General features: G+C 42.5%; 1 protein-coding gene across 1 annotated transcript; it reads left to right on the top strand.

Annotated features, from left to right (window-relative positions):
- Positions 1-58,221: 58,221 nt before the first annotated feature.
- Positions 58,222-134,517, top strand: RAP1B (RAP1B, member of RAS oncogene family). Its single transcript, XM_073327835.2, has 8 exons — positions 58,222-58,383; positions 96,897-96,983; positions 109,555-109,623; positions 112,957-113,013; positions 120,871-121,011; positions 128,277-128,420; positions 129,980-130,095; positions 133,267-134,517. The coding sequence occupies exons 2-7, from the start codon at positions 96,927-96,929 to the stop codon at positions 130,064-130,066; spliced, it is 555 nt and encodes a 184-aa protein (XP_073183936.1). The 5' UTR covers positions 58,222-58,383; positions 96,897-96,926; the 3' UTR covers positions 130,067-130,095; positions 133,267-134,517.
- The last annotated feature ends 9,662 nt before the right edge of the window (positions 134,518-144,179 follow it).

Raw genomic sequence — 144,179 nt, 5'->3', positions numbered from 1 at the left:
TGCAACTTTGTGTACCCAGTGTCGCAAAAAATCCCTTACATCAGGATATATGAAATCCCGGTTTCAAATTAAAATTCCATTGTCTTCCCCAGCACAATGACTTTGATCCTGCTTCGACTGAAGTTTTGTTACTGAGTTCAACAGAAGCAAGAACAGACCCAGATTCATCACTAATTATTACAATTAAAAACACCAGAGAGGAGCCTCCAATCGTGAAACAGGGAGTTCCAACTCTGTAACCTGTTTCTTCCCTCCACTCCATAGAAGTCCCTACAGAGAGGCTTTAAAAGCATACGATGCCCACAGAGCTAGAGGGCCAGGGCTTGGATGGGGACCAGATACATTGATTTTTCTTTATGGTCTGGAAAGGGGAGAAGCTCAAATTAATAGAACCTAAGGCAGAGAGGCCCACAGAAGCTGGTAAAGCTAGACAATTGCAGGAAGCAAAGCGCATCTGTATCGGTCTCTCTTGGTTCCTGTAGAAGCATCCAGAGATTAAGGGAGGAGAACTCTCCATTTCTTCCATGCTTCCTCATACATGCAAGGCATGGGAGAATGAGTAGGAAACTCTGTGTATAAACTCCCCTCTCCTCTGTGCATAGGTGCTGGAACTATGGGTGCTTGGGGTGCTGCTGCGAGACGTGTCATGATTTCCATCATATATAGAGTTTACAGTTTCATTCAATGGCTCTCAGCACCCCCACAATACAAATTGTTCCAGCATCCCTGCCCCTGTATAGATTATTCTTGACTAGGGGGAAATGAAGACCTTAGTTTATCTTAGCCAAGTTTCTCTAAACTAACTTACCAAGAAAATAGAACATTCTCTCCAGTATTAAGTCCTACTCTAAATTTATGAAAGAAGAGATCAAGATAATGCAGAGAGTACAGGATTTTCTTAATTTAACAATTGTCTTTATATCTTAAGATGTTATATAGCATATTTTGTAATGCATTTTATAAATCCCTCCTCCTTCTAGCTTGTAACTAATGTTGAATTTTCAGTAATCAAATGTCTAGTGCTAAAATACATGTTTAATCTCATTGTTCTTGTGTTTCGTAAAAGTAGGGAACTGAACAATACACTGGATTTCTTGGAACAAATGAGCATAGCTCTTGGGGCCTGCTCCAGCTCCTATTGTTATCAATGACTCTGGTTTCAATCAATGTTCCATTAGGCCCTTATGTTCAATAAAAACTACTTATTACTGAGGGCCTGATCCAGCTCCCATTAATTTTAGTGGAAGCTGGACATACCCTAACGGTTTACCTGTGCTCATTCTGAATCCAGACTTTGTATTTCTTTACACTTGTTCTGTACTTTGTTTCTTACTCATTGCTGGGCTAAATACAAAGCTTTTAAAAACCCCAACCTATGGCCAGACCATGCTAGTGATTTAGAATTAGAACTCTCTATTGAGAGCAATGGGAAGTTCTGATTAAAAATCAGTGATACAATATGACCATAGGAAATCTGCTTTTCAAGCTTTGTGGGCCAGACTGGGCATAGCACACAATAAAAATGAGAACATCCTTAATCAAAACCCACTAGTTCTTAATAAATGTGTTGATTTCATAAAGCACCTAACACACTTCTGGCTCTATATAAATTTGTGTTTAGATGATGTATTGTTGAAAGTCTGAGCCCTGTGTTCAGGCACTGATTCTGATCCTTTAAAGGTCTGAATTTTTTTACACACAGATGTAAAAAATATTAAAGATGCAAGTTCACTGTAGCTGATGTGGTCAGCTACAATCTCCTTTGTTCATTGTTTGTTCTCAGTCTTTTGAATGATTTTCATTTGTTACTTTTAATTATTTTGCTGTCCCAGGAGAAAAGTAAATAATCTATTGGCAATCAGCTTTCCTCTGGCTCTAAACTCTATGCTCCCTGAGGCTTCGATACTCTGAGCAGATGCCCCATGCCGTGAGGGCTAGAGAATAATATGATCAGAAGAGGTGGGAGGGAGTGGGGTGTAAGAAGACAGCTTTCTTGCTCATGATCATATTAATGTCAGCTCCAGCATTCTTCTGGACAAATTCCCACACTTATTAGGTTAAAGGGGGCAGGACAACTAGAGACATTTCACTGGTCACTAGTGCATCGGAGCAGCCCATAGGTGAAATGACAATAGGGACCAGGTCCAGAAGAAAAAAGGTGGTTTAAGCGTCCCTTGTTTTCCTTTTTTAAATGAGAGCTGTACACATATCTGAACAGCTCTTCCTGCATAACACAATATAAATATTAACAAAGCTGATCACTTCCATGTCCTTATACTGTACCCTTCCCATAATGTCATTTTCGCAGTTTTCTGCAGACTGCCTAGCACCCCCCTATATCTGTGTTAAGGAAGTTACAGCTGCAGGGTTTTCACTCCACACAGCTTTTAGTTTCATACAAGGAACTAAAACAGTGTTCACATGGCAGCATTGCTGCTGACTCACTGAAGCACAGCGGTGATGCTTCCTAAAATCGTATGAATCTTAATGACCTGTTTCACATTTTGTTTGACCTTCTTGCCTACGAAGTTGTAAATGAACCTTTTTATTTCTAACACCTCCCAGCTATAAAGCTGAACAAAAAACTCTTCTCTAGCATCAAGAAGCTACTAAAAATGCACCTGCTTCTTCAGGAAGCTGTGCTTCATAGGCCACCCCCAGCGCGGTATGTGCTCTCTAATCTTGTACTGTCTTTTTCTTTTCTTCTTTTGTGTTTGTGTTGCAGGCTGTAAGCCCTTTGGGGAAGGAGTTGTTGTCTATTAGACACTGACCTCTTCCTATACAGCATAATGTACATTTCCAGCTCTGTACATTTTTTTTAAAGTGTTGCTTTCATTTCAGCTACACACTGAGTTAGGTTCCTAGCCTTTGAGTAATTTTCAGCAAATGTACTTTTCTTCCACAGTGTTTTATGAGTTGCTTCCTGCTCTCTAGCCCTTGTTACTATTTGGTAATAGAGATGAGATAGAGTATTATTACTAGACTTAAATATTTTGAGGGTTACAGTTTTAATTTTTCAAAAAATTCAAATGTGCCTGCACGAGAAGGGAAACGCATCCCTATCCCCAGAGAGGCCTTGACTTGATTAGCACTTGCATTTAGCTCAGACAACTCATTATTAATATTGTTACCTATTTCTAGTGAATCTGACTGAGAGATCTGCAAGGTTACTAGAGTTAATCACTACAAAATAATATCGAAAATTATCCAAGAGGATGGAAAAACTGTTCTGTTAAAAGTCAACATAGGGTGGTACAAAACAATGGTTTGAAGTAACTGGAAATTCACATAAAAATATCATCTTATCCATAATCTAGTAAGTTACGTCACATTCAGTAAGTACAATTTTTTATGACTTTCACTTAATCTTAAAGTACTGGGGCCAAATTCTCCGTTTTTACTCAAGCTAGTGAAAAGGTCTGTCATGCCTCTCAAAAATAAATAACAAGGAAGTCAGCAGAGACGAGCTGAGGAATGACTGGAGACTTATAGAAACAAACACATAGGTACTTGCTTTCAGTGTCTGGAGCTTCTAGAAAAAGCTAGGCATGGCAAAGAGGGAGCCTGTCATTGAGTTAAGGATGGGCTTACAAGAACAATACAATACTTAACTTCTTAAAGTCTGAAAACTCTGCTGTAAGATTCTATCAAATGAAAATATTGTGGGTCCAATCCAAAATTCCTCTCCCATTGGGCAAAACCCTGCCTTTCCCGTTAACTTTGCTACTCAGGTTAAATTGCAAGTAGTCAGGGGAGACCTGTTCACATAAAGAACCAAAGTGGAGCCATTTCCCCCACCTAGGCCAACATCAGAGGGACCCATTTTTCCTCCCCAGCCACCCTCCAGCCAGAGGCTGCAGACAACTCATTTGCCATCACCAGTGCTGCTGCAAGGAACAGCTGCCAAGTAGGAGATCCACCTAGAGGAACCTCTGGGGTACTGAAAAGAGATGATGATTCAATAGGATTGATGGTAGAAGGATTGGTAGATCTGGGTAGGGAATAGTATAGAATTCATGAAGGAGGAGGTAAAACAGTGGAACTCAAAGATTACTTTTTTAGGGGCGTGAATAGTATTTTACACTGGGAATGTTACTCAGATACTAAAGTGAGAATGGTATAGAATAGAATGTTCCCCACTGCAGACCAAAGAGGAAATGTTTTGAGGGTTCCACTTGTTATGATTTTGGCAGTATGTCACCGAAGCCACACCCTCAGAGCAAAAATGAGGCGGTTCCAGGCTATATTTGAGAACTGTGGGCTTCATTTGACCCATAGCTCATAGTTTAGACACACTTGGGCTAAAGATTATGACATTCTTGTCCTAGTTTTAAATAATTAACTCTGCACTTGCTGTTTTTCCTGTGCTGATGCTTCTAGTGGTTATCACAGGGTATGTCTACACTATGGAATAAGGTCGAATTTATAGAAGTCGTTTTTTTAGAAATCAGTTTTATATATTCGAGTGTGTGTGTCCCCACAGAAAATGCTCTAAGTGCATTAAGTGCATTAACTCGGCGGAGCGCTTCCACAGTACCGAAGCTAGAGTCGACTTCCGGAGCATTGCACTGTGGGTAGCTATCCCACAGTTCCCGCAGTCTCCGCTGCCCATTGGAATTCTCCGCTGCCCATTGGGTTGAGATCCCAATGCCTGATGGGGCTAAAACATTGTTGCGGGTGGTTCTGGGTACATATCGTCAGGCCCCCGTTCCCTCCCTCCCTCCCTCCATGAAAGCAAGGGCAGACAATCGTTTCGCACCTTTTTTCCTGAGTTACCTGTGCAGACGCCATACCACGGCAAGCATGGAGCCCACTCAGGTAAACGTCACCCTATGTCTCCTGGATGCTGGCAGACGCGGTACGGCATTGATACACAGTAGCAGCAACCCCTTGCCTTGTGGCAGCAGACGGTACAGTACGACTGTACTGAATCAATCCTGAAGCACTTGCATGAGAGGAAAGTGATCAGGAACAGCCAGCATGGATTCACTAAGGGAAGGTCATGCCTGACTAATGTAATTGCCTTTTATGATGAGATTACTGGTTCTGTGGATGAAGGGAAAGCAGTGGATGTATTGTTTCTTGACTTTAGCAAAGCTTTTGACACGGTCTCCCACAGTATTCTTGTCAGCAAGTTAAGGAAGTATGGGCTCGATGAATGCACTATAAGGTGGGTAGAAAGCTGGCTAGATTGTCGGGCTCAACGGGTAGTGATCAATGGCTCCATGTCTAGATGGCAGCCGGTATCAAGTGGAGTGCCCCAAGGGTCGGTCCTGGGGCCGGTTTTGTTCAATATCTTCATAAATGATCTGGAGGATGGTGTGGATTGCACTCTCAGCAAATTTGAGGATGATACTAAACTGGGAGGAGTGGTAGATATGCTGGAGGGGAGGGATAGGATACAGAAGGACCTAGACAAATTGGAGGATTGGGCCAAAAGAAATCTGATGAGGTTCAATAAGGATAAGTGCAGAGTCCTGCACTTAGGATGGAAGAATCCAATGCACCGCTACAGACTAGGGACCGAATGGCTAGGCAGCAGTTCTGCGGAAAAGGACCTAGGGGTGACAGTGGACGAGAAGCTGGATATGAGTCAGCAGTGTGCCCTTGTTGCCAAGAAGACCAATGGCATTTTGGGATGTATAAGTAGGGGCATAGTGAGCAGATCGAGGGACGTGATCGTTCCCCTCTATTCGACATTGGTGAGGCCTCATCTGGAGTACTGTGTCCAGTTTTGGACCCCACACTACAAGAAGGATGTGGAAAAATTGGAGAGAGTCCAGCGAAGGGCAACAAAAATGATTAGGGGTCTAGAACACATGAGTTATGAGGAGAGGCTGAGGGAGCTGGGATTGTTTAGCCTGCAGAAGAGAAGAATGAGGGGGGATTTGATAGCTGCTTTCAACTACCTGAAAGGGGGTTCCAAAGAGGATGGCTCTAGACTGTTCTCAATGGTAGCAGATGACAGAACGAGGAGTAATGGTCTCAAGTTGCAGTGGGGGAGGTTTAGATTGGATATTAGGAAAAACTTTTTCACTAGGAGGGTGGTGAAACACTGGAATGCGTTACCTAGGGAGGTGGTAGAATCTCCTTCCTTAGAGGTTTTTAAGGTCAGGCTTGACAAAGCCCTGGCTGGGATGATTTAACTGGGAATTCATCCTGCTTCGAGCAGGGGGTTGGACTAGATGACCTTCAGGGGTCCCTTCCAACCCTGATATTCTATGATTCTATGACTGGTAGCCGTCATCGTCATGTCCGAGGTGCTCCTGGCCACGTCGGCTGGGAGCGCCTGGACAGACATGGGCGCAGGGACTAAATTTGGAGTGACTTGACCAGGTCATTCTCTTTAGTCCTGCAGTCAGTCCTATTGAACCGTCTTATGGTGAGCAGGCAAGCGATACAGATTGCTAGCCGTCGTACTGTACCATCTTCTGCCGAGCAGCCATGAGATGTGGATGGCATGCAGTCATTCTGCACCGTCTGCTGCCAGCCAAAGATGTAAAAGATAGATGGAGTGGATCAAAACAAGAAATAGACCAGATTTGTTCTGTATTCATTTGCTTCCTCCCCTCCCCCGTCTAGGGGACTCATTCCTCTAGGTCACACTGCAGTCACTCACAGAGAAGGTGCAGCGAGGTAAATCTAGCCATGTATCAATCAGAGGCCAGGCTAACCTCCTTGTTCCAATAAGAACAATAACTTAGGTGCACCATTTCTTATTGGAACCCTACGTGAAGTCCTGCCTGAAATACTCCTTGATGTAAAGACACCCCCTTTGTTGATTTTAGCTCCCTGAAGCCAACCCTGTAAGCCGTATCGTCAGTCGCTCCTCCCTCCGTCAAAGCAACGGCAGACAATCGTTCCGCGCCTTTTTTCTGTGCGGACGCCATACCAAGGCAAGCATGGAGGCCGCTCAGCTCACTTTGGCAATTAGGAGCACATTAAACACCACACGCATTATCCAGCAGTATATGCAGCACCAGAACCTGGCAAAGCGATACCGGGCGAGGAGGCGATGTCAGCGCGGTCACGTGAGTGATCAGGACATGGACACAGATTTCTCTGAAAGCATGGGCCCTGCCATGGTGCATCATGGTGCTAATGGGGCAGGTTCATGCTGTGGAACGCCGATTCTGGGCTCGGGAAACAAGCACAGACTGGTGGGACCGCATAGTGTTGCAGGTCTGGGACGATTCCCAGTGGCTGCGAAACTTTCGCATGTGTAAGGGCACTTTCATGGAACTTTGTGACTTGCTTTCCCCTGCCCTGAAGTGCATGAATACCAAGATGAGAGCAGCCCTCACAGTTGAGAAGCGAGTGGCGATAGCCCTGTGGAAGCTTGCAATGCCAGACAGCTACCGGTCAGTTGGGAATCAATTTGGAGTGGGCAAATCTACTGTTGGGGCTGCTGTGATGCAAGTAGCCCACGCAATCAAAGATCTGCTGCTATCAAGGGTAGTGACCCTGGGAAATGTGCAGGTCATAGTGGATGGCTTTGCTGCAATGGGATTCCCTAACTGTGGTGGGACCATAGACGGAACCCATATCCCTATCTTGGCACCGGAGTACCAGGCCGCCGAGTACATAAACCGCAAGGGGTACTTTTCGATAGTGGTGCAAGCTCTGGTGGATCACAAGGGACGTTTCACCAACATCAACGTGGGATGGCCGGGAAAGGTACATGACACTCGCATCTTCAGGAACTCTGGTCTGTTTCAAAAGCTGCAGGAAGGGACTTTATTCCCAGACCAGAAAATAACTGTTGGGGATGTTGAAATGCCTATATGTATCCTTGGGGACCCAGCCTACTCCTTAATGCCATGGTTTATGAAGCCGTACACAGGCAGCCTGGAGAGTAGTCAGGAGCTGTTCAACTACAGGCTGAGCAAGTGCAGAATGGTGGTAGAATGTGCATTTGGACATTTAAAGGCGCGCTGGCGCAGTTTACTGACTCGCTTAGACCTCAGCGAAACCAATATTCCCACTGTTATTACTGCTTGCTGTGTGCTCCACAATATCTGTGAGAGTAAGGGGGAGACGTTTATGGCGGGGTGGGAGGCTGAGGCAAATCGCCTGGCTGCTGGTTACGCGCAGCCAGACACCAGGGCGGTTAGAAGAGCACAGGAGGGCGTGGTACGCATCAGAGAAGCTTTGAAAACCAGTTTCATGACTAGCCAGGCTACGGTGTGAAAGTTCTGTTTGTTTCTCCTTGATGAAACCCCCCGCCCCTTGGTTCACTCTACTTCCCTGTAAGCTAACCACCCGCCCCTCCTCCCTTCAATCACCACTTGCAGAGGCAATAAAGTCATTGTTGCTTCACATTCATGTATTCTTTATCATTCATCACACAAATAGGGGGATGACTACCAAGGTAGCCCAGGAGGGGGGGTGGAGGAGGGAAGGAAAATGCCACACAGCACTTTAAGCACAGCACTTTAAAAGTTTACTACTTTAAAATTTATTGAATGCCAGCCTTCTTTTTTTGGGGCAATCCTCTGTGGCAGAGTGGCTGGTTGGCCGGTGGCCCCCCCACCGCGTTCTTGGGTGTCTGGGTGAGGAGGCTATGGAACTTGGGGAGGAGGGTGGTTGGTTAAACAGGGGCTGTAGTGGCAGTCTGTGCTCCAGCTCCCTTTGCTGCAGCTCAACCATACACTGGAGCATACTGGTTTGGTCCTCCAGCAGCCTCAGCATTGAATCCTGCCTCCTCTTATCACGCTGCCACCACATTTGAGCTTCAGCCCTGTCTTCAGCCCGCCACTTACTCTCTTCAGCCCGCCACCTCTCCTCCCGGTCATTTTGTGCTTTCCTGCACTCTGACATTATTTGCCTCCACGCATTCGTCTGTGCTCTGTCAGTGTGGGAGGACAGCATGAGCTCGGAGAACATTTCATCACGAGTGCATTTTTTTTCTTTCTAAGCTTCACTAGCCTCTGGGAAGGAGAAGATCCTGTGATCATTGAAACACATGCAGCTGGTGGAGAAAAAAAAGGGACAGCGGTATTTAAAAAGACACATTTTATAAAACAGTGGCTACTCTCTTTCAGGGTAAACCTTGCTGTTAACATTACATACATAGCACATGTGCCTTCGTTACAAGGTCGCATTTTGCCTCCCCCTACCGCGTGGCTACCCCCTCAACCTTCCCCCCTCCCTGTGGCTAACAGTGGGGAACATTTCTGTTTAGCCACAGGCAAACAGCCCAGCAGGAATGGGCTCCTCTGAGTGTCCCCTGAAGAAAAGCACTCTATTTCAACCAGGTGACCATGAATTATATCTCACTCTCCTGAGGATAACACAGAGAGATAAAGAACGGATGTTGTTTGAATGCCAGCAAACATACACTGCAATGCTTTGTTCTACAATAATTCCCGAGTACGTGTTACTGGCCTGGAGTGGTAAAGTGTCCTACCATGAAGGATGCAATAAGGCTGCCCTCCCCAGAAACCTTTTGCAAAGGCTTTGGGAGTACATCCAGGAGAGCTGTGAATGCCAGAGCAAATTAATCCTTTCACACGCTTGCTTTTAAACCATGTATAGTATTTTAAAAGGTACACTCACCAGAGGTCCCTTCTCCGCCTGCTGGGTCCAGGAGGCAGCCTTGGGTGGGTTCGGGGGGTACTGGCTCCAGGTCCAGGGTGAGAAACAGTTCCTGGCTGTCGGGAAAACCGGTTTCTCCGCTTGCTTGCTGTGAGCTATCTACAACCTCCTCCTCATCATCATCTTCTTCGTCCCCCAAACCTGCTTCCGTATTGCCTCCATCTCCATTGAAGGAGTCAAACAACACGGCTGGGGTAGTGGTGGCTGAACCCCCTAAAATGGCATGCAGCTCATCATAGAAGCGGCATGTTTGGGGCTCTGACCTGAAGCGGTCGTTTGCCTCTCTGGTTTTCTGGTAGGCTTGCCTCAGCTCCTTCAGTTTCACATGGCACTGCTTCGGGTCCCTGTTATGGCCTCTGTCCTTCATGCCCTGGGAGATTTTGACAAAGGTTTTGGCATTTCAAAAACTGGAACGGAGTTCTGATAGCACGGATTCCTCTCCCCAAACAGCGATCAGATCCCGTACCTCCCATTCGGTCCATGCTGGAGCTCTTTTGCGATTCTGGGACTCCATCATGGTCACCTTTGCTGATGAGCTCTGCATGGTCACCTGCAGCTTGCCACACTGGCCAAACAGGAAATGAGATTCAAAAGTTTGCGGTTCTTTTCCTGTCTACCTGGCCAGTGCATCTGAGTTGAGAGTGCTGTCCAGAGCGGTCACAATGGAGCACTCTGGGATAGCTCCCGGAGGCCAATACCGTCGAATTGTGTCCACAGTACCCCAAATTCGAGCCGGCAAGGCCGATTTAAGCGCTAATCCACTTGTCAGGGGTGGAGTAAGGAAATCGATTTTAAGAGCCCTTTAAGTCGAAATAAAGGGCTTCATCGTGTGGACGGGTGCAGGTTTACATCCATTTAATGCTGCTAAATTCGACCTAAAGTCCTAGTGTAGGCCAGGGCACAGATTCAGTTGAAATTACACACATTTTTTCAGTCATTTCTGATATTGTTACCCACCATGTGCTACGTGCTTTCCAGAAAAAAGTAGGGTGAAGGCATAAGGAGTTTTGCTTTTTCTATTGACTTCATTGCCCTGAAGAGTTCACAATGGGAAGCCTCAGATGAAAAGGGAAGGATCATCATCATCTCAAAATAGAAAACACATGTACATGTGTCTTGATGAATACTCTGGAGGATAATACATTACTTTGAGAGTGACTTTTCAGCGGAACATCTGAGCACTGTCAAATATCCAGTGTCTCTCTTCAATGGTAAAAACAGTGCACAGAACTATAGCCTGACCTTATAGAGTACATTCCAATTACACAGCCTACGTGAGTTGATCTGTCCTGCATACATAAAGCATTTGCAGGATTTGGGCCCATACTTGGAGCCATTTCTTTTCAATTGAGAAGCTGTTCTAGATACTGTCTTTCCAATTGAGATTAATAAACCTTTCCAAAAATAAAATCTGCAAATTTAGCAACATGTTATCAAATTCAGGGCTATAAAATAATTTTCCCCTTAAGCATAATGAAAGGGATTTGAGATTGGAGGTGGGCATGATCCTTCGGAAAAGTGAGGCTCCATCATGTCTCATGGTCCAATGGCTGTATCCGAAATAATCAGTTTCCTGTGACTGCAAGGAGTGGACGATGGTGGCCCTCATTCTTGGTCATCCTCTTCATGGATGCATCTAAGTTTCTATGTGTCATTCCTTGAATGTCATCAATTTAAAAGAGTGGAAAATGCTTACGTAGAAAAGTGCTTTTCCTGCTTTTTAATATTTGGGGAAAAAATTAGCAACTATGCAGTGCTTTTTTATTTTTATTTTTTTATTTTTTGGTAAACGTTTTCATTATAAATTTTCTTAGAAATAGCTTGGCATACTGTAGTCTGAGTCATATAGGATTTGATCTCCCTAATGTGGTAGTAAACCAGGAGTAACTCCACTAAGTCACTGGAATTAAACTGGTGTAAGTAGGATCAGAATCGGGCTTATAGAATCTAATAGCTTTCTCTGAACAACATGAGAGTAGCTTTTGCCTGCGTGTGTCTTTTGGAATTAATTCTGATTTTCTGACTAATGCCCAGCACAATGGCTATAACAATGCTTGGAATCAAACAGCAGTCTAAATCCATATATGAGAATTAACTGCCACATCAATCTCAGCTTGGGAAACAGGTTTTGTTGTACTACATTAAGTATGAGACTCTTTCAGGCACACACTTAACACATGGTGGGCTTGATTCTGTTAATGGTACTAAAAGCAAGTAAAGGTTGCAGGATCAGGCCTGGTGTTATCTCACTAATGTCTTAGGCTCATATCTTTCCTAGTCTCCTCTACACTGTCATACAACCGAGTGTTAAAGACTACCAGGAGACTCTTTATGCCATTGCTGTAAATGTCTGTTCACGAATCCTGTGATCTGACTAGCTTAAATGAATGGTCATTCCTGGATAAGTAAACATAGGTACTGCAGAGCATTCAACAGTAAATTACCCTATTCCCAGTCAATTCCTGAATATCTATTATCATTTACCTACAGTATTGGTAGGTAATACTGTACCAACTTGCTTTCATTATTCAGTCATTTCCATCAGGTTTATTGCAGCCCCTGCTATTCTTCATCATTATCTCTTATCCTCTGTGGGCCCATGTGTCATTTTCCAGGATCCAAGGTCTATTCTTAAAAGCCAGTTTTCCTTCCTGAGCTGTTACTTCTTTTTTTTTTTTCTGCCAGGTTTGATGCCTTTCTGCAGGTTCCCTGTGCATCTTCAAAAACTCCAATTCATTTCAAACTTTCTCTGCTCTTAGTGGCTGTACTCTGATGTACTGACACATCAGGAAACTGGACAGCAGGGTAATTTCTTTAATTTAAATGTTTCATGTAGTAATAAGATATATATTAAATATACCTAGTATTGCTAATCCAGTGTGCATAAAAGAGATGTGGATACCCTGAATCCCCTCCTCAACCGCTTCCAGATTTTACTTCTCACTGGTACCATCATGCTCTAAACTTAAAGGGAGAGAGAGAGGAAGAGATATGCACAATTTTTTAAACAAACGAAAGGAAAAAGCAAGGTATCTGAAATCATGACAACAGAGATTACCAATAATGCTGATATAATCATTTTTTTAAATATAAAATTGCAGTTCTAAATTTCTAGCCATAATAGATTCATAGAGCTTAAGGCCTGAAGGGACCACTGGGATCGTCTAGTCTGGCTTCCTGTATAACACAGGTCACAGAACTACCCCAAAATAATTCCTAGAGCAGATCTTTCAGAAAGACAACCAATCTTGATTTTAAGAATTGTCAGTGATGGAGAATCCACGACAACCCTTGGTAAACTGTTCAAATGGTTAATTGCTCTCCCTGTTAAAAAGTTACACTTTATTTCCAGTCTGAATTTGTCTATTTTCAACTTCCAGCCATTGGATCATGTTATACTTTTCTCTGTTAGATTGAAGAATCCATTATCGAGGGGCGGCATATCTAATAGGCAAGGGAAGGCTGAGCCTGCCCAAAAAAGCCCCGTGTGGCCCCGCCCCCACTCCATCCAGAGGCCTCCTCCCCTCTTGGTGCTAGTTGGCCCCAGCCCAGGTAGGCTGCTCCTCTTCCAGGAAGGGAAGTCTGCTGGGGCTGGGGCTAGGGTGGCTGGGACTTGGGGTAGCTGGGGCTCCCCAATGCTGGGGGGGCCCTGGCACTGGGGCCGTGCCCTGGCACTGGGGCCATGCCACCCAGCACTCCAGGGCTGGGGAGGCTGCATGGAAGGATCCACGCACCGCCCACCCACCCATGGCTGAGGGCCACGCTGTCTGATGCTCTGAGGCTCAGGGGGGTCACACGCCCACATGGTGCTTTGGGGCTGGAAGGGGCCCACCTGCCTGCCTGGTGCTCTGTGGGGGCTGGGGCACACGCCACCTGCCTGCGTGGTGCTCCAGGGCTGCGGGCAGGCCGCCTGGTGCTCTGGAGGTGGGGCGACTCGTGTCTGCGTGGGGAAGGATCTGGCCTTGCATGCGGGGGAGGGAGGGGAGAGGCCTAAGGCGGCAGGGGTGGGCCAGGGGCTAGCCTCCATGAGCCGGTGGTTCACCCACTGCCCACACCATTATCAAATATTTGTTCCCCGTCTAGGTACTTATAGACTGTAGTCAAGTCATCCCTTAAAGTGCTCTTTCTTAAGCTAAATAGATTGAGCTCCTTGAGCCTATCCCTATAAGAAATGTTTTCTAATCCTTTAATCATTCTCATTATTCTTCTGTGAACCATCTCCAATTTAGCAACATATGTCTTGAATTGCTGGCACCAGAACGGACACAGAATTCCAGCTGCAGTCACACCACAGCCAAATAAAGATGTCAGATAACCTCTCTACTCACTTGAGATTCTCCTGTTTGTGCATGCCACGACTACATTACTACTTTTGTGTGACAGCATCACACTTGGTGCTTATGTTCATCTGATTATCCACTATGACCCCCCAAATATTTTCCAGAGTCACTACTTCCCAGGATAGAGTCCCCCATCCTGTAAAGTATGGCCAATATTCTTTGTTCCTAAATGTATACATTTACATTTAACCATTTTAACCATATTAAAATGCATATTGTTTGCTTGAAGTTTACCAGTTACCTAGATTGCTCCGAATCAATGTGTTGTCCTCTTCATTATTTACCATTCCCCTATCAGTTAGCCAGTTTTTAATCCCTTTAATGTTTGCCATGTTAATTGTATATCATTCTAGTTGTTTAATCAAAATGTTGTGTGGCACCAAGTCAAACACCTTACAGAAGTATATTACATCAATGTTATTACCTTTATTAACCCATCTTATCCAAAAAAGATATCAAGTTAGTTTGACAGGATCTGTTTTCCATGTTTTGTGCATTAATTACATTGCCCTTCTTTAGTTCTTTATTAATCTAGTCCCATAACAGCCAGTCTATTACCTTGCCCTGGATCAATGTCAGGCTGACAGGCCTATAATTATCCAGTTCATCCCTGTTTACTCTTTCTAAAAATTGGCACTACATTTTGCTTTCTTCCAGTCTTCTGGAACTTCCCTTGTACTCCAACATTTATTGAAAATCAACATTAACTGTCCAGCTCGCTCCTCAGCCAGCTCTCTTAAAACTCCTGGAAGCTAGTTATCTGAACATGCTGATTTAAAAATATCAAATTTTAGCAGCTTTTATGAAATAGCCTCCAGAGATACTAGTGGATTAGAAAGAGATTTATCATCACCATATGATGAGACTATCTCGTCTGTTTTTTCCTCAGATACAGAACAGAAATATTTATTGAAGACTTCCACCTTTTCTGAATTATTATGGATAATTCTACATTTCCACCTAGTAATAGACCAATACCATTGTCCAGATTCTTTTTGTTCCTACTGTATTTTTAAAACTGCTTCTTAGCTCTGGTCTACACTTGAGGGGGATCAATCTAAATTATGCAACTTCACCTACATGAATAAGCTAAGTCGACGTACTTAGATGGACTTACCGTGGTGTCTTCACCACAGTGAGATCACTGCTGCTGCTCCCCCGTCGACTCTGCCTGCGCCTCTCGCGGCGCTGAAGTACAGGAGTCAACGGGAGAGCGCTTGGGGGTCAATTTATTGTGTCTAGACTAGACGTGAAAAATTGATCCCCGCTAGATTGATTGCTGCCCGCTGATCCGGCGGGTAGTGAAGACATACCTTTATTGTCCTTAACTCTGCAAGCCATAGATTTCTCTTTGTGTCCCTTTGCTTCCCTATCAATTTTCTACAATTCCTAACTTCTGATTTATATTCATTACTATCAGTTTCCTCTTTCTTCCATTTGTTGAATATTATTTTTTATTTTATTTTATTTTTCACTTCCCCTCTAAACCAGGCTGTTTTTTAACCAGAACATCCAGCTTCCTTAATTGTGGAATTGTGGCTTGTGGGGCATCTAGGACAGTGTACTTAAATGATTCCCAATTATCATTCAGATGTTTCTGATTTAAGTCTTCCTCCCAGCTGATTTGGCTGATAACTGTTTTCAGCATTGTGAAATTGGCCCTGCTAAAGCACCAGTAGATATGTTACTGGCCTGAATTTTACACTGCTTGCACATTATGAATGTGCTCGAGTCACAATCACTTGTACCTGAGCTATCATTAGGCAGTTTTAAACTTGCTTTCAGAAGTGGCTTAAAAGGTGAATTCCAAACAAGTGCTTGAAGCTCTTCTTGCTCCCTTATTATGTGGAAACATGGCCCCAGCACTTTATTTATTATTTCAGCTTGTTTTTCCATTAGAAATATCAAATTCTCACTATACTTTTTGCGGGAGAATTTTAGCAAGCTCTTCGGAAGACCCATGGTGTGATCTCACTACAGGCTGAAACCTGAGCTACAGCTGTCTGAGAGGTGATTCTGCAAACACTTATGCACATGTGCAACTTTGCTCATACAAATAATCCTATTGTTTTCAATGAGATTACACATGAGAGCAAAGCAACTCATGTGCAAAGGTGTTTGCAGAACCAGGGCTCAGATCTCCAATTAAGGAGAGGGAGACAATGTTAAATCTGGAATATTATCTACCTTTGGGTTTCATACTGTCACTCCTGACTGTAGTGTCTGAGTGCCTTCACGTACAATCAATAGCAATAGAGAAGTCCTTACTGGACTTCATGGAGTCTCTGGCACTGCTGGCATTTGAGTGTTCAAATTGTGAGCAGAATTTATGGTGGAAAAACTTTCTCAAAGAGGAAGTTTTGGCAATGTTTTCTAAAGTTGGTCAGGGTCTGGATTTGCCTGATTGCTTCAGGAAGATTGTTCCATAGCCAGATTCCCTCCACCAAGATTCTATAACTCAGCATCCTTAAGACTTGCTGTAGGCAAGAACAACATTCCTATCCCGTTCACATTTGGCCTGGGAGGGTATGTTTGCAGTATGATAAAAGGCCAGCGGCACAGCCGCAGCTTGTGGGGCTTGGGTTGTGGGGCTACAAAATAGCAGCCTAGATGTCCAGACTTGGGCTCAAGCCCAGGCTCTGGAAACCTCCCCTCCTCATGGGTCTCAGATTCTGTGTGCCAGCCTGAGCCCAAACATCTACACGTCAGTTTTATAGATCTGCAGCCCGAGCCCTGGGATCCTGAGTCAGATGACCCAAGTGAGGCATGGTTCTTTTATTGTAGCGCAGACATACCAGGAGACATCTGGATCAGGTATCAACATCTTGTGAAGTCAATTCCAGGTCCTCCAAAGATCTAACCGAGAGCCTCTTACATTTCAGATGTTTTTAAAATGAGATTTTTGTTGCATAGATCATAATGGAGCATTAGAAGGCACAAAACATAACACTAACTTTAGTTTACAGTTCACCTTTAGAGCTTTACTCACCTGAAGTTTAATTCCTTGAATATTCCAGACATATAGAAACATTTTGCCTGTTTCATGTTGATATTGTCTATAAAGCAGTGTTTTCTGTATGTGGTAAAACAAAGAATTGGGAATTTGCGCAAACCTGGAGCCAAAGACAAAAATTCATTGAATGTACTTCTAAAGAAAAATAATAATTTGACATCAAACTTCACTTTCCTCCCCATATTCATAAAGTTGCTCATTCCTCTCTGACTACTTTTAAGTTCAAAACATTCTCTGTTTTTTAGTAAATGACACAAAGGAGAAATGGTGAAAATATAGTTTCTCAATAGGCAAAAGATTTCACAATTCTTAGAAAGTTTGAACATTTCAAAACATCAGGAAAGTAAAAACATTTTCCCTTACATGTGTACCTTTCTGTTTTGCAAATTTATACACATAATACAAAAGATTGATGAAGAAATTCTCTTTAAGCAGTAAGTAAGAGAAATCCTTAAATTAGCTCTTCCCTTGGCAGACATTGGTCACTTCCTTCTCAGGATATTTTGAAAGGTTTCCTGTCCATTTTAAATGGTGAGGCATGGTACTTTTTGCGGTCTGTATAGCTTTGCCTTTGTTCAAGGCTTTGGGAGCGGTTTGTTTTTTTTAACTCTGTCACTGCTCAAGAACAAGTGAAAAACTGAGCAGAGAGAACTAAGTACAATAATTTAAACAGTGTCCCAGATGTTTTCTCCCATGGTAGACCAGGAATGTTCTAGAAGCTTTAAGAATGATCTGGAAGCTTTACGAATGATCTATAAAGCAAATAAAGTGTGGTCTGAGCACAGGAATGGGAGCCAAAATGCCTTAGTTTTCATCTCCAACCTTGATTCCTTCTGTGACCATGGGCAGGTAACTTAACTTCTCTGCCTCGTTTTTCTCACCTGCATTGTAGAGAAGCTCCATACATTTGTAGGTATTTGTAAAGCCCTTTGAAGATGTAAAAGCACTATGTGTAATATTAAGACAACTTAGCAAAGCTGTAAGGCATGGACTGGATCTGCTACTAAGGGTTTACTAGACCCTCTTGCAATAATGGTGGTATCTACATACCTAGTAAGACAAAAGAATCACAAATTCGGAAACAATTTCATACATCGCCTTAGGTCTGCAGTTCAAATACGAACTGCAGTGAGAGCAGAAATGGAAACCAAATGCCTGAAGGGAAGACTAAAATGAGGTCTTAGTTTCTGGTTATGTAGCCCTCCCCCTGCCTGGATGTTGGGGGAATGATCCCATCCTCCTCACCTCCCACATGCTACCTCTCCCAACCCCATCTGGAATAGAAATCTGGACCGATTTCATCATCCATAATAGAAACAAATAGTGCTTAAAGATTTATCAAACTCAGCTTTCAGGAAATTGCAGCTTGGCATTGGTATGTAATTTGCCAGCATTAAGGCTAGCCCCATATACAAGTTACTACCCATACAGAAGGGAGAAAAGTTACAAGCTACTGTCGGCCCCTGACTACTGTGTCTAAGTCTCCACCGTGACATTCTGCTATCATCGGTTATTTGCATTTAATAAAACTAAAACTGAATCTAGAAAATATGCTAAGAGCAGAGAGGAAAACGCTCAGCTGTTGAAAGTCAATATGGGGTGGTACAAAATGATGGCTTGAGAGCAGTAACAGGAATTTAACGTCATGAGGAATATCATCTTTTTTTTTTACTTAATCCTGCTCATACTTAATAAGTATAAACTTTCTGATGACTTTCACTCTTCATCTCCTGAGAGACTGGCCCGTAGTGCTAATAATGCAAACCTGTGGTGTTTAGCTGCCTAGGGCTTCTATTGTATCGCATTGTATAGGATTCCATTCAACAGCAGTTCCCCTTTTATCTGCTAGCTTCATAAATAATGGATACATCTTGCATTAGAGATTAGCAAAGATTGGAAAGCTTCCTTTTTTTGCATGTGTAAGATTTGGGTAGCTTCTAAAACATTGATATAGTCGTGCAAGTTAGTGCATTCATATTTTTAAGCAAGGCTAAAAAAAAGTCTAACGGTTCAATTATATAATAGAAAAGGCATGGATCTGAAAGCAGATTTCTGCCATTCAAAAACTTCAGTAAATGTGATCCTTTCATCTGAAGACTATGGGGAAAATAGTTAAATTACTAATTTTGTGATATCCTTCTAAGAAGAATCTACAGAGATCATTGTGGGTTTCAAAGCAGTTATGATTGGAGGTCATGAAAAGCCTTCAGGAAACATTACCAAGGTACTGCACTATCTGAACACTACCATGCCAGAAACTTACAGAATTCAATGAGAACAGAGGCAAGAAGAAGAATTTTCATTCTTTTTAGATTTTTGTTTGTTTTGTTTTGTTTTTTTTTACATAGTACTTTGTACTTACACAGCACCTTTTATCTCAGAACAGTAGTCAATTAAGCCTCAATATTCCTGTAAAGGAAGCTTTGAGAAAACTCATGGATGATCCATTGCACATTTTGATAGTCACCAAGTTTATCAAAATGTGTGACATCTGTTTTTTTTCCCCCCTTGTCCGTCTAGGCATTTGTATTGCACTTGTCATCATGGGTTTCCGAGAGCACTCTGTTCCCTGCCTAACATAAGAACAGCCATACTGGGTCAGACCAAAGGTCTGTCTAGCCCAGTATCCTGTCTTCTGACAGTGGCCAATGCCTGGTGCCCCAGAAGGAATGAACAGAACAGGTAATCATCAAGTGATCCATCTCCTGTTGCCCATTCCCAGCTTCTGGAAAACAGAGGCTAGGGACACCATTCCTGTGCATCCTAACTAACAGCCATTGATGGACCTATCCTCCATGAATTTACCTAGTTCTTTTTTGAACCCTGTTATAGTCTTGGTCTTCACAACATCCTCTGGCAAAGAGTTCCACAGGTTGACTATGTATTGTGTGAAGAAATACTTCCTTTTGTTTGTTTTAAACCTGCTGCCTATTAATTTCATTTGATGCCCCCTTGTTCGTGTGTTATGAGGAGTAAATAACACTTCCTTATTTACTTTCTCCATACCAGTCATGATTTTATAGCCCTCTATCATATCCCGTCTTAGTCGTCTCTTTTCCAAGCTGAAAAGTCCCAGTCTTATTAATCTCTCCTCATATGGCAGCCGTTCCACACCCCTAAATATTTTGGTTGCCCTTTTCTGAACCTTTTCCAATTCCAATATATATTTTTTGAGACGGGGCGACCACAACTGCATGCAGTATTCAAGATGTGGGCGTACCATGGATTTATATAGAGGCAATATGATATTATCTGCCTTATTATCTATCCCTTTCTTAATGATTCCCAACATTCTGTTCGCTTTTTTGACTGCCGCTGCACATTGAGGGGATGTTTTCAGAGAACTATCCACAATGACTCCAAGATCTCTTTCTTGAGTGGTAACAGCTAATTTAGACCCCATTATTTTATATGTATAGTTGGGATTATGTTTTCCAATGTGCAATTACTTTGCATTTATCAACATTGAATTTCATCTGCCATTTTGTTGCCTAGTCACCCAGTTTTGAGAGATCCCTTTGTAGAAAGGAGAGATCCTTTGGAGAGAGATCCTTGCCTACTGCAAGGTTCTCTTCTAAGCTCTCTCACCCCTGCCTATATCTTCACTGTATTCCAGAGAAGGGAAACTTGAGTGCAGCTTGTTCCAGAGGGTTGGCCATTTTGCAGAACTACACAGTATTTTTCACTCTGTCCCGGGGTGGGAGTGTGGCATGCAGGCTGACCAGCCAGAGAAGAGGTTGGATTAAATAACCCTACCAGTCACAGTGTTTGACAAGAAGTTGCAGCCATGGCAAAATCCCTGCTCTAATTATACCTGTTTTAGAGATGGATAAACTGAGGCACCGAGAAGGTGAGTGATTTGCTCACAGTCTTTCACAGCAAGTCATTGGCAGAGCTGCAGCTACAACCCACGAGTCTTGATTTCTAAGCCCCGTTTTTAGGTACTAGTCCAGATGACTTCTCAAGTCAACCTTGCATTTTATAATTTTTTCCAGTGTTTCCCGCAGACAGAGTGGTCTGGAATTTTTAACTTGTGAATAGATGGTTCTGTGTTGATAAATGTAGAACTGTTTGTTCAACATATTGATTATGTGAATGACAGGACTTTGAGCAGTAAGTATGTTTACTTTCCTTATTACTGAAATAGACTTCAGAGGCACTTTTTTGTGGTTACCAAAAGGTTCTGTCTGAACTTTGTCATTAAATCATGAGACAGACCTGCTAGCTAAATGTGTATTGAGTGTAGTGAATGAGGCGCGAGGTATTGAAAGATCCAACCTGTCAAGATATATGATGCTGCTACCAAATAATCAGGTGTTCAATACCCAAAATGTTTTGCACCTGATATTACCTTATAACACATTCAGCACCATTTCTAGAGTGAGGAGAAAAACAAAAGCCAGAGAAGATAAAAGAGCAGTAAGCAGGACAAAATGGTACTAAATCCGCTGTGCACTTTCTCTCCTTAATAGTTCCCCTCCCAAACCACCTCAAATCAGTCAACAAGCTGGATCAGCATGGTACAAATATAGCTTTATCTTTTGGGCACAGAGATGTGGCTCGCTAGATAACTATCCAGTCGGACCAATTTTTAGGGAGCTTGCCCAGAACCATTTCAGAGAGAGGATATTGCCTGCATCCACTAGCATTTAATCAGATATTGTTTTTCCTTTATTATATGCTCATTACTTGAGCCAGAGTCACTGCTGACACAGTATTTCTTTTGACGCTAAGAATAGCCTAAAATCACAGCTTATTGGGGATGAAGTTAGACCAGTTTGTTACAAGTTTATCACTCTTTTAAGCCTTATCATGTTACCTCTTCTTGGGCCTGACATTTTCACAGTTCTCTGATTGGAAGAAAAAGAATTACACTGTAGATGTTGTACACAGTGCTTGGTAGCCAACAGAGGCACCAGCTTGTTCTGCTGAATAGGTGTTTCATAATTATACTCCAATAAATGTGGGAAGAGCAGTATTGGGGTGGGGAGGTAGAGGGCATTGGTAAGTGTAGTTTGCCCTGCTCCCGCTATCTCAACATCGATTGATCAAATTAAAATGCAGGCTCTGTGGAAGAACATAGTGTGGATTAAGAGGAAATGAGCCTAAATGCACCCAGACATTAAACCTTCTTGATATGGTCCCCAAAATAACTGGTTCTCCCTATTCTGTGGGCCCCAATTCTATGGTGATGAAGGCCATATTAGTACCTAGAGAGTTTACCTTGTCCTGAACTTCCCTCTTGTTGAAATATCCCCTGGCTTTTCCCTTCTCAAGTTCTTCCACTCTGCTGTGAGCTGTCACCTGATCTCTCCTTCCCCACAGCTTTCCCCCTCAAGAACTGGGAGCCATAGGAATCACTGTCATCCGTTTGCCTATCTAAGGTTCTTCTTTTTAATGTTTAAAAGAAAACTTTTGTGATGGAATTTACAGACTGGGCTGCGGAGAGGAGACTTAACTAACCTATAATAGAACACCAAATCAAAGGGTCACTTTAAACCAGGGACAGAAATGGCTTTGCTGTGTTAACATATGGACTTCAAGTGTAACAAAAGTGTTCTTACCAAACTGGTTTCAGGCACAAGGCTTTCTGCATGTCTAGGCTAATTTATCAGGAAAACCCTGAGTAAGTAACCTTAACCTGACTATACAGTAGAATACAGAATTGTAGGTAGTTTCTTGGTAGACAATGACATAACACCATGGTCCAGTGTTGCTTGTCAGTATCACAACCATGCAACTTCAGAACCAGAATGCTCTTTTTTTTAGTTCTTTCCTTTGGTGATATATACAGGAGATCTCATGTATCGAAAGAGATCCCTAGTAATGAAGCAAATCTAAAACTATCCAACACATATATTGAAAAGAGTGAGCTAGATTCTACTGTCGATTACTGCAACTCTGTTGACTTCAATGGTAACAGCAGAACTTGGCCCAGTGTGCTTGGCTGGTCACTTTCTGTATTCTCTTATATCTGATATGTGTTTGAACAAGAGCTTCCTCCCTCCCTCACAACCCCACCTTGCCTAATGTTTGATCCAGAGAAGAAGTCATAATCTAGTGCTGGTGACTTCACAATCTGTTCCCCTAGAAACTTGATTATTAATTGTGTATTACTGCAGTGCCTAGGAACCCTAGTCATGTGCTAGGCACTGTGCAAATACAGAAAAAAGATAAGTCCCTGCCCCAACCTCAGATAAGACAACAGATGGATAGACTGATGGGGGTGTATAGGGAAACAATGAAAGAGTGTTGGGCTGCATGGTAGGCAGTGGTCTCTGCACACTAGCTGCCTTACTGTTGTCAAGTTTTTGTAGGCATCCCAGAAAAGGAGGGATTTGAAAGTGGATAATGAGACTAGTGAAGGCAAATCTTCAGATTTGCAGATGTTATTGTGGAGCTCCTTCCAAGCATGAGGGGCAGCATGGGAGAAACCATGAAGGTGCTTGTTTGAAAATTTAACAAGGGGGCAAGAGAGGCTGGCATTGTGGGTTAATCAGAGATGGGAGTCAACATATTGACAACAGTGTTGCCAGTTCTCGTGATTTTTTCACAAGTCATAGGATTTCAGCTGGGGCTGGAGCTAGTCTCACTGTGACACAAGAAGCTCCAGCCCTCTCACAAATTTCAGCCCTGCCTCAGAGAAACCCCCTCGGATTGGCTGCCTTCCCCACTAGCCTGCCTCCTTCAGAAGAGGAGCCATTTGCAGGAGCAGGCAGAGCTGCCTCTCCCATCCCCCAGAAGCTAGCACCATTCTCACAGGAGGCGAGGGAGCAGAAAGGTTTCAGCATCACTGCTGCTCCCCTCCTTCCTGTGAGGAATGGGATAAACCTCTCTGCTCCTCTCCCTCCCTGCAGCGTCCAACTGGGAATGCGGAGAAGGGAACCTTTCTGCAACTGCCCCTCAGGGCTGGGAGCATGGGGTGAGAACCCCTAGAGCTGCAGCAGGAGCTAAGGTGGGGTTGGGGGAACAGAACTGATGTGGGGACTGGAGGGGAAGAATTGATGTGAGGGCAGAATTAATTGCTGGGCAGGGAGATGAGGGGGATACAGGGGTGAGAGCTCCTGAAGCAGGGGCCAAGTCACCTTACTTATGGGAGGTGGTAATACAGAGAAGGCGGGGGAAAGGGGGAGTTCAAAAAATCAAGACAAACCAAAAGAAACAATCTTTTTTAAAACCCCATAATCTGGGGGGGTCTGACTCATGATTTTTTAACCCTTAAGGTTGGCAATACTATGACTGTACATGAGAGAAGGTAAGTAGGGTGGGAATAGGCTGTGAAGGGCCTTCAAAGGGAAGACAGACAATTTATGTTTGAAGCAATAGAGAAAGGGGCGGCAGTGGAGGTCTGCAATGAGAGGATGACATAGTCAAAGCAACAGGCTAAGAAAATGATCTTTGCAGTAGCATTGGAAGTGATATGAGCAGGGCAAGACTGTATTTGTCAAGGCAAGAGAAAAAGCTGGAGTTGTAGCTGTTTACATGGATAGGAAAGACTGTATCTTAGCAAGTTATGTAGAAAGAATCTGCAAGATTTAGACATAGGCTGGATGTGATGAGCTAGAGGGAGGTCTGAGTCAAAGATAACAACCAGGTTATGAGCCTGAGTGATGGGCAGGATGATGGTGTTGTCTACAGGGATTGAGAAAGAAAGGTATTGGGGAGGGCATCTAGGTAGAAGGAGACAATGTGATGATGTATAGCCAGGATTACGACTTCACCACAGGACTAAGCAGGAAGAGAACGTGACTGGGAAGAAGTCCAAAGCCTTGTTCAAACCTAAATGCTTTCACTAACTAGCAGACATGAGGCAAGAAATGCTACAAAAAACAAGTGAAAAGATGAAGGGTTTATGCTTTAGGTCTAATATGTGAAATTTTGTCTTCCTCAGTATGAAAGGTCTCTTTACAGTTTACCAATGATTTCCAGTGTGCTGCAGTGATTAGGCTAAATGATGAATAAAGTGAAAAATCTCTCCTTACCCAATACACATAAAGTAAAAGCTTCCTTCTATGGGTATGTCTACACTACGGAATAAGGTCGAATTTATAGAAGTCGGTTTTTTAGAAATCGGTTTTATATATTCGAGTGTGTGTGTCCCCACAGAAAATGCTCTAAGTGCATTAAGTGCATTAACTCGGCGGAGCGCTTCCACAGTACCGAGGCTAGAGTCGACTTCCGGAGCGTTGCACTGTGGGTAGCTATCCCACAGTTCCCGCGCCTTTTTTCCAGAGTTACTTTCAGATACCTTCCTGAGTTCCTCTCATTTCGCGCCTTTTTTCCTGAGTTACCTGTGCAGACGCCATACCACAGCAATCATGGAGCCCGCTCAGGTAACCGTCACCCTATGTCTCCTGGGTGCTGGCAGACGCGGTACGGCTTTGCTGCACAGTAGCAGCAACCCATTGCCTTCTGGCAGCAGACGGTGCAATACGACTGGTAGTCGTCCTCGTCGTGTCCGAGGTGCTCCTGGCCACGTCGGCTGGGAGCACCTGGGCAGACAGGGGCGCAGGGACTAAATTTGGAGTGACTTGACCAGGTCATTCTCTTTAGTCCTGCAGTCAGTCCTATTGAACCGTCTTATGGTGAGCAGGCAGGCGATACGGACTGCTAGCAGTCGTACTGTACCATCTTCTTCCAGGCAGGCAAGAGATGAGGATTGCTAGTAGTCATATTGTACCATCTTCTGCCAGGCAGGCAAGAGATGAGGATGGCTAGCAGTCGTAATGTACCATCTTCTGCCGAGCAGCCATGAGATGTGGATGGCATGCAGTCCTTCTGCACCGTCTGCTGCCAACCAAAGATGTAAAAGATAGATGGAGTGGGTCAAAACAAGAAATAGACCAGATTTGTTTTGTACTCATTTGCCTCCTCCCCTGTCTAGGGGACTCATTCCTCTAGGTCACACTGCAGTCACTCACAGAGAAGGTGCAGCGAGGTAAATCTAGCCATGTATCAATCAGAGGCCAGGCTAACCTCCTTGTTCCAATAAGAACGATAACTTAGGTGCACCATTTCTTATTTCTTAGGTGCACCTTCCGTGAAGTCCTGCCTGAAATACTCCTTGATGTACAGACACCCCCTTTGTTGATTTTAGCTCCCTGAAGCCAACCCTGTAAGCCGTGTCCTCAGTCGACCCTCCCTCCATCAGAGCAACGGCAGACAATCGTTCCGCGCCTTTTTTCTGTGCGGACGCCATACCAAGGCAAGCATGGAGGCCGCTCAGCTCACTTTGGCAATTAGGAGCACATTAAACACCACACGCATTATCCAGCAGTATATGCAGCACCAGAACCTGGCAAAGCGATACCGGGCGAGGAGGCGATGTCAGCGCGGTCACGTGAGTGATCAGGACATGGACACAGATTTCTCTGAAAGCATGGGCCCTGCCAATGCATGCATCATGGTGCTAATGGGGCAGGTTCATGCTGTGGAACGCCGATTCTGGGCTCGGGAAACAAGCACAGACTGGTGGGACCGCATAGTGTTGCAGGTCTGGGACGATTCCCAGTGGCTGCGAAACTTTCGCATGCGTAAGGGCACTTTCATGGAACTTTGTGACTTGCTTTCCCCTGCCCTGAGGCGCATGAATACCAAGATGAGAGCAGCCCTCACAGTTGAGAAGCGAGTGGCGATAGCCCTGTGGAAGCTTGCAACGCCAGACAGCTACCGGTCAGTTGGGAATCAATTTGGAGTGGGCAAATCTACTGTGGGGGCTGCTGTGATGCAAGTAGCCCACGCAATCAAAGATCTGCTGATATCAAGGGTAGTGACCCTGGGAAATGTGCAGGTCATAGTGGATGGCTTTGCTGCAATGGGATTCCCTAACTGTGGTGGGGCTATAGACGGAACCCATATCCCTATCTTGGCACCGGAGCACCAAGCCGCCGAGTACATAAACCGCAAGGGGTACTTTTCGATAGTGGTGCAAGCTCTGGTGGATCACAAGGGACGTTTCACCAACATCAACGTGGGATGGCCGGGAAAGGTGCATTATGCTCGCATCTTCAGGAACTCTGGTCTGTTTCAAAAGCTGCAGGAAGGGACTTTATTCCCAGACCAGAAAATAACTGTTGGGGATGTTGAAATGCCTATATGTATCCTTGGGGACCCAGCCTACCCCTTAATGCCATGGCTCATGAAGCCATACACAGGCAGCCTGGACAGTAGTCAGGAGCTGTTCAGCTACAGGCTGAGCAAGTGCAGAATGGTGGTAGAATGTGCATTTGGACGTTTAAAGGCGCGCTGGCGCAGTTTACTGACTCGCTTAGACCTCAGCGAAACCAATATTCCCACTGTTATTACTGCTTGCTGTGTGCTCCACAATATCTGTGAGAGTAAGGGGGAGACGTTTATGGCAGGGTGGGAGGTTGAGGCAAATCGCCTGGCTGCTGGTTACGCGCAGCCAGACACCAGGGCAGTTAGAAGAGCACAGGAGGGCATGGTATGCATCAGAGAAGCTTTGAAAACCAGTTTCATGACTGGCCAGGCTACGGTGTGAAAGTTCTGTTTGTTTCTCCTTGATGAAACCCCCTGCCCCTCGGTTCACTCTACTTCCCTGTAAGCTAACCACCCGCCCCTCCTCCCTTCAATCACCGCTTGCAGAGGCAATAAAGTCATTGTTGCTTCACATTCATGCATTCTTTATTCATTCATCACACAAATAGGGGGATGACTACCAAGGTAGCCCAGGAGGGGTGGTGGAGGAGGGAAGGAAAATGCCACACAGCACTTTAAGCACAGCACTTTAAAAGTTTACAACTTTAAAATTTATTGAATGACAGCCTTCTTTTTTTCGGGCAATCCTCTGTGGTGGAGTGGCTGGTTGGCCGGAGGCCCCCCCACCGCATTCTTGGGCGTCTGGGTGTGGAGGCTATGGAACTTGGGGAGGAGGGCGGTTGGTTACAGAGGGGCTGCAGTGGCAGTCTGTGCTCCAGCTGCATTTGCTGCAGCTCAACCATACACTGGAGCATACTGGTTTGGTCCTCCAGCAGCCTCAGCATTGAATCCTGCCTCCTCTCATCACGCTGCCGCCACATTTGAGCTTCAGCCCTGTCTTCAGCCCGCCACTTACTCTCTTCAGCCCGCCACCTCTCCTCCCGGTCATTTTGTGCTTTCCTGCACTCTGACATTATTTGCCTCCACGCATTCGTCTGTGCTCTGTCAGTGTGGGAGGACAGCATGAGCTCGGAGAACATTTCATCGCGAGTGCGTTTTTTTTTCTTTCTAAGCTTCACTAGCCTCTGGGAAGGAGAAGATCCTGTGATCATTGAAACACATACAGCTGGTGGAGAAAAAAAAGGGACAGCGGTATTTAAAAAGACACATTTTATAAAACAGTGGCTACACTCTTTCAGGGTAAACCTTGCTGTTAACATTACATACATAGCACATGTGCTTTCGTTACAAGGTCGCATTTTGCCTCCTCCCACCACGTGACTACCCCCTCAACCTTCCCCCCTCCCTGTGGCTAACAGTGGGGAACATTTCTGTTTAGCCACAGGCAAACAGCCCAGCAGGAATGGGCTCCTCTGAGTGTCCCCTGAAGAAAAGCACTCTATTTCAACCAGGTGACCATGAATTATATTTCACTCTCCTGAGGATAACACAGAGAGATAAAGAACGGATGTTGTTTGAATGCCAGCAAACATACACTGCAATGCTTTGTTCTACAATGATTCCCGAGTACGTGTTACTGGCCTGGAGTGGTAAAGTGTCCTACCATGAAGGACGCAATAAGGCTGCCCTCCCCAGAAACCTTTTGCAAAGGCTTTAGGACTACATCTAGGAGAACCGCAAATGCCAGGGCAAAGTAATCCTTTCACACGCTTGCTTTTAAACCATGTATAGTATTTTAAAAGGTACACTCACCAGAGGTCCCTTCTCCGCCTGCTGGGTCCAGGAGGCAGCCTTGGGTGGGTTCGGGGGGTACTGGCTCCAGGTCCAGGGTGAGAAACAGTTCCTGGCTGTCGGGAAAACCGGTTTCTCTGCTTGCTTGCTGTGAGCTATCTACAACCTCATCATCATCATCATCTTCTTCGTCCCCAAAACCTGCTTCCGTATTGCTTCCATCTCCATTGAAGGAGTCAAACAACACGGCTGGGGTAGTGGTGGCTGAACCCCCTAAAATGGCATGCAGCTCATCATAGAAGCGGCATGTTTGGGGCTCTGACCCAGAGCGGCTGTTCGCCTCTCTGGTTTTCTGGTAGGCTTGCCTCAGCTCCTTCAGTTTCACGCGGCACTGCTTCGGGTCCCTGTTATGGCCTCTGTCCTTCATGCCCTGGGAGATTTTCACAAAGGTTTTGGCATTTCAAAAACTGGAACGGAGTTCTGATAGCACGGATTCCTCTCCCCAAACAGCGATCAGATCCCGTACCTCCCGTTCGGTCCATGCTGGAGCTCTTTTGCGATTCTGGGACTCCATCATGGTCACCTTTGCTGATGAGCTCTGCATGGTCACCTGCAGCTTGCCACACTGGCCAAACAGGAAATGAGATTCAAAAGTTTGCGGTTCTTTTCCTGTCTACCTGGCCAGTGCATCTGAGTTGAGAGTGCTGTCCAGAGCGGTCACAATGGAGCACTCTGGGATAGCTCCCGGAGGCCAATACCGTCGAATTGTGTCCACAGTACCCCAAATTCGAGCCGGCAAGGCCGATTTAAGCGCTAATCCACTTGTCAGGGGTGGAGTAAGGAAATCGATTTTAAAGCCCCTTAAGTCGAAATAAAGGGCTTCATTGTGTGAACGGGTGCAGGTTTACATCGATTTAACGCTGCTAAATTCGACCTAAAGTCCTAGTGTAGACCAGGGCTATGTGTGTGGAGTGCGCCGTGCACAGGAGAACCATGCAGAGACATATGTTGATGTACTGGGCAGGGGAGAGCGGGCGGAGGGGTGCAGAAGATTACATAGTAGGCACAATTCCATAGGGGCTCTCTCATCCCAGTGTGTAGGAGTTTGTGCAGGAGGGAGACTGCATCTGTAACTGTGCTGTACTGTTCGTTTCCCAGAGAGAGGTGAGATGGGGGCATGCAAATAGCCATGGGGGCTACTGCAGGCCTGAGAGAACACCCCAAGCCCTGAAGCTCCTCTGTTATTTTGTAGCATAGATTGAGATGAGGGGAGAAAATTCCTTCACCTGTCCAACCTTCAAAGGATCTCACCAGTTCTTTCCTAGGTATAGCCCATGTCTGTAGACTGAGTGCCAGAATTAGGGTTTGGCCATAAAGAATACAGGCAGGGTGTTATGCAGGCAGTGTTATGTCATACTGTGCTACTAGCTGTCCTCAACTCTAACAGAGCTCAGATTTCAGAGTAACAGCCGTGTTAGTCTGTATTCGCAAAAAGAAAAGGAGGACTTGTGGCACCTTAGAGACTAACCAATTTATTAGAGCATAAGCTTTCGTGAGCTACAGCTCACTTCTTCAGATGCATATCGTGGAAACTGCAGCAGGCTTTATATATACACAGAGAATATGAAACAATACCTATTCCCACCCCACTGTCCTGCTGGTAATAGCTTATCTAAAGTGATTTCCAGCACAAATCCAGAGCTGTATTCTTGAACTTGAATCCCCTCGGGCAGTAGAACTGCTTTGTGAATAGCAAGGCTCTCAGGATGTGGTGCACATGAATAGATATGTAGCTAGACTGCTACTGAAATGCGATTGTGATCGCACTCACCAATTCGCCTGGAACGAATTTTAGAATCCTGAATATTTCACTAGTTCATTCAGATACATCCATGCTGAAAAATCTGCTTTCCTCTTCATGGTCAAGGCTCAAGTCTCACTCCATATTTAACATTGACATATCTGCCTAGCAATCAGTGTTTCCCTCAGGTGGTATGTGGATATCCTACAAAAACAGATGAGCACATGCGGAAGCTGCTCCATTTCCTGACACAATTTGGGAGGGATTTTTCTATATTTGGCTTTTTAAAAATTAGAAAGTGGTATTACAAGTATCATGCCTTATAATCATGGTATTTATAGCCCTTATTATCACTTCTGGTGCAATTCAGAGTATTAAATTATACTTCAGATATAACTCGGTGCTGTACAGTCTTCAGAGTTATGGTTCCCACAGTAACTGCAACTCACCCGTCTTGAATATGTCCTACTTTGACTATTAGTGTTAATTAAAAGTGCCTTAATATTTGTGTTTAATGTGGCAGAATTCAATAGCTGTAGGAAATGTGACTGAATTTCCTGACTTTTGTGCAAAATTGCAAGCATAATATTGCATTAATACACTCGTTGCATGTAACATCCTTGAGCTTTCCTAGGAAATAGAAATAATGAGTGGTGACCAGGTATTGTCCTGGCTATTAAATCACTAGGGGCCCAACTCCTGCATAGTGCTCACTATGGTGAGCTGTACATTTCCTCGGATGTTCAGAAGCAGTGGTCCCAAGTAGCTTTGTACCACAGGATCTACAAACTGAGATAATAGATGAAACTAAAATCCCTGAGACACTGCTTTCTCCTTTACCTTTTCTTGATGATTAAGACTGGCCTAAAACAGCCTGTAATGAGAAAGTAGTTAGACATAATGAAACAAAAACTTGCCTGCTTAGATTTAGAGCCTTTATTATTTAGGTAATGGTGCTAACTACTGTAGTGTTTAGATTTAAATAGCTGTAAATTTTAGGTTTTACCTTTTTAAAAGTTGCAAATGTGCTGGGAACAAGTGATTCAGAATAAAATCAGTATAATAGTGTAGCATGAAACACTGTTACAAACATTCCCATCTACCTGCAAAGTGAGATCTGAGAACTGAGTCAGACTACCACCGTGTTGTAACTCAGTCCTCTGATTCAGTTGCATTTGTAAAGTACACAGTCCCTGTGGCAAACTCTTAATTGCTGGAGTTCAGGTTTCACTTTAGTTAATTGCTTACTTACCCAATTTGTGTGCACAAAAACATGTACCACAAGGTTTTCCCTGAAAAATTTGGTCTTGAAAATATAGCCTTAGCAATCTACCAATGTGTCAACATTTGCACAGAAGAATTATGAAAATTATGAATTATGTGTGTCTCCAACAAAACTCAACCCATATATTGAAATTATTTCACTGGGATGCGGTGTGATCCAGTGGTTAACCCCAGTTCTGACAATGACTTACTGTGTTATCTTGGTCAAGTCACATCACTGCTCTCTGCCTCAATTTCCCCAGTATCTGTAATGTGGGGACAGTGACACTTCCTTCCTTTTTGTAGGGTGCTTTAAGATTTGTAGATAAAAGTACTATATAAAAGAGCTAAGTATTATTATTCTGAGTAACCCCATTGCTGTGTTTTAACCTGATATATCTGTATTTCATGAGTGAGTTGGGACATAGATTTAGTTTAGGTGATAGTAAGTCTGTGTTTCTTTTTTTATTTATATTTTTATGTAGATACACAACTTAGCAGGAAAGGAGACCTAATAATGGACAACATCAAGGAGACTGGGGTGTTTAATGCCTATTTTACTTCAGTCTTCACTAAAAACAGTTAATGGTGACCAGATGCTTAATATAATATTAACAAGGAGAAAGAAATACAAGACAGAATATGGAAAGAACAGTTTAAAGAATATTTATATAAATTAGATGTATTTGAGTTAGCAGGGCCTGACAAATTTCACCCTAGGGTTCTTAAAGAATTAGTTGTTGCATTCTTGGAAACATTAGCAATTATCGTCAAAAAGTCATGGAGAACTGCAGAAAGATACTATGTTTGCTCATCTTTAGAAAGAGCAACAGAGAGGACCCAGGGTATTATAAACCACTCAGCCTAACTTCAATACCTAGAAAGATACTGAAGCAAATTATTAACTATCAATGTATAAGCATCTAGAAGAACATTAGATGATAAGTAATAGCCAACATGGGTTGGTCAAGAACAAATCATCCCAAACCAACCTACTTTCCTTCTTTGACAGGGTTACTGACCACATGTATAGAAGGGAAGCAGTAGACAAGATATATCTTAATTTTATTAAGGTTGTAATTTAGTAAGTTTTAGTTTAGGAATGCCCACAGGACATTCTCATAAGCAAACTAAGGAAATGTGCTCTAAGTTAAATTATTATAAGGTGGGTGCATAACTGGTCAAAAAAACATACTCAAGGAATAGTTATCAATGATTTGCTTGCAAACTGGGAAGCCATAAATAGTGGGGCCCCGCAGGAATCAGTTCTTAGTCTGGTATGAGTCAATATTTTCATTAATGACTATGATAATGGAGTGGAGAGTATGCTTATAAATTTTAAAGGTGACATCAACCTGGGAGGGGTTGCTAGCACTTTGGAGGAAGGATTAGAATTCAAAATGTCTTTGATAAATTGGAGAATTGGTATGAAATCAACAAGATGAATTTCAATAAAGGCAAATGCAAAATACTACACTTATGAAAAAAATCAAATGCACAACTATAAAATGGGAAATAACTGACTAGGCGGTAGTGCTGCTGAAAAGGATCTGGGGGTTATAGTGGATCACAGATTGAATATAAGCCAACAATATAAATGTAGTTGCAAAAAAAGCTAATATCATTCTTGGGTATATTAAAAGGAATATTGGATATAAGATATGGAAGGTAATTGTCCCGCTCTAGTCGGCACTGCTGAGGCTACAGCTGATAAGTACTGTGTCCAGTTTTGGGCACCACACTTTAAGAAAGATGTGGACAAATTGGAGAGAGTTCAGAAGAGAACAAAAATGATAAAAGGTTTAGAAAAGGTGACCTATGAGGAGAGGCTAAAAAAATTGGGCATGTTTAGTCTTGAGAAAAGGAAACCAAGGGGGGACTTGATCATCATCATCATGTTCCCATTACACCTCTGGCATTTAGGGAATTGATGAAGCTACTCCACTCCTGTCTGTTTCTGGCAAGTCTTTCAATGGTTCCCCAGCTGTGCCCCAGGTTTTTCATTTCGGCTTCCACGGCTCTTCGCCATGTTGTTTTTGGGTGGCCGCACTTTCGCTTGCCTTCGGGTGTCCATCTTATTGCTACTCTGGTGATGGATTCAGTTTCCATCTGAAGCACATGACCAATCCATCTCCAACGCCTCCTGGCAATGATGGTGCTCAGATCCTTTTGGCTGCACTGTGTCAATGGATCTTTGTTTGAGATTGTTCTGGGCCAAAAGGTACAGAGGATTTTTCTGAGGCAGGTTGTATGGAATTAAGACAGTTTGGACATGTCCTACTTTCTCATGCCCCAGCATTCTGCACTATAAAGTAGTGTTGAAAGTATGCAGCTCTGATAAAGCTTGAGTTTGGTTTTGGTGTTGTATTTTGATGATTTCCAGACTGTATTTAAGCTCCTGAAGGTGTTCCTGGCTTTCTTGATTTTGTTCCGGATGTCCTGGCTTGTTCCACCGTCCTGGCTGATGGTGTTGCCCAATTGTGTAAATGTTTCTACATTGGTGAGAACATAATCCTCTATCCGTACTGGTGATGGTGAGACAATATTAAAGGTCATGATATCTGTCTTATTGCAGATGATTTTTAGTCCAATTTGCTGGCTAAATGCGTTGAGTCGAGTTGTTTTTTCTTGTATATGGTGTTGGGTATGTGATAGGAGAGCGACATCATCTGTGAAGTCCAGGTCTTCAAGGGATGAGAAGTGTGTCCATTTATTGCCTGTTGGCATGTCTTCTCTTGTACGCCATATTACCCAGTCGATGGCAATGTTAAAGAGGATGGCAGACATGACACACCCCTGACGTACTCCTGTTTTGACTTCAAAACTGAGCTCACTGTGATCAACACTGCATGTAAAGTTGAAATAGAAGTTTTTGATGATGTTGATTATACGGAAAGGAATTCCATATGCCTGCAGAATGCGCCATAGGCTGGTCCTGTGAATGCTATCAAAAGCCTTCTCAAAGTCTATGAAATTTATGTAGAGTTGCCATTGCCATTCTAAGCACTGTTCTATTATGTTTCATAGAGTAAAGATCTAGTCTGTGCATCCACGCCCTTTCCAAAAACCAGCTTGCTCTTTTCTGAGAACACTATCAATTGCCTCTGATATATGCTGGACTATGATTTTACACAATACTTTGCTTGGCACAGATAAAAGTGTGGTACCATGCCAGTTATTACAATCCCTGAGAGTTCCTTTCTTTGGTATCTTCACTATAACCCTTTGGTCCACTCATCTGGCACTTTTTCCCTTTCCCAGACTGATATCAATAGAGGGGCCAGGATAGATGCTGCTAATTTAGGATTTATCTTGAACAATTCTGCATTCAAGTTATCCTTGCCAGGCGCTTTCCCATTTTTTAAGGATTTGATGGCTTGAATGATCTCTTCCTTATTTGGGATGTCTATGTTGATATGAAAAGCTTCTTCTGCTTCCTGGATGTTTGCTTCCTCTTTAGGTGGCTCCCTGTTCAGCAATTCTTTGAAATGCTCTGTCCCGTGCATTTCTTGTTCTTTTTCGGTTGTTAGTAGGTGTCCTTGTTTGTTCCTGATAAGAGTGTTTGTTGGTGTCTGCCATTTACCACTGATAAGCTGCATCATTTTGTAGATGGTTCCTTGTTCACCACAAGCAGCTACATCCTCTGCTTGTGTTGCCAGATTATCAATATATTGCTGTTTGTCTGCTCTCACAAGGCGTTTGACCTCCCGGTGTGCCTTGCTGTACTGCTTGTGGTATTTGTCCTTTAGCTTCTGGGATTTTGTGTCTAAAACTTTTTTCTTCAGGGATCCTCTGGTTTCTAGGGCTTTCCATGTGCTGGGTGTAATCCACTCCTTCCTTCTCTTCTGCCTGTAGCCTAGACAGCCTCCACTGCACTGTTTATAAATTGCTGTTACTTTGTCCCACTTCTTTGTTAATCTCCTCATCTGCATTCCCCTCCTCTTCATCAAGGTCTGCAAGTGCTTGAAACCTGTTCTTTAACTGCAAAACGAAGGCTTTCTGTATTTCAAGGGACTGTAGCTTGTCAATGGCATAATGTCTATGTCCCTTGTTTGGTGGACCCACACTTCTCAGTTTTAGCTAGATGGAGGTTGTCACAAGGTGGTGGCCGCTGCCAGCATCTGCACCCCTTCTCATTTTCACATCTGTCAGTGAGCGTCGCCATTTGCCATTGATCATGATATGGTCAATCTGATTCTTATCTCTGCCATTTGGAGAACACCATGTCAGCTTGTGAATTTCACAATGTTCAAATAGGGTTCCACTGATGACTAGGTCATTCATATTACATAAATCAACAAGCCTTTCTCCATTTTAATTCATGGTGCCACGCCCATGTCTTCCTATTGCTCTGTCATTGTTTGTGTTGTCCTTAATGACCTTGACATTCAGGTCTCCCATGACGATAGTTAGGTCATGGCGTAGCACTCTCTCTAACTCCGCCTGTAGTGTAAGGTAGAATTTGTCCGTTACTTCTTCATCACTGTCATTTGTCAGAGTATAGCACTGAATCAGGGTGATATTATTGTATTTCCCCTTCAGTCTGGCTCTCATAAGTCTGCTGCTGATGGATTTCCATTCAAGCAGGGAATGCTCCACTCCCTTCTTCAAAAGTATGGCAACACCCTCATGGTGTTGTCCATCATCCCGTCCAGAAAACAGCAAAGTTTCTCCCGAGGCTGTTGTTAATCTTCCTGATCCCATCCATCTACTCTCGCTGACACCCAGGGTATGTAAGCTGTAGCGTCTCATCTCTACTGTGACCTGACCTAGCTTCCGTGTTTCATACATTGTCTGTACATTCCAAAAACCAAATTTGTTTTTTTGTCTTGGTGTTGAGCACTTCAGTCTTCATGCCAGTGGCTTCCTTTTGTCTTTCACCACTGGCAGTCATAGGGTCATTGACTCCTGAAGGCCGTCACACAGAGTAATGGTCGATTTCTCCATTGCTGTTTCTGTAACATATTTTGTTTTTTATAGGACAGGGTTGTTAGCCCTGTGCATAACCCCTAACCTGGAGGACTAGGGTGTCTGTTTTGTCTGGCCCCTCCCCCACAGACCAATCCGGCATGGTTGAACCTACCAGGAGCAAAAAGCCCCCACTGATACAGACTCTGGGGATCATTAGAGCACACAAACTGTCCCACCATGACAAGGCATGAACACCAGAGGACAGGGGGACCTGATAACAGCCTTCAAATATGTTAAGGGCTGCTATAAAGAGGACAGTTATCAACTGTCCTCCATGTCCACTGCAGGTAGCACAAGAAGTCATAATTAATCTGCAACAAAGGAGATTTAGGCTAGATATTAGGGGAAACTTTCTAAATATAAGGATAGGTAAGTACTGGAATATGTTATTAAGGAGGCTGTGGAATCCCCATCATTGGCGCATGTAAGAGTAGGTTCGACAAACACGTATCAAGGATGGTCTAGGTATACTTAGTCCTGCTTCAGTGCCAGGGAGCAGATGACCTCTTGAGATCCCTTCCAGCCTTACATTTCTATGATATTTTCCTTATGGTTGAAAAGATAACCTTTAAAATATGAATCCTTTGTAAACTTATTCAGTGTTGCCTGCCTCAGTCTGCAGGCAGCCTGACAAATAGCTCTGAGAGGTACAAACAGTCTTCTTCATACTCTATGATTCCATGACCAAGGATTTGGGCATTTTTCTATGGGCCACAGCTGTGGGGTTGGGATTGGGTTTTGTAGGATGGGAATGAAGGTTAAAGTTCCATCCACCCTAGAAATTGCATTGCATGGAGCTAGAGTATATTTCTGTTACCAGAATGTCAGGATGGGAGTGTGCAGTTGGGTTCCATTGTGCTGTGGTGTGCACAGAACCCTGCCTTTTGTTTCCTGGTGATTTGAGAGAGAGGAATCTAAACCAAAATCCTGAATCCATGAACTTTGTTATGGTTGAAATCTGGATTCATATTTTCTGGCTCAAGCTCATTTCATTGCCTGATAATTATTTTGTTGGTAGAGAATGTTTCACTCATTAGTAGTACAGTCTTACCTCTCTGATCTCTACTGTAGGTTGTCACCTCAGTTGCTGTAGGAGGCCTATGCCTGCTGTACATTACTTCTCATTCCAAGCTGGGCATATAATTAAATCAATAACACATTTTAGCTGTTTTAAATAAACTATGTTTTCATTAACTTTCATCACACTCTTGTCAGCACTGTACCACAAAACCTTCCTTTTTATAATTGGTTCTTCCAGAACCATTAAATATGAACGGTTCTAAAGGCGTACAGTACCTGACACTAAAGCCTTAAAGGGCCGCCAAACTGACCAGAGTAATGAGCAAATGAGTATTGAGAGGAAGAGGTGGAAAACATTAAAAAAGTTAATGCCTAACTTTACAGACACTTTAGTACCATTGTACCAAGCAGCAATAATCTGTATGTTAACAAACAGACAATTCTCCACAACGTGGCAAAGGGCCACAATCTTGATAATATCAAAACCAAAGACCCACGGCTAGCAACCTACAGTATTTCCCTATTAAATCTGGATTACAAGATGTTCAGAAAGATGTTGGTAAGAAAGATTAGAAGCTCCAACAAAGCAGATAATGCTCAGAACAAGTGGGATTTACAATGAGATGATACAGCTTAGATAACATCAGAGACCATTAGATATAATTTCAAAATAATGAAGATCCAGCCGTCAACTCTTGTACTCTCAATTGATGCGGAAAAGCAATCAACATATGTTGGAAATATTTACCTATTTGCAGTACTGTCAGATATGAATTTGCAGAAATGTATCAGCTGGCTAGGACCGATCTGTGACTTTGTCTTTTCACAAGTACAAGTAAATGGCCTAAGATTAGAATAATTTACATTAGAGAGAGAAAAGGAGTACATTAGAGAGAGAGAGAGGTAACAGGAATGCCCAAGGTCACCCTTATTATTTGCTGTAACCATAAGAATAGCTGGCTGTAAAAATTAGGTCAGAGATAATTTTCTAAGGGATTAAGGTAGATTCATGATAGAATCTCAATATTCTCTGATAACATCATGCTGTGTCCCAGACTCCATAACCTTTCTGCCTGGAATAAATACTCAGGCATTTGGAAACTGGAGTAGCTATTTGGAATTTAAAGTTAATGAACCCAAATCATATTTATTCTCTATTTCTATCTATCCATCCATCTGTGGACTTTCTAATGCATCCCTCACCATGATATGTATCTAAGCACTGATAATGTTACATGGCCAGCTGCCAGTGGACACTAAGGAAGAACCTCTACCCTGTGCAGAGGCTAAACACAGTCACTCTTTGCACTCACCTGAGCACAAAGGCCCAGACCTACAAAGGTATGTAGGCACTTAACTCCCACTAAAATCCATGAGAGTTAGGAGCCTAAATGCCTTTGTGGATCTGGCCAAAGACTGAGAAAGTAGCATCACTAGCCTTGCCAAAAGGGATACGATGGAGACAGGACTATGACTCCTAGCTGTAAGACATCCTCTAATTCAGGAGTGGCCAACCTGAGCTTGAGAAGGAGCCAGAATTTATCAACGTACATTGCCAAAGAGCACAGTAATACATTAGCATGTAACTCCCCATTAGCTCCCCCACCCCACTCCCAGCACCTCCCACCCACTGGCAGCCCTGCCGATCAGCACCTCCCCCTCCCTCCCTGCACCTCCCAATCAGCTGTTTTGTGGCATGCAGGAGGCTCGGGGCAGGGGAGGAGCGAGGGCATGGCAGGCTGAGGGGTGAGGGGGGAAGGGGTGGAGTGGGGGCCAGGCCTGTGGCAGAGCCAGGGGTTGAGCAGTGGGCACCCCCAACACATTGGAAAGTTGGCGCCTGAAGCTCCAGCCTCAGAGTCGGTGCCTATACAAGGAGCCGCATATTCACTTCTGAAGAGCCACGTGTGGCTCCGGAGCCACAGGTTGGCCACCCCTGCTCTAATTCATAGGGATTAGGAAAAAACTTTTTCTTTAGGCACATTATTGCATAATGGGGTTTCATTTTGGGGTATCATGCATTATTCTCTGAAGAATTCAGTAACTATTATAAGACACAGAATACAGGTGGATTATCTAGCACGGCAATTCCTATATCCCTTTCCTCTCCCTTCTCTGCACCAACCCACAGATGTGGCCAGCTGCAGAGGGAAGCATATGCTACTCCCTGTTGAAGTGTGGGACAGCCGATACACTCTCCATGGACATGCAGATATATCTGGGAGGTCCAGTGCAGGCCTGTGGCTACAAGGTACAATAGAGCATTCTTGCAAGAAAAAGTGAACCAATCAAAATAAGTATTTATTTTAACTCAGCAGCTATCAGTCTGTAAGTGCTACAAAAATTACATTAAAAAAGCAAATAATTCTTAAAAACACTTTCTCCAAAGAGATCACCACACAAAAAGTGTGACTAAACCTTCCCCTCTCAATCCTCCTCCTTTAAAAAAGGCCCAGCTAAATAGATGACCTTTGCAACATGCCTTGAAGGTCAACAGACTCAGGTGATGAGCTGGACATTGTACTCTGTCTTCTTTTATCTCTTCTGATCCCAAGAAAAAGTTTGACACTCTTTGAAAGTGAATAGCTAGGTTCATGTGGAAGAGCAAACACACCAGGGGTAAGCTAGCCTTCTTAATGTTACCAAGGGAAATATAAGGGATGGCCTCTTTAACTTTCACACAGCCCCCCTAAAATATGTAATTAACATGAATAGAAATCATGGAAATGCTAACTTGAACAAGGGCTTATATTAACATACCATTTGCATTTCAGAAAGAAATAAAAAAATTGTAATATGAAATCTGTCTGACATTTCTACCTTAAAGGCTAATTTCATGCCACTTCCCCCAGATTCATGATACAACTCCCATTGAAATCACTGCCCTGAGGGGCACAATTTGGCCCTATATCTTTCTAAAGGATCCAGAATTTTTACCTGGCTTCCCAAAAGCTATTTAACTGTGATGAATATTTTGAGATAGTTTGTATGAAAGATGCTACACAAAAGCATGGGTGAAGTTTGAAGTGGGAAGGGGGGTGTTCCCCCTCCTCAAGCTACAAGCCTGGGGCAGGTGCAGAATTTTCCCCTCTGCACACACATGGCCTCATTGGCCTAACTGGAGCTGTCCCCTCCCTTTCCCCCAAATATAGAAGTCAAATTACACCTATGCACAAAAGATGAGTTAAATATAATACTACAGGGCTAGTTTTATCTCTGACTCTTCTGTGATATGTTTGTGGAGGGCGCAAGGAACAACCCTGTGCAGTGACCAAAGACAACAGCATTCCCTGACCCAAGGAAGCACAAGTATTGCCCTTTCTGTGTGTATCTGAGGAGAGAGAAAGGAAGCAGGGCCATGCCCCAACCCCTTTTCTACATTGAGGAAACAAGCTAAAACATCTTAAAGGTTCGTTCAGCCTGCACACTCCCCCTGTTCAGTGGTAGGCTCCAGGAAGACGAATAACTCAGGTACAATCTCTCTCTCAAACAGCTAGTCTATCAAAGAGATGTGGCTCTGTATGCCCACTTCTTAAGACTGTGCCAAGATGGTACCGCTGAGTCCATATTGTATTTTAAAAAGGCATGTGGGAAGGGTTGCAGTAAGATCATCTCTTTGGAAGAGAAAGAATTTAACATTTTGAATAACTAAGAGCTTAATTTAGTGTATCAACACACATTTTTTTCCAAGCTCCTACAGTTCTATCACTATATCATCTTACACTCCAATTATCTCTTAATGACAAACCTGCTCAGACCCTTGGAGGACTGTTTTCAAGACACACTGAACAATGGGCAACATGCCTAAAAAGATCTCCAAATTACCCTTAGGTTTTTGAAAGAAATTCAGCTAGAAATGAGTTCTGTAAGACAGCAATGCAAAACACTTCTGCAGAATAATAATAGGTTAGTGTTTACAAGGATTTTGAAGATGTTGTATGATTATGATAGAAAATAAGGCGTTTCTGAGGTGATCTGTTCTTTGGTACTTTTTATTTACAGAGCACTGCAGGTGTACATGGTGCTGTACAAACACAGGACAAATGAATTTCCTGCACTGCATTTATAGAGTAATGTTTCAGTCCTGAAAAGGAATACATCAGGCAATCCCTTTACCGGATCAGAGTCTAAGTCCCACTATAGGTGCAGCCAAGCTCTGATCAGTGCAGGAACTGAAGGAGGGTGACGGTGCAAAAGTACCTTTGATGTCAATCCCCAGAACTGCCAAGTGCCAGTAAAGACCTGAACCCAATATAGAGCAGCCCAAGGCCTACTGTGCCTTTTTCTGGCTGACAAAGATCCTCAAGAGAATGTTATACCAATTAGGGATTGACTTTGTGCAGTAGCACTCTGGCCATGCCACTCCCCATGGCCACACCCCTGACATGTTCTTTACACTGGAACATGCAGCAAAGGGGCAGGATGGGGGCATAGAGCCTGGATTCCGCCATGTTGGAATCCTCAAGTGTCTACCTACACTGGCTTTCCCACTTATCTGAGCTTCAAGCAGAACAGGGCCAGCCTATATGATACACTGTAAACTGCTTAAATATGAAGGGGTGCAGACTTCATCTCTGAGGAGATGGACATTGAAAGGCTTTGTGAAATAAAGGCATTTTAATGAGGTATTTTTTCTTTAGTAGATGATAGGAAGCCCTTGTTTTACAAGAAGAAGCAGTTAGTTCACAAATGTGAAGGTAGGAGTAATGCAAATAAAAGAGAAGGACAAAAAATGAAATAGTTAAGAAAGAGTCTGGGAAGAGCACAGGAAGTGGAGAGAGAAGGAGGAAATGAGAGCAGAGATGTGGGGGGGGAGAGAAGTTGTAAAACCTTGGTGGTGAGGTCAAGCTGCTTGAACACTATGAATTTGAAGAGGGGAGTGACATGGTCAGAATAGCAGGAAAGAAAAAGGAGCTGAGTTATTTGGGATTTACTATAATTTGCTTTAATGCAGATATCTCTGCAATTATTTGTAGTTTGTGCTTGATGTTACTGGAAAGCCCTATCTCTGAACTTTCAAGTATTCTGAAGTTTGTGATCATCTTTCTGGTCTTTGTAGAGATGTTGTATTAGATGACACTGTAATTTCATTTAAATTGGTTGACTTCTCTCTTATGTCCCCACTGGTCCTATAAGATGCCATGTTGTACCAGTATTGGTTGTTACCCCAGCAATTAGGGTAAGATAGCTAAGCAAGCAATAGATTTAACCTACCTGATGCCAGTGAAGATAAGTGATATATCCTTAGGTGGAAAATAGTTGGGTAGCATACTTAGAAACAAAAAAGTCAAACCTTATCCATACTTAAGGACTCGTGGTTTTAAAAAAGGGAGCTGAAACGCAGAGAGAGGGAAAAAGGCCTGACTGTGAATAGTTAGGGAACTGAGCATTACTCCTCAGGCTTGCCAAACAAAGAGAGGCAATGGCAGTTATGACAGCTATCATGGAATATCTTTCCCAATTTCTAGAGAGAGGCCTTGACTGTAGAAAGGGCAGGCTATGTTCTGCCAATAGGCCCTCAAATATCTGGCATATAAAAAGACATATGGATATGAAGCCAACATCCTTCCTGCTCCTTCTTCAGCCAAGTGACAGATAGCTGTCAATGCCTTCCAAAAAATTTCTGTCCCAGTGTAACCATTACAGTTAGGGCATCAGAAACTTAAGATAATTCACAAGATACAAAGTAACCTCTGTGTAGGGCTTAATTAAATCCAATTGGTGGAATATGAGCAGGTCAGGCCTAGGCAGACAAGCTAAGAAAGGAAATAAACAGAGGGGAGGATGACTGATTGGGGACTCAATTAATAAAAAATTAAGGGAAGATAATATAATTAATGCCAATCAGCATGGATTCCTGGAAAATAGATCCTGTCAAATTAATTAATTTTTTTAAAGATATTACATGTTTGGTTGATAAAGGTAATTGATTTGATGCAAAAGATTTCTGTAAGGTATTTGACATGGTACCACATGACATTTTGATTAAAAAACTCAAATGATACAATATTAATGTAGCACATATTAAATGGATTAAAAAACTGCCTGACAGTTCTCAAAATGTAATTGTAAAACAGCCAATCATCATTGAGCAGGTGTCTTTCTAATGGGGTCTTGAAAGGATTGCTTCTTGGCCCTACACTATAAAATATTTTTATCAATGACCTGGAAGAAAACATAAAGTCATAACTTATCAAATCTGCAGAAGAGACAAAAATTGGGGTAGTAGTAAATAATGAAGAGGACAAATCACAGATACAAAGCGATCTGGATCGCATGGTAAACTAGGTGCAAGCAAACAATATGTGTTTTAATATAGCTAAATGTAAATGTATACGTCTAGGAACAAAGAAAACAGGCCACACTTGCAGGATGGTTGACTCTATCTTGGGAAGCAATGACTCTGAAAAAAGACTTGGGATTCAAGGTGGATAATCAGGTGAACATGAGCTCCTAGTGCAATGCTGTGACCAAAAGAGTAAATGCAATCCTTGGATGTATAAATAGGAATATCGAATAAAAGTAGGTCTGTTATGTTACCTCTGTGTTTGGCATTAGCATGACCATTACTGGAATACTGTGTCCAGTTCTACTGTTCACAGTTCAAGAAGGATGTTGATAAATTGAAGAGGGTTCAAAGAAGAGCCATCAGAATTATTAGATTGGAAAACATACCATATAGTGATAGGCTCAAGGAGCTCAATCTATTCAGTTTAACAAAGAGAAAGTTAAGCGGTGACTTGATCACAGTCTGTAGTACCTACATGGGTAACAAATATTTAATAATGGGCTCTTCAATCTAGCAGACAAAGATATAGAAAGATTCAATGGCTAGAAGTTGAAGCTAGGCAAGTTCAGACTGGAAATAAGGTACACATTTCTAACAGTGAGGGTAAATAACCATTGGAACAAATTACCAAGGGTTTTGGTGGATTCTCCATCAGTGGAAATTTTTAAATCAAAATTGGATATTTTTCTAAAAGATCTGCTCTAGTTCAAACACCAGGATAGTTCTGTGATCTGTGTAATGCAGAAGGTCAGATGAGATGACCACAGTAGTCCCTTCTGGCCTTATAATCTATGTATTTACAGCTCTTCATTGCTGATAAGAAGAAAATGGGTCAGATCCTCAGCTGGTATAAACTGGCATAGCTCCTCTGAAGTTACATTTCTGGCTGTTACCAGAACTGGAGAAAAACTTTAGGAATAGATTTTGTTCTTTGAGAGAACTGTGAACTGAAGATTCCGATGTCTTGCATACTCAAAATTCAGTAAAAATTGTGGTGAGGATTGGAGTATTCTGTCACTCCCCATTGTGACAGCAGACCTGTAGCCTACACTGAGTCTGGGGAATTTGTATCCCGACTTCATTCTAGTAGTGGAAGCCATAGAATAAATCTTCTACAGAGCTCAGTGTTTGAGGTGGGAGGAGTGTGGTGTCAGGATGGGAGATGAGGAGAGTGGGAGAGTCTGAGCTTCTATATGTTTTTCTAAAGTAGATTTGTGAATGCTCTGGGTGGAAAAAGGAGCCACAAATGTTGAAGCAAAAATATTTTTGTTTTTCTGTGAGAGACAAGGTAGGTGAGCCTGTATAAGGGGGAAGAAGCAGAGGCACTTTTAGGATCTCTGAGGGCTGAGAAGCAAAGAGTACAATTTGCAAAACATGTCTACAGGGTCTTCTACAGAACTTGTAAGCACCACGTAGACGGACGCAGCTCCATTCCAGTCCATTAGAAGCTTCACAGTGGCCCTGTAGAGCTTGAAAGCTTCCCTCATCTGGGTCCAGGCGCAACAGGGCTATACCTCACCCAGGACAGTGGGCCTGAGGAAGATTGCTTATTCATAAAGGCTGCTTAGTCAGGATGAGAAGCCATCTACTGGGATGTCTTCATTAAACAGTTTCTACTATATTACATATTCTCAATGTTTCCTATGGGCAGCTGGCACTAACCAACTCTTGTTTATAAATGAGTGCCCTTTATAGTCTGTGGATGAACTATTCAAACAGAAAAAGTAGTAGGTAACACTTAAATGTCAATATATGCACAGAGATTTTATAGACTGTAAGTATTGTGGTTTAATCAAGATTTGTAAATACAGAGAGTGGATAAGTGATAAAGTTATTGTCAATTAAAATGAGAGGATGACACAGCACCTAGTGCATAATTCTTGATTATATCCATATATCATCCATATATAGCATATACATCAATATTTCTTGATGATATCCATAAACCACACCCAAGCACAGCTGCTGTTTGAGGCCAATTACTCTTATATGCTCAAACAATTAGAGATATTTCTTCTGAATGATTTTTATCTAATGCTGCTTTTGTTATTATAAAGACCATTAATGCTAGCAGCTGAGCAACTCCAGGAAGGTGCCGTTGTCCTGAGGTAATCAGAGGCATTCAGATGTTTCCTCTGTCCCAATTTCATCTGTATATTCATTTTTTTTAAACACTGTATGTCAATACATTGTAAAAGTTGAGGCTTTAATCACATAAAAGTGAGAAAATTCAGAGTTAGATTCCCAGAGCACTTCTAAGTGTGTCTTTGGACACACATCCGCAGTAAGAGCACAGTAGAGCCATTGAAAATATCCATGGAAAATTTTAGCAAATTCTAAGAAAATTTGTTACTCAAAAACTGCACAATTGTTTGTAAAACCTGTAGGTAAGTGGATAGGGAGTTACATGAATTTCACTCTGGATATATATTAAAAATACACTGTTCTATAATGAACTTCTCTTTCCTTCTCCTTCCCAAAGACCAGCTGCCTCCCTGTTTCTCCTACCCCAAATTTTTCCACCTAAAACCCTGGAGAAATATTCCTCTTCTCCAGAGATCTTCTTATGATGCCCTCTTCCTCCTCCCCAGAGGAATTCTACCTCCTCCATCCACACCCATCACCCAAGAGATTTTCCATATTTTTCTGCTTTTTTCCCCCCACAGACAAGGAAAAAGAAAATGATATCTCAGAACTTTTCTTTGCTAAAGAAAATTTTCCTCCGATACCCATAATTTTTGAAGGATTTATGAAACTTCATGAGAAGGCAGACATAATCTAATGAGCCCTTATTCATCTGGAGAGAATTTTTTTTAGAGATTTTGGCTGAAAATGGCTGACAATGGAAAACCACCAAAATCAGGATACAATAAAAATACACAGAAAAATAGAAAAAAATACATTCATTGGTTGATCTTTTCTGTATACTGTTCTTCCAACAAATTTGTGTGAATAAATTGATTGTATATAGTTTATGTTTAAACTGCACATTTTTCTACGTGTACATATGTACTATTTTGTATGATTGCATATATATTGTGTGATTGTACATATGAGACAGCAGGATTTTGGCAGTTCTGTGAACCTTAAAAAGTGAACTGCAGATATTTTATGACAGATAAGCTAAATGTATTTTATGGGTTGATTGTGCCAAACAATCAACCCATCAGCACTTAACATATTTTAAACTAACCTTTCAAGAAATGGCAGGTCCCCCACAAGTTCTGCTGGCTGGCTCTTGGTCACTGTGACACTTAAAATGAAATGCATTGTAATTATTTATATTACTTTAGTGCTCAAGAGCCCTGGTCCTAGACCAGGTAGTTGTTGCACAAAAACGGCACAAAAAGATGGTCCTGTGCCCCCTGAAGAGTTTACAATTACCAGATACCCTTCTGGAGCAATTGAAGTGGCCCACACAAGTTAAGTGAGTGGCAGCTGAATAGATTAATAGATTCCAAAGTCAGAAGGGACCGTTGTGATCATCTAGTTTGATCATCTGTATAACACAGGCCACAGAAGTTCCCAGAAATAATGCCTAGAGTACGTCTTTTGGGAAAACATCCAATCTTGATTTTAAAATTGTGGGTGATGAAGAATCCACCACAACTCTTGGTAAGTTGCTCCAATGGTTAATTACTCTCGCTGTTAAAAAATGTGCCCCTTATTTCCAGTCTGCATTTGTCTAGCTTCAACTTCCAGTTATTAGATCTTGTTATATCTTTATTAGCTACATTGAAGAGTTCACTATTAATATTTGTTCCCCATGTAGTTACCTATAGTCTGTGACCAGGTCACACCTTAACCTTCTCTTTGTTAACCTAAATAGATTGAGCTCCTTGAGTCTATTACTATAAGGCATATTTTCTAATCCTATCATCATTCTAGTTGTTCTTTTCTCAACTCTCCAATTTATCAAACTTGAACTGAAACCAGAACTGCACACAGTATTCCAGTAGTGGTCACACCAGTGCAAAATACAGAGATAAAATAACCTCTCTATTCCTAATCAAGATATTTATGCATCCAAGGATTGCATTAGCCCTTTGGCCATAGCGTTGCACTGGGAGATCATGTTAGCTGATTATCCACCATGACCCCCAAATCTTTTTCATAGTCACTGCTTCCCAAGATAGAGTTCCCCATCCTGTAAGTATGGCCTATGTTCTTTATTCCTAGATGTATACAAATACATTTATCCATATTAAAATGCATATTATTTGCTTGCACCGAGCTTACCAAGTGATCCAGGTCACTCTGTATCAATGACCTAGCCTCTTCGTTATTCACCACTGTACCAATTTTTGTGTCATATACAAACTTTATCAGTGACAATTTTATGTTATCTTCCAGGTCATTAATAAACACGCTAAATAGCATAGAGCCCAGAACCAATCTCTGTGGCACCCCACTGGAAACACATCTGTTTGAAGATGATTCCCCATTTACAATCACATTTTGAGTCCTATCAATTATTCAGCTTTTAATCCACTTAATGTGGTGCCATGTTAATTTTTCAACTTTCTAGTATTTTTATCAAAATGTCATGCGGTACCAAGTCAACTGCCTTACAGAATTTCTAGTGCATTACATCAGCAAAATTACCTTTATCAAGCATACTTGTAATTTCATCCAAAAAAGATAGTTTGCCAGGATTTATTTTCCATAAATGTTGATTTGCATACATTACATAATGGCATATGGAGCTTTTTACCTCTAGGATACTCTTTTGAAGTTAGTACTGATTGAAAGTTGTTACTACCTGGAATCCTATGTAAAATAAGATTGGTGGTTTCCGTTCATTTTCTAGTGGATAAGTGTCCAGATCACACAAACTATGAGCAGCACTAATTAGCAGTTTAAGCATAGAAGTCAAGGATAGAATGGTCATGAAAATTAAACTATTTGCTTATCCCTAGAACCGGTCTGAAACATATGCCAGGAGGTGGGGCATCATGGGGAAGTTTTAACTGCCACAAAATGTATTCAAGGGACACCATCATAGATCCTAACCGCATCAGCCACACCGTCAGAGGCTCGTTCATCTGCACATCTACCAATGTGATATATGCCATCATGTGCCAGCAATGCCCCTCTGCCATGTACATTGGCCAAAATGGACAGTCTCTACGCAAAAGAATAAATGGATGCAAATCAGACGTCAAGAATTATAACATTCAAAAACCAGTCGGAGAACATTTCAACCTCCCTGGACACCCAATTACAGACCTAAAAGTCGCAATTATTCAACAAAAAAATTTCAAAAACAGACTCCAACAAGAAACTGCAGAACTGGAATTAATCTGCATACTGGACACCATTAGATTAGGCTTGAATAAAGACTGGGAGTGGATGAGTCATGACACTAACTAAATACTATTTCCCCATGCTAATTTTCCCCCTACTGTTACTCACACCTTCTTGTCAACAGTTTGAAATGGACCATCCTGATTATCACTACAAAAGTTTTTTTTCTCCTGCTGATAATAGCTCACTTTAATCGATTGGTCTCGTTAAGAGTTGGTATGGCAACCCCCATTTTTTCATGTTCTCTGTATATGTATATATATATAGAGATAGATAGATAGATATCTTCCTACTGTATTTTCCACTGCATGCATCTGATGAAGTGGGCTTTAGCCCACGAAAGCTTATGCTCAAATAAATTTATTCATCTCTAAGGTGCCACAAGCAGGGCCCGCTCCAGGCACCAGTGAAGGAAGGAGGTGCCTGGGGCGGCCAATAGAAAGGGGCGGCACTCCGTCCGTCATCGGGGCAGCACGTCCGGGTTTTCGGCTGCAATTTGGCGGTGGGCCCTTCAGGCCCTCTTGTCCTCTCCGGCAGCACTTCGGCAGCAGCTCAACCAGGCTTGGTTTGTTTTGTTTTTGGCCACAACCAGTCTTGCAGTTCTTAGTCAAAGTTGCCATGAAAGTCAATTGGTTCTTTTTTAACAAAAAGAGAATTATGTAGAAGATAACAAGAATAGTTAAGAAAAGCAGGATCAAATAAATCTTTAAAGCAACACTGAGAAGCAAAAAATAAAAACACAACACAATTTTTTAAAGATGAGTTTAATTTTAGGTTATATGATCAAGATCATGGCCCAAATTCTTTACTGTTGGCATAAAGCAGCTTTAAAGCCAGTACAGCTTTTATCACCCCAGCACAGATGATACAGAGCCAGTGTAACAGCTCCTATGCTATTCCTCTCCCTGTGGCTGATGTAGGGAGCAAGGTCATGGCAAAGGGGCATGGCCAGGGCTTCCCCTCATCCTAGCAATCTTTGGATATTGTAATAGCACCTTGGGATCATTGGCAATGGGCACAAGTTAGAACAGCCTTCAGGCTACTGCAAGTTACACAAGGAGATTCTCCTGATGCACCTCTGCCACAGAGTCAGTGTAATGCAAAGGTGATTTTATTATTACCTTTTGAGTTAATTATTACCCTTTGAGTTTGGCTAGCTGTTCTTCAAACTCCTTTTTGGCTTTTCTTATTACATTTTTACATTTAATTTGGCAGTGCTTATGCTCCTTTCTATTTACCTCACTAGGATTTGACTTCTACTTTTTAAAAGATGCCTTTTTATCTCTCCCTGCTTCTCTTACACGGTGGCTCTTTTTTAGTTCTTTTACTGTGTTTTATAATTTGGGATATACATTTAAGCTGAGCCTCTATTATGGTGTCTTTGAAAAGTGTCCATGCAGCTTGCAGGGATTTCACTCTAGTCACTGTAGTACCTTTTAATTTCTGTTTAACTAACCTCCTCATTTTTGCATACTTCCCCTTTCTGAAATTAAATGCCACAGTGTTGGGCTGTTGAGGTGTTCTTCCCATCACAGGAATGTTAAATGTTATTATATTATGGTCACTATTTCCAAGCAGTTCTGTTATAGTTACCTCTTGGACCAGATCTGTGCTCCACTCAGGACTAGATCAAGAGTTGCCTCTCCCTTTTTGGGTTCCTGTACCAGCTGCTCCAAGAAGCAGTCATTTAAAGTATCGAGAAATTTTGTCTCTGCATTTCGTCCTGAGGTGACATGTACCCAGTCAATATGGGGATAATTGAAATCCCCCACTATTATTGAGTTCTTTATTTTGATAGCCTCTCTAATCTCCCTTAGCATTTCATCATCACTATCACTGTCCTGGTCAGGTGGTCGATAATAGATCCCTACTGTTATATTCTTATTAGAGCATGGAATTACTATCCATAGAGATTCTATGGAATGATTTTTATTTCATTTGATTCCACATTTTCTTTCACATATAGTGCCCCCCGCACAACCTGTTATGTCCTTCCGATATATTTTGTACCCCGGAATGATTGTGTCCCATTGATTGTCCTCACTCCACCAGGTTTCTGTGATACCTGTTATATCATAGAATATCAGGATTAGAAGGGACCTCAGGAGATCATCTAGTCTAACCCCCTGCTCAAAGAAGGACCAATCCCCAATTTTTGCCCCAAATCCCTAAATGGCCCCCTCAAGGATTGAACTCACAACCCTGGGTTTAGCAGGCCAATGCTCAAACCACTGAGCTATCCCTCCCCCCTCCTCTGTCTTTAACACGAGGCACTCTAGTTCACCCATCTTATTATTTAGACTTCTAGCATTTGTATACAAGCACTTTAAAACTTGTCACTGTTTATTTGTCTGCCCTTTTCTGATGTTTCAGATTCTTTATGTGAATGTTTCTCGTCTGATCTGGCCCATACTTTCTTCTCTTCCATTCCCTCCTCCTGACTAAAACCTAGAGAATCTCTATCAATAGACTCCTCTGTCCGATCCACATGCGCCTCTGCAGCAATCGGCTTTCCCTCATCTCTTAGTTTAAAAACTGCTCTGCAACCTTTTTAATGTTAAGTGCCAGCAGTCTGGATGCACTTTGGTTTAGGTGGAGCTCATCCTTCCTGTATAGGCTCCCCCTATCCCAAAAGTTTCCCCAGTTCCTAATAAATCTAAACCCCTCCTCTCTACACCATCGTCTCATCTACGCATTGAGACTCTGAAGCTCTGCCTGCCTACCTGGCCCTGTGCATGGAACTGGAAGCATTTCTGAGAATGCCACCATAGAGGTCCTGGATTTCAGTCTCTTTCCTAGCAGCCTAAATTTGGCCTCCAGGACGTCTCTCCTACCCTTCCCTATGTCATTGGTACCTACATGTACCACAACCACTGGCTCCTCCCAGCACTACACATAAGTCTATCTAGATGCCTCGAGAGATCCGCAACCTTCGCACCAGGCAGGCAAGTCACCATACGATTCTCCCGGTCATCACAAACCCAGCTATCTATGTTTCTAATGATCGAATCCCCCATTACTAACTCCTACCTTTTCCTAATGACTGGAGTTCCCTCCCCCGGAGAGGTAACCTCAGTGCGAGAGGAAACCCCAACATCATCTGGAAGGAGGGTCCCAACTATGGGAAGGTTTCCCTTTATTCCTGTTGACTTCTCTCCTTCTCTGTGCCTTTCACCCTCCTTAACAGCGCAGGGGCTGTCTGACCGGAGGTGGGACAAATCTACAGTGTCCCGGAAAGCCTCATCAACATGCCTCTCTGCCTCCCTTAGCTCCTCCAGTTCTGCCACTCTGGCCTCCAAAGCCCGTACATGGTCACTGAGGGCCAGGAGTTCCATGCACCAAATGCACACATACGCCATGGGCAGGTAATCATATATGCTACACTGAGTGCAATAAACAGGATAACGACCCGCTCTCTGCTGGGCTTCTGCCTGCATTTTCTCCTACAGCTACCTAGGTTAATGATAGGGTTTTTGATTAAATCAAGAAGTTTTGATTATAGGTTAGTTTAAAGGTTTTAAAGAATGGCAAGTGTACCTCGCCCCCTTCCCACTCCCCTTCCAAACTCCCTGTTAGCTGTCCCTGGTCACTTGCTCACTGCTTTATAAAGTCCTGGCCTTCTTGATAGCCCTGCCCCCTGACTAAGGGTCAGCCAAAGAACAGAGGCTTCTAGGTTTCAAACCTTGTTTCGAAGCTCCCAGCTTCCAACTGCAGGCCACAGCACACAGCCCTTCAAACAAACAAGCAAACAAACAAACAAACACAAGCTCAGCAAACAGCAAGTAACCCCCAAACACAAACACACACTACAGACATCCACTTACCCCAAGGGTCCTGTATTTGCTCCTCCTTCATCTTGAGAACTCCCTCTCAAAACTCCCTGTTAACAACAAAAGAAGTAGAAAATATTTTTAGACCAGTCATTATTAAATATACTAACTTTTGCTTAAATTTTGGGTCAAACCAGAAATGGAGCTATTTTTAAATATCAGCTTTGTTAAATGTTACATAACTTTGGAAGATCAATGAATTTAAGGTTTCATCCAAACACTGTTAAAGTCAATGGGAGTTTTTCCACTGACTTCAATAGGTTTTGAATTTGGCCTTTAAAGACTATTTCAAATATGAAGAAGAAAAAAAAATAAAAAGTTGCCAACATTTTGAAATTGACATACAAATCAAAGTATAGTTTTTAAGGTTCAAGAATATTGTTTTTTCAAGTTTAAACCCTGCCGTTTTTCGGTGAGGTAAGATTATTTTTCTCTTTCCAAGGGAAAGAGTGGTCTCAGAGTTACAAGGACACCATCCCTGTATCAGACTGATTGCCCTGACCTTCTGATCAAGTTGGGCTGGACCCAGGTACCTTCTGAGCCCATCAACACTATTCGTGCATCTGACTTCTAACTCAAACAAAACTCTCATTTACTTCACTGCAGAACTGCAGTACTTAGCCCAAGCACTCTCTTTACCTGCACTTTTTAGGTTTTATTTTAGATGCAATGTTCTACAAAGTATATAAAAGCAGAGCGGGGAAAGGCTTTGTGTCAATTTCCAGTAGTATGCAACTCAGAGTCACATGGGAGAAACTGAAATTTGGTTTGTTAAACTCTATGCAGTCCTAATATCTTGAAATGTGGTTTCATCCCTCTCATAAGTTAAGTGGGGTTGTGCCTTTGATGGGAGACTTCTAAGAAAAATCCAGGTACTGCAGGAAGCGGAGTTGGTGATTCAGGAAGCAGTAATCCTCTTTCTGAGTCAGTACTGAGCTAGTTACTCATGACACGCATAGTGCTGGAAGTGCTGTCTCTTGAAAGAGAAGTAAAGCCAAGGTCCTAACACTTGAAATCATTAAAATACCATGAGATATTTTGCAAGGGTAGGAGTGCTAGCTCAGATCCTGGCAACATTCCACCTCAGGTAGTTACATTCCCTCTCTAGTTCAACTCGATACATTATTCTTAATTTTGTCCTCCCAAAACATTGCTGTTGTGACAATCTTGTTCCTTATCTGATTAGCTGACTGCCCAATGCAATTTGACAGATCTTTTCAACAGAAAATAAAATAAAGAAGGCTTTTCTGTTTCCAAATTAACCCTTACTTTAAGAGTTTAAGTTTCAAGGCTAATGGCATCTTCTTGAATCCCCCTATGATACTGAGTAGTGTGCTTTGAAAGCAGTCATGCTGGACCTTATTCCACACTTTTTACACATACTGCTGTTATCTCAGATAAAGTAGTCTCCACCAAGTAGAGGAAAACAGACTCTGTAAGTAATGTTGATGTTTGTTATTGTTTAGATTGCAGTGCTGTGCTGCTGTAAGATCGCTTGTATAGCTGCTCTTTTCTGATGGGAAAGAGCTCTCCCATCAACATAATTGAACCACCTCTAATGAGCGGCGGTAGCTATGTCAGCAGGAAAGCGTCTTCTGCCGACATAGCACTGTCCACACTGGCGCTTCTGTCGGTGTAACTTATGTCTCTCAGAAGGATAGTTTTTTCACACCCCTGGGCGACATAAGTTATACTGACAAAAGTGCTAGTGTAGACATAGCCTCCGTTAAATCCAAAACATTTTAACAAGCAGGGTGGGTCTGTGAATCAATATTTTGCCTCCTCCCTCCCCAAACATAACCAATTCCATTCACCACAGTCACATCATTATGAGTATGACTGGCCTGAGGATTTTGGTGAGGGTTAGCAAGGTGATTCTTTGACTTACACCTCAAAATTAAGAACTCATGTTACATTAAAAGGGAGGAAGGGGGAAGACCCAGCATCCTACTGCAGAAATGAATCCTAGCTGCCTGTTTCTATTGAGCCTAGTTATCAATTTGCAGCAATTTACATTTTCAAGGCCACCCTCACAGGGGTATTGGAACCATTTTTATAGGGGAGTGCTGATGATGGAAACCATGTATTTAGTGGTTTTTATTACTACTTCAAGCCAAGAGGTGAGGCAGCACCCCTAGTTCCAGCAAAACTGACCTTCACTAACACAAAGGATAATTTTTTTAAACAAATTCTGATTTTCCCCTTCATAAAGCTCAAAGGCCAAGCTCTGTTAACAAAAGGCTCACATAAACTCCCACCAAACCCCTCCAGCTGATCACTGGTATGACAAAGGGCAAAATTTGGCCCACTGTCTGTAAAGCACTTGGTAATGAAAGGCACTGTGTAAAATATTTTCATAATGGAAACTAACTTGAAATCTTAACCATTGTGGTTGCTATCACTCCTGTTATAATTAACAGCATGTGTATTAGCACTTAATACTGTACGCGATTAAACTAGCTCACAGTGGAAAGCTGTGTATGGTTTTTTTTTAACCAGAGGGAGGAGGAGATGTCCTCCAATTTGTTCTTTTAATCTCTATATTGAATTTTTGAGGGAGCTGACAAAAATATATACAAATAGAAAAAATAAATACTGAGACACAAATATTCTCATATTTTTTCAGTAAATGTACTGTAAAAATACTTACAAGAAACACCATGAATATAATTTTATTTAAAATATACAATTACAAATTCACCTAGATTAGCAACTAAAGTCTCCCAACTTAATTATTTTTACCTTGAAAGGGGGTCTAAAAAAACTACTACATTTTTTGCAACCTGAGCTCTCTTGAATTATCTGTCACTTACAAGGGTTCATTATCAAAGTATTGTACAGCGTTTTAGCTGTAAAACATCAAGACATTTGTCTGGACTTTGGAAGAGATTTTATGATGTTTTGGATTTTATTTTAGTGCAATGCTCTGAAGAAAAATATTTTTAAAGGGGAAAATAAGAACTTCTTTGTCACTTTCTTAGTGCCTTGGATCTAGATGGAACATCTAATGCTGTGATCTATTTGCTCTTTTGGCTGCACTTTGGCCACCTCTGCTCTAACACTCTGAGGTATAGTATTTACTATATATTTATCATGAGCTACATGGACTCCAAGCGGCATACCAAATAATTTTCCACTATCATGCAATTTGGGGAAATTTAATCTTTTTTTTTTGTCTTTTATATCTCTGTGCTACAAACAGAAAGCCTCTGCTTCCTCCACACCCACTCCCTTTGCCAATAATCTCATTGTAACTTCCTGTCAGTTTCACACACTCTGTGATGAACTTCCTCTAAGCAAGAGCTTTATCTGAACACACCACATTAACCATTTGCTTAATAAGTATTTCCCTTAAATATAAATAATTTATTCCTAACATTTAAGTCTTTAAATACATTGTTATTCAAATGAGAGAGAACACTTGTGACTTTAAGAAAAAAGGCATTTTATATTATTCAATATAAAACTAATATGAATGGGGGAAGAAGGCTCAAGAAAGATCATAGTTCCTTCAACTTTAATCGGTCCCCTGCCCTTGTGGCAGTGGAGGCTAATGATAAGTTGTAAGGGTTGGGAGGTTTAATAAGGCATGTCCAGAGTAATAATATTTTGTGTTTATATGATACCAATTATCCAAGGATCTCAAAGCACTTTACAAACATGGGTAAGAATTAAGGGGGTCTATGCATTTGTTTTAATTTTTTACATTTCTCCCCAGTTTTTTTTAATAATTTAAGGAGCTGTTTATACATTGAGATCAGTATTAAACCAATCTCATGGTTTTAACTGATCTGTAACTATTAGGAATTAGGATGAGACGTTGGTGGGGAAGTAGATTCTTCCTTATCTGCCTATTGTGGGGTTTCTTGCACCTCTTTTTGAAGCGTATGGTGCTTCTCTGGGTTGGAGACTGGATACAAGACTAGACAGACCATAACTCTGATCCAATATGGCAATTTCGTATGTTCCTAGAGTTAGCCTTCTCATATTTCAGTTCCTGACTGATGGCAATACCACAGGAAGACTAGATCTTGCTTTATTTCATTCCCCTAACTCGCTCTCTGAGGCAAAAAGAAAAGGAGGACTTGTGGCACCTTAGAGACTAACCAATTTATTAGAGCATAAGCTTTCGTGAGCTACAGCTCACTTCCTCAGATGCATATCGTGGAAACTGCAGCAGGCTTTATATATACACAGAGAATATGAAACAATACCTATTCCCACCCCACTGTCCTGCTGGTAATAGCTTATCTAAAGTGATTTCCAGCACAAATCCAGGAACGCAGAAATGCCAATCATGAAGTATTTGCGATTATGCAAATTCTAACACAGAGATTGGGGAACCGGGCTCAGCAACCACCCTTGATCTCCCTGATGTGAGTTGCTAGGACCCTGAGTGGGGCAGTGAAGGGTAAGAGGGTAGTCAGTGCAAGGGTCTGACCCCTCAGAGGGCATGCTGGCGGTTGTGGCGTAACAGACCAAGTCAGTGAGAATCCATTGGCATGACAAGCTACACACGTTGTCACAGGCTAAAGCTGATTCAGACCCTTAAGAGACAAGGCGGGCGAGGTAACAGCTTTTATTGGACCAACTTCTACAGATAGCAAAAGCGTCTGTCACAGGCAGGTACAAACCACACGGTGTTGGGCAGTAACCCACCCGTGCTACCCCCGAGCCCCCACCCCTCTGCCCTAGCGTACCCGCCAGCACACCCCCAGCGCGCGACGTGCCCGCCCCGCCCCGCCCTCTCTCGGGCACGGCTCCACTACCCCGCGAGGGGATGGAGGGAGTCACCCTGACCGGGGGGAAGGGGAGGGAGGTTCCATCTGAGGCGGGCGAGGGGCCGCGGGGGCCGCCGGGCTAGGGTTCGCGCGTGCGCAGTTTCGGAGCAGGGCGGAGAGGTCACCTCTCCCCAACCCCCACCCCCACCCCCACCCCCGCCGCCGGAACGAGCTAGGGAAACCAAAGCGAGGCTCGGCGTGCAGCGTCTGCGTCACGACGACGGCTTCAAGCCTCGCCCAGGCAGCGGTAGCGAGAGAGGGAGCGGGTGTGCGGAGCAGGCTCAGCCGGGGAGGAGGCGACAGGAGGAGCGGCGGCGCCGTCCGGTAGGCGGCGGCGGCGGCGGCGGCTGAGAGGGGAGCGGGGTGGTTGGGCCCCGGGCGGGACACTCCGGTACCGGGCGGGCGGTGGCTGCGGCAGCGGCGTGTGTCTGGTACAGGTGGCCCCGCGGCAGAGGGAGCGGAGCGGAGCGGGCAAAGGGGGTCGGGGCGGCCGCCGCGCCGGCTGGAAGAGCGCGCTGTGTGGAAAGGGGGCAAGTGTCTGAACATGGCGGAGCAGGAACCGAGAGCGGCCGCCGCCTCCTGCCCCCGGCAGCGGGGACACGCGGGGGGGGGGGAGTCTGGGGCTTGGCTGCCACTCGCTTCCCCGCCCCTCGAGCTTTGTGGGGGGGGCGCCCCGGCGCCCGCCCGCCTGCCCCGAAGTTAGAGCGGAAGCGGAAAGTTGTAACCCCTGAGCTCTGAGCTGTTTCCCAGCCCGCGCCTGGGCCGGCGGGGGTCAGGGGCCTCTCGGCTCCGGGCGGTGAAGAAAGTTCTCACCCCCGCCTTGTCAGCCCGTTGTGGGAAGTCTGCGTCCAGCCCCACCTAGGCCGGCAGTATCAGCCGCTGGAGAGAAGCTGCTCACAGTTTCCATCACCCTCCCCCGGCGTGGGGCGAGAGTGTCCTGCCCATAGGCCTCGTCCGTTTCACTTGCATTGGACTGAGGTGATCCCCTGCCATGGTGTCGGCCCCCAAAGTCCGGGCATCACGGGCAACATATTAAGACTGCGCTGGCTCTTACCTCGCGAAACGTTCTCTCTTCATCCCTTCGTGCTGGTGGTGGGTTTTTTTGTTTTGTTTTTTGCTTTTAAACTTCTGGTTTCTGTGCTGTTTATACAGTGCCTCAAGTGTGCTGAGCACTTTGGTAGTGGGACTAAGAAGGCACAGTGCCTGCCCAGAAAGAGCTTGCCATGTAAATAGACAACACTGCAGTCATTTAATGTTTATGAATCTTCTGACCCTTATCCAAATAAAAAAGGAAAAGAAACCTGGGGAATTTGTAGGTCTTGATCATCTAGTCTGAATTATTACATAATACTGGCTGAAAAACCTCACCCAATAACTTCTGTATCAAGCCCCCAACTTTGAGGTATAGTATATTTTAGAAAGGTATCCAGGGTGGCATGACTGAAAGCTGTCAAAATTTATGCCACAGAAGAATAAAATGAGGCCTTGTAGGATGTGATCATTATACTGTAGTCCAAATTGACACAAGTTAGACTGTGCAACATTTACTGAAATGCTGTTGTTCTTTGACTTTTTTAAAAGGAATGGGTAATAAATGCTATTTAGGAAATGTCTCTCCATTTTGAAAAGAGTTTCTGTATTACTTGTGGTATAAGTGTGTAACTTTGTGTGACTCCAAAAAGGAATATTTAGACAACATCACAAACCAAGCATTTTTAATGCAGTTGGGACTCACTCATCTGGAAATTTTGATAGCACATTTAATTAAATATAACAACCAGTTCTTGTATAGGAACTCTGAGATTTGTGAGTTCAAGCACTGACCCCCTCAGAATATATTCTCAGATAGCTAGCCTGAGCCGCCGCCACCCCTGCTGTCATAGCCACACTACTATTTCTGTCTACCTGTGGTGGGAAGCCACCCTTCCAGGTGCTATGTAGACATACCCTAAAGCAGGGGTCGGCAGCCTTTCAGAAGTGGTGTGCAGAGTCTTCATTTATTCACTCTATTTTAAGGTTTCACGGGCCAGTAATACATTTTAACGTTTTTAGAAGGTTTCTTTCTAAAAATCTATAATATATAACTAAACTATTGTTGTATGTAAAGTAAATAAGGTTTTTAAAATGTTTAAGAAGCTTCATTTAAAATTAAATTAAAATGTAGAGCCGAGCAGTGTGAGTGCCACTGAAAATCAGCTCACGTGCCATAGGTTGCCTACCCCTGCCCTAAAGAGAGACGCTGGCAGCAGAGTAGTAGCCTCTTTCAGCTTTGAGATGAAAAAACTGTTATGCCAAACTATAGTTAAGTCTTAACTGTCTTTGCAAACCTCTGTGGTCTGCTGTTATAAATGATAGTGTCTCTGTTTAGTCAGTTAAGGCCATTTATCATCTCTAGGTACCTGCCTGTTACATGGACATCTCCTCTACTGAAACTGTGAGATTGCTAGACCACAATTAAGTGCAAGATTTAAGATTAAGCAAAGCTTGCTTCTTCAAACTGTTGATAAACTGCTGTATACCAGCTAAAAGTTACATCGGGGTGGGCAAACTAAGGCCCCTGGGCCTTATCCAGCCCACAGGATCTCCCTCCCCCCCCCAAACCCATGGTGCCACGGGGCTAAGGCAGGTTTCCTGCCTGCCCTGGCCCTGCACTGCTCCTGGAAGTGGCCAGCACCATGTCCCTGCGGCCCCTGGGGGAGGTAAGGGAGCAGAGGGCTCCATGCACTGCCATCACCTGCGGGTACCTCCCTCAACTCCCATTGGCTGCGGTTCCCCGTTCCTGGCCAATGCCAGCTGCAGGGGGCGGTGTATGCAGAGCCCTCTGCTGCCCCGCCTCCACCAGGAGCCACAGGGATGTGGTACCAGCCGTTTCTGGGAGCAGTGCAGGAACAGGGCAGGCAGGGAGCCTGCCTTAGCCCCGCTGTGTGCTGCTGCCACAATGGAGCTGCTCAAGGTAAGCAGCGCCGGGTCAGAGCCCGAACTTCTTCTGCACCCCAACTCCCTGCCGCACCCCAACCCCATGCCCTGAGCCCCTTTATGCACCCCTCCTGCACCCCAACCCCTTGCCTTGAGTCCCTTCCTGCACACCGCACTCCCTCCCTAACCCCAACACTACATTCATGGTCCTCTTCTTCCTAATGGATGAAAGAGTGTCAGAAGTAACTAACACAACTCCTCACGTGCACATACACATACCAGTTTACTGTCCTTGATCATACACCTGACACTATAGGGTAGTTTCTCTAGGGCCTTGTCAAGAGTTAGAAAAAGCTGAGTTTCATTATTTTTTTTAAAGTTAGCTGAGATCTCATGTGCTGTTCTTTTTAATGTGAGGTTTTGTTTTTTTTTAAACAAACACAAAACCAACTCTGGTAGAGTTGACAAGGAGTTAACCACTTTTGAAAACATGTTCAAGTGCTAATACACTTTAAATAGCACTAATTAAAACATCTAGCAAAATATTCTTTAAAAAACACCTCTTCTCCTAGCACTTGTCCTACATGGGGCAACTGACTGGCATAGTAATAGTGGAATAGCTAGTCACTCTTAGTCCAGAATAGTGTCCACATAGGGAAGTTATACTGGCACCGCTTTAGTGTAATAGCTATTCTGCTATAGCTACGCTGTTCAATTTCCCCATGTTGACAAGTCCCAAGTCTAGACAAGCACTACCTGGTAGCCATCGTACAGAGCAGATCAGTATCCCTCCCTCTAGCATTGTTGTGGTAAAATCCCTCTTCCAGAAATGAAATTAGTCCTGTGAATTATTTTTTTAGCTGCAGACGACCATGTCTCCTCCACGTAGAAAAACCTATACAATATTTAAGGCTACTGAAATAAGGGTGATTTAAGTTTTACACTTGTTTATATACAGTTAAGTGGTTCTCAACCACCTGTATGCTGTGACCGCATGTTCTTACAGAAAAAGGTTTTAGGCACTTTCTCCCTTCTAGCCATAAACAAAGGGAGGAGGGTTATGACTGTCAAACCTATAAAGTAGTTAACTTTGGATACAAAATGAAACTGCTGCTGATATAGCTCCATCATTCCAGAGATACTTCTCCTTAATGTCACCATATTTTGACTCCTGGTTCTTCTGTGATGGTTTTCACCAAGTACACTCTAGTCATTCGTGGGACCTTACAGAAGTTCATCTGACAGCACCCCAAACAACTGTTGCAATGGAACTTTCAAAAGCCACTCTGCAATATCACTTTATGCTTAGTCCATAGATTCCCAACTGGAAAGCCAAATGGGAGCGGACACTACTTGAAGCAAGGGCTGCTGTGCAGCCATGGAAGGACCCTGCCAGGGCAGGAAGGCCAGGCAGCAGCACAGAGACACAGATCAGGCCCCTCTGTTGAAGGGGTTTCTTCCTTGAAAACCATGTGGCTCAGAGGCTGCATCCCTGGTCTCTTCTGCAAGCCTCTAATTTTTAATCCTGTAAGGGGATTCTCAGTTTCCAGGGCCACTTGTACCCCTCCTGCAGGCATTGCAACTTAAAGGGTGAATGATTTGAACCTTAATTGCATCCCGTTCCTCTAAAGTATATTATGTGCCAGTGTTACTAGTATCTCCAGGACTAATACATGAACAAATAATCTTAGAACAGCTGTTATAAAATAGAAAGTTCCTGTAAATTGCAGACACTGTTAAAGGTAATCTTGAAATTTTTTTTTATTGGACTTGTCCTTTTTTGCTTTGTGCTTTTTCTGCTAGGACTGAACGTCCTCTTCTTTTGTAACCTTGGAAATATCAGTAATTGTAATTCTGGCCTTCTCTTATTTTGCTGTGGGGGGCTTGTTGGGAATGTATTGTTAGTTCTTACTCACCTAAATAAAGGGTAGAGAAGTTTGAATGCTAAACAGACTTGCTTGTTTGAGTACTTAATTGCTGAAACTAACTCTCTTAAACAGTTTTTAACCGTCTGAATTTCTGTAGATTAAGAGGAGAGGTCTGGATTAACCATGCCATTTTCCCCTAGTATAAGCCAAGTTTAGCACTCGTTCCTTGATTTAGTGGGTCAAGATTGGCCATAGGGGATATCCTTTTGTTGACCACTGCGGTAGTGTGTGGTAGCTAACCCTGACCTGATCTAACCCTTCCTAATAGTCTGGACAAGGGGTGGGCAAACTTTTTGGGCCGAGGGACACATCTGGGTAGGGAAATTGTATGCAGGGCCAGGGCAGAGGTGCACGAGGGGGTGTGGGGAGGGGGGTGCAGTGTGCAGGAACGGGCTCAGGCAAGGGATTGGGGCAGAGGAGCAGTGTGGGGTGTATGAGGGGGCTCTGGGAAGGGAGTTGGGGTGCAGGATGGGGCTCAGGGCAGGGGTGCAGACTGTGGGAGGGAGCTCAGGACAGGGGGTTGGGGTGCAGAGGGCACAGAGTTGGGATGCAGGAGGGGTGTGGCGGGGGTTGGGGTGCAGGGTGCAACCTGGGCTCAGAACAGGGGGTGCATGGTGCAGCAGGGGCTCAGGGCAGGGGGGTGTGGGCTACAGCCTGGCGTCGCTTAACTAAAGTGGCTCCAGGGTAGCAGCAGCAGGCACTGGGGCCAGGGCAGGCTCCCTGTCTGCCTGACCTGGCCCCATGCCACGCCTCTCCAGGAAGCGGCTGGAACCATGTCCACATGTGGCCCTTGAGGGAGGGGAGCCACAGGGCTCTGTGCACTGCCCTTGCCACGCCTCCAGGTACCTCCCCTGCAGCTCCCATTGGCCACGGTTCCCCGTTCCCGGCCAATGGGAGCTGCAGGGGGCGGTGCCTGGAGGCAAGGGCAATGCATGAAGCCCTCTTCTTTCCTCTCCCCTGCTCTGGCCACAGGAATGTGGTGCTGGCCGCTTCTGTGAGTGGTGCGGGGCCTGCGGCGCCACGGAGGGCAATCCCGCAGGCTGGATCCAAAGCCCTGAGTGCCCTGATCTGGGCTGTAGTTTGCCCACCCTGATCTGGCTGTTCCTGACTAAAGCTCTTTCCTTTCCATTGCTCAGTGTTAATTCTCTTGGCTTTTGATGTCACTCTGGTACAGTAGGACCTCAGAGTTACGAACACCAGATTTATGAACTGACCAGTCAATAGCACACCTCATTTGGAACTGGAAGTACACAATCGGGCAGCAGCGGAGAGGTGCAGGGGGGGGGGGGGAGCCAGTAAAATACTGTTAAATGCTGCTTTCCCTTTTATTTTTTAGTAGTTTACATTTGTCTTCTGCATAGTGAAGTTTCATAGCTGTATTAAGTCAATGTTCAGCTGTAAAAATTTGGAAGAACCACCATAATGTTTTGTTCGGAGTTACAAACAACCTCCATTCCTGAGGTGTTCGTAACTCTGAGGTTCTACTGTAGTTCTCCAGTCCTCAAAGAGGCTTCTAATTTGGATTGCATTTGAGTTTCTAATGTATGAAACTTTAAAGAAAATAGGTGCAGTTTTCTTGCTTCTTCATGATATATAAAGCTTTTTTTGAAGATGACCTGCAAATGAACAGTTTGTCAGCAAGCTGTATGGAGGAGTGTGGGGAAGTGGAGGAGGGAAAACTAAATATTTCAGATTTCCTTTTCTGCACATGTAAACACCATTGAAGTCTAAGATTCGTGTGTTGAGTAGCTGCAGGATCAGGCCCATGCAGTTATATTTGTTTTTTAAAAAGGCTTGATGGAAAATTAATTTGCTCATTTAAGATGAAGCTTAATTGCAAAATGTAGTATTCTTGTGTATAATTTTGGGTTGCTTGGGCACTTAGCTGTCACTACTGCTCCTATGATAAGTAAGCTTGTGTAATTTTAATTCCCATGAGTGCAATTAAATACAAATTTATGAATTTTTTTTGATTGGATATCTTCCAGGCTTTGCCTATAAAAGGCAAACTGCCTTATGGAAATTGTAAGAAAAATTTACTTTTCTTCCTAAATATGGAGAAAGAAAGGAATAATCTTTTACCTATTTAAAAATATTGCAAACACTTTAAAATAACATAAAGCTTAAATATTTGAGATTTAAAAGGTATAGAATAGAAATGATTATTGAAGTGTTCATATGAAACTTGTTCTTGAATTCCAGTTATGACTTTCTTCACGTTTAGCAATAAAATCCCATTTGAAATGTACTAAGCTTGTAGCACTTGCAGCTGAAACTAAACTGCTGTTGCATGCATGGACAGTTCAGCTGAGTAGCGAAGCAAGTGTGTTAGGCATGCATGTGATCTGATACAGCTACTCTGCACATGCTCTTTGCTCAATACTTGTGACCTTATTAAATGTAAAGTTCAAATGGATTTCTGGTCACTTTGTAAGATACACAGGCAAGAGTCCTCCTCTAAGTTTTCCTCAGCTATGAAGCGCTTCAAGTTGTTAGGAGAACAGCTTCTTGCTAAATAGATGAGAAAAGATGAACCAATAGAGCAGGGGTGGCCAACCTGTGGCTCCAGAGCCGCATGCGGTTCTTCAGAAGTTTAATATGCAGCTCCTTGCATAGGTGCCGAATCTGGAGCTACAGGCGCTAACTTTCCAATGTGCCAGTGGTGCTCACTGCTTAACCCCTGGCTCTGCCCTATGTCCTGACCCCACTCCACCCCTTCCCCCAAGACTCTTGCCCATTCCCCAGAGCCTGCCATGCCCTCGCTCTCTCCCCCCCCCCCCGAGCTCCTGCATGCTGTGAAACAGCTGACTGTGGTGGGTGGGAGGTGTGGGGGGGAGAGGGAGTTGCTGATTGGTGGGGCTACCAGCAGGTGGGAGGCACTGGGGGCAGGAGATGGGGAGTGGATGTAGGGGCTGCTGACATGTTACTGTGGCTCTTTGAGAAAGAGCCAGAATTTACCAATGTACATTGCCAGTCTCTGGTTGGCCACCCCTGCAGTAGAGTGTAGCTAAAATAGTGCCTATGTGAGGCTTACACAAGTTGCAAATTATAAACAAAAAAAACTACATTAGAAGAATGCAAAGATTGCAAAGTCAAGCACTCAAACATTAGGAAATGCCAGAATTAAGCTTGCCTATAGGATATTAATTTGGTTGGGGGTGGGTGGGGTTGCTGTTACAGTCTTTAATGACATGATACAGTATTTTTTTTCAACAGGTCCCATCACATTCAGTGTGCAGGATGAATGGTGAATTCAACTTTTTTTTCCTCATCCTAATTCAGTGTGTGGCCCCATGCCTTATTTGCTGCATGCTATTTAAAATCTCAGTTGATTACTGTATTAATTTATGCATGGTTTTTTCTATGCTACCACTCATTACCATACCATCTGTTTCATGTTTCACAAACATTAATGAATTTATCTCTTGAAGTAAGATGGTATTATTCCCAGTTCTCAGATGGAGAGCTGAGGCACACCGACTAAAGCTAAAAATATCAACTTGGGCATCAAAATTAGTGAGTATAACTAAGGCCTGACTTCTCAGTACTTAGCACTTTTAAAGTTCTTCATATGTTCAAAGCACAGCTCTCCCATTATTTTGAATCGCATTTTTAAGCATTTGTCACTCTGCAAATCAAGCCTGGGTTGGCTCAAGGTAGGCGCACAGGAAATGAGGAATTTTACAGGTGACTGGCCATTGTGTGTTAGGTTTTGTGCCTTGCCCAACATTGCATGAGAACTTTGTGGTAGAGATAGAATCCAGTTCAGAGTGGCATTCAGCTGCCTTAACTGTAAGACCATCCTTTCTCTTCCTGCATCCTTTTGCCTCCTTTACCACATACCTTCCAGCTTCTTCAACAAGTGATGGCAACAGCCTCATTCTCTACACAATGCTGACTCATTCCCTGCGCACAGGTTGGTTCTGTGCACTGAATAAGGCAGTCATCAGAGTTGGAACTTTCAGATCCGCAGCACAGACTTCTGTCACTTAAAAAGGGGTAACTAGTAAAAGTGGTGGGCTGTTATCCTCCATGTGGACCAGCCACTAGAGAGAGATATGAGGCACACTTTGCCAGTGGTATTCACAGCTGTTTGATGACAACCAAGAAATGTTGGGACTCTGGAATCCTGGATTCAATTCCAGGTTCTGCAGAGGATTATGCTCTAATACAGGGGAGGGCAAACTACAGCCCACAGGCCAGATCCGGCCCATGGGATTGCCAGCCCCATGGCGCAGTGGGATTAAGGCAGGCTCCCTGCCTGACCCTGCCCTGCGCTGCTCCCGGAAGCCAGTGGCACCACATCTCTGCAGCCCCGGGGTACAGGGGGAGGGGGAAAGGTAGGTGGCCGGAGGGCTCTGCGCGCTGCCCTCGCCTGCATGCACCACCTCCCGTGGTTCCCATTGGCCAGGAACAGGGAACCATGGCCAATGGAAGCTTCGGGGGTAGTACCCACAGGCGAGGGTAGTGCATGGCAGAGCCGCCCACCCCACCCCTAGGAGCCACTGCTGGACATGCTGGCCACTTCCGGGAGCCACACGGGGCCAGGATGGGCAGGCAGGCAGGCAGGGAGACTGCCTTAGCCCTGCAGCTGGGCCGGAGCCCGAACCCCTCCTGTACCCCTACCCTGAGCCCCTTCCTGCATACCGCACTCGCTCCCGCAACCCCCTGCTCCAGCCTTACATTCATGGCCCTACATACAACTTCCCCACCCAGATGTGGCCCTCAGGCCAAAAAGTTTGCACACACCTGCTCTAATAGATGCAGAAGAGTCTAACTTGTGTGTCCTTCCCCAGCCTACACCTGGCCCCTCTCCTCTCATTACATCTCTGCATATGAGCAAGTCAGGCAGCTTCTTTATACTTCACACTGTCTGTGTGCCAGGAAGGAGAAAGAGTACAAGAATGTCTCCCTATTTCTAGTTCTCGTGCTTGGAGGAACAAATGCATAAGAAGTCTTACTCAGCCCTGGAGTAGAGCATGTTCAGTCGTTCTGTGGCGATCTTTTGCATTCTCAGTTTGGCCAGCATGTAGGAACAGTGGGGATGGAATAATCTCAATGCAGATGAAATCTTTGGAGAATAATGCTTCGAACATCTCCACTGGGCATAAGATTTACTGAGGGAAAAGTGCCGTATAAAGGATAGACTATTATTAGTTCCTGAAAAACCTCAGTTCATATTAACTTAGTTAAATTTGGGTAGATTGTTGTGTCCAAAACATGTGCTTGACTGCAGGTGTGATTCCTTTGACAAATTAAGTCTCTGAGCTAAAATATGGGGGGAGCAAGGGCTCGGTGATATGGTTGCAAGAAAATTTTAACATTGTCAAAACTCCCTTTCCCCTTATTTTGGAGGAAATGCCTGAACTGAAAAATTCAAAGGCATTGAGGCAAAAGTCCTACTTGGAAAACTTCAGCCTGAGTGGTTGAAATTTAGCAAATTTTTGAGTAACGGAAAGCAGGGTCTTCTACTGGAAAGTGTTAGCTAAACTTAACTATATAGGCATTGCTACAAGCACCGTCAATATTTCTCTCACAAGTTAGCAAAGCTTGGAAGTTCTACTTAAACATTTTAGAGCAAGATTATGAAAAAAGAACTCTTGTAGAATCTTAAGTTAAATTTGTGTGGTTAAGACCTTGAATCAGGAAATGACAGAATGTTGTACATGCGGCCTTAAAGGTGACTTGCAAAGAAAGAAAAAAGGTGTTTGTACCCTTTAATCTTTTCATGATGTATAAGAAGTTCTGAAATTTCTAACTTGTGTTGCATCAGAAATTTGGGTCCTGTGTAGCCTGGAAGATTAACTGGAGAACTAGTACAATGACATTAGAAGAACAAAGGTAAAATTGAGAGGGGAAAGATTAGTCATCTTAAAATCTTTCTTTATAGTAAAATTTTGAAGAAAGGATGTCTTAAAATTGAAGACACACACCTTACCTAAAATGGTAAAGTGCTAACTATACAAATTGAGACTTCCCAACCACTGATTGAAAACAAAGATGAGTTGGTATTCCTGGTTTTTTCAAAGATGATTAAAAAATAGACAGACCTTCTTAAAAGCAACTAAACTTCCAGTTCTCCTTCATGTCATAAAGAAGCAAATGTGCTTATGCTCAGCTTTTTTTAAAAAAAATAATAAAAGTATTTGGCGGTTACCTTTTAACTCTTGTGTATATCAAATAGTCTTTCATTGCAAGATACTATTTTAGAGCTCTTCAAAAGTTTTCTGACAAATGTTAAGTTTAATTGGAAAATACCAGTTTGCTGAAGTGAAATGTTTTGGCAAGTCTGTAATGGTTTCAAGGAATCTGTCAAGGAGTCAATGTTCCAGAAAGTCAGCCAGCCCTGCTCTCAGCACTGCTGGATGACCCGCTCTGTGGCAGCACTGTTGGGCTTCCTGCTCTGTTGCAAGGAGCCCAGAACTATGAGAACCTGGGCTCCAGCTGGGGCTCCTTCGCAGCCCCGGCATGTCAGGGCTTCCAGGCTCCCTGCTTGGAGCCAAGAACCTGAAAGTTCTAAATGCCCCAGCTCTAGTCACTGATAGACTCTTGGATCCATAGTAAGGAGCTGTAAGTCCTGTGACCAGCTCTCAGGGTCCATGCCTCTGGGGCAGCCATGCAGTGCAGACTTCCCCAGGCTGGGAATCCCAAGGTTTCCAAACTCCTGGTCTAGCTGTCTCCCTGTGTTGCCTCATTGGGAGTCAGTTCAAAACGAGATGCCGAAATATTGGAATGTCTCATGAACCAAGAACTCTGAATTTTGGTCAGCTCTTACTATATTTCTGAAACATAGTATTCTAACTCTTACGGAACTCTTAACCTTGTCATTTCTTAATTTGAGTGTTTAACTCTGTTCTGGTAGCAAAAACAGTACATGATTGAAGAAACAATGGCAAAATGTTTAATATGCAGCAAGTTGAGGTATGTATCTGCCACATGCTGGCCTGCCTCAGACTAACTGTCCATATGTGGACCTTGCTGATGTGCATTAACAGTTCATTAATGCAATGCAGTCTGGCCCTCTTAGAAATGGGGCTAGATCAGATCGCATTAACAAACTGTTAATGTGCATCATCAGGGTCCACATAAACAAGTTTCTCTCACTCACCTGCCAAAGATTGACCCCCACACCAGCTGAGAACTAATTGTTCCTGCAGACAAGCCCTGACAAAACTTAACTAAAGTAGTAATATTCCTTAAAACATAGGTATCAAAAGAAGACAACTTCAGCAGAGACTGAACTGATTGATTAAACTTGGAAGGGATAAAATTTTCATATTGAAAGTTGGTTAAAATTTAAAATAGTGACTCTTTGCCTCAATTTCTGCCCCTAGTATTAAGCGTCACCCAGAATAGCTGAATGATTCTGCTGAAATGGTTTGCATGAAATTAACAAAGTTGCACTCTTAAATAGTGAGGTTAGTCATCAGCAGCAGTAACAGGTCCTCAGATACTTTTATGGTCACAGTATAAATAAGAGCTATCAGTTGCCCATACTGAGGAAGACTGAGAGGCGTTGGCTCACAATTAGAGGGTTCCTTTCAGCCACAAGAAATGGGTTTTCTTAGTCTGATAGAACTTTTCTGGAAGCTCTAACGGTGTTCCATGGAACACAGGTTTAGTGTGACTCATTAAAGTAAATTGACATGGTCTATCCAGTAAAGTCAATGCCACTATAATCCAGTAAGAACAGATTCTTGTCTGAAAGACCAAGGGAACCCAAAAAAAAACCCCTTTTTATTTATTTTAAAACAACTTTGTTAAACCATCTACAGTAAAAGCTTTTTTTAATTTGGCATGTTGAGGGAACAGGGGGTGTCGGTAAGTGGGGAAAAATTCCAGTTAACTAAGAGGGTGGGAGGGGGCTCGGGGCAGTGAGTTGGGGTGCAGGAGGGGTTTCAGGGTGCTGGATCCAGGGTGGGGAGCACTCACCTTGGGTGGTTCCCTGCAAGCGGTGACCTGTTCCTAGGCGGAGGCGCAGCTAGGCAGCTCTGCATGCTTCCTCCGCCCGCAGGCGCCACCCCCGAAGCTCCCATTGGCTGCGGTTCCCGCTTGGGGCGGTTAATGTGGAGAGCAGGATAACCGAGGTGCGGATAAACAGGGTTCTGCTGTTTTTACATTTTGTGAAAAAATAACTAAAAATTCTGTGTAAAACTGCAAATTCCATGTTTTTCTGTGGTAGCCGATTTCTAGGATCCCTGGTGGTGATTCATCCAAAATCACCAGTTGCTAACATTTAATGATGTATATAACATCAGTTAATTTTCTCTCCCTGCTTGTTTATGGCAGACAAAGGATTTGTCACAGCAGGGTTCCTGAATTGGACAGAACATCTAATGTCAATAAAGGCCAGTCACATCAAGGGAACCAAACACATAGGATGACTGGCTCAGCAGGCAATCAATATAACAAGCAGAATCGAGTTAGAATCAGCAAGTATAAGCAGATATCATGGATAACTCAAGCTGGATCTTATTTTTTTTCTGCAGATAATGTTAAAATACCTTTTTCTTCACAAGGAAAAAATGTTAGTGAATGATTTCGTGTAGTAAAAATAAACTTCTGCTAAGTGAGCATTGTCTTCCAAACAGCCCAATGAGTGTACTTTCAATGAAAAAAGTCTTCCATGATTGTTTCTTTGAAACTTCCACAGTAAGAGGTATGTTAACATGGTCCTATTACTTCTAACCCTGCTTTCCCAACATTAAAATTATAAAAAGAAAAGGAGTACTTGTGGCACCTTAGAGACTAACCAATTTATTTGAGCATAAGCTTTCGTGAGCTCAAATAAATTGTTAGTCTCTACGGTGCCACAAGTACTCCTTTTCTTTTTGCGAATACAGACTAACACAGCTGCTACTCTGAAACCTATCATTAAAATTATAGTATTAAAAAAAGGGGGAGGAAAGAGCTCCTCAAACTTAAGTCATTTTAGCTTCAAAACAGTACCACTTCTAGGAAGTTTTGGACTATGGTTTAGATTTAAGCAATGATGTTTGTAGTGATATACTGTATTAGATGGCTTTCCAAGACAGGACTACCATTAGTTAAATATCCCCAAACTAACTTTCTCATGAACTTATCAGTTCATTTAGATTTTTTTTTTTTTTTTTTAAATATGTAGTTCCATTTGGGATTTTGTCAATTCTCAAACCCTAGCCTCAGCTTCTTGACTGAGCCCAGCTAGAGGTCAAATAGACCTGTACAGACAGGAAGAGACCCAGGTTAAGAGACTTCTGTAAAGTGCACTTCTGTGCAGGCTTTGTGTATGCTGTAGCTCACGAGATCTAAACTTCGTAGAAAAGCACCAGTGGCTATAGTAGAGCTGAATTTGTAGCAGTTCAGCATTTCTGCCTGACTAAAATACAGAGCATATAACTTTATTTTTCAAAATGCATCCTACAGTTTGTATGCAACTTGTACCTCACAAGGCTTTCAAATACCATAGTAGTTACATTACATTTACATAAAATTTTCTGCCCATCCTGTGATGGGTTGGACCCCCCCACTTCCAGGGGGCCACCTGATGTGCTGGGGTCCCACTGAGTTTGCCCATTCCACCACCCTGGGCTCCCTCACCCTGTCCTCCTGCGCATGTGTACACACACGCACGGATGCTCCCAGGTGTAGAATCTGAGTCTGCAATCAGCTCTGTGTGGGAAGACAGCTCAGGGATTGCCCAGCAGTCTGCTGCACACACCTTCTGGAGTGTAAACCCAAAATTATATGGTCTTGCACTGTATAAAGATCTATACAGCATAAGCTCATGAAATTGGTTCCCTCCCTCAATGTGGAGGAAGATATGCACAGCTTTGCCACCCCAGTTATGAATCGCACAAACAGGGTTTTAGCATAAACAAACAAGTTTAACATCTATAAACTGTAAATTTTAAGCGATTATAAGGGATAGCAAACAGAACAAAGCAGATTACTGAGCAAATAAAACAAAATACACAAACTAAGCTTAATACACTACAGAATACTGGCTACAAATAATAATTTCTCACCCTAAATGTTTTAAGCAGGTTGCAGAATTTCTTTGTGGACAGACAGCTCTTGCAGCTTAAAACTTGGGTATATTTTTCACAGGACAGACACCATTCCCAGCCCGGGCTCAGCCCCTGTGCTCCCCTCCCTTGGCCCCCCAGCTTAGTTCCTTTGTTTCTTCAAGTATTTTCAGCAGTCTTTCTTCTTGAGCAGCGGGGTGGTGTCAAAGCAACAGCCCAGGAAACTTCTCAGGAAGGAGGGAGATCAGTATCTTCAAAGTCCTATTGTCCTTCCTAATGGCCCATCCAGGCTGTTTGCATACTGTCTGGTGGGCATTCCGCAGGTGAAAACAGAAATATTGACAGTGTAATAATTAAACTTCAGATTCAGAAATGATACATGCATACAAATTGGATAATTACATTCAGTAAATTATAACCTTTCCAATGACCCATTTTTCCTAAAATACATCTTAGTTATTCCAGATTCATATCATAAGCATATACCTATGAAGAATATGGGGTGTAGGGTCACACATACTTCATAAATTAATTGTAGTTGGAAGTTATACTAGTAACTTCTGGCTAACTATATTAAACTGGTGTCATGTGACGGTCAGTTTGAATTCACTATAGTGAAGATGGGCTCCATATAGTTAAATTTCTTCATCATTACAGAACTTGTAGTAAACATTTTGAAGATAGGCTGAGACATTAGTTTAGATATTTGGAGATGGTCATTTGAGCAGGAAACTTTGTGTAAAGATCGTTTTGCACTTTGAGATTATTTTTGAGGAACTAGTCAGCATCCATCTGATGAAACAAATGCTTAATTTTGCCTGCTTTGATAGCTTTTTGTGGTTGCAAAAGGAAGAAATAAAACAAGTGTCAGCTTTTCTCATTTGCCAAAATAGCAGGTTCACTTACAGAGTTGGTAGTCTATCCTACTGCTAGCTGTAAACACAGCAGTCCTTTTCATTCTCCTCTTTATTTAAAAAAAAAAAAAAAACTTTTGTCTCTCAGCTTGAATTTTGTTTTAAAGGGTATGTATATTCAGGAAGAATTAGCTACTCTTGGACTGGAGCCATAGGCATAAAGGCTTTTGATGACATGAGTATTTCTGCTCCTGTCTCTTATGGACTTTTCTAAACTTGAAAAGTTGCACCACTATAACTAAATCAATCTAATTAAACGGGAGCAAATCTCTAGGATGAAATCCTGGCCTCCTTGAAATGAGTGGTAAAACTCCCACTGACTTGATTAGAGTCTGGTTTTCACCCCTAATGCAGATGCATGTAATGGGCTAAATCATCATTGTTAGAATAATATAAAATCTTTTGGTTGCTGACATGTAAAATAAAAATGGTCATCGAGTTTTTAAACAGAGTGACAGAAAGCCGACCAGTATAGAGGAGCACACTGTTTGGACAGAGAAATCCTTCAGGGAGGATTTATTGGGGGGATACTCTATATCCTAGTAAAGAGGAGAGGCGTTGCTAGAGTACAGATAGGAAGTGAAGAGAATCAAATGAGTCGCATTCAATTATATAAAGTGAAAGCAGACAACTAAATATTGACAAATTTTATAAGTACTTGTATACATATACAAGAAGTCTAAATACTAAGATGGGTGAACTTGAATGTCTGGTATTAAATGAGGATATTTTATAATAGGCATCACAGAAACAAAGTGGAATAATGATCATCAATGGGACATAGTAATACCAGGGTACAAAATATACAAAAATGATAGAGTAGGTTGCGCTGGTCGCGGAAAGTCACTGTGTGTGAAAGAGCATAGTCAGACATGTTTTAAAAAAAAAAAAAAAACACCTACAGTTAGAAATTCCATGCTTGAATAATAAGAGTATAGCCGTAGGAATATAATGTTGAAGTAGAAAGAAAACGGTACAGAGTTTAGGCACAGAAGTTTCTGGTTATCAGGGAATAAGGTAGAGATTATCAAGGGGTGCGAAATTCGGTTTAGGAGCAGGTGGCAGAAGGAATACATAATCTGCAATCTCCCCTACTGGAGGTAAAAGTTTAATGGGTCAAAGTACAGGCATTGAGATATGGGAGTATGTTGTCCATATAATGGCTATGTTCGGCTGTGGAGTATAATGAGCAGATACGATGATGAGGATGGATCTACCCTCATTTGGTGGGATTTAATGTTCAGTGAGTTTATGGTTCCAGTTCATATGGTCCAATGGAAAAAGTCTCTGTCCCTTTCCCATAGTTGATGCACGATGTCGTACCGGCTCACATCTCCTGGTACTGTCTGTGGCCGGTGATGTGTTTGATGTAGATGTCCTTGGACTATCAGATGGTGTCCAAGACCATGAGGCACCGCATGAGTCGTGCGTAGCGTCGACCAATCCCACAGGTCCACAGCACATGCTCGTTGCAGGGGTCCCAAGCACGCAGGGCTCCGATGATCAGGGCATCCATCTGCACCTCTTAGCCCTTCACTCTCAGGGTGTCGGCCACAGGGGCGTATTTTTCCAGCTTACGAGCTCTGGATTCACGGAAGGCCGGGGTCCTGTTCTCGAAGGAGACCGTGATGTCGATGAGGATGATCTTTTTCTGGGCCTCGTCAGTGACTACCATGTCAGGTCGCAACTGGCTGTCAGTACCGGGGATGGCGAAGTTCACGGTGACCTTCGCCAGGGACGGTGCGATGGCTTTCACTAGGCGGTTCTGGATGGTGTTGTGGCGCAGCTGCCAGGCTCCGGAGTGGGGCTTGCAACTGCACAGGACATGGGGCAGGGTCTTGTTGGAGTAGCCGCACTTCCTGCAACTAAGTCACTGTGTGTGAAAGAGAGCACAGAGTCAGACATGTTTTTTTTAAAAAAAAAAACAAACAAAAAAAACACCTCTACGGATAGAAATTCCATGCTTGAATAATGAGAATAGCCATAGGAATATACTACTGACAAAGATGTTGAAAGTCCTTGTGAAATGCTCAGGGAGATTAGAGAGGCTACAAAAACAGAAAACCCAGTCATAATGGGGGATTTCAGCTATGCTCATATTGACTGGAAACATGTCTTCTCAGGATAAGATGTAGAGATGAAATTTCTAAACACCATTAATGACTGCTTCTTGGAGCAGCTCCTCCTGGAATCCACAAAGGGAGAGGCAATTCTTGTTTTAGTCCTAAGTGGGGCACAGGAACTAGTCCAAGAAGTGAATATAGCTGAACTGCTTAGAAATAGTGGCCATAATGTAATTAAATTTGACATCCTTGCAGGTGGGGAGGAATACCAAAAAAACCCACCACAGTAGCATTGAACTTCAAAAAGGCAAACTACTAAAAAATCAGGAGGCTAGTCAAATGGAAATTAAAAGGAACAGTCACACAAGTGAGATGCATGGAAACTATAAAAAAAAGTTATTGTAGAGGCTCAGATTAAATGTATATCCCAATATTTTTTTTAAGCGGACCAAAAAAAAGCCACCCCATGGCTAATCAGAGTAAAAGAAGCAGTTAGAGATGACAATACATCCTTTAAAAATTAAATGTCCGATCCCGCTGAGAAAATAAAGGAACATTTACATTCGACTCACCAGACTGTAAGTACAATTAGGCAGGCCAAAAAAGAAATCGAGTAACTGGCAAAAGACACGCAAACTAACAGCAAACTTTTTTTTTAAGTACATCAGAAGCAGGAAGCCTGCCAAACAGTAGTGAAGCCACTAGATGATTGAGGTGCTAAAGGAGAAGCTAAGTGAATTCTTTGCATCCTTCTTTGCTCCCTCAAGAACGGGGAAGATTCCTACACCGCAGCCATTCTTTTTAGGTGATAAATCTGAGGAACATCCCAGATTGAGGTGTCAGTAGAGCCGGGTTTGGAACAAATTGATAAATTAAACAGTAATTTGTCATCAGGGCCAGATGGTATTCACCCAGGAGTTCTGAAGGAACTCAGATGTGAAATTGCTGAACTACTAACTGTGGTATGTAATCTATTGTTTAAATCAGCTTCCTGTACCAGATGACTGGAGGATGGCTAATATAATGCCAGTTTGGGAGGACGGGGGTGTTTTTATATATAAAAGGCTCCAAAAATTATCATAGGATTATCAGCCTGTAACTGCTAGATCAGAGGCCTCAAACTCAAATGACCACGAGGGCCACATGAGGACTAGTGCATTGGCCCGAGGGCTGCATCACTGACACACACCCCCACCTTGCTGCCCCTGGCCCCGCCTCCACTCCACCCCTTCCATGAGGCCCCTTCCCCGAGAAACTGCTGAGCTTGAATTAATATGCCAACTAGATACTATTAACTTGGGTCTGCATAGAGACTGGGAGTGGCTGGGTCATTACACATATTGAAAAGGAGTACTAGTGGCACCTTGGAGACTAACATATTTGAGCATAAGCTTTCGTGAGCTACAGCTCACTTCATCGGATGCATTCAGTGGAAAATACAGTGAGGAGATTTATATACACACAACATGAAAAATGGGTGTTATCATACACATTGTAAGGAGAGTGATCACTTAAGATGCATCCGATGAAGTGAGCTGTAGCTCATGGAAGCTTATGCTCAAATTGGTTAGTCTCTAAGGTGCCACTAGTACTCCTTTTTCTTTTTGTGAATACAGACTAACACGGCTGCTACTCTGAAACCTGTCATTATGCAAGGCACTGCATTTTGCCGTATGGAGTGGAAATCTATCAATACATCTTAAGTGATCACTCTCCTTACAGTGTGTATGATAACACCCATTTTTTCATGTTCTGTGTGTATATAAATCTCCTCACTGTCTTTTCCACTGAATGCATCCGATGAAATGAGCTGTAGCTCACGAAAGCTTATGCTCAAATAAATTGGTTATTCTCTAAGGTGCCACAAGTACTCCTTTTATTTCCCTAAAGTTAAGTATCCTCACACCTTGTCAACTGTCTAAATGGGCCATCTTGATTATCACTACAAAAGTTTTTTTTTTTCTCCTGCTGATAATAGCTCATCTTAACTAATTAGCCTCTTAGTTTGTATGGAAACTTCCGACTTCTCTCGTTGGCGCGTGTGTGTGTGTGTGAGAGAGAGAGAGATCTTCTTACTATATGTTCCATTCTATGCAGCCGATAAAGTGGGCTGTAGCCCACGAAAGCTTATGCTCTAATAAATATGTTAGTCTCTGAGGTGCTCTGTTCTTTTTTCTAAATTAGCTGTTACCACTCAGATCTTCAAGTCATGGTTGTGAATAGTTCTCTGAAAATATCTTAATGTGCCACAGCAGTCAGAAAAGCTGACAAGTGTTAGGAACCATTGCGAAAGGGATAGATAAGAAGACAGTAAATATCCTAATGCCTCAGTGTAAATCCATGGTACATCCATACCTTGAATACATGCATGCAGTTTTGATTGCCCTAACCTAAAAAAAGATATATTAGGATGGGGGGGGGGGGGGGGGTAAGTGCAGAGAAGGGCAAAGGGCATCAGCAACTGCAACCTTCTGATATAGAATCCTCCAAACAGTCATTCTGATGCATCCTTAAAGATTCTTACCAGGGGGAAGGAGTTGGTGTATTCAACAATGCACTTCAACCCATTTGGTTCACTGGTCACTAACTTCCTGGCCTCTACATACCTTTGTACTGTTAATTCCCCATGGCAGAGGATGGATCTGAGCCACAGAAAACCATATAGAAGCTAAGAAGTTTTGCTGAAATTTGGTATAGGAGAATTCCTGTTTGTAGTGAACCTGGAGGGGACTGGGTGTTCCTCCATGTTTTCTATTCCTTCTCTTGTCCCATTCTCTCCCCCTCCCCCACCCCCGTGACCAGGAAATAGAAGAAAGCATTTCTGTGATTGGAGAGGCCATTCTCAGTCAACCCTGTGCATATATGAACAATCATGGTGTTAGTAGTATATGCAGAGCTATTCTCACAGCACCTTCCATGACATAGAGCTAATTTGTGAATTCTGTACTGAATTATTTGAGAAAGCAATTTGTCAGTCTGTGGGCAATATTGTTAAAGTTTGTTTGGATGATATTTGTTTCTGTGAGGGAAGTTGCTGCTTCTATTTTTAGACTTCAAAACGTAGGTCTAGTGCTAGCAGAATCTGCAACTATGTTAAACTTGTTAATCTCAAGATGCAAGTCCTGTTCTTCTCTTGAACGTAATGAGTGTTGGTCTTTAACAGCCAGGATGCAGAGGTTTGGCTTGTAAGCGCTCTTGGTTTTTTCTTGACTCCCTTCTCTTATTGCTGCTCTGCCCCGCTCTGGTAATGATGGTCCTTTCCCTCTCCAAGTCCACTCATTACTCGCTGCCTGGAACTTTCCCTCTTAGGCTGCTGTGGCGCATAGGCGGCAGCAGAGCTATGATAGAAGGGGAATTGTCAGTGGCTACCAAATTAGCTGAGAGCAGCCAGTAGTGAAGAGAACAAGATCAAGGCAGTGGGTTAGTGAGTAAACTAAGGGCAGAGGAGGATTGAATATGTAACTTAAATTGATCCCTGTGCTGGTTGGTAAGTGTTCTGAAAATACTACTTCTCTCCCCTTTCTGAATCCAAAAGGTGAATTTAAAGCTCTATTTTATATATAGGTGTTAGAATAAAAGGTTCTGTGAATCCTTTGAGCAACTAATGAAGTGTCTTTATGAAAGAAATTAGTGTGTTTACATTATGAGGTGTAACAGCCAGCTACTACTGGTCTCACACCCACTTCCTCCCCTCCCCCCACGCACTTTATGCATTTATTTTTTTTCTTTTAACCCACACTCTAGGGATTTAGTATACCTTTACTTATTTGTACAGGAACACAAATTTATGAGCTTAATGAAGTATATCTGTGTAAACTGTCTTACTTTGGAAATTGAAGCCAAGCTGTCATAGAATAGTTCAAACTTGAGTATTGAATAACAGATAGGAAATATAGTTATAAAATACCCAGTTTTATTAGCTGATTAGATGTCAAGTTTTTAGTCATTTATGAAAAGATAAATTTGCCAATGAGGTGCCACAATAATAACTTCCTGATACCCCTTAAATTCCTAGACTATCATCAAAGTGAAGTACAGCTAGTGTAAATTGATTGAAAAATTAAAGGTACTGCACCCACTTCAGTCAGGGTGCATAAAAATCAATGATTTAAAAAAAAATCAGTTTTTTTAATTTGGGTTTTTGAGGGGAAAACCATCTAAAGATAGCTCATCATGGAATAGGGATTATAAATTCTAATTCTATAGTATGAGACAATATATTTATGTAATGTTTAAGGAAAGTTTTTGTAAATGAGTTCCAATAGTTCATGGATTAGGGACCCAATCTTATGGGGTTCCAGAGGCTTCTGTATAGATTATTTTTTTTAAAGGTTAATCTTTTTAACTACCCAATGGGACTCAGTGCTCAGTCTAGAGGATTCCATCAGAGATGCTTAGTTTTGCAGTTCTCAAACTATAGATTTGTGTCTCCAGAGGTAACATGCTTGTTAACAAGCAAAAATGTTTTTAAATAATATATAGAAGTGAGAAATAACAGACCTCAACTCTGTTGTCCCTCTGTAAATTTGTGTACAGAGAGTCAATCCCTTACCCCTCTCTCAAAGTGCAAAGTTTCAAAAAGTTCAATGAATAGAAGATTGTTGGGGGTGAAATAGATGTGGACGAGGAGAAGAAGTCTGGAGATGTGAGAAGCGAGGGACATATGATTGTTTTGTTAAAATATTATGTTTGCTGTTGAAGAAAAAAATCCAGAATACTTAACGTTGTTTTAGTTAGTTAAAACAATTTAAATGTCTGTCTGGTGGTGATCTCTTCCTAATACAGCATGGCAAGAATCCTCCAAATATTGATTAACCTTTTGATTTGGAGATAGTTTGCCTCCCAATGACTTTATAAATATCTGCTTCAATTATCTTTGGTAAATGAAATAGCCAAACAATCATTCATTTTCTGATATAGCTGAAAAAACTAATCTGAAAAGTTTTCAAAATCTGTTTAAAAATGTATAGTGTGTACCTTCTAAAAATGAAACCTACATCTGAGTTGTGAAGAATATGTATGAAGGTTATAACAACCAACAAGAATGCACTTTTATGTAGAAAACCATGATTAAATCGAATCTTCCTGATTAGTATCCATCCTGACTTCAGTCCACTTGACAGTGTTTGTAGTTTTGCAGTTACGTATTCCTCCTTTATCATCCTATGCCAGCACAGACTGTGTAATGCATTCTCTCTTTCAGCAGGTAAAGAGAAGAAAACTGGTTTTTGGTGGTCACTCTTTATGGGTCTTGCTCACTGCCAGGGTCCAATTGTTTCCAATCTCTAGGAGGTGGAACAAACCTCTGCTGGCTGCTCTATGGCCTGGGCATCTGCCCCCCTACCCCTCCCCCCCTTGACTAACTTGAAACAAGGGCCTACAGGATTGCAGATCTCTTGATACTAGTCAGTGTTCCCAATCTTGTCTTTGTTCCTTTCCCCTACTGTGGCTCAACCTTCCTTAAGGGTTGATGGGCTGGCTTGATGTGGAGCAGCAAGGGAGATCTGGCAGCCTTGTCAGGGAAGGTCGGCCCCATCCATTCTGAGAGGAATGTAGTGTTTCTATCTGTTGGCAGCTCTTGTTAGTGAAGGTGTGACCTGTTGTGCCAGGGATCCTTTTCCCATCCACATTTCCACAACTGGAACCTGGAAAAGAGTGTGTGATAGTCTTTTCCACCTGTTTCGAGAATGCACTATGGCATGATATGGGGGAATATGTGTTTCTTCCTTTCTGGAAGAGGAAGGGTTTTTGGGGGCCTCTTGCTTCCTCCATTTCTCCTCACTGTCTGGACAGCTTTTTAAAACCCTTTTTAGGGTCTACAGGAGTTTCTCTTATGGCTCACAATCTTGTTTCCCAGTACAAATACAAGTTATCTGGCCAAGTGTTAGCTTCCTCTGTTCTTGTACAAGAACCAGTAAACCTGAGCTTGGGATGAGTGATACTGGGGCGACAACATTGAGCTTTCCAGGTGACTGGTAGGCCTGAAAGAGTGTGGAACAAGGAGAACTGAATTAGTGGGAGGAAGACTGGTTGAACAGGTGATGACAAAAAGCAGAGTTGTCAGAGGAAAGGGAAGATGACCCTAGTGCATGGGTTTCCTGGTGTGGCTGACAGGCAGGTGTCAGGAAGAATCTTTCTTCACAGCATGCTTGAGACTGAGTTTGAATGTGATTGGAGGAGTCTGGTATTTCCTTCAGTTATATTTCTAAAGTGGCTTTTATTTACCAATCAAGTCAGAGTATTGTATGTAGTAGAATTGATTATTTGCTGGTGCTAAATATGATTTGACTTAATATTGGGAGGGAAATGGCCTCTCATATTGTGACAGCCTGGCAATTGGACATTTATACCGAGAATCTTCCAGACTTGAGTGCCAAAAATTAGGCATCTAAATAAGTAGACTGACTTTTTTCCCCCAAAATTGTTGCCCCCTCCCCGCCCCCTGTGGTTTTTCATTTCAGCACTGGTTGCCAGGTTGGGGTGCTCACACTTCAAAAACTGGGAGTGTTGCCAACTCTCATTAGTGGTCAGTCTTGAAACCCCAGTTCCTGGAGTTATGTGACTGAGAATCTCAGCTTTTATTTAAAAAGGTACGCTCAAAAAACAAGGTAAAGAAAAAAGAAAAGGAGTACTTGTGGCACCTTAGAGACTAACCAATTTATTTGAGCATGAGCTTTCGTGAGCTACAGCTCACTTCATCAGATGCATGCCGTGGAAACTGCAGCAGACTTTATATATACACACAGAGAATATGAAAAAATACCTCCTCCCACCCCATTGTCCAGCTGGTAATAGCTTATCTAAAGTGATCATCAGGTGGGCCATTTCCAGCACAAATCCAGGTTTTCTCACCCTCCACCCCCCCACACAAATTCACTCTCCTATCACCAGCAGGAGAGTGAATTTGTGGGGGGGGTGGAGGGTGAGAAAACCTGGATTTGTGCTGGAAATGGCCCACCTGATGATCACTTTAGATAAGCTATTACCAGCTGGACAATGGGGTGGGAGGAGGTATTTTTTCATATTCTCTGTGTGTATATATAAAGTCTGCTGCAGTTTCCACGGCATGCATCTGATGAAGTGAGCTGTAGCTCACGAAAGCTCATGCTCAAATAAATTGGTTAGTCTCTAAGGTGCCACAAGTACTCCTTTTCTTTTTGCGAATACAGACTAACACGGCTGTTACTCTGAAAGGTAAAGAAAAATAGACTGCTGTTAAAATGTCATGATTCTTAAACCAGTCTCAAGTATTTTGAATGCTTGAGGTTGGCAATACTGTGTCACCTGACTTCAGGTAGCCAGATTTGAAAAATTTTGGTTTATCTTCTGCTGCCAGGACATGTTAGCAACTCTTGTTCTTCCATTCTGCTGACTTGCAAGCCCACTACTTTCAGAGTAACAGCCGTGTTAGTCTGTATTCGCAAAAAGAAAAGGAGTACTTGTGGCACCTTAGAGACTAACCAATTTATTTGAGCATAAGCTTTCGTGAGCTACAGCTCACTTCATCAGATGCATACTGTGGAAAGTGTAGAAGATCTTTTTAATCATCAAACCTCTTCAGAATATACCCTCATTACTCTCCCGCCAAACTTGCAACCTTGTTCTAGTGGTATATCCTCAACGAAAGGAATAAACGAAAACTGGATAAGCACATCATTTGAATGTATCTGCAAAAGTGACAAATTGCACATTTTTAACTTGTCGTGTTTTGGAGTCTACACTTCACTGAGATGAATTGGTAGCAATTCATATTTCTTAGCTATTGAGGACATTAGAGTCTCCTACATTATGAAGCTAGGGACCTGGTTACAATACAGCTTAAAATATGTAGTGAGGATGGGCCTTAACAGTATAGTGAATAGGTTCTGCTGTCTAGCAGCACCCAAAATTCAAGGGCAGGTTGGGGAGGTGGCAGAAGACCAGTTCTCAGATAGGGGGCTGGAAAGAAGATGGGGTGTGTGTGTGTGGTGTTTTGTTTTTTTTTTTAAACCTACAACCATATCCGCTTTAAAAGCGTCTTAACTTGCACATGAAATTCACTGGAAGTACTAGTGTTGTTTATCATTAACTTACCAGTCTGGACGAGTATCTTCTATGTTGAAGCAATGTTGAACATCTAGTCAGTATTATTCCACTGTCGCCACCTCCCTACGCTTCCAACTGTTTCTTGCTGAAGGTGTGAGAATTTGTGTGATGAGTAACTCTGATCTCCCACATGGGCAATGTGTTACACAAGAACAGAATCAACTAGCAGCTGGCTTTTTGTTTCTCATGCTACAGCTAGTACACTATTGAAAATGTCTGTTTAGGCTGTTGACTGTTCTAAAAATGATTTAGACTGGGGGAGAGACTGTAGTATGCTGCATACCTGGCATTATGCTGGTTCTTGAAGTGGAGAATTCTGACTACAGTTTAGCAACTAACAGAATTATTTAATCATCCTTCAAATTCAGTCAGACTGGGTTTTTGGAAAACTTCCTTTTAATCTTGCAAGGAAGAGGTTGGTTGATCCTGCTCTGGGAGTCTTATGGTTCAGAACAGTTACACTGTACTCCCAAGCACTTCCCCCAGAGGAATTTTGTTGCTAAAGCTTTCTGGCACTGCTTCAGCTCCCAGGCTGTTCTGTATATTTAAAAGAAATGCAGTAACATGAAATCAAAGTATTCTCATTAAAACAGATACTGTGCCAGAGGATTGGAGGGTAGCAAATGTTTTACCTATACTTAGGGATAATCTAGGGAATTGCACTCCAGTAAGTCTTACCTCTGTATCTGACAAATTGGTTGAAACTAATAAATAGAATAAAACACTGGGAAGACCATGTGATAAGGGTTTAACCTGCACAGTTTCTGCAAAGGAAAAATCCTGTCTCACTAATCACTTCAAACTTGAACATGTCAGAGTAGTGTATATAAGAGACATGGTTGACATGACTTATTTAGACTTGCAAAAGTCTTCTGACAAAGACTTTCAGGAGAGGCTGCTAAAGAAGGGAAGTAGTCATGGATTGAGAAGCATAGTTTTGTCATGAATCAAACACTGACTAGGAGAGGGGGAAACCGTTTAATAGTCCATTTTCATCATAGCAAAAGGCTAACAGTGGAATGCCTCAAGGTTCCTTACTAAGCCCCATATTTAATGATCTAGAAAGGAAGGCTGAGTAGTCGGGTAGCAAAATTTTCAAATGCCATGACTTAGGTTATTTAAGACTGGAGGACTGTGAGGAACTTGAGTGATCTAAACAAACTAGATGACTGAGCAACATAATGGCAAATGTTCAATGTTGATGCATGCAAGGCAATGCATGTAGGAGAGAGAAACTTAAGCTTGCAAGGTTCTAAATTAATTGTATCAACTCGGGAGGGATCTGGGCATCCTTGTGCAGAGGTCTTCACTGAGCTGTTCACGATACTGATTGGCTTTTATTGTATCCCTATACAAGATGGGGATACATAAGGAATAGGATGGAGCATATGGGAAAAATTAAGCCACTGTATAAATTAATGATGCAGAAACCTCTCAATACTATGAACCACTACTTCTAGCGTATCCCCAAAAGGATATTGCAGAATTGGGGGGCAGGTAGAGAAGGGTGACACAGATAGAAAAAACTGGTTGTTTACCTTTTAAAAAAAAGAGATGATGACAAGGTATGGTATAGAGAAGATGGATCAGGAGCTTCAGTTCTCTTTGTTAACATGAGAACAGGGTGACATTCAATAAAATTACAAGATGCAAAATTAAAACTGATAATTAATTAATTAAATTAATTAATTAGACTGGAACTCTGTTAGTCACTGAGGCCAAGAACTTATCGAGAGTCACAAAAAATTAGATATTCTTGATACAGGATCATAAAATTGTAGAAATATAGAACAGGAAGACACCCCAGTAGGTCATCTAGTCCAGTCCCCTGAATTGAGTCAGGACTAAGCATTACCTAGGCCAGTATTTCTCAATGACCAGTCTGTGGACTGGTGCAGGTCCCTGAGATTTCCCTGACACAGTTTAGGAGGTCAACAAGCCGGTCCCTGGTTTTGAAAAGGTTGAGGAACTCTGATCTAGACCATCCCTGACAGATGTTTGGAGGTTTTTAACAGGTTAGACAATGACGACAGATTCCACAACTACCCAAAGTGTTTTGTTCCCATGCTTAACTGCCCTTACAGTTAAGAAGCTTTTTCCTAATGTTTAACCTAAATCTCCCTTGCTGCAATTTGAGCCAAGGACTTCTTGTCCTGTCCTAAGTGGTTAAGGAGAACAATTTATCATCCTCTTTTTATAACTACCTTTTACATACTTGAAGACTTATGTTCCCTTTCAGTCTTCTCCAGACTAAATAAACCCAATTTTCCTCATAGATCATGTTTTCTAGACCTCTAATCACTTTTGCTCTTCTTAGAGTGATGGCTCATATCGATTCCCAGTAGGTGAGTGCACGCTGTGTGCACGGTCATTGGAAAGATTTCTCTTAGCAGCTCCCATCGGGTCGGCTGTGGAGCCCTCTGGAGTGGTGCCTTCATGGTGCTCAATATATCATCCTGCCGACCCGACCCCCCTCCCCCCAAAGTTCCTTTTTACCATCCATAACAGCTGTTGAAACATCATTTGCTTGCTCAGCAAGAACTCTCATCAGCGTTATTAACTAAACTAAAACTAGTAACTAGAGAGAGGTTTGGGAGCAGGATCTCTCCCCAATACCTAACCTCTCGTCAGGCTCCAGGGCATGCTGCGAGCCCAGTGCTTTAAGCCCTGAGTTGCTTGCAACAAGCCTATGCCCATTAGTGAGCCCCACGACACTTGCTTAAAGTGTCTGGGGGAAGTGTGCCAGACTGAGAAGTGCAAACTTTGCAGGGCTTTTCATCTGAGAACCAAAAAGGAGCAAGACTTCCGCCTCAAACAACTTCTCATTAAATCCACTCTGCATCCCCAGCCTGCTGCAAACCGCCAGGACCCAGCGCTGAGCGCATCAGTATGTGACATGGTGCTGAGGAAGGACTCTAGTACGAGAGATCCTTGGCTGCGGTGCCAGGGAGCACCAGTGCCAGGGGCAATAGCCCGGCACCACTTGACTTCACCAGTGCCCCACAAGCAGCATAGGAAGACCGAAAGGGGGCGCTCACCCGCTCTGAAACCACAAGACCATCAGGGGATACACGGGCGCACTCCAGAATGGATTCATTGCCAAAATTCATTGCTGTTGACTTCAGTGCCCCAGAGGAGACCGTTCGGTCCGACACGCAGCGACTCTCTGCAATGGCAGTGCCAGGTCAATGAGTTAAAGCCACCTTCCATCCCAGACACTTGAAGCCTCCAGAGACCTGATCGAAATGATGGCTTCACGGCCCCCAGTTCTGAGGGACAAGACTCTGGTACCGATACGTCTGGTACCATCTAGAGGCAAGCCAGCTATGATGCGGCTCTCGCGGTCCCTGGCTCGGCAACTAGTCGCTATTGCTGTGGCACCGATCCCCAGCTCCAAAGTCTATAAGAGCATCTCTGGCACTGGTGTGAAGCTCCTCCTCTCCAGCACCAAGAGCAGACCGGCACCAGTCCCCGGCTCCAGGCCTTCATCCTCGATCGCCAGCACAAGATACTCGGCACCAGTCTCTCAGATTTCCCCACCTCATTCACTTGACACCAGTCTCCTGCTCATGGCCCTTCGGCACTGCCTTGGTCATCGTGATCAGGATCCGCTTCCTCGGACTCAGATGGTGACTCATATTATTCCCGGCACAGTCAGCATAGGTCCAAGAGGCAGCGAAGGGAGGCACAGACACAGTGGCCCTTGTGAACCCCCTGGGCTTACCATCAGGCCCAGGGCTTGCTTTCATGGGGTTCATGGTTGGTTATCTCGGAACACTGACCACCTCTCACTGCCAGGGACAGGCCTACATCTTGGGGATCCTAGGCCACCCTGACCCAGCCGCCCCCTGAGGCTCTGGCCACAGCTGAGGCGACTCTGGCACAGGACCAGCTGCAGGGTCTGGCTACAGCCACCTCATCTTCATCCCCTGCCAAGGCTGTGGCAGGGGCTTCAGCTTTGGGCCATTGACCACAGGGCACATCAGGACCTTCTGAGGCGGATTGCCTTGAACATGGGGTTTCAAGCAGAGGAATTGTTTGAGGCCGAGAACCCCATGGTAGACCTTACTCCTGAAGGTCCATCTGCGGTGAATCAATTCAGAGCTATATCAAGACTCTGTGGCAGACCCCCAGCCTCAATTCTGCCGACCGCCAGGGGTGTGGAATGCAAATATTTCGTCCCTTCCAAGGGCTACAAATATTTGTTCTCACACCAAGTCTTGCTCTCTGGTCGTGTCGGCGGTTAACGAGAGAGCGCGTCAGGGACAGCAAGGGCCAGCCCCCAAATCTAAGGAGATAAAAAGGATGGACCTTTTTGGTAGGAAGGTCTCTGCCACTGGGGGCCTTCAGCTGAGGATAGCTAACCAGCAAGCTATCCTCAGCGGATATAACTTCAACGCATGGACCTCCATGTTGAAGTTTAACGAGCTGATCCCTACAAACTCTAGGACCGAATTCTCTGCCATTGTCAGGGAAGGGAAGACGGTGGCACAGACCTTGCGGCAGGTTTCCCTAGACTCTGCAGACTCAACCGTCCGTACCCTCTCCTGAGGCATAGCCATGAGGAGGACAATCCTGGCTTCACGTGTCCACGCTACCCCCCAAAGTGCAGCAAACCCTGCAAGACTTTCCCTTTGAGGGCGCAGGGCTATTCTCCAAGCAGACAGACTCCATGGCTACCATGAAGTCATTGGGGATGCACATGCCGGCACCAAACCCAAGCACTTCAAGCCCCAGCCACAACAACAGCAGCCATATCCTCCTCAGCCGAGGCAGGATTTCTGTAGACGAAGGAGCAAGAACGAGCGGCTCAAGCCTTACAATCCCCCTTTGGGCCAGGGCCAAGGCCAATCCAAACCTTCATCAGGCTCGAAACTGGCCTTTTGAAGGTGCCACTGAGGATGGCACACCTGTCTCTCCGCCGGATCCTTACCCATGTTTTCTGAACTGCCTGTCCCACTTCTACTGTTCTTAGTCCCAAATAACATTGGGCCACAGGGTTCTTCATGGTAGAAGTGGGATATTCTCTCCAATTCTGCTTCCCCGTCCATCTTCAGCGACCCTTCTCACAAGCCGCTCCTTATCCAGGATGTGCAGTAGCTCCTTGCCAAAAGGGCAGTGGAGGAGGTTCCTTAGGAGCTTTTGGGCAAGGGATTCTACTCCCACCATTTCCTACCCCACCAAGGCAAAGGGGGGGAGGGTTTCAGACCCATTTTAGACCTGCGAAGGCTCAACCAGTTCATGATAAAGCTGAAGTTTCACATGGTCTCCCTGAGCTCTATTATCCCATCCTTGGATCCAAGAGGCTGGTATGCCACCCTCGATATGAAAGACTCATACTTTTACATAGCCATTTGACCTGTGTAAGGACGATTCTTGCGGTTTGTAGTCGACCACAAACACTACCAGTTCACGATCCTCACCTTCGGCCTGTCGAAAGTCCTATGAGCGTTCACCAAGTGCATGTTGGTCGTAGCAGACTTCCTTCTGAGGAGGGAGATACAGGTATACCCATACTAGATAACTGGCTGCTCCGGGAGCATACCAGGGAGCAGGTGGAATCTCAGGTCTGCTTAGTCAATCCACTTTCGAGAGACTGGGACGACTCAACATGAACAAGTCAACCTTATTATCAATCCACAGATTAGAATTCATCGATGCTGTGCTGGACTCTGTACAGGCAAGGTCGTTCCTGCCAGAGACCCGGTTCCAAGCCATAACAGACATTATGCAAAACCTCAGGCGGTACCCGACCACTACCACAAGGGGATGCCTGAGTCTCCTTGGTCACATGGCAGCCTGTACTTACGTGGTCCAGCATGCCTGACAGAGGATCAGGCCCCTCCAAGCATGGCTCGTGTCGGTATACCACCCAGAACGCGATAGCCTGGACTCAGTAATGACAGTGCCAGGACACATACTTGAGTCCCAACATTGCATGCCATCTGAGGGTTGACCACCAAAGGTGTTCCCTTCAACAGCCCACAGCGCTTCTTGTCCCTACTAACGGACGCATCAGCTCTGGGTTTGATGGGGCGCATCTGGGAGATTTCCCAACACAGGACCTGTGGTCGCAGGACGAACTCTCCCTCCATATCAATATCAGGGAGCTCAGAGCAGTACGACTAGCATGCCAAACTTTCCAATCCCGGCTGCAAGGCCAGTGCGTGGCAGTGATGATGGACAACACCACTGCTATGTTTTACATCAACAAGCAGGTGGAGCCCATTCCTTCCAGCTATGTCAGGAAGCCCTCCAGCTATGGGAATTCTGCATAGCCCACTCCATTCACCTGGAGGCATCCTATCTCCCAGGAGTGCAGAACAAACTAGCGGATCACCTCAGCAGATCGTTCTGCAACCACAAGTGGTCTATCCGTCCGGATGTCCTTCATTCCATCTTCCAAAGGTTTCCCCAGGTTGATCTCTTTGCCACCCGGAGCAACAGAAAGTGCCCAATGTTCTGCTCCTTCCAGAAACACAGCTTGGGTCCAATCACAGACGTGTTCCTGCTACCCTGTGGAGACTGCCTCATGTATGCCTTCCCACCAGTCCCACTCATTCACAAGGTGCTGCTCAAGATCCTTAGGGACAAAGCGGAGGTAATTGTGCTGCTGCTCTTTGAGATGTGTTGCTCATATCTGTTCCAATACCCACCCTCCTTCCCCTCTGTCGGAGTAGCTGGCAATAAGGAACTGAAGGGGGCTCAGGTCGGCAGGGTCACATATTGAGCGCCATGAAGGTGCCACTCCAGGGGGCTCCCTAGCCAACCCAATGGGAGCTGCTAAGGGAAAACTTTCCAACAACTGTGCATGCAGCACACGCACACCTAATTAGAATGGATATGAGCAGCACATCTCTAAGAACAGTTACAAGAGGGTGTGTAACTGTTTTTTACTTTCCTCTGGCCTTTTATGCAATTTTTCAGCATCTTTCCTGAAATGTGGTGCCCAGAACTGGACACAGTACTCCAGTTGAGTGCTTATCAGTGCTGAGTAGCATGGAAGAATTACTTTTTACGTCTTGCTTACAACAATCCTGCTAATATATCCCAGAATGTCTGTCTGCTTTTTTTCCTCTCTCAACAGTATTACATGGTTGACTCAGATTGTTTGTGTTCCATTATAATCCCCAGATCCTTTTCTGCAGAACTCCTTCCTAGACAGTCATTTCCCATTTTCTATTTGTGCAATTGATTATTCCTTCCTAAAGATAATGCTATAATTTGTTGTTATTGAATTTCATATTTTGGACCTTTTCTCCGGTTTGTCCAGATCATTTTGAATTCTAATCCTGTCCTCCAAAGTGCTTGCAACCTTTCTGTTTAGTATTGTTGGTAAATTTTATAAGTGTACTCTGTCATTATCCAAATCCTTTATGAAGCTATTGAATAGAACCAAACCCAGGTCAGGTCATTGTGGGACTCCACTCCAGTATGCCATTCCAGCTTGATTGTGATCCTGAGTATGCTTTTCCAACCATTTGTGCGCACACCTTTATAGAAGGTTCATCTAGGCTAGTGATACTTGGTGATTCAGGAGTCAAATTAGTGATCAGCATTTCCCAAAAGCACCACAGCAGTGTGAATTCATTGTTTCATAAGGATAATTAAGTTGGTTTGTCATGATTTGTACTTGACAAATCCATGCTCTTATAACCTTATTTTCTTGTGGGTGCTTACAAATTGCTTATTTGCTCACTTAGGTACCAGAGTTAAGATGACTGGTCTATAATTCCCTTGGTTGCCCTTATTCCCATTTTTATAAACAGGTACTATATTTGCCCTCTTCTGGTCATTTGGGATTTTTTCCCATCCTCCATGTGTTCTCAGAGCCCTGGTGTAGGCTAGGGGTGTGGGGTTCAATCTGAGTTATGCAACTTACCGTTACCGTGACTTACCGTGGTGTGCCCACCGCAGTGAGTCAACTGCTGCTGCTCCCCCGTCTACTCTGCCTGCGCCTCTCGTGGTGCTGGAGTACAGGAGTCAACAGGAGAGCGCTCCTAGACTAGACACGATAAATTGATCCCCGATCAATCGCTGCCCGCCGATCCGGAGGGTAGTGAAGACATACCCAAAGATAATCAGTAATAGCTCAGATCTTTTCAGCTAGTTCCTTAAGTATTCTAGGATGTATTTCATCAGGCCCTGCTGACTTGAAGACTTCTAACTTGTCTAAGTAATTCTTAATATTTTTTTCTATTTTAGCCCCTGATCCTATTCCATTTACACTGATTTAACTATGTTGTCCAATCACTGCTAACTTTTTTTGGTGAAAACAGAAACAAAGGCATTTAACGCTTCAGCAGTTGCTGTGTTTTCTGTCTTTCCTTTGTCATAGAGTAATGGGGCCTACCTTGTCCTTGGTCTTCCTCTTGCTTCCCACATTAATAAAGAAAGTTTCCTTTTTTCCCTAGCTAGTTCGATCTAATTTTTTGCCTTGACTTTCTAATTTTGTCTGTACATGCTTGTTGGATTTTTATATTCATCCTTTGTATTTTGACTTAGTTTCCACGTTTTGATATGACTCCTTTGAGTTTCAGGATTTGAATTTCAGTTTATAGGCATTTAAATGTCTAGAGTTTTTATAAATAATGGTTGGTAACATTTTTGGAAGGGATATTAAACTTTAATAGCTAGAGATTGGTTTAAGACTTGAAGCATAGCAACTTATTATGGGAAGCAGATTATCCCACCTCTACTTACTAAAGGGTTCTTGCATCTTTTGAAGCATCTGGAAATGTCTACTGTTAGAGACAGGGATTTTGGACTGTATGGATCTCAGGTGTGTTCTAGTGTGGCAGTTCCTTTGCAAGTGTACTTATTTTAGCTGACACCTGTTAGTACTTACCCAAAAAATAGAAAAACTTTCTCCTCTCCCCTGGGGAAAAAAGAAAGCACATGCTGTCTTCACTTTTATATCATTCCTTGTACCTTACATTACTGTTTTCTCGAAGTTATTGCGAAAATTCTTGTACACTAAAACTCATTAGTTCACCCAGAACAATTGTTCACTTCCTAACTTGCAACATCCACTATTTTTACAAATGTTGCTTTTAAAAAGCAGGGCTAGGACATTGACAATACAACTTCAGTTTTTAACTAATCATTCTAATTGTACTATAGTCCATTTTGTAAAAATAAAAACTGGATGAAACATTGCTATATAACTACTTTGACACACACAGTACAAAATGTGCTAACTAGCAATGTCCAATTCTATGTACTTCCTATATTTTGATGTTTTACATTCAGAAACAAATTCTGGGCATTACTTCATCAAGTAAAGTTAAAATGACAATCCTGCAGCTTTGATTGTATACGTGCTTGGTCAGATCAAAGTAATTCTTAGGTTTCCCATGTCTGGTGTATTTTTTTGTCTGTATATTACTTCTGTTATGCTGATGCTCTGTGGAGCAAGTGTACAATGGAGATTTTATCTGGAGCTCAATTAAAACGTGCTTACTTGTCAAGTATCAGTGGGGTCACTGTCGTAACACCTCAGAGAGAGACAAGGTGAGTGAGGTGTAATCTTTTAGTGGACCAACTTCTGTTGGTGGAAGAGACAAGCTTTTGAGCTCCAAGTTTGAAAGCTTGTCTCTTCCACCAACAGAAGTTGGTCCACTAAAAGATATCTCACTCACACTCTCTAATATCCTGGAAAGAACACTGCTACAATAACAGTGTATGTAACTACATAGACTTGCTAACAATGATGATACCTTGTAGATGACTTTTGTATAGCATGAAATGAGGTTTTGGGGAGCATGGATAGACAGTATCGCAGCAAAGAGGTGAAGGACCATGGTAGTATTGATACAGCTATTCCAAACACAAGCAGAGCAATGGATGTTCGAGTAGTAGTCAATCACCAGATCAGCCTATTAGTGAACTTCAGATATGAGTATTATGTAACTTCCACGCCATCAGGCATCCATTTCCTGAAAGATGACACATTGATGGGTTGTGTTTTTTTTTGTTTTTTTTTTTGTGTTCAGGTCACAGGGCATCTTGACTGTGTATGTGTAGGAAAGGAAGGTTTTTTTGTTGTTTGTGGAACATCTTAGTCTTGCTATAACTGTTGCTGGAAGAAATCTATAGATAATATATGCATTCCTGTTTAGAACTCCCTCAAGCTTTTAGAACACTGAGGAAGGGGAGAATAAAAATATATCAGCTTTCTAAACTTTTATAACTGCTAGTTGGAATGCTTATCTCTTTTTTTTCCAGGCAAGAAGAGAGCTAACTATTCTTAAAGATATTTCCTTTATTCAAACTAACTGGGGGTATGCCCGAAGCATTTTTACTAAATTAAATCTCCAGACTTAGTGGACGGTGGAGGCAAAATACTTCGGATAAAGAATAAAAAAACTACAGTGGGTAGGTGCTACAGATTCCTCAGGACTAGACAGCAAAATTCCTAGATGGTTTTCAAGGACTTTGAAAATGGCAACATGTATTAAGGCTAGTTTAGAAGGCCTTTGGGGTAGGGCTTAAGGAGCTATGTGCACTCAGTGCTATAAAATATTACCCTCATACTTCACACGTAACAGTTAAATATAGGTTTTATCAGAAGTTCCTATGTTAAGGGCAGCTTTCTGAACTAGAAATTTAGAATTCCAGGGATCTCTTCTAGACCCAATGCCACTCAATATTTTTATCAGTAGTCTGGAAGTAAATATAAAATAGCTGCTGATTTTAAAATCTTGTGACATACAGACTGTGGAGTGGTAAATATTGATGACAGGGTAGTCACAATGATTTGGATCACTTGGTATGCTGGGCCTATTTGATCAAAGACCACTTGCTATCGCCAAATGCAAGGTGATAAATCTAGAAGCAAAAAATGAAGAAGGCCATTCTTGCAGAGCTGAAGACTTATTTTTGGAGAGCAGTGACTCTGAAAAGGATTTAAGGATCATTAGTGGAGTTACAACTGAACATGAGCTCCCACTGCAATGATTAGGGCCCTACCAAATTCACAGCCATGAAAAATGCATCATGGACCTTGAAATCTGGTGTTTCCCCTATACTATAAAGATTTCATGGGCGCAACCAGTGTTTCTCAAATTGGGGGTCCTGACCCAAAAAGCAGTTGTAGGGGGGTTTGCAAAGTATGTTTTTGTTTGGGGGGTGGGAGGGGTGTCACAGTACTGCCACCCTTATTTCTGCACTGCCTTCAGAGCTGGGCAACCAGAGAGTGATGGCTGTTGGCCAGGCACCCAACTTTGAAGGCAGCAGCACAGAAATAGGGGTAGCTGTATCACAACCCTCCCCCTACAATAACCTTGCAACACTACACCCTGCAACTCCTTTTTGGGTCAGGACCCCCTACAATTACAATACCATGAAATTTCAGATTTAAATAGCTAAAATGAAATTTACAATTTTTAAAATCCTCTGACCGTGAAATTGACCAGAATAGCTCAGTGGTTTGAGCATTGGCCTGCTAAACCGAGGGTTGTGAGTTCAATCCTTGAGGGGGCCATTTAGGGATCTGGGGCAAAAATTGGGGATTGGTCCTGCTTTGAGCAGGGGGTTGGACTAGATGACCTGCTGAGGTCCCTTCTAATCCTGATATTCTATGACTCTATGACCATGAATTTGGTAGGGCCCCAGCAGTGCAGTAGCAAAAACAGGCTAATGTGGTCCTTGGATGTATAAGTAGGGAAGTAATTAAAAGTAACCTTCCTTATTCCTATTATCTCTGCATATGGTAATGGTGAGAGAGATCCTGAATATTGAATCCAGTTCTGGAGTCAACATTTTTATAAGGATGTTGAAAAACTGGAGAGGGTGCAGAGAATAACCACATATTTTTTGAGGGCTGAAAAAAGTCTTGCAGTGAGAGACTGAAGATGCTCAGTCTGTTTAGTGCTTCAAAAAAAAATTAAAAAAAAAAAAAAATCAGGAGGTGACTATAATTAAGTGTGCAGGTTCCCTCACGGAGCGAGAGATACTAGAGGTCTGCTGTATCTATCAGAAAGGTATAACAAGACCAATATTTAGAAGTTAAAGGCAGACAAATTCAAATTAGAAGCAAGATACCAATTTTTTGATTAACCATTGGCACAAACTACCAAGGGAAGTTGTTTGGTTCACAGGAGTAACTGGATGAAATTCTCAAAGAACAGGCTTGTGTTGTACAGGATCAGATTAAATGATCTAATGGTCCCTTCTGACTTAGTCTGTGAAAAGTGTCCCGTATGTATATGTGCCTCCATTATTGGAAAGCCTGTGTGTAGGTAAAGAAAATTGCTGGCTGCTTCCAAATACTTGGGAGAGAATTTAACTGTTCAGTAAACCAGTGGACACAATGGTGGAGACCTTGAGCAAGATAAAGACATTCTAACCCTAGGCAGTGCAGTAAAAGCCACAAGCTCTTTTTACAGAGTGGAAAAACTAGTTATTGATATATAATTAGTTGTACTCACAAGGCTGAAATATTTTGTAATGGATCTTAGTGCAGGCAGCACATGCAGAGATACATAGTGTGATCCTTTTGGTATTGAACTAGGAACAGTTTTCAAAATGGTATAAATTTAACTGTTCTGGCAATGAGGAAAGTATTCGGGAGGCATACTTTTTAAATTGGTGGATAAGTAGAATTGCTGCTATTAATAGTAATCCTGAGTACAGGTTATGACTGCCAGTTAGGGTCTGGTGTTTCCATATTGTATAGTAAATCAAGAGGCAGCTTGCTTAGATTATGCCTGCCTTAGTTCGTGTAGTAGTAGGTATCCTGCAGTTATCAGCCGATATTAAATTAGTGTTAAAATTAGTTTTCTCAAACAGTGAACATCCGATAGATACGTAGCTGTAGGCATAGTTACAATACATTAACACTGTAATATACTTACATTCTTGTAATGTGGTTGTCCTTTAGCAGAAGTTTGGGATCTAATTTTTTTTTATTGTGTATTTTAGGTATCAAGGGGGTGACTTAACACTTTCACCATGCGTGAATACAAACTAGTTGTTCTTGGATCAGGAGGTGTTGGAAAGTCTGCTCTGGTAAGTGGTATTCCTTTAACTACTGTAACTAATCTCTTTTGAAGCAGTTTAGACTTTTCTTTTTCTACTGACTTGAGACCTTATTTTTAGTTAGTAGGTAGGTGTACTTTCATGCACACTTCCATATGTGCATGGAAACTAATGACTAGCATGTGCACGGCTAGATATAGACACTCACCTCCCCATGTATATAGGCAAGCTTGGGCTTTGTGCATGCACATCCAGTATCTGGTGCCCATTTGCGTGCATGAATGTACACTTGCCAAACTGCTGGAAATCAGACCCTTAGGAACACATTCTTTCTGATCTCATCAACTTGAAGATTAAGCCTGAAATATGTCTAAGATCTAAGTTTTACTTTATCTATGTCTGGTTTTGCTGATACTTCGCAGTCATAGTGCTTTTTAGCCATAGCTTTCAATGTTTTGCAAAGGAAGGAAAGTACATCTCTACTGCACAGGTGAGAAACTGAGGCTATCAAGGTGAAATAACTTATCAAAGGTCACTCATATTTGGTCAGTTACAGGGGTGGAAGTGGAACAGCTTCTGGTCAGGTCAGTTCCCAGTTCATTGGATGACTGTGCTAGCTACTGAGACAATGGTGGTGCGGTGTTTTTGTTTTGTTTTTGTTTTGTTCTCCCCCACCCTGATATTGTCTTGGTTACATTCACCAGTATAGTGAGGAAATATACTGCTCTGGAAAACTTACTGAGGAGTTCATGCCTGATTGGGCACTGGTACCAAAGCCATTCCACCCAGTGCCGCAACAGAGTCTTGGAGTGGTCTATTTTTGAGCCTCTCCCTACCCTCCCTCCACCTCACTACCACCGTAGCTGAGCCTGCAGGGTTGGGCTTCTGCTTTCTCTTGGCTCTTGCTGCTGCTGCCACCATTGAGCCTCGTGAGACCAGGCTGAGGAAAGAGGATGCTTCTGTTCATTACTTACTTTCTCCAAATGTCCAGAGTTGAGGAAGGAAGGGAATTCTGCAGCGGTAGAGAAATGGAGTATATTTCCCCAAAGATGGGATGGGGAGAAGGGGAAAGGATTTCTTCAGATGGAAGAGGAAGTGTTGAAGTAGTGATGGGATTCCCAAAGTGCTTGGGGGTAGGGAGGAGCAGGAGGGTTACACAGAGAGTGAGTTAATGGACAGAGGAAGGAAGGTTTCAAATGTTTAAGTAAATGTGATACTTAACCTGGCTAAGAAGGCATGTTCTGAAGTTGGGCAAGACCACAAATATTGCCTTTTGCCAGTCCACTCTATTCCTGGACTCTTAAATGAAGAAGTAATTTGGCCCTTGCCACAGAATGCATAACACCACTGATTTAGACAGTATTTTTGTTGCTGCAATTTCATTTGAATTACTAATTGGAGAAACATAATACTTAATCTGTATGGTCAACAGTTCTAAGGGCAACAAATACAAAACCTAGTACAGCGAAGTTGAAACAGCATACTTGGGTTACAGTACGTATACATACTGGTTTTGTAAAATTTAATCTCACTTTTTCAGTTCATTCAATTTTGCCCACTTTTGCTTGGTTGTTAATCTGATAAAAGTAGTAAGTCTCTCCACTTCCTAATTTATTCTGGCCAACCATATTTCTATATTTAGTATTGGTGTGCAGTCATACCGTTTTAGCCATAGTCGGAGAATGAGGCCATTTGCAGGGACTTATTTTTTATGCATCTGAGTATAGAAATTGTCCTGGTTTGCTCTCAGTTTGGGCTAAATTAGTGTTAAATAATGTTGTCTGAGTGGGACAGTGCAGCATATGTAAGTCTAGGGTGATGTACAGTTTCGTAAAATCAGATTTGTTTTTACCATTAGTGCAGATTTGGAATATCTCTTGGATTTATGCCTGTCGATAAATGAAGTGATTGACTTTTTGTTGGTGAATCTATATTTGCACTTAATTTGCCTAAAATGTTCTAATAATCTTAACTGCAATAGGCATTAAATCAGTGTCTTCATTATGAACCCTGTATTTGAGGTGGCTTATAACTTGCCTGCTTTTGCTTTGATGATTGATGTAAAAATTCAAAAAGGTACAATTTTGAGCAACTTGATATTAAATCTGTTCAGGAGCTTGTTTGTATTTTAAACTATAGTTCTGTGTGTGTATCCCATTGTAGGTGCACATGTATCGAAGATCAGAGACCTTTGAATAGCAGTGTCTGGGGCTACTTGTCTCCTTATGTTCATAAAGGACAGTCAACTGGAATCCTGCCTCAGTTCAGTCTTGCTGCTCATGGCAACAAAACAATTTAGCAAATGTCCAACCTGCTACTCTGTAGAAACTTTGAAACCATTTTTAAACCAACTTTGTGAAGAAATTTTCATTTTCATGCTCCCATCAAATTAGATGCTCTGAAAAGCTGTAAACCACCTTCTGCTGTGTACAGCAGGATGGGTGCTTAATACTAACCACCATGCCTTATGGCAAAGTCCAGACTTTCAGGTTTCATACCCTGCCTGTCCTGTGACTGACTGACTGATCCCTGTCAAGGATGGACATAGCCAGTGCCTCTTTTGCTTCTGGTAGAGCCACATCCCAGAGAGGCCTCTGCGTGCAAGTGTTCTTTCTCCAGCACCTGCAAATCCAGGGATGTGCAGCTCAAGCTATATCTGCTAGGGCAGTCCTTATGGGTCACTTGAGACCTAGAGGTTATGGTCGCTCCCAGAGCGACACCAGATAAGCCAATATCAGCCAGTGCTCCCTCAAGTCAAGCACAGGTTATACATTGGAATTGGGCAGTAGAAAGAAGGTGAAAAGGATGCCATCAGAGCTGGCACTAATGACTAGCCAACCCCCTCAAAGTCACCAGCTGCCCAGGCAGCAAAGCCAGCACTTCTCACTATAGAGGTGTCACTGAATCAAAGCCAGATATTCAAACATTGCTCCAGGCACTAAGGAAAATTACAAAAAGAAGAGATCCAACATTACTCCAAGGACAGAGCCTCTGTGTCCTCAATCAGAACTGGAGTGGCCTGGTAGAAAAGAGATGCCATGGTGACCTCTTTCCTGGTATTGTGACTGAGCCCAGTAAGGGCCTGAGATTTGTCCTGGAGGGATCCATATCCCTTCTGGAGACATTCCATTTCCACTAGGCCTGGGTGGCCATCATAGCTGACAAATGGGCATTGAACATCTCCCAGGGCTACGCTATACATTTCCACTCCTTAATCATGTACCTATCCCCTTCCCTTTTCAGGGACCCATCTCACAAGAGCCTGTTACAATTAGAAGTGGTGTCATTGCTTTGTCTGGGAGCTGGGAGAGGTACCTATGAAGTACAGAGGAAGAGGCTTCTACTCAAATATTTCCTTGTCTCAGTGAAGAAGGGGATTCTCTATCCTCTCCTAGATCTGAGAGACTCACAAATACTTACACCATCTCAGATTCAGAATGGAAACACTTGTCCCTATCATTCTGTCTCCTTCCACATCAAATTGGCTCAAGGACAGTTCTCAGCAGGAGATAGTAGCAAACCTAGCCTGTTCTTTCAACTGGGTTTTTTCGTGAACTAAGAAAAATAAGCCGTTAGCCTCTTAGATAAGAGTGTGGACACTGATCGATTCCAGGTCAGTGAGTGTACCTTGCCAAAGACGGTCTTGTGAATGCATTAGCTATTATTCTAGATAAAAGTAAACCCAACAATGATGGTACCTGTGTTTGGGGCTGCTAAGCCATATGTCAGCATGCTCACACGTAATGTTGCTTGCTAGACTTCACCTATGGCAGTGGTCACCAGCCAGTCGATCGCGATCTCCTGCAGTGCAGCATGGCTGCCACTAAGGCAGACTTGCTGCCTCCCCTGACCCCACACTGCTCCCAGAAGCGGCCAGTGCAGCCCTGGGGGCAGGGAGAAGGGGCAGGGGTCTGCCTCCGCACTCTGTTCCTGCCTGCAAACACCATTCCCGCACCTCCCATTGGCCAAAAGAGCTGTGGGGGGCGGTGCTTACAGAGAGGGGCAGTGCGTGGAGCCAATTGTCATCCCCCTCCTGGGGCAAGAGGGGTGTATTGGCCCCTTCTGGGAGCAGTGTAGGGCCAGGGTAGGCAGGGAGCCTGCCTTAGCCTTATTGTGCGTGCTGCTAACCAGGAGCTGCCGGAGGTAAGTGCTGCCCGGCGGGAGACTGCACCCCATTCCTGAGCCCCCTCCCAGAGCCTGCACCCCAAGCCCCACTCTGACCCCTTCCCAGAGCCAGTACTCTATCCTGCACCCCAAGCACCACCCTGATCCTCCCAGCGCCCCAAACTCTCTTCTATACCCCATCACTCTGCCCCAGCCCGGAGCCCCCTCCTGCACCCAAACTCGCTCCTAGAGCTTGCACCCCTCACCTTCTCCTGCACCCCAACCCCCTGTCCCAGGCTCAGCCCAGAGCCCCCTCCCACACTGCAAATCCCTTGGCCCCAGCCAGAGCCCACCCCCGAACCCCAACCCTCTGCCCCAGCCTGGTGTGTGTGAGTGAGGGTGGGGGAGAGCAGGCAATGGAAGGGGGAGGGGTGGAGAGAGCGGAGCCTTGGGGAAGGGGCAGGGTAAATTCTGGGTTGCCCTTAAATTTAAAGTGATCTTGGGCGTAAAAAGGTTGGAGACCACTGACTTATGGCCATTCCAGCTCTAACTCGGATAAGTCTATTTCCTAGCAAAATGCTAAATAGGACTGACATGGTGGAAGGAACCCAAAAATGGGACAGGGAGCCCACCTGGACAACCTGCATATGCAAGGGAACTGGTCCCCATAAGACCTGAGACTCTTCCACATCAGTGTCTTGCAGCTCTAAGCCATCAGGCTAATCTACATAGCTTTCCTGCCTATTTTTCAAAAATCCACCATGCAGATTCTGACTGGCAACGTGCAAGGAAGCATGCACTCATTTCTCTTATGTCTGGAAGCTATCTAACTCGGAGCATGATGCCACCAGAACAGAATAACTGGGCGGCTTTTCACCTCCCGGGAGTCAGCAACAACCTGGCAGACTTCCTGAACAGACAATCTAGTACCACTCAAGTGGTCACTGTAGAGATCAGTCATAGCGCCATGTCATAAACATAAAGGGAAGGTTAAACACCTTTAAATCCCTCCTGGCCAGAGGAAAAAAACCTTTCACCGTAAAGGGTTAAGAAGCTAAGATAACCTCACTGGCACCTGACCAAAATGACCAATGAGGAGACAAGATACTTTCAAAGCTGGAGGGAGGGGGAACAAAGGTTCTTTCTGACTGTATGATGCTTCTGCTGGGACCAGAGCAGGAATGTAGGTCAGAACTCCTGTAAAGAGTTAGTAAGCAATCTAGTTAGATATGCGTTAGATTCTGTTTTGTTTAAATGGCTGATATAAAATAAGTTGTGCTGAATGGGATGTGTATTTCTGTTTGTGTCTTTTTGTAACTTAAGGTTTTGCCTAGAGGGATTCTCTATTTTGAATCCGATTACCCTGTAAGGTATTTACCATCCTGATTTTACAGAGGTGATTCTTTTACTTTTTCTTTAATTAAAATTCTTTTAAGAACCTGATTGCTTTTTTATTGTTCTTAAGATCCAAGGGTTTGGGTCTGTGTTCACCTATGCAAATTGGTGAGGATTTTTAATCAAGCCTTCCCCAGGAAAGGGGGTGTAGTGCTTGAGGGGGGATATTTTGCAGGGGAGACGTTTCCAAGTGGGCACTTCCCCTGTTCTTTGTGTAACACTTTGGTGGTGGCAGCGTTTAACCTAAGCTAGTAAGAATAAAATTAGGGGGTCTTTCATGCAGGTCCCCACATCTGTACCCTAGAGTTCAGAGTGGGGAAGGAACCTTGACATGCCAATATTCCTGTGTTGGCAGATCCTGGTGGTATACTTGTTCAGTGCTAGGTGTCAGAACTCTTGTTCAGAGGAGGTGTGAGGTTGGGGTCATTACTTGACACCTTTCTTTTGTAGTGGTCCCAAGGTCTTCTATATGCTTTTCCATCAATTTCCAGGGTAAAGTCAAAATCAAATGATACAACCACAACCATGCTTATGCTTCCCTACTGGTAGAGAGCGTTTTGGTTGACAGATCTTCTACAAATATCTGTTCATCAACCTGTCTCAGTCACAGACTGCCCGGATCTAATCTCACAGCACTGTGGCCAGATACTGCATCCAGACTTGAAGTCAGTGCACCTGTCAGTGAGGTTAGCTGAATACCACACACCATGACTGCTGCCTACATATCCTAAAATTAAAGAGGTTCTTGATATGGGCAGCCCAAAATAGACTGGGTCCAGACCAACCTTTGAAAACAGATTCTGTGCTATCTATTGCACGTAAAACAGTCTTTCATTAAGTTTTGCTACGGTCAGCAACTTCAGCTTCCCATCCTCCTGTATAGTCATGCTCTCTTTTCTTGCCTAATGGTATCTAAGTTTCTCGACCTATTGCATGCTTACTCACCAGAGACCCTCTTCCCACCAGGAACCTCAACAAAATCCTCCTTAGACTCATGGAGCCTCCCTCTGAATCTCTTTTGGAATGTTCTTTTGAAGGTGTTCTAGTGGCTATCACTTTAGCCAGAAAAGTGAGCAAGCTTGAAGCACTTATGGCTAAAACTCCCCTTATGATATTCCAGAGGACCGGCATAAGGTAGCACTAAGTCCTCATTTCTCTATCTCACACTGCATCGGGGGAAAAAACTGTGCACCCATTCAGTGTCTCCAGGACTTTGTGCTATTATGTTGACGAGACTAAACCGTTCAGACTGTCCCCATCTGTTTCTGGCTATAGCCATGTGTTCAGGCCATCTCTTCACAGAGAATATTGAAATAGATAACATGTCTCATTCCTATCTGGCTACTACACCTCTCCCACCAAACATTAAGACTCACTTCACCAAAGCTCAAGTGGCATCCTTCTCCTGCTTCAAAAATGTGCTGATAGAAATCTGCAAAGCTCTCTCCTTGACCTGGAATAACTCACTGACTGTCAAGCATTAAGCTTTGGACTTGGCTTTGGACCTGGCTGCTAAGTTCAGGAGAGCAGTTCTGAAATCACCTTTTAACTAACAGAGCAGGTACTCCTCACTGCTACCATCATGAGCAGGATACTGCTTGTTACGCATCTACAGTGGGGTGTACGCTGACGCATTCAGGAAGAAGAGACCTGCTACTTTCCCTACGGTAACTGTGGTTCTTCAAGATTGTCAGTGCAGATCACACACACACACATACATATTCCATCTCCACTTTAGGAGTCCTCAGCTATCAATCGCACATATAAGGGATTCTATTTTATCACAGCTGGAGGGAGGAAAAAAACCTGTAGGACCAAGGATGGGACACTGATGGATCTGCTTTCTGGAGTTGCAGGCCACCAGTAGATTGCTCTTTGGGGCAGCGATTACTTGCTAGCAAGTTTTGTTCTGTCAAACTCTGCCACTCACAATCGCTTGCAGAAAAATATTTAGATCTTACAAAGCGCTTTTCACCCGAATATCGGAGCACTCTGCAGAGATGAGTAAATGTCATTATCCCCATTTTACAGATGGGAAACTGAGTTACAGAGGGGAAGGCTAGTAAAAGCCAAAGTAGAACCGAGGTCTCCAGATTCCTGTCAATCAGACTGTTTTAAATGTCAGCCCCTTCTTGGTAGGGAGACATGCACATTTATGTTCAAGTTCTGGGTAATTACTAACGGTGGCTTCATCTTGCTAGCAAGTCTAAACTCCATCAACACCTAATATCTGAATGTTCTGACGTTGTTGCATACTTTGATACAGGTGTTCAACACTGTTTTTTTAAAAAAATCCATCCTGAAGTGCTTATAGTCTTATTTCCCAAATTATTGAAAGTTGAATTTCCCCTCCAGGGAAATCAGTTGTGCATGCAGCATCCTGTCCAGTGTCAGCCAAAGTTAATAAACTTGATATGAAAATGAGTAATACGATTGGTACTTTGACTTTTCAATTTAAAGTAAAACTGTTGCAAAATCTTCAGTCTGCTGCACCAGAGCACCACAGAATTTAGGTCTGGCATCCCCTGGGTTACGTGGGTCTCAAACCTAGAAAGCAAAGCAGTGAGATGAGATTGGGAAGAGCATAGAGTAAAAGAAAATGAGCAGACAATGTAATGGAGACAAGATTATGCAGGAAATCAGACGTAGAATTAGTTCTTGGGGGAAGTTGGAGGAAGAAATTGGCTACAGAGCAGGTTGGAGAAAACATTGGATATGTCACACATTCATTGAACACTGGTGAAACTTTTTGAAAAATATATTCACTCTACAGTATTTGCAGCTCTGTGACAGATATCACAACTGCATGCAGTAACTTTAAGGCAACATATTGTGCTAAGTTTATGAATCTGTTTATATATCAAGGTAGGCCAGGATTGTATATAACTCTATGTGGGGGAGGATTGCTACAGCATTATTAGGAACTAAGAACAGTGGAAGGTGATAACAACCTGAGTGACTCATCTTAAACTCCTCCAGAGAGCTATTGCCCCCTCGGGGAAGCTTACATATACTGGTTTAAACTGGGTTTTCCAGAGACCAACAGAAAGAGCTTTTGGCATGTAAAGGCTGTGTTTAAACTGACTCAGGAACTTCTTTTTGATTCAGCAAACAGGGCCTTCTGTCCGGGAGGGAACCCTTGCAAAAGGGTTAGCAAGACTTTGGCTTCTAGGGCCCCATAACACGGGTGGGTGACTACTAGTATGTTTAATGTGTGATTTAAAATGTTTGTTTTTTATTATGTTTTCTGTAATGTTTTTACCTTAAGAATAAATGTGCTTGCTTAGAGCTGTGTGGTAACTTGTAATTGCTGGCAATACACTGTTCATACCCCTTGGGGACAGAGCTCCAAGCAGGTAAGGTCCTTGCCCTGGGACAAAGTAATGGCTGGAGATCTAACTGAGTGCTCCTGGAGTGGACCTGGGGGGGAAGGAGGGAGGGGAAGAGGCAAAAAAGGTGTGGTTACCCTGAAACTCCTACTTAGTGCATCCCTTGCATTGATTATACCTTATTTCTTTGCTGTGCTCCCATTTCTTTATCTATGATGTATCATGCTGCATCTTTCTGAGGGCTGTCCCTTGATGTTCCATAAAGCTCAGTATACTTTATTGTTTCTGTTCTCTGTCCTTTCATGCCTGCTTATGCATGCATGCCCAGATCTTGGAAAATGTACCAGACATCTTCTAGCCAGAGGACAGACCTACCATCTATAGACTAATATGAAAGAGGTTATTACTTTGGCTGTCAAGGAGCCAAAATGAGGAACTCTTGCCTCTCTTCTGCCCACCCTAGCTTCTGGGAAAGCAGAAGGTTTTGGGGTTCCTACTGGAGTGCTGTCCTTAAATGTGTTGAAGGTCTGGATTCTTCAGAATTTGATGGTACTCACCCAGGAAAGCTTCCTACTCTTCACATGTTGTGTGTGTCCCCCCTCCCCCCTATTTATTTATATTTTTGGCCTAGTGTTACCTATGATAAGTTCCTAGTATAGACTAAAGTTTTTTGATGGGGAACTAAGGCACTTTTTGGAGCAGAAGTCTATTCATTATGGATAGGCTTAACCTGGATATCCGCGTGCAAAGAAACCCTGCTGTTCAAAGAGGTAGTTTGGAAGGGTATTTAAACAAGAACAAGAGTTCAAGGATGAAGGTTTTGACACTACGTAAGTGAGTCCTAGAACTGGAGTATATAAACTGAATAGCAAATTGGTTAAATGGTTGTATATATAATAAAATTAAATTATAGATCTTGATGGTGAGAACTTCCTAAAGAGGAACACTTAGGGTGTTGCTTTTCGGTATATTTAAGTTAAAGTAGGCCTGTTACTGAAGTTGTTAAACTTGCTACTGATAATACTGGAAGCATACCTTGAGTGACTGCCTCTTCAGAAATAAATCTAAATGTGCTAGGAGAGTGGATTGTTAAATGGTAGGTGGGTTTTAATACTAGCAAATATAGAGTCTTGAATTTATAAATCATAACCATGGTTTTGGCTGGGGGGTTCCCCCTCTGCCTGCAGCAGCTGGAAGCTGCAGGGGGGACACCCTCAGCTGCTCACCTGAGGCGTTGAGGCTGTTGCCTGTTGCTGGAACCGTGAGGAGGGCCCCCTCAGGAGTCTGTCACATGTCACTGGAACCTTGCAGAGGGCCTGCTGTCACCTGTCATTGGAACCCCGACAGAGCCCTGCTGGCTGCTAGCTCCAGAGTCCTGCAGCCTCTGGGGTTGAAGCAGAGAACGTCATGGGTCTCTGGAAGTCACAGATTCCGTGACTTCCATAATCTCTGTGACATAAATAAATATAGCATTAATCATAAAGCAACAACTGCAGCAGCCACATTATCCAAAATGCAAAATTTCTACCATTCTTTGACATGTGACCTTTCTGACTGTCAATAGCTACAAATATTGACTTTCCAAATATTCTCTATGGAGTAGTCATTTGTTGGTGCCCTAAAACATGAGTCCTCTTCCTTCCCCCCTCCCTTCCCAATACACATGAGAACAAGAAGTAGATAGATCTGTATGTAGATTTTGGGGTAGAATTGTGAACTGTTTTCACCAGTCTCGGGTCCTTTCCAGACAAAATGTGGTCCGCCATTATCATACCACCATTCAGAATCAAAAGAAACATGTAAGAAACCTGAAATATTGCATTAAAAATATTGCCCTGTATTTGCAAAGAAGGGAATAAAATCTGAGCATTTCTGGGGCCACTAAATGGGAGGTCTGTGATTGTGGTTTTCATGGGGCCCCAAACACCAGCTGTGATAAAACCAAAAACGACAGTTATCAGCAAGCTTGCCTTCAGTTAGTCCCTTATGCCAGTGGTTCGCAGATCTCCCAACTGAAACTATTCCCTCTCGCTCCTGTCCATCACACCCTTCCTTTGACATTTACTTGTGATAAATGCAACATGTTTCATATTGTCAAAATCCTTGTCAGAGTATTTTGTTTGATTAATATCTATTACAATGGGAGCCTTAATCCCATTTGGGTCCTTACGTGCTAATAAATGTGCAAAAACACTAGAAAGAAACTAATTTTTTTCTCAAGTATATTTGTCTCTACAGAGGAGTTGTTCAGCTGCCTTACAGCAACCCATAATATTCTAAACCAGAAGTCTCCTAGCACTTTCATGGTGGTCTGTGGGGAACTGGGTTTTTGCACCATGCTGATGTCTCCTTTCCAGGTGTTAAATGGCATCTGAAGGGATCTTATGAACGTGTTATGTACTTTGAGATCTTCTGTGTAAGCAATTTGTGCAATTGCCATGGGTGCTATGACAATGAATTTGAGGGGAGGTAGTCCATGAGACCATGCCTTAATTAAAATATGGCTTGTGCTATGGAAAAATTTAGGAACCGTGGGCCATAACTCTCCCAACATGCATGGGAACTATGAATGTTCTGGGCTCCAGGATTTCAACTTTTTTTTTGTGCTTTAGCTTACATCCATGGACTACTGGCTGAAATAAAACCTTTTTCCCTGCAAAAAGACACTAAAAGGAAAATTTTGCACCAAACCTGTCTTAAGCTGACATGAACATAGAAGGAATCCAGAGTTTATGGTAATGGGTAATGGAATCATCTTGCATTGCTATTGCAGTTTTGACGTTGAGTGGTAGCCCCTATGCTCTTAGCCGCTGGACTTTTTAGTCAAAGATCCACAAGTCCCATACCAAAGTAGCCAACCTGTGGCTCTGGAGCCACATGCAGCTCTTCAGAAGTTAATATGCGGCTCCTTGTATAGGCACTGACTCCAGGGCTGCCACTACAGGCGCCAAATTTCCAAAGTGCTGGGGGGTGCTCACTGCTCAACCCCTGGCTCTGCCACAGGCCCTGCACCCACTCCACCCCTTCTCGCCCCCTCCCTTGAGCCTGCTGTGCCCTTGCTTCCCCCCATGCCTCCTGCATGCCACAAAACAGCTGATCGGGAGGTGTGGGGATGGAGGGGGGAGCTGATGGGGTGGGGGGGGGCGCTACTGATGTATTACTGTGGCTCTTTGGCAATGTACATTGGTAAATTCCGGCTCCTTCTCAGGCTCAGGTTGGCCACCCTTGTTCTAGAAAATATTGACAGCCATTTAGTAGTCCAGGATACACATTTTGAATTTATAGTACGAATAAAATAGGTTGTAGACCATACAAAACAGCTCTTGAATTTGTGTCGAAAACTGTATAACTATACAACATGTGTTTCTATCTAACTGTATTAAGTTGACTTTTTCCCCAGGATATGTAAATAACTATTTCATAGTAATGTTAGTCTTTCAGACATAGATTATGAACTCATTTGCTCTAAACAGTCCTATTTTAAAAATGACTTATCCACCCTAACTTGGGTGGATAAATACATGTAAGTGTTAGAACATGGATGTACCTCTAATGCATTTTGTTTACAGTCTGGAAGAAATGTCTGCCTGTTGTCTTATACGTATTCTACACATCTGTATTTTACACAGAGACATATGTCTGCCTTCAGTAAATATAGGAACGTGCTCTTGGCAATTGTATGTACGCTTAGAACAATATTATGTGTTTAAGACCTTTATATAATGTCAAAATATATAAAGAAAGTTGTATAAGGGAACTTCTTTGTGTTGCAGACTGTACAGTTTGTTCAAGGAATATTTGTTGAAAAATACGATCCTACGATAGAAGACTCCTACAGAAAGGTAATGCAATGAATTAACAGTGATGCTACACTAACCATACAAGACAAAGATCATTTTTGAAACTCTAAAATGAACACTATTTTAAAAAATTAGCAAATACTTGACCATAAAATCTGAATGGTAAGAGCATTAAACCCATCTAACATCACTAACTCATTTGACATATATGAAGAGGAAATATTCATGAGTCAATGAACCAGAGCACGTGATTATCAATATGGCTTCTGGTGATGACATAACCACCTTTTGAAGAGCCTACCTAAAGAGATAATGCAAGTACAGCTTTCAAATATTGCAATTTAAGCTTAAATATTTTACTGTCTATAAATAAGTTAATGTGCAATATCGGAGTGTTAAGTTTGATGTCATGATACTGTGCATAAATGATAACACCCATTCAGTCCTAAATTCCTTCATAAAATCCAATCCTGAATGCTCTAAACATATATAAAAGTTCAGGCAATTATTACACCCTACAGTAACACAGAAGTACTTTATCAAGATACTTACAAACGGACTAGACCCAAGGTGTTCAAACCCATGTTGGTTAGCTCCAACTTGGTAAGGCGGTTACTAACAATGAACCCTTAAAAGCTCACCTTGTTTATATCCTCCTAATAAGTAATGTCATTGCCAGTTGCTAACTTTAGCTAAGAACCAGTTTGGGGTTGACCTCTTTCCTGTCCCTGAGTAGATACAATTTTAGGATTGGACCCCCTTCAAGATAACATTGGTATATTAAAGGTTACTTTCAGTTTTTAATCGTATATCACAAAACAACATCCTTATTTGTCTGTTAGAACCAGTTTGTAACTTCATCTATAATTTAGAGGCCCCTTTTCACAGAAATCTTTTCTCATTAACCACATTCTAAGCTTAGCCTTCTCCCCAAAGCTTGTCTTGCTCTAGATGCCACATTTGTTCTATCTTTTGAACCTAATATTTTCAAGGCCTTGTTAAATTTTTCCCTATATTTTCAAAGCCTTTCCATGACTGCTAAAACCCCTTTATTTTAATTAAGGAAAATGTATGTTTTAATTTCTACATGGGAGGCATTGAATAGAATAGGATCTGACTCCTACTGAAAGCTGTCTACAAAGGTGGGTTGGTGCCTAGTGTTGAAGTTGGGGAAGTCCGGCTAGAGTTTGTAATTAGTGCAAGGTTGCATTAGTGAACTCCTAAAACAGTGGTTCTCAAACTCTATACCATAATGAACTGCTTGAGACCATTCATTATTTTTACTTAGAGTGAAATATTAAAATAGCCTTACCTTGATGCCCTTTGATGGGGGGGGGGGTGTATAGAGAGAGAGCTTATCCAGTTGTGGTAAGACTGATCCAGACAAACTGCAGTGACAAGAGTATCCCTTGTCCTGTCTTCAGCTGGGGGGGTAGGCTCACCTCTGACCTGTTCCCTGTTGTTGTCTACCTCAACTCCCTATTGTCAAGGCACTGAAGCAGCTAGCTGGTGGCTTTGTGCTAGCTCGGTGATAGAAGGGGAATCACTGAGCGCGAAGAATATCCCAGACTTACTACTTTCCTGATGACCAGGTAGAGTCACTGTAGTGGAAAATTTTACTCATGTGAAATTTGGTCTAGCTCTACGTATACAGAAAATCTAAAAGAATCTTTTAAACAATTTGTTGGTACTCTTTTTAATCTCAGCCTTGGAAGTAAGGGGCAAGAATTTCAGGTCCTGTCCAGTAACTGTTGGACCCTCACCACTTCAAAGCACCTGCAGTAAATTACACCAAAAATGCTAGCAAGCATTATAAAGGTGGTGAAATGTTCCTTACTGCATGTATTTAGATTATTCAGTAGATCTCACCTTAGACTTAACATTTGCATATATTTGAAAGATCAGCTTTCAAAAGAAACTAAAGCCACTAGTTATTCTTATGAAGTATGAAAAGGTCAAATGGTCTCACATTAATCTCTGCTTCTGTTAATGAGGGCTTTCAACTAGGCTTCATAACAAAAATTAACATCTGTCTGACTACATGTGGTCCTGGAATGACTAAGAATCCCATGGATTTCTTCTCTGAATTGATCTGATTCTGGAAGTTCTTAGTCTGAACAATATCAATACACTTCCTTCAAGCAAGGGCAATAGCAATGACATTCTAACTTGTTTTGTGGTTTCTGTGCTTTTGAAAGCATTGTTTTGGCAATTGTTGTAGTTATGTGCACACCTTATTAAATCTTAAGTAATAGTAAATAAAAGCTTTACATAAAACAGATTAGTCTGAACTTCAAGTATTAAACTGCTTTTTAAAACTTCAGAATTCAATGACTACAATATCTAAATTATTTTAACGTACTGTTGACTTGAGATTTCAAGCCAAGATGTCTTATAAAGGAAATTGTTGAGTACACCACTTAACAGCATCCCTTCATAGTACAGTAGTGGCTACTGAAAAGGCCTTATTCTCTTCAGAGGGAGAAGAAAATGGACGAAATGTGAAAAAACAATCTTTCCTTCTTAATTGTAAATAGGCTTCCTTTCTGAACCAAAACTTTAATGACAGGTTTCAGAGTAGTAGCCATGTTAATCTGTATTCTCAAAAAGAAAAGGAGTACTTGTGGCTCCTTAGAGACGAACAAATTTATTTGAGCATAAGCTTTCGTGAAAAGCTTATGCTCAAATAAATTTGTTCGTCTCTAAGGAGCCACAAGTACTCCTTTTCTTTTTGAGAATACAGACTAAGTAGCAAGCTCCCTTAAACTTATCAATTTGCAAACAACTCTGCCAATCCTCCTTCATGGGTGGAGTGACAGATGAGATGGCCCCATATACCTTGAAGGAGAGAGATGCTGTCATATTATTGCACACTTAAAGCAAACTGATAAGTGATAATTCCGTGTTGTAATCTACTGCCACCTCTCCATTGATCCAAATTGCCCTTTTAATGATCATCAACATGCCACTTTAACTTTCTAGCTTTTGATATGTGCTTTTCCTCACAAATATTAAGTGTACGTGCTTGCTGAGAATGCCCATTGGACCAAGCACAAACTAGCTGTGTTCTCTGCTTATAGCAGACTGTAAAGATTTATAATCTTTAGTATATGGGTATCATTTTCAAAAGTCCCTAAGTACTGCTTTCAAGATATTTAGGCTCCTAAATCACTTGGGCTTCTGGGGGAAAAAAATTTACCTGTATCTCCTGCTTTCAGAGTACATACACAAACTTATTAAAAGCTAGGATCTTATTTTCCCTTACTTTGTCTTGTGTATTATTAGATTAATTGTAAAGGGAAACAAGTTGCCTATTTGACAGTCTTTCTTGTTTTGAGAAGAAAAATTTTAACCTGATTTTTGTTTCCTTGACAGCAAGTTGAAGTAGATGCACAACAGTGTATGCTTGAAATCCTAGATACTGCGGGAACGGTATGTACAACTAATTAGCCTCTGTATATATGTATTTTAAATACTTCCAAAATAGAAAAGTGGAATGACAATCAGTGGTGATACACTAGTTTTTAATCATTCGCTGTACAACACCGACCACATTTACGCTCTCCACCAACCAGTATTTAAGCAAAATTGGAAGTAACACTGCAGAAAGTAAATTGTATGCTGCTTATGATTGCTTTACCTTGTAATAGGAAAACCTAAAATTACATAATATAAGCAATATAGGTCTTGTTAGCCCTCTCTAAGGGATAGTTCACCTCTATGTAGGAGTCTTAAATTTAGCCCAGAAGGTGGTAATCCTGATTTCTAATGGGGAATTCTCTATACTAGAGGTCGGCAACCTATGGCATGCGAGCCAAACACGGCACGCGAGCCAATTTTTAATGGCATGCTGCTGTCTGCCGGACCTGGGCAGACAGCAGCATGCCACTAAAAAATCCTGCCCAGCCTGGCCCACTCTTTTCCGCCCACCGGTCTCTCCTTGCAGAGTAGGCAAGCTTCACCCTCCCCCAGCCTCTTCCCCCAGCATGCTGGGTTCCTGCCCCTCCTTCTCTCCCTCCCTGTGGCCAATCAACTGAGGGCCCTTGCTATGGAGGGGGAGAGGTAAAAGCGGAGCCTCAGAGCGTGCTCTACTCCGGGGACCTTGGGGAAGGGGGTGGAATCAGGGCATATCCCCTCCAGCCCCTGCTGTGAGCTGCTCAGGGCAGGGGTCTGGGAGCACTCCCACGACCCCAGCCCACACCCCCCAGCCCTCTGCCCTGACTCCAGCACACCCCCCGCACGTACCCACACCCCATGCCCTGACTCTTGCACCCCACACATCTCCACTCCCACCCTGAGCACCAAACAGGAGCTCCTGCGCACCCCCCCTCCCATTCCCACCTGCACCCCTCGCACCAAATGGGAGCTGCCCACGTAAGCGCTCCACACCCAAACCGCCTGCTCCTTCACCCCCAGCCCTGTTCTCAGCCCACTCCCACCCTCAACTCTGTGCAGAGAGAGGAAGAGAATGGCTAGAGCCAGGGAGAAGGTAGGTACCTACTCTATGTGGACAGGGCCAGGACTCCAGACTGGCAGTGGGCTGAGCGGGGCCGGCAGCCGGGACCCTGGCTGGCAGGAGCCGGTGGACAGAACCCCAGACCGGCCGCGGGTTGAGCCGCTCAGCCCACTGCCAATCTCGGGTCCTGGCCGCAGGCTGCGCTCAACCCGCTGCCAGCCTAGGGGAACAGAAATTCCACACCGGTAATGGGCTGAGCAGGCTGGCAGCATAAGATCAGCATTTTAATTTAATTTTAAATGAAGCTTCGTAAACATCTTGAAAATCTTGTTTACATACGACAATAGTTTAGATATATAATATATAGACTTGTAGAGAGAGACCTTCTAAAAAACTTTAAAATGTATTATTGGCATGCAAAACCTTAAATTAAAGTGAATAAATGAAGACTCGGCACACCACTTCTGAAAGGTTGCCGATCCCTGTTGTATACCTTGTCCTCCCATGAGGTATGGTGGTATTGTTTTGTTCTAGTCTCTCTTCCTGGCAGCCAAAGTTGGGCTTACGTGGGGACTTGAGATGTATAGGCTTTGTGGTGGTCCTCTATACAGGAGTGAATTTCACCTTTATGGCCTGATCCAAAAACAGTTTTAGTGGACTCCCATTGACTTCAATGGGTTTTGGATCAAGACTCTTACAGCAGACCTTCCTCTCCCCCCCCCCCCCCCCCCCCCCCCCCCAACAATCGTAACAGCAGACTGGTCCAATAACACTTCCCTGGGAATTAGCAGCAAAGTTCTCCTTAAATGTGTAAAATGAGATGGATCGAGTGGCCTCTTTTTTTCCAAAACAAGTAATGCTTTTATCAGATGTAGTTGTAGCAGGATGATATGAAAAGGCAGAGGCGTGTCTCAGTTGCATTGGCCTTCTGTTGCTTTCATTTTTCAACATTACTCATTCAGAGTTTTATTTCCCTTAAATTATTTCTCTCTAGCTATATTAAGTTTCATTTTTCCTATGTTTAATCTAGTTTAACATTTTCACCAGGTTTTTCATTCTCTGATTCTTTACTATTTCTGTCCACTGGTGTGTTGTCCCCTGTAATTTATGAAAGCTCTGAATGTTGCATAATATACAGACTCTCCAAAACTAGTGCCCTACTGCTTCCTTCATTACATCGTCTTTATTCACTTCAGCAGGGAACTTAACGTCCTGTTCATGTCACCTATCTCCTATTGGGTCTCAGCTTATGTTAATGTCAATCACAAGGTTTTTGGTACATGTTGCAGTCTTAACACTACAATCTGTGTATTGTATGATAAATCCTTACCATTATATAAGTTTCTCTACTGTGGTGTTCTCCTTTACTTAAATGGTTACCCCCTAACATTTAACTCTGTCAGTTAGAATGTAAATGGCGTATAATACATTAATTTATGAACCAAAACTTTAGGTTTAGGCACATTCTTTTTAACACACATCCTTTAGCGTGATTAACTTGGTTTTGTTGCTAAAATTAAGCTGAATAAGTTTAGCCATCCTTTTCTACTTTATCTGCCTAAACCATGGCTTAAATATAGAACTCTGATAACTCAGCACTTCTGTTGGGTTGTTAATTTTATGGTAACTAATTCATAAATTACTATTTTGCTAAAAACTCCTCATTTGTTCTGTAACTGGGTCTCCCATACCCATAGTTTGGAAGAATCCTGAGGGTGGTTTTTTAGAAAGCCCTCCCACCATGGGTTTTATCAAGCATATTCATTTTTTTTGTAAGTTTACGGGGTTGTTTTGTTTGACAGAAACAGGGTTTTTACTTGAAACTGTGAATAAAAACTCTTAACCTGTTAGAATAAAGGGAGGAATGAGACCATCAAAATGCTTGTTATGGCTCTTAAGCAATAAATTATAGAACTGTTAACGAGCATAGAAGGGAAGGTGAATGGATGGTGAGTGGAGAAGCTAGTGAGTGAAATGTGCTGTTGTTTAGATATTGAATAGAGGGGTGTGGATGGAGTTGGGAACTATTCTGGGTAGATTGGGTTGTAGGTAACTGAAACTTTCAGATACCTGTCTATATTGGGCCTATTTTAAGCTATCTGATTCAACGTATTCAGTGTTGAATTCACAAGGATGGCTGATTCTCAGGGCTTGTCCCCACAGACAGCGGTGCAACTGCACCGCTTTAGTGAATCAACTACTATGCTGACGAGAGACTTGCTTCTGTCGGCATAGTTAATCCACCTCTCTAAGAGTCTACGCCAGCAGTCTACACCAGGAGTTTTCCACACCCCTGAGCAGCGTAATTATACCGATGTAAGTACCAAATCTCATTCTAACTGAATGTGAAAAGCTGCAATTGTGGGTATAGGAATTGTCAATCAGTATGAATTTAATTAAAGGTGAAGGAACTGGAAGGAAACAAGTGATTTGAATGGACTGAAGTAATAAAAGACATTTAAAAGTAAAATGTATAAGTGAAGTATCCATGTAGAAAGGAGTCTCTGTCCTCTCAAAAGGTGTGGAATATCACCAAGATTTTTCAAGATCAAATGTATAATTGAATGTAGCTTCCACTCTTGAAGTGGAAGAACAAAAGATTGAGTTGAATCCTCCAAGTGAGATACTTCTGATGCCAATCTTGTTGAAATGAGCCATGATATACTGGAAGGCCTCAAACAGGAACTTATCTTCAGTATCAGCTTAATTCAAAAACACACACTCTTCATCTTCAGTACCCCAAAATTGTAAAGATCCATGGTGTTCCATAAAATTGAAAACTTTATAAGAAAAATTTCAACCTATTAGGTAAACATTTTACTTCAAAGTGGCACAAAATTAGCAGTTTAAAGAAATGAATGAAGCATTTCACCTTGAGTATACTTCTCCACACATTTCAGCTTGCAGCTCCCACGCTGGATGCTGCAGCGGAAGAAAGGAAAAATTAGAGGAAGAGCTAAATTGTAACATTGTGTACAATGTTCCCCCACATGGGGGAAAATGCACTCCTTGTCACTGCTATTGATTCTTTCCTGAAAAAAGGATAGAATGCTGTTCAAGTAGCTGAAGATGACCTCCAGTAATGCAGCTAAGTGTGACAGATCTTTGCCACTTGCTCAGACAGTGAAAATAAAACAAGAGACTTCTCAGGTACAGTCATTCTGAACTTCTGGTATATGGACGTTTAGCACACTATCCAAACCTCCATGGAGAAATAAACATCTAATGTAGTCCTAAAGCATGCAGCAGTTGTAGAATGACTTGAACTTCCACAGTATGCCTCATACATGATAGCATACTATTTCCTGTTGGTATTTGGGACTCTCTGGAAGGCTACATTTCCAGTCAGCTACCAGGTTGTCAGTTTACATGGAGCATGAGGACTCTCATCAAAATTTCACACATTTTTACATGAGACTCGGTTCTTTTTGCAACTCTATTCTCTGTAAAGTTCTGCAGGTGCCAGATGCGTGGTGTTGGGTTTTTTGTTTCTTTTTTTGTGGGGGTCCATCTCAAAAGAAATCTGTCTAGATCTAATTAACAAAACTGGAACAATGCAAGCAAGAAAAAATCGTAGAAACTATGGAACCTCTCCATTATTTAGCCAACATGAATGATAAATACCAATGTACTCAGTTTAACCACATAGAGTGATCAAAACTACTGGGATAAAATCATTCCTATACTAACCATGCTAAATACTCCGCTTATAAGAATCATTTTGGGACAAGCTGACTACATGTAATACGATAATCAAGTGCAATGACATGTAATAAGCCAATAAAGTTGTTTTGAATTTGATCGCATCTCGCATTATTAGGCGTGTAGTGTGTATAAAGTTTAATCCCTGTGTAGGGGAAAAAAAGTCAAGTTTTGTGAGAGTTGATCTAGCAGGAAAAAGACACTTTCTGTAGATGAAAAACACCACCACCTGGAGTCCTACGATCGTTTTCCCAAGACCAGCTAGAGATGCAGCTCAGAAATTGGGCATTCCATGGTCTATATTGTCTCAGTCTCAAAGATAGGGAGAGAGGGGGAAAAAGCAGGCAAATCACGTAGGGTGGAGGCAGCACTTACAAAGTGGATCAAAAATGCCAGAGAGAAATGCCCCCAAGTGAACTGTTGGTGATGCAGAAGAACTGGCAGTGGCACTGGGTGCTTCTGACATCAAGGCCCGCTCTGGCTGGTTTGAGCACTTTAAAAAATGAGAGGGGATTGTTTTTAAGAAAATGCATGGAGAATTCGAAGACCTGGACATTGGGTCACATGAAGAATGATTAGAAAACAAGTGGATTGAAATGAGATGTGGCTTTGCTGAAGACATTTGGAATGCAGATGAAAATGGAATTTATTTTCAAGCCCTGCCTGATGGCATTCTCACCTTAAAATCAGACAATAAAAAGAGGAAAAGTCTAAAGAGAATTACTATTCTGGTAAACTGTTCCATGACTGGTAAGAAAAAGGACCTTTTACATCATCTGGAAAAGTCAAAACTTGCAATGTTTTAAAAATGTGAGACATCCTCCAGTCCTCTTTGCTGCCAGTGCATCTGCCTGGATGATGAGGTACCTATTTGAGTGGCTGAAGGACTGGGATTGAAAGTTGGGTCAGCAAAGGAAAAAGATGTTGACACTAGTGGACAACTGCACAGCCCATGTGACAACAGATGTAGCACTGAGGAATATCTGACTTGAATTTTCCCCAATCTTCACCCTTCAACCATGTGATCAGGGAATTATCAGAACTGCCAAAACATACTTTCACAAGCAAATGGTTTGCATGGTATTGCACCACATTGATGACGACAAAGCTACTGCTGTGGAAATTGCCAGGAAGATGAGTCTTTTTAGATGCCATTCTAATGCTTGCAAACGCCTAGTATGATGTCGATCCTTCAACAATCTGGAATTGGTGGGGGAGAAAGGAGGTCTGGCCATAGCACCAAGCAACTGTTGAGCCACCAAGAGAATTCAATGCGCACAAATTTGGAAGAGTGGATAAACATAATGACAATGCTTTTGTTACACAACCTGTCTCTGAGGACACTGGAACTGAAATCAGAGACCAGTTTGAAGTGAAACCCGAAAACAGTGCAGAGGCAGATGATGATGAGGTAATGGTCCCATCCTTGACACAAATGACAGATGTGATGAAAACTTTGACAAATGGCTATTATACAGGGGCTTCAATGATTTTTAACCTCCTACATCACCTTGAAAAGGAGGTTAATGTTGTGGATTGTGCATTGATCCAGAGAACACTGGACAAGTTTGTAATCACAGTGACTGTCTCTGCATTGTGCATTCACAGACATGCCACTCTGGTGACAGATGGTGACACTGCAAAATAAATATTAACGTGGGTGAATACTTTTAGAGTCCATTTTGTTTTTACATTTATGTTTATGGTATAAAAGTCAGTGTCATGCACTTTCAAACTGCAAAAAACATAAAACATTTTAAAAATTTTGTATCTTTGGATCTTTAAGAGGTGTATAGCCCTGCTAACTTACACTTTGTGTAAAGTAACATGCTGTACAGTGTTAATTGCCTTGAATAAAAGCACCAGCTAAACAATTGGATGATGATGATAGCATATTGCTCAGTTAGAATGCTGGTATGGTTTTGTTTCCATGTTGTATATGTCTAAAGGGTCAATTTCATCTATTCTTTGCAGTTCTGCTTGTAAGAATCAACCACTTACAAGAATCAAATCATCTGAGATGGATGTGATTCTAGAGCACAAATAAAATAGGCTGAACCCAGAACAGTTAGAAATGTAGCAGATGGGAACATAATCTTTAATTTGTTCCCTCTTTGCTAGCATTTAAAATGGAAAATCTAGATTTGTACCTCAGGTTCATATTTCCAAATATTTCATATTTCAGTTAATCAAATAAATGTAAAATAACAGACCAGAAGACTGTCAAGTACAAAAATCTTGTCAATCTTCATGTCCAATGTGCTTAGCACCAATCAAATTTGTTTAGCGCGCTTGAATTGATTTTACTGTAAAAGGATAGGTGCTGCAAAAGCAAATAATTTCGTATAAAAGAGAGAATATAAAAGAAAGTTCTAACTAGTTAAACGGAACTTGCTGGTCTTGTTTTTTCCTCACAGAACTGCAGGCTTTCATTTTGGACAATTTTCCTTTTCGGACTAATATATTGAATAACACAGTACAGTAGAACCTCAGTTATGAGATACTTTATAACTGACCAGTTAACCACACACCTCACTTGGAAGTACGCAATGAAGCAGTAGCAGACACACAAATAAAAGCAAATACAGTATAGTACTGTGTTAAACATAAACTACTAAAAAAAAAAAGCATTTTTCTTCTGCATAGTAAAATTTCAAAGCTGTATTAAGTCAGTGTTCAGTTGTAAACTTTTTAAAGAATTACAGACCTATCTCAGTTACGAACAACCTGCATTCCCAAGGTGTTTGTAACTCTGAGGTTCTGCTGTATATTTGTTTTTTTCATTTAACAAGACCTTAGTGGATTTATTTCACTCTGTTTTTTGGGAAGAGAATTACAGTAGCTCTGATTTGTCACTCTTCTGGCATTATAGAGATTTCTTGACAGATCCTAGAGCTGTTATCTCCCAGTGTATATATAAAAAGACCAAAAGTCAGATCTATAAGAATATCTAAGGACTATAATATTAAGGTTACAATGGACAGGATAAGCTTTTTGAAGTGCAATTTGTGTTCCAAAAATGTAAAACTTCACCACTCGTGATCCTTGTCTGGCTTTATGTGCATATTGGTGATCTGGCAGCATCTAGAAAGAAATTCAAATTAACCATTGAATGTCTTTTTTCATTACAGGAACAATTTACAGCAATGAGAGACCTGTATATGAAAAATGGACAAGGCTTTGCATTAGTATATTCCATCACAGCACAGTCCACATTTAATGACTTACAAGACCTAAGAGAACAGATTCTTCGGGTCAAAGACACTGATGATGTGAGCAGTCCCCTGTTTTTGTAGAAAAAAAATTGTATTTAAAGTCCTCATTATAAATGCTTTTTAGAGCTGTACTTGCTTTGATCAGATACATCATTGAATTCATTCCAGGCTTTAATTTGAAAGGCAAATTGACCAGTATGTGCATTGTACTGAAAACGTGACTTCTGCATCAAGCAGTCAGGAAAAAAAATCATATGTACTTTTGTATGGTGTCTAAGGTGAATCTGTCACATAGTCTGTTAATCTTTTGCTTTTAAGTACTCTGTAAGTGTATCTATAAACTCATTTTGACTAGTACATCTAAAACAAAAGTTCTGCAAAGGACCCCTGTCTTTAAAGCTGCTGAGTTTGGTCTTGCAATTTCAGACTTCACTGTTGTTCTGTGAGTGCTTATAACAGTTAGCTACAACCCAATTTTGCTTTCAACGGTATTGTTATAAAATGAGTATTTTAGCTGTGGACACACATTTGAATTTCTTGCTTACAGAAAGACTGTCATTGTTAATCAAAATGGAGGATTTCAACAGTTTCCTTTTTTGAAATAGTACTTGCAAGACTAAGCTTAGTATTACTTTCACACAATCTTAATTTATATCCCTCTGTTACTAATGACTGGTCTTGAAAATCTTAATGAGACTGAGCATTTCAGCATTTAATTGGGGCTATATTACTACGGTATAGGATGTATATGGATAATTTATCACTTGAGTGAGGGATAACTTTCAAAAGTTTGAGTGTTGCTTAAACTTGTGTTGAGGAGCAAAAAAAATTATTGCATAAAGGAAAGAGGTAGATTTAATGTGAACAGCTGAGTAACAAATGTCTTATTTTGAAATATTTTAACGGGAGTGATATCAACTAGTAACACCCTGTTCCACTTCCTTTTTAGAATCATTTGTTTTGTTGGCTTCTGAAGATCATAATCTTGTTTACTGTAACAGACATTAATGGCGGGGGGTGGAGGGAAGCTACCTCCAGCTTTTAGTTAATCTATTTAATGTTCATGAGGAATCTTGACTAATTTCCCTGAATAGATATAGCTACATCTGCTACCACTACTGCATGGACCCAGGAGACATTGAACTCTTAAATTTCAGGAAAGTTTGTTGTGGGTGTACTAGTACATGCACAGGATCTGGTGCATGTCTTCACCTCAGTTAATTCTCTTCTCTCTAATGGAACCCTAAGAACAAATATCATCCCAGTGTCCTGAATGGAGGAAGAAAGTAATTTCTAGATAATGTGAATCTCTTATTTTCATCCAAACCCGAACAAGTTATTTTTCTATTTAGCAACAAACGAGCATTGTAAGGAATTGGATGAAAACCAAGGCAACTCGAAAAAGATTTTTAAATTGAGTCTTCATTCAAATTGTCAGGCTTTTCTGAGCAAATAGGAAAAATCCAAAGGCTGCCTGAGAGGTGTATTTAGAATGATTTGGTACTGAAACATGTATACTACTTTCATAAACTCAAATCTGAAAGTCATTCAAAAGAAGTGGAGGAAGAAGGGAGAAGAGAACTGATGTAGAGGATGAGAGTTCCAGGTTGCCACTTTGGCTAAAAACAATCCTCTTTACATGGTTTCATAGTTTTTCCTGTTAAATCAAGATTGGAAATAAGGTGTAAATAGTTAACAGAGTAACTAACCATTGGAACAACTTACCAACAGTTGTGGATTCTCCATCACTGACCATTTTTAAATCTAGACTAGATGTTTGTCTAAAAGATATACTCTAGGAATTATTTTGGTGAATTTCTGTGGCCTGTGTTATACAGGGGGTCTGACTAGATCAATGGTTTTCAATCTTTTCATTTGCATACCCCTAAAATATTTTAAATGGAGGTATGGATCCATTTGGAAATCGTAGGCATAGTCTGCAGACCCCCAGGGTCTGCAGACTACAGCTTGAAAACCACTGGACTAACTCACAACTATCCTTTCTGGCCTTGGAATCTATGAAGAGCGCAAGCTAGGTCTAGGTAAACTCCTCAAGGCCAGATCATCCAATCTGTATTCAAGTAATAAAACTCAACGAAGTCTTGCTTGACAAACTGTAGGACGTAAAGTGCAGTTCTGCTTTGAAAAATTAAGTAAAAAGGCTTTGTGGGGCTGTTTCGGTGCCATCCATGTCAAATGTTAGGTTTTTTTTCTAGTTGCTAGTGCTATCAGCTGGCTTCTTTTCTCTTGTGCATCATCTCAGCCCTGTGAACTAAATTGTGATATACTGTGTAACCTTGTATTTGGTGGGTTTTCACAGGGTAATTTGCCTGTAAATGGAGATAAAGTAAACAATTCTACTGAGGCACTGCACAAGAAGGAATGGAATCCAGTTTGCTCTTCTCTTCTCTTGTTAGCCCTGCAGAACTAACAAGTTTTGGAAGTAAAACTAACTTCTTGCTTCATTAAGCAGATCTGACTTTGAATAGAAGGAGCAAATCTCATTTTAAAAAGGGGTCACTGTACATAAAATCTCATTTTAAATGAATAGCTGTATTTCAGGGCTTTTCCAAGTGTATTCGAGGGTACCTCAGGAAATCTAGTGGTAAAGCAGCTTCTAGTCTATACCAACCATATCATAATTTTAAAATGTGACATGGAACCTGATACACTGATCAGATTAGATTCTCTCCCGCCCCCCCTTTAATTCTTAGCCTTATAACCTTCTCATCGGTGTGTTTATGGGTTACTGCTTTTTATTCCACAAGAAGTGCGATGTATGGAGTTAAAATCTGGGCTACTTATTGGGAACTGAAGTTCTCCAAATAGCTAATCCTATCTGCTCTACTTGCCATTCCCAAATCACTTTGGATTATTTACATCTAACAGATAATGGAAACTGAAGCGGGAACATTTCCCGTGTGTTTGTATATAGGTGTTTGTTTACGTCACACACATGTCCCATGTGTTTATATACAAGTTTGATGCACACTGAGTGCCAGCCACTCAGTGTGCATCAAACTTTCCTGAAACAGCAGCTCTTGGGTCCAATGGCAAGTATGCACAGGCAAAGAGTGGGAATTATGGACATTATCCACTTTGAAAACTCCAGTTACAGGTAAGTAACTCAGCTGTTTGTCATTAATTCAAGGTCAGAAATTAAGTATGTTGCATAAGTTTGGTTTCACTTCAGATATCTGAATAACACAGCCTTCTCTGAGTGTTTGCCCCATCATGCGTTATTGCAGTCTTTTAGGAAAGGATACTTAGGGAAAGACAGAGCAGTGCAGAAGCAAATTTTCTCTGACAAGGCTAAAAGAATTTGGCAAACAGCTTTGAGTAAATTGCATCAAAACTGTTCTTTCCACCAAATCAGTTGGAAATCTTAGAATGCTATAGCTAGGTTCCACAGCCATGTATTTTCTACCAAATGATATCAACTTTTTTAGGGCTGTCAAGCGATTTAAAAAAAATAATTGTGCTTAATTGCACGATTAATCAAACTGTTAATAGGATACCATTTATTTAAATAGTTTTGGATATTTTCTACATTTTCAAATATATTGATTTCACTTACAACACAGAATGCAAACTGTACATGCTCCCTTTATATTTTTATTACAAATTTGCCCTAAAAAAAAAAATAGTATTTTTCAATTCATCTACTACAAGTACAATAGCACAATCTCTATCATAAAAATTGAAGGTACAAATGTAGAATTATGTACAAAAAATGTATTCAAAAACAAAACCACGTAAAACTTTATAGCCTACAAGTCCACTCAGTCCTACTTGTTCAGCCAATCGAGCAGAACCCCCTTATGAACATGGACACGTCCTCTGGAATGGTGGCTGAAGCATGAAGGGGCAAATGAATGTTTAGCATAACTGGCACGTAAAGACCCTGCGATGCCAGCTACAAAAGTGCCATGCAAACTCCTGTTCTCACTTTCAGGTGACATTGTAAATAAGAGGGCAGCATTATGTCCTGTAAACTTGTTTGTCTTAGCGATTGGCTGAACAAGAAGTAGGACTGAATGGACTTGTAGGCTCTAAAGTTGTACATTGTTTTGATTGTAGTTACATAACACAAATGTAGATTTTTTTTTGTAAGTTGCACTTTAACAATAGAGATTGCAGTACAGTACTTGTATGAGGTGAATTGAAAAATACTATTTCTTTTGTTTGCCATTTTTCAAGTGCAAATATTTGTAACAAAAATAAGCATATAAAGTGAGAATTGTCTACTTTGTATACTTGTAATTGAAATCAATATTTGAAAATGTAGAAAAACATCCAAAAATATTTAATTTCCATTGGTATTGTTTAACAGCGCAATGAAAACTGCGATTAATCACGATTAATTTTTTTGAGTTAATTTTGTGAGTGAACTGTGATGGATCAGCCCTACTTCTTTCGTATTTTCCAAGGACACTCCTAATTTTTTGTTGTATTCCAGTTTGTCTTTTTGCGGGGGGCAAATAAGCCTGCAGAAAAAAAAAAAATTGGGTGCAGTTCACTGTTCTGACTGAGGCCACAGCTCTTGTTGGGCAGAGGTTGCCTGGTATCCTATTCCCAGGCTACCTTTGGTGCTGTTGTCACGTTTCAGCTCTGTCTCCAATGTAAAAGTCACAGGATAGCAGATCAGAGGAGATGTGAGCAAGAGAGTGTGTGCATCACACACAGCATCTTAATTGCAGGGTCTGAATAAGTTCCCTTAATTGCTCTTGTGACTGCCTTATTAGTAGAGCAAAACAAAGACATGTACTGGTACAGTAACAACTAAACATTAAGGTTCTGGGTATTAGACAAAATATTCTAATTGGCTGGTTTCAGAGGCTTGATGTCTTAACCATGTTTAAATTAAAAATGCATGTGACATCACTAACCTTGTCATGGGTTCTGGCTTATTACAATGGTTAACATCAATTTATGTAAATAAGGTGTCAAAGGAAATAGTGAATCTTTTCTCTACTCCTTCCTTTTGTTCATGTGTAAAACACATACTACAGGTCTTGGGTTTTTGTGCCTTTGCTTCTACCTTCTCCCTGTTCCTGTTCAGTTGCTAAACTTTGCAGGCATCTGATAGATTATATCTTCAGAAGGTAAATTGGCTCCTAATTTTTTCTCTAACAAAAGTAAATTCTCTGAGCTGTCTGAAAAATACTGCAGCTGCTGGAGAGGGGTAGCTCATTTGTCCTCTAGCTGTCTTGCTTGAAATACTTCAGAGGCACCTGGACTGCTGTTCTCAGTTCAGTGTAAAGCTAACTTTTGGAGGATTAGAGTAGGAAATGTTGACACTTTCGTAAGTTCCTTTCTGAGGGAGACATAGAGGGATGCAGATCAATATTTCTTAGATTTTCTCTTTTGAGCACACAGGAGAAACCTTTGAGAGTGTTCAGTTTACAGTCCCATTAATATCTGTGAAGTTCTAGAGGGCCATATATGGCTCACAGTGCAGTTTATACACTCAGAGCCCAATCTACTTCTCCCTCTTGGCTGCTTAGAGTGGAGGGGTCTTTCTGAATGTTAAGAGCTGGGAAAGAAGAATGAATACCTTTTCCTACCCTCTGAAGCAGGTTCTTTGTTGCTCAGATACTATAGGGGGAGAGATACTTCTGAGGTACTTGGGTTTTTTTATTTCACTGGTGGTCTTTCTTTGAATTTGGCTATTCCACACTGCAGAATATGTTCTTACTCCTACTTCTGAGTAAGGCATGCTGCTGTGATTACTGCTGCACTTATTCCTTTCAACTACTGCCAAGGTAGACTGAATAGGTATGTATGTAGGTAAGAGGGAGCATTGGTGGGTTAGGGAAATGAACTTAAAATTCAATATTAAAAACCAAAAAATAGGCTATATAATTGGCCTTATCCTTGTGCTTTAACACGATTCAACTGAACTTTTAAGACTCTATTTAATGCTTTTTAAAATAAATGCTTTTAAGAAACTGTGCATTGTTCATAGATTTCTTGGGTAGTTGAGGTATTGAATGTGTTAACTGATCAAACAACTGGCTGTGTTCATGCTGTATCTGTAAACATTCTGGTAAATGTGAAATTTGGGAATTGAATAATTAACTGTTAAATTTCTTGTGAAGTAAATATTGCATACTGCGGATAGCCATTCAGGTAAGTGCAGTGAAGGGTCTTACACAGTGATACAAACTAGACAATACAGATACTTTCTAAAGAATCCTGGTCCAATAGGACCTGGAGGATTCATAGAATCCAAGGCCAGAAGGGACCACTCTGATCATCTAACACAACCTCCTGTATAACACAGGCCATAGAACTTCTCCAAAATAATTCCTGTTGAACTATAAAGCATACCTTCTAGAAAAGCATCCAGTCTTGATTTAAATGTTGTGATGGGGAATCTACCACAAACCTTAAGTTGTTCCGTGGTTTAATTACGCTCATTGTTGCCAAAAAAAAGGACTAGGCCTGTGTTCAGGGTGTCATGGTCCAGAGAATTCCAGATAGCCCTTTCCTTAAGCGCAGTTGCTCATTGAAACTCCATCTATATGTGGAAGCTTCTTAGTCAAGTAATGACACTGCTCCTTTCAGAACAAAGATCCACCTAGTTAGAGAACTTACATAAGGTCAGCACCAGAGGGAGTGAATTCTCTTGATGTGGGCCTCAGATTAGAGCAAAACGCTAATACTGAGGTTATCAATTTATACATGGTTGATTTGAATGTGCAAGAGCAACCTTTCCACCGTAATGTGGCTGAAAACAAGGTTCTGGGGGCTTGGAAGAATTTTTTTTTTTTTTTTTGGTGTTTGCTTTTTATGAGAAATATAACCATTGTACACATTGAAAAAAATAGTAACTACAGTGTAGTAAAACATGGCAAACCCATACAACTGCTACCCTCCACCTCTTCACATGTGCTGCTGAAGTCAGAGTTCAAGTTCAGAAAGGGTGGGAAACTTGAACAGGAGCTGTGTGATCTCAACTTGTAATTTAACCAGTGAAGTAGTTTTTTTTCAGTAGCTGAATACAGCTGGCAGTCTTCAGTTAGGAGAGGCTTTGGGGTGAATAGCTTGAGCTGATTAATAAAATGAACTTGAAGTATTTTGCACATGTGACCAGATCCTGGGATAATCAGCAGTTCAGTTTACAGTTCTGTAACCTCATCATCTTCAAATCAAAGTGACTTGATGTAACTGTTAACAAGTAGCACAAAATTTGCTTCATGTAAGATATCCGGTTTCTCTTGCGTTGCTTTTTTTTCTCTCTCTTCTCCCTTCCCCATCAGTTGAAATTCAGCTTCTGGCTTTGTTTATATATAAATTAAAATATCTGTCCTATTTAGGTGCCAATGATTCTAGTTGGCAACAAATGTGACTTGGAAGATGAAAGAGTTGTGGGAAAGGAGCAAGGACAAAATCTAGCAAGGCAGTGGAATAACTGTGCATTCTTAGAGTCTTCTGCAAAATCAAAAATAAATGTTAATGAGGTAAGGCTTAATACCTTATGAAAAATGAGTGAATTGCTTTTCTAACAACTTGCTGCTGCTTCTTGCTATCTAAGGACAAAATTCTGAACTTCATGTTAAGTTCCCTTAGATTTCAGTGGGCAGAACTGTACCCTATTGCTGCAAAAAATTTTACATTGTCAGATGTTTGTAATTAAGACTTACCTAGCTGTTTACAGCTAGCTTCCTAGTATAAACTTAAGGCTTTGGGCTTGCAACTGCTTTCATTTCTGCTTGTTACAGATTTTTCACCGAACATGCAAGCAATTAATTATTGTACTCAATTGTTCATTGAAAACACATTGGGCAGAACACTTGCGCTCTTGCTTTTTCAAGTTTTTTGACTCTTGTGATAGAGATGGAGCTGCAGGGTAGCTTCTTTGGAGACCAGTAGGGAGTATCCCTGCCACAAGAAATGTGTTGTACAAAAGTTGTTACCAATTGTGTTAATATAAATGATCTTTTGGGGTCTTGTAGGCCTTAAGCAGATCTAATTTTAAACTATATCACAGCTAATATGTATACTTTCCTATTTAGAATTTCTGGAGACTACCTGTTAGCCAATAGATAAATCCATTTTGTTAATGGTAAAAGTAATGCTTTTTATTGGATTAGAACTTCATGCAGTAGAAATGGATAGGAATAGACTATATTCCAATGTGGAAAATGCCCCGGGAACTAACTAGTGCAGCTACAACCTATGAACTTGTTTCAAGATGTTCAGCGATTGAGAGGAGGAAGAACCTTATTTATAAGTGAAGCACATGCTATTTAATTGTAGTATTTAGATCTGATTGACTTGCATCTAAATTAGCATTCTCACGAAATTCTAGTCCTCATACAATTCCAAATTAGATGTGTTCCTACACTTTCTGTCCTAGTTTATGCATTTTTTGCTGTGAGCTTTTCAATTATTGCCACATTTTACCCCTGAGGAAGCTGCTGAATGAAACTTTTATTTTGATTAAAAATCAGGATAGTCTAATTTAATAACTCGTTTAATATCTGAGTACTGATTTTTTTCTCATATTTAAACACTAAATTGATGGATCTTATCAAATGTGTAATTTATATCTGACTGGTTAAAAGCATGTAACATTCTAAAATATACAGTAGAATTCTAGTAGAATCCTCTTAAAGGGACATTATCTCTTTAGAAGAAGTGATTCTACAAAAGACAAACTGCTTATGGCTCAATTTTGTCCACTGTATTTGACCTGAACACTTAATTACAAATCAAAATGATGCATGTAGTTAATCGTGTTGGAGTGTGAAATACGAAATACAGTTCAAATATATGTGGATACAGGAAACTTTGCCTGCAAGACAAGCTGCTCTTGGTGCTAAGTGAAGTATTATACCTTGGCAGCTTTAACTAGAGGGGGAGACAGAAAACATGTAGTCACATTTTAAATAGATCGCAAAACATGAAGGTTTAAACGTGCACATTTTTTAAGTGAACAAACGCATGAAAAGCTTAGAGGCTAGAAGTCAGAGAAGTGGCTTAAATTGCCTAAACTAAGAACTTCTTGTGCTCGCAGATCTTTTATGACCTGGTGCGGCAAATTAACAGAAAAACTCCAGTGCCTGGAAAAGCACGCAAAAAGTCATCGTGTCAGCTACTTTAATTCATAGATGTATTGTAGCTCTGAGCCAGGTAAGCTTGCTCACTTTCTTAATTTTCTCAGCTTTTTTGTTGTTGAGCTACCACTAACCGTTTTCAGAGGTTCAATTTAGCTATTAAAGAATAGGAGTGCAAAATAGGATCTGAGGTTGGTTGGTTTGTTTGTTTGTACATAGAAATAGAAGTATTTAAAATAGTTTTTTGGGCTCTTCCATTCCAGAGTCAAATGCAAAGGCATGTATAAGATATGCCTCTCGCACTGATGGACCAAAATCTTTTGACTGGCTAAAAAAACCACCTTGCATAGGCATCAGAAAATGTAAATATCATATGAGATATCTTAAAGCATTAAATGTAGCTAGCCAAAAATAGGCAGGCTTGTATGAAGTCGGATTAAACAAAATGTATCTTACTGACAAAATTGCAGTTCTGGAAGACTGTAGTATACTACAGCTAAAATGTCATCTTTTGGTATGTGATTTGCTGTAAATATGTACATAGGCTTATAGAATGTGTGTTAAGCTATATTTAACAACTTGCTCTGGACTGTAAGAGCCTTGTGTAGATTTCCCTAACTTAAGAGTACATTGTCCTGATAGAGGAGTTATTCATTTTTATTTTTTTGAAAGATACGTTGCAATGTGTATATTTGGAAGCGAGCTATTGGTGGATAGCTCAGTGGTTTGAGCATTGGCCTGCTAAACCCAGGGTTGTGAGTTCAATCCTTGAGGGGGCCATTTAGGGATTTGTGGCATAAATTGGGGATTGGTCCTGCTTTGAGCAGGGGGTTGGACTAGATGACCTCCTGAGGTCCCTTCCAATCCTGATATTCTATGATTCTATGATTCTATGAAAATCATGTTTCATATGCATCACTCCTTGAAACTTTTTTTACCTGGAGCTATTGGTTTACTAGATTAACTTTTTTTGGTGTGACAATTAACTAATGCCTTATTTTAAGAAAGCTAAGAGCAAGCTCAAGCCTGCACTTTTTTTTGGCAAGATTTCTGAGAAATTGGTGAGTCACTGACATCACAGGGTGTCCTGTGATTTCCTTTTTCCTGGTCACTTGCGTTTTCAGCCTGGATATGGAGACAATGCTATACTCTTGTGGTTGTGCTGTCAGTGGATAACTGTCACTGGTTCACCTTGATTCTTTCAGGTGTGTTGTCCCCCTTCAGTAGCCTGTTCAAATGGATAGGATTGCATTTCAGTAGTTCTATTCTTTCTGGTGTTCTGGTACAGGATTGCCTCAGCCCTCCCACTCAGTGTATTTGAAGCTTGTGTGAGTGGAAGGAGTTTTGCTGTCTGAGCTATGGTATCATTAGTGCCATGATAACATGCAGACCTGTCTTAAAATTCAGACCGTGCATGGTCTTGTCTTTTCCAGTATCTGGCCAAAAAAACAGTCTAGGCTGAGTGAAGTGTCTGAATCCAAATAAAATTTGAGATTGTTTGGTTCCAGAAGCATCTGGAGAGATTGTCAAGAAAAAGGTAAACTGATGGGTCTGGACCAAAACCCTGGATAGATGCCCCTGAACACTGGTAGAAGTGGTAGTATTCTATGCATTAATAATAATCCATACCCTAACTGCATGGTTTGGGCTCATCACCAGTGTAAAATGCAAGCTGGTACAGAAGTGAAAGTTAATCTGCTTAAACTCAATCATGTGTAGAGTTTATCCAAGAATCAAGCAAACAAAGATTTTTGTTCATGGCTGAGTCACTGAAATTTTAAACCTGGTACTACAAATTGGGGGTTTGATACTTTGCTGCTGCATAGTCTCACCACTTCAATCACTCTACATCAGAATCACAAGGTTCTAATAGCAAATGATGGATGCTACTGTTTAAGGTCATTTAAATGCATTCTGCCTATATTTCCCTAATCCCATTAAATTCACACTGACAAATGGTGTGCCTATGGGGCATCGGCATCCACCTGTTTGGTATTTTTGCTCCCCATCTAATGTCTTTACAAATCCAAGTGTTGGAGATTAGTTCTTCACATGACTGCACTAGTGACTCACAGTAGGCAGAGCACATGGAAAGAAATTTTTAAAGGAAAACTTAAACGCCTGCTTTTCATTGCTTCTTAATATTTAACAAGGAAGGTACAAAGGTAGAAACTACACTTAATTTACACTTATTTTTTAATAAACCTGGGGTACCTCTTTGGGTAGATTTTTTTTTTTTTTTTGTTCCTCTTCCCGTATAATGCTACGTTCCCATTTCAAAATTTATCATAACTTCTCCATCTGATTAGTTTTCTGAAACTTTTAAAGAGGCAGCTTCCAAGGCTGTTTTCATTGAAAGGGTGAAAGTGAAAGGTGTCCAATTACAGTGAATACCCATGACTTTAGAGTATTGAGGCAAAAGGCCAGGTAATGCACTAGTACACAAGTAATAAAATGCACTTATCAAACTTCAGTTATGGTGACACATTGGCTGATTGGCCCATAAAGCTAGTCCCCCTTTCTCACAATATCCTCCTTAACCAATCTGACCTCCTTTTCTAAGGTCCCTTTTATAACTAAATTGTGTTTAATGTACTTGTAAAATTTTGCTTTTGACCAAAATACACTTGGAAAAAGATCTTTAAAACCCATTTTGTTGAACTAAATCGGTTCATGAAGGGTTGGATTAAGTGTGCTATAAAAATTTTCGAAAGTTTTTAAAAAAAACCTTAATTTTCAGAGCCCTTTTAACAATTTTTATTATAATCTTCCCTTGTACCTGATTCAGAATCTGTCAAATGCATCATTTCACATGACTTAAAGAAAAAAGTTGCTGGTATAAATGTCTTACAACTTTTTACTTTCCAGTGTGAAAGTTGAGGCCTGTTTCCTAAGCATGTGCGTGAGCTGTTTCAGACCAAATGCAGAACTTTTGAGAGCTGATTTTTTGGCGGGTGGGGGGTATGTGTGTTAGTAAGAGGTAATGGATATTTAATTTTTTAAAGGGACATAATTTAAATCAAACTCTACCTATTGTTGCAAGTTGCACTTAAAAATACGACTGTATTTCACTGTTAAATTTCATTAGATTTGAAGTTGACGTCACTGGGTCTATAAACACTACTGAGTGAGGGTCTTAAATGCTACTTTCAAAATTTACTAATTCACCTTTGTTACACTGAGATGCAGAACTCTTCAATCCTAGAAAACTGTGCTTTAATACTAATCTCCTGTTTCATCATTACAGGTCTGAAGAACTGTTGCCCAATTCAACAGTGCCAGCATTCCAACTTTATTAAACCTACCAACATTTTAAATGGACTTTCCTGTGGTGGTACCCTTTAAGAAGTGGATGAAAGCTACTACATCAGTTTGCACATTGTAATCACTTTCCAGTGTCACGAGAGATTTTTACTTATAAATATTCTAACTGTATGCAACTGGTAAAACCAGAGCCTACATCCAGTATTACTGATAAGAGACATTCATCCACCGATGTTGTACATGTATGAAAACTGTGTACTGTATACTTCAATAATCCCCATACTTTCTATTGGAGAGTACAATAATGTAAATCCTGAAAGCACCACTATTTTAGCATAATAAAAGAAAGTCCAAAGAGCTCCTATATAGACTACTCCAGATAACTTTGCTTCATCGGTATTTGTAGCTTATTGTAACTTTTTTTAAAGAAATACAGGATCATCATCATCATATTATACAAAACCGCTTTGATTAACACAACAGCTTTAGTTTTTTAATTTTAGGAAAAACCTGTGGAGACAGTGATCTAGTCTTTAAAATAAGAGTCCTTTCAGTATGTCTGACTAAAGACATTGCCTTTAATATCTGTTGGGAAGGAAATGTCCAGACTTTTCAACCTTTTATTGTATGTTTCCTTTTCCTTGTTTACATAGGGAACAATGTTTATAGTTGTGTGTACAGTGGGGGTCTACAACAAGAAGTGTATATTTTAAAATGATTTTTTTAATGATTTAACAATTTTGTAAATCATTTTCAGGCTTCTGCAGCTGTAGATTCTCACTGTTAATTCCCTTGCTTGCTCATGCATAAGTGTATTTGCAATACCAAATATACAGGTTTTAGTACTTTTGCCTGTTAGTGATTGTTTTACATGTGTAACGTTTTGGTTGAGATGTTAAATGGTGGAAGAGTACTGTGGATGTGAATGTGGGAAGTAATTTTAATCATGTGTAATTGGTCACAGGGCCTAAGTTGCAGTAATTAACTTTTGCTGATTTATTTAACAATGCCTTGTTGCTTTGTATGAATTAACGTTTGGGTGTAAAGATTGTGTGTATATCCAACAGGGAGCCACAGTATTTAAATTGACCAACCTAATGTTACAACTGCTTTGAGGTGGCCAAATGTAAACTAAAAGCCTTAATTAAAAGTGGTGCAATTTTGTATGACTTAGCATCAGTAGTTCAATAAATTTGGATTGCCATGCAAGGGCTTGCATTACAATTATCTACTACTTGAATGTTTTGTGTAGTGTTTTAACAGTGCCAGTAAATACGGGTTTAACAAGTTTAGACATAATGTGCATTTTGCACTGTGAGGCTTCATAGATCTTAAGACCAAAAGGAACCATTATGATCATAGTCTGGCATCCTGCATAACACAGGTCATAGGAATCCATCCAGTTTAATATGGGTGAGTAAGTGCCCATTGATGACCAGGACTACAAATGTTGTCTAGTGTTACCTAGACATGTGGGAGGTTCAGAGCACTAGTGGTACCACATTGAATTTTTCTTTCCCTGTGGAAAAAACACTAAAGGAAGCGATCTATAAAAAGGGTTTTTGATGTTCGGTGGCTGTTCTGGAGTACTTGAAAGTGTTACCTAACTATTGTGTTTTTATACAATTACCTTATCTCTAAAATCAGCATGTTATGACTAAAGTCTTTATGAAGTGGACTAACATACTTCTATTTGATCTTGGGCAAACTTACTTATTCTAATAAATATTTATGCCATGCTAGGTCCAGAATTAGCTCTTTTTCTCTCTCTCACACTCACACGCAGTTTAAACACTTTGCAACCTTAGTCAAGCACTTAGTTAGGATATAGTAGAATTAAGGTTGCCTGTGCCACCTTAATTCAGCCCCTTGTTTGCTTATGCATTATGATTGTTTCTTACATGACATTATCACATACTGCTTTTTCCACAAGACCCCTTCCTCGGTCAATACACAGAATAGATGAATAACTGCTCATTTAGTGAGCACCACTATTTTGTTTTATCCTCATTGTCAACGTGTGTTACTGCAGATAATTCAGTTTTCAGTTAAGGGTTTGAATAATTTCCTCATGGGGCTTTCTGTGGCACTTATCACTGTAATATGAGTGCTTCACAAACATACATTAATTTTAAAACATCTCTATGGGGTGAGGGAATGATGTGATACCACCATCTGTAAAATGGGAAGCTGAGGCACACATTAAGGTTCAAAAATTTCTAATTGTGGATACCCAGCTTGAGATGACCAGGACCTAATTCTTGAGAGTACTTAACATTGTGAGGCACTTTGTATGTTCAAAGCCCAGCTCTAATGGACTTCAGTTCTAGCTGTGAATTTCAGCATATCTGCCAATTGGAACCCTGAGCTTATGCCCAGGTGCCTGAACTCTAGTCTGCTGCCTCATCGCCATTTGCCCCCTGCTGCCACTGTCTCATCCAACATCAACAGGGGCAAGGCCCCCTGCCCCACCCTGACCGGGAGGCACAGCATCCATTGCTTCCTGGGGGCTGCCTTGCCCCACATCAAAACTTTTGTGTGGGCATTGTCATGGGTGGTGGGGCCCTTGAAGCAGCCTCCAAGATGTATGGGAAGGTCCTCTACCTGACATCAGAGGCTGCTGCCCAGGAGGTAGTGGAGAAAGGCATCTCAGGGATGACTTCTTTTGTGCCCCTCAAACCCCTGGAGGACCTAGGTGTACATGTCTTCACCTCCATCTCACCATTCCTCCCTAACACTGCTCTTCAGCACTCTTAGGCTGAGCCCTAAGGACCCCATTCTCTGCCATGTCATCTTGTTCTGCTGACAGACTGCATAGCAAGGGGAGCTTGGAGGGGTCATTCCTGGTGCCCTGTACCAGGTCCATTCATTAGGGAAGGCTTGCTGCTTCCTCTGATGGGTTTTGGGGAACATCCACAGGGACTGTCTCTTGGCCTGGTGTGGAGGGGTGTCCAGCACCTGCACTGCTCAGGAGGGTGTAGGCCCTGCTTCTGCTGCTGACCTCATCTCCTCCCCCAGCTGATGATCCTGCTTGGGTGCAGGGGTTGCCCTCCCTCACATGCTCACCCAAGATGACAGATGCTGCTCTTGATAAAAGCCTTTCTGGCAGGTGGGAGGAGGTGTATATAAAGAAGGTGGTGATGATGAGAGGTCCTCTCCTGGGCTATCTCAGGGGGAGACCATTTCTGCTTCCCCTGAGGTGATCTCTCTCTTGCACTGTGCACCACGCCCTCCCCTTCTGGTCAGCCCTTCAAGGATACCCTAGAGGCCTGGGTACTGGCTATGAGGAGAGGAAGTGCAGCAAGCATAAGTTCTGGTGCCTGGTTGGATCACAGAAACCCACCTGATGTGCCTAGACTACCTCTGAGCCTGTTTTCCCTGCCAACTTGGAACTTCAGTCTCTTGCCTGGTTTGAGCCAGACATACTTGCCTGCTGCAAACAGATCCAAGTCTGAACCACATCCCCCCACAAGCTGCAAGCTTAACTGAAAACTTAAGTGCTCCTGTCTCCAGCACTCAGATACCCAACTCCCACTGGGGTCCAAACCCCAAATAAATCAATTTCACCCTGTATAAAGCTTATATGGGGTGAACTCATAAGTTGTTATCCCTCTATAACACTGATAGAGAGATGCACAGCTGTTTAGCCCCCAGTTTTAATACCTACTCTGGGTTAATTAGTAAAAAAAAGTTTTATTAAATACAAAAAGTAGGATTTAAGTGGTTCCAGGTAATAGAACAAAGTGAATTCCCGAGCAAAATAAAATAAAATGTTCAAGTCTAAGCCTAGTACAGTAAGAAAACTGAATACAGATAGAAAAGGAGTACTTGTGGCACCTTAGAGACTAACCAATTTATTTGAGCATGAGCTACAGCTCACTTCATCAGATGCATGCCGTGGAAACTGCAGCAGACTTTATATACACACAGAGAATATGAAAAAAATACCTCCTCCCACCCCATTGTCCAGCTGGTAATAGCTTATCTAAAGTGATCATCAGGTGGGCCATTTCCAGCACAAATCCAGGTTTTCTCACCCTCCACCCACCCCCACAAATTCACTCTCCTGCTGGTGACCAGCAGGAGAGTGAATTTGTGGGGGTGGGTGGAGGGTGAGAAAACCTGGATTTGTGCTGGAAATGGCCCACCTGATGATCACTTTAGATAAGCTATTACCAGCTGGACAATGGGGTGGGAGGAGGTATTTTTTTCATATTCTCTGTGTGTATATAAAGTCTGCTGCAGTTTCCACGATATGCATCTGATGAAGTGAGCTGTAGCTCACGAAAGCTCATGCTCAAATAAATTGGTTAGTCTCTAAGGTGCCACAAGTCCTCCTTTTCTTTTTGCGAATACAGACTAACACGGCTGTTACTCTGAAACCTGAATACAGATAAAAATCTCAACTTCAGATGTTTCAGTAAGCTATCACAGACTGGACTCCTTCCTAGGCTGGATCCAATCCTTTCCCTGGTACAGTTCTTGTTCTAGCTCAGGTGGTAGCTAGGGGATTTCTCATGACTGCAGCCCACATTGTTCTGTACCACCCCCTTATATAGCTTTTGCACAAGGTAGGAATCTTTTTCCCCCTCTCTGGGTTCCCAACCTTCCTTCTAAATGGAAAAGCACCAGGTTAAAGATTGATTCCAGTTCAGGTGACATGATCACATGTCCCTGTAAGACTTCATTACCCACTTGCCAGCACACAGGTATACAGGAAGACTTACAAGTAAATAGAGTCATCTACAGTCAATTGTCCTAGTTGATGTGAACCATCAAGATTCCAAACTACCATTAATGGCCCACACTTTGCATAATTACAATAGGACCTCAGTTATATGTCTAGTTTCAGATACAAGAGTGATATATTTATACAAATAGGATGACCACACTCAGTAGATTATAAGCTTTATAACGATACCTTACAAGAGACCTTTTGCATGAAGCATATTTCAGTTACATTATATTCACACATTAGCATATTTTCATAAAATCATAGAGAGTTCAACATCACATGTGGGTCCAGCCTCTCCCTGTCAAGAAGCAGGACGATGCCTCCTGTAAGGCATCTGGAGGGCCCACCCCTGGGCCTGCTTTTGGGCCCCCTCAGAAAGCCCAGCTACTGGAGCTGCCTCACAAAGCTCTGGCAGCAGAAGGGGCAGAGATGTCCCCCCCTCAGAGTCCCTAATAGGGGAAGCCCCCCACCTTTCTGCCATCTGCCCCCCTACCCCCACCCCTCTGAGATGGAACTCACCTCAATCACTCCTGGAGAGGACCCCTCAGGCAGGGGTCTCCATGTGATCTGCCAGGAGATTGTGGCCCTGGATCTAACTCCTTTAGCCCAGGTGGAGGATGACATTCTGAAGCAGGCCTTGATCAGGGCCCCAAGTCCATCACAGGGCCTGCTGCTCCTTTCTCAGTGTACTGCGTGGGACACTGCCCCTGCTCTAGATGATGGGGGCAGCTTCTGCTCCTTCCATGTGCCCAGCTGCAGCTGGCCCCCTGCTCAAGGCCACTGAGCCCATTGAGGAGATGGCTAGGGCCAAGCAGCCAGGTTTGGGGCTTTCTGGGGCCCCCTCCTGAATCAAGACAGTCATTCCCATGTGTACCAAATCAGTCATTGTCCAACCTGATGCCAAGGGTGTGAGCACCAAGCCCATCATGGCACCCGAGCCTGGTGTCATAAAGGGGGCCCCACAGCGGCCAAGTCAGCCCCTGTGCCTAGGGAGATGGTACCACAGCTTAGCCATTGGGGATCCCAATCTCATTCCTGATCCCTCCACTTCCACCTCCCATCCTGTTGCTATCCCTGAGTGTCATAGTCTCTTTTTTGGAGGGTGGTATTTGTATTCCCTTCTTGTTCCGGGGCCTCTATATTCCCTCTGCTGCTCACTTCTGTGCTGGGGGCCAAGGTGGAGAATGCAGTGCAGGTGATACTGCACTGAGGTTTTGCTACCAGTGAGGGAGAGGCCCGAAAGCCCCTACCTGAAGGCCATGGGGTTGCTGATGAAGCCCAGCGGGAGAGCAGCCAGGGGTCTATGGGCTTGGCTGAGTCTGTGGAGCACTCAGCCCCCACCACACTGTGGAACAAGCTGCACTGGTTCCTGTAGGGGTGCCAGGCATCCGGTTTTTGATGGGAGCACCAGCTCAAAAACAGCCCCTGGCGGCTCCGGTCAGTACTGCACCCCAAAGCTCTTCCTGCACTGCAGCCCTGAGCCCCATCCTTCACCCCAAAACCCCTCAGCCCCACCCCGGAGCCCTCACCCCCTGCTTTAGTCCAACCCCCAGCCCAGAGCCCCCTCCCACACCATGAACCCCTCATTTCTGGCCCCACCCCAGAGCCTAGAGGAAGCCCCGAGCTTCCCCACCTCCTGCCACGGGGCTGTATGTGACCCACGGCTGATTTGTGTGTGTTAATGGCCCCTGATAGAAAAAAGGTTCCCCACCGCTGGTTTAAGGGCTAGTAAGTGTAAGAAACACTCTTCTTTCCCACACTATTTAGCTACAAGTTCCTGACACTGCTAGGGAAAGCTAGGCCAGCAGCTCTGAAAACCCAATATTTTTAGTCTAATCAGACCAGTTTTCAATATCTTAAGACTACCCACAACTAATCAGAAGACCTTAGTTACTAGAGATGCCACAGCATATGCTGTAAACTAGCACTTGAAAGATTTTTTTAAAAACTATACGCTTCATTAATGAATTCAAAAACCATGCATTAGGACACAGCTGTGTCGATCCTTCTTCCAGCAGGTAAAGATTAGCAGGGTTTATCAAACTTAAGCATTATGAAGAAATAAAAATGTAGAGTATTTACACAAAACTAGAGCACTTTGCAATGCATAATGTAAAACGGATTCAGTAGAAAGTATATAATTGGAGCCTAGTACAAGAGCAGAGTTATCACTTCCATTACAGTAGAGGGTGCAGAGAATCTTCCAATGGTCCCCATTATCTGAGCATCTCACAACTTTAATGTAATTATCCTGAGAGGCAGGGAAGTCCTGTTATCCCCATTTTATAGATGAAGAACTGAGGCATACCTCCTAAAGGGTTGCCATGGCCTGGGGTCAGACTGAGTCAAGTTCTCAGTCCCTATAAATAGGCTCCAAATAGCCAGTGTCTCACAGCTGCTGATCACCAAACTTCTCCTACTTGCTTTCTAATGCCGCAGGTATTCTAAACAAAAAGCGTGGGGTGTGAAAGGCAAGTATCTGGTGCTTTAAAACCAGGCTGGTCAGAGTAGGTGGGGACTATTAGCTGTGGCAGGCAACTTACCAAGGAGAAGAAAAACTCTGAATAAATTTTCTCAAGACAGGAGAGACCAGGGGAGACCACATATACGTCCACCAGATGGTTAGGAAATGCAGCTCAAGAACTGGGTCTGGGCTGTAAATTTTACTACACAAGTGGTAGTGGAAGGAGAAATGGTGCAGGAGTGTGGTTCACAACAAATGGTAACACTGTTCAGGAAATCATCAAGGTATATGACCATTTAATGACTATCTGAATAGAAGCAAAGACTTGAGGGTTGTTTGTGGTGCTGGTATATGTCCCACAACAACATTGTCCTGAGGAAGAGGTTAGGCAGGGTCTACAGAAACTAGAAGATATGGCCAAACCATAGGAATTATTGCTCATACGGGCTCAAGCTGATCAGGCTATGACCAGATACTGGGACAATATGCACTGGGATTGCAGAATGCAGATGACGCTGCACTGTTTGACAGGTGTTTAGGTAATCAGTGGGCAAATGCCAACACTTGGTTCAACAGAAGAGAAAGTCATCTTTGCACATACTGAAGCAGCAAATAGATTTCTTGCTAACCTAAATGAGCCAGAGGAGGAGGTTAAGGATTGTAAACTTAACCTGAGCAAAAATGGTCACACCCCAACACAAGCCACTGGTAACAGTTGCAACTGACAAATGGTCCTGGCATGAGCTGTGTACCAGCAAGACATGCAGCAGGATATGGAGATTGTGTGGGGTGACTGCAGATAAGGTTAAGGAAACAGCTGGAAAGTTTGAGCCAAAGGTACACAAATTGGAACAGCGGAAGAGGAGTGGTGTAACTTTAAGAACATTTTGATCCGAGAAGCTGAGACGGTATGTAGACATGCTAAGCTGGGTAGACCACAGTCTCATGAAGAATGGTAGTTTAACAAGAAGGTGCAGAAAGAAATAAGAGAAGCCAGAAAAGTGATGTAAAATAACTCTTTGCAAAAAGAAGTTGCCACCTATAAAGCCTCCGAGCGAGCAGCAAAGCAGTCAAAGGCAAGAAATCTAACTTTAGGCAAGCTCTATGATGGGGTGGCCCACCTGAGCCTGAGAAGGAGCCAGAATTTACTAGTGTACATTGCCAAAGAGCCACAGTAATACATTAGCAGCCCTCTCTCAGCTCCCCCGCCTCCAGCCCCCAGTGCCTCCCAGCCGCCAGCAGCCCCACCAATCAGCACCTCCCCCTCACTCCCCACGCCTCCCTCAATCAGCTGTTTCGCGTGCGCAGGCTCAGGGGAAGAGGCAGGGACCATGGGGGAAGGGGTGGAGTGGGGGCAGAGCCAGGGGTTGAGCAGTGAGCACCACTGGCACGTTGGAAAGTTTGGGGCTGGAGCTCCAGCCCCAGAGTTGGCACCTATGCAAGGAGCCGCATATTAAACCTCTGAAGAGCCGCATGTGGCTCCGGAGCCACAGGTTGGCCACCCCTGCTCTATGAGATGAACAATTGCTCTCAACATTCCAAAAAAAAAAAAAAAAAAAAGTATATGCAATCGTGTGAACAAGAAACAAAAGGAGGAAAAAGGAGGAACATACCATTCATACAGAATAGAGGGGGCAGGCTGCTTGTGATGGAAGACACGTAAGTGACGGTGAGAACACTGCAAGGATCCTTTATGTGCTACACAGAATCCTTTATATGCTACACAACCATCATGTGAACCAATTATTATGGATGTTGATCTGTCAGAGGCAGATGTCAAGGCTACAATGCTGAAGACGGTACCTGGAAAAGCAGCAGGACTGGACAAAGTCACAATAGAAATCATCAAAGTCTTGAGAGAGATTGGTGTATGCTGGCTTACCTGAGTCCTGCATGAAGTCTGAAAAGAGAAGAAAATCCCAAGAGAGTGGAGAAAGTCCATACTGGTACTGATATACAAATAAAAATGTGACATACAGGACCAGTCAGAGTACCAAGGAATTAAGTTGCTATCCCACTGCATGAAAGTGTCCAAGAGAATCATATATTGTCACATTTGCTGATCAGTGGAGCCCATTTTAGGAAAGGAGCAGTTTGGTTTTAGAAAAGGAAAAGGGACAATAGGTGGTGTGGTCGTTGACAGACAGTTGGTGGAGAAGAAGCTGGAAGGAAACACTGAGCATGCCTGGGCTTGCATCCATTTGGAGAAAGCATCCAACAAAGCATCTGGGCGACTGCTGGTGCTTCTGCTACAATTTTATAGGTTACTGATGGTATCAGGTTTGGCTCAACTAGGTCTACTTCTAGGGGTTACAGAGCTCGGTGGAGTAGCCCTTTAGAACTGACAGATGGCAACACTTGCATAGTCTTTTATACTATTAAGTCTAAAATGTACAATTATGTTGATGATAGTAGTGCCTGGAGGCCAAACAAGAAGGCACTGTAAAAACATAGAATTTAGTTTATGGGTGCTGGGATTTAAAGTACGGGTATGCATATACCTTTTTCCACCCAAGAAGTTACCTATTATTACAAGTTGTAAATTGTGTTAAAACATCCTTCCTATTTTATCAACATCTTATTATGAAATCAACTGAGCATCTGATACCTTTCTGCAAGATAGTAGATACCTGAGATAAGAGTAATAATTTTCATTTTCAGTTGGGGATTTGAAAGCATTTTACAAATAAAGCCTCAGACACCCCTGTGAGATAAGTAGGTAAAAATATTCATTTTACAGAGTAGAAAGTTGAGAGAGAGGTTAAGTGACTTGCCCAAGGTAATAGCACCTCCGTAGGGGAACTCTGAATAGAAGGCAGGCTGTCCTGAGACCCACACCCTACTGTTCCTAAGTATTTTTATACCTTTGGGAATAAGTATTACCTTCAGAGGAACCTTTGTTAAGAAACTAATTTAATACCTATAGATGTGCCAATTCTAGGTTAAGCTAAAAATCAAGTAGTTAGAACTTTTGCCTGCTACAGTTTGTTTCTTAAGAGTAAAATAACTTTGCAAGAAGCAGCAGGTAGGTAAGAATACCACATTTCTATAGAAATGTTCAGAGATGGTCAAATGTGGGAATTGCTAGGAAAACTCCTGCATCACTTTCCCGGTAGTTTTATACTGTTATTATTTCTTACATTTCCTAGCCAAAACTTCTTTAAAAACATGGACACTTCTCTGTGTCTTTGGGGACGCAATATAAACTCAACCTCTCTGAGGGATATCATAGCATAAGAAGAAAACAGAAATAGGACCATCTACATTCCTAAATTGTGCTGGCTGTCATATTGGAGGGAACAGTATTTCTTTCAGTTAACTAGTAGAATTAACATGGATTTTTGTTTTTAAAATGGTATCTAGAAGTATTTGCCCTCAAGCTTTGGTTTTCAAATTGAAATTAATACATAAAGATAATTCTTACCCTGAGCCTTTAGTCTACTTAGTGTTTAAACATTTTCTTTTACAAAAACACAGCTCCGATTGCCATGAGGTACTAGCTAGTCACCTTTGCACAAAAGCAGCAGCTTTTCATGCTGCAATCAATTTACAAAAGTAGTAGTAGTAATTCCTCCCTCCCCCACATTGGACAAAACTTCAGTAACATTCCAGCCACCAAAGCTGATGAGGTTTTGTTCTCTTCCACCCTCTCAGGTGGTAGTGAGATTTCTCTCATTTTTATCCAATGACTCCTCCC

This window comes from Lepidochelys kempii, chromosome 1, assembly GCF_965140285.1.
Source record: "Lepidochelys kempii isolate rLepKem1 chromosome 1, rLepKem1.hap1, whole genome shotgun sequence".
In the NCBI taxonomy this organism is placed as follows: domain Eukaryota; kingdom Metazoa; phylum Chordata; order Testudines; family Cheloniidae; genus Lepidochelys; species Lepidochelys kempii.
This window is presented reverse-complemented; position numbering and strand designations above follow the sequence as displayed.

Excerpts from the sequence above, each read along its gene's own strand:
- RAP1B (XM_073327835.2), top strand. The coding sequence starts at position 96,927 with ATGCGTGAATACAAACTAGTTGTTCTTGGATCAGGAGGTGTTGGAAAG. Across the intron at positions 109,624-112,956 it reads TAGAAGACTCCTACAGAAAG|CAAGTTGAAGTAGATGCACA; the intron begins GTAATGCAATGA and ends TTTCCTTGACAG. Across the intron at positions 113,014-120,870 it reads TCCTAGATACTGCGGGAACG|GAACAATTTACAGCAATGAG; the intron begins GTATGTACAACT and ends TTTTCATTACAG.